The sequence below is a fragment of the Melospiza melodia genome, chromosome 22 (assembly GCF_035770615.1).
Source record: "Melospiza melodia melodia isolate bMelMel2 chromosome 22, bMelMel2.pri, whole genome shotgun sequence".
NCBI classification, from domain to species: domain Eukaryota; kingdom Metazoa; phylum Chordata; class Aves; order Passeriformes; family Passerellidae; genus Melospiza; species Melospiza melodia.
In genome coordinates, this window is record NC_086215.1 from 9,688,336 (window position 1) to 9,790,627 (window position 102,292).

Below are 102,292 nucleotides of genomic sequence, written 5' to 3' on the forward strand. Positions count from 1 at the left end.
TGTTACAATGCTTGTTTTTGTAGCGGGAAATGTAATCCCTCAAATGCCTGTATTTAAGAGGATGCAAATCAGCTCCCCAGCACAATGCCCTGGGAACGTTTCTTTCATGCAAAACTCGCCTAGATAAATATGGAGGGGAGGAGGGAGCAGGGAAAAGGGATTGTTCACTTCTCCAAACAACGAGAATTAATTATGCTCAGTATTATGACAGATGGGTTAAGATCAAAATCTGAATCTTTCTCAATGCGGGTGAAATCCACGCTCCTATCTCGAGTTGCATCAGTCCCATTGCACGGCCTGGCCGGTGCCATGGGGCAATGCCACCATGGCTGGCACGGGCACAGCGTTGGGGACAGCAGGATGTCCCCAATGCCGTGGCTGGTGCAGGATCCCTCTGCTCTCAGCCCCGAGTGTCCCTGGATCTGCTCCGTCAGGGAAGCCCCAGCCTCCCTCTGATCCCCGGGCAGAACAAAGGTTGTTCCTTCCTGGTGTTCCCCACCCCGGGCTGCAGCAGGAAAAGGGACCCAGCAGAGCGGTCGGAAGCAGGGAAATGTGTTTAGAAGCTCACAGGGAGCAGGAAACTCCCATCTCCAGAGGAGTTTTCCTGCTGGTGGCAGTCCAGTTCTCAGCACACAATGCTGGTTTGCACTTTACCTCTGATGAATTCCTTGGAAGGCATGTCTGCACTCTCAGTTCCACCATGCACGGAGAGGGGACATCTGAGGGCACACACAGCTCATGCCACTGTGCACCTGCACAGCCAGGAGGGTTGTGAGAATGGAGAATAGCTAGAGAATAGGTGGAATCAAGGAATTATTCCCATTCTCTCCCTCCCAAGTATTTGGGGATTTCAGCTCTCCTTGTTTGTTTCCAAGTAAGAGTGGTGCCCAAGGATTCTAAAAGAAAAATCTGTTCTCCAGCTCCTATTCCCAGCTGTGCTAGAGAACAACCTGGGGACAGTCACTCTGCCCCTGCTCCATCCTCCCTCCTTCCACTGGGCCATTACTTTGACACTCAATTATTCCACATTTGCAAACCCATTCTCAAACCTTTTTTGAAAGCAAGCGATAGAAGTGCAAATTCTTATTATTGCTCTTGAAGAGCTTTTTGCAAAGCTGTTGTTAATGAGCTTGCTTAATGAGCTTTCTTAAATCTATATTTATACCCTGTATACAGCTGTATATAGATAGAGCAATGCCTAAAATATGTGTGGATTGCACACACATATGCCTGGGAAAATGAAGGGTGATTAACACGCATCTTCTTCGGTTATACCATGCAAGTATTTATTCGTTTTTCCTTGGAAATAGGAGAGATAAAAGATCCATTCTGGAATAAAATAATTCTGTGCACATGTGCTTGATGGTTTTGTTTATGAGCCCCAAGTATGTGAGTGTGTGTGTGTGTGAGACAGATGGTGTGTCTGTTTGTGAGAGATATGATGCGGGGATGAATGTCTGTAAAAATACAGGTTTCTTAAGGGCTTTTCTAAATTTTTTTTTTTTAACTGAAAGACAAAATAACAAATGCCTGCTCAGTGCATTATTTCCTGTGTCATGCTTTTTGTCAATATGACAGAGGAGTATTCCTGCAGAAGGCAAAGCTGCCCCTAAAAGTGAAGGGTGCTGCCCCCAGGGCTTCGAGCTGGGCATCGTGAATTCTCTTCAAGTTGTCAAAGTCCTGGGAAGTTTTGATAAGCAAATACTTTCTGGGCTCTGCCTCTTATTGGCTGTTTCTTCACCGCCAGATTTTGACACAAATAATCTGATTGAAAAATCAGGGAGGGGAACAGGGGAAAAAAAAACAGAGAGAAAAAAGGAGAAGTATCTATTTCAACTGACTGCGACCAAGTGAAAAAGTGGAAGAGGAGTCCTGAGAGGGGACGACGTCTCGCTTGTCTGGGGAGATTTCAAGGCAAATCCAGTAAAGCAAAGTCCCTCAAACAGGTGATTGATTTATTCTTTTAAACACTTTTAACTGCATTGGTTTTCTCATTTTTCTGATATGTTTTTCTAAGCTTTTTTCCTCCTCCTTCTTCTTCGCTCATGTCTGCAAATATGAAATATATTCCATTGCCTAAGCCTCTTGTCCTGAGGGCTCCTTTGTGGTAATAGTTCACCTGACTCATTTGAATTGAACCTTTTGGAATTATGTGCCATGTGCTTCACTTTTAAACATGAAAATGGTAATAGAACAAAATATAACAGATGTGACAATGGTCTCAGGTACCTGTGTCCCAGCCAGCTCCGTTAGCAGGACCTGTGGATTTTTTTACTTTGCCATTGAGGAGAGGGAAAACCATGTTTTTCCTTTTATTTGCTCTTTTATAGGGCCAGACCTTAACATCCAGAGAGCAGCACACCTCTGCTGCCATCACCTGTGCCAGTTTTTGTAGATGACAATTCCTCTCCCATTCAGGATTTTTGCTTTGAATTCATCTTTTATTATTTTTCCACCCTTTTTGAATACAGGGTAATTAATCGAACAATTTTTTAGCATATGGAATTAGCTATTTATAGGCACTTCTCATATCACAAGATTGATTCAACACATTAATGGTTTGCAAGTTCACATTGAAATTGCATTTGTACAATAAGGAGATCTGGAATTTGGGAGATTGCACTGTATAATTCCATCCATGGAACCCTAAGGCAAAGTTTCCTCAAGCCAGTGGCATTCCCAACATCACAGGGAGCTATGTGAGCTTTCCAGAGAACAAGTGCTGCAATTACTGTCTAAATATGTTTTTTTCTAGATGTTGCAGCTATACCAACATTTCTGTTCAACTTCTTTGACAAAATTTCCACCATAATTTGCTGCCCCTGCCATAATGTCCATTCATCCAGTCTTACCACAAGAATTAAATATGTCCTGTTCATTTTTCCAATAAAAAAGTGGCGTTTAAATTACTTGCTCCAAGTACATTCGATCTTGCAAGGATGGACTAGTGAAGAAATGATTAATTTTGTTGTAAAGAGCTGAAATTCTTTCAAATTTGACTTTAAAAAGTCAAGAGTCCATAAAACCTCTTATTTTATTTTATTTTATTTGGGTTCTTAAACCACAGATATATCGTGTTCTACTTTGTGCTTTTTTCTTCTAAAATCTTTTGAAAGAGAAACTATTCTGTATTTTTGGAAGCTTCACTTTTTCCAGAAAAAAAAAAAAACAGAAAAAGAAGGGGAAAAAAAGCACAAAAAGGGTAATATTAAGATATAAATGTAAATAATATCAATTAAACAATGGAAAGGAAAAAGTGCTTTTTAGCCTAAAACTTTGTATGCTCATAAACTTTAAGATGTGGTGTAATGTACTACTAGTGAGTTCTAGTCTTCTAATGCCAGTTAAAATTTAATGTTTCACTGAGTGTAGCAAGAAAAAGCATTTAATCTCTACAATTAACCTTGGAAATCTGAAAACAGAATTACTTGAATTTAGAGAAAAATGAAAGTCAGCTTTAGAATGGAGCTTTCACTGCAAATTGGGTTCAGTGTGGCACAATCCTGCAAACACTGTCCCCACCAAAGGCTCCATAACCTAATCCAGTGAGAGTATGAGTTTCTAAATTCATGGAATTTATAGAATATAGAATTCAAAGTTTATTTCTAAATTACATCAAGGACCAGTGCTGTGGGTTTGGGAACTGAGCTGTTGTGCAGTGAAGCGAGTGAGGGCTTCATGAGCAACACAGGATGCACTAAAATGAGGATCCTGGAGTCAGAAGCCACCCCTAAACTAAAAACCAAGACCACTTGCAATGTTTCAGTGTCCCATTAGAGTTTTACCTGGGATACTCTGCAAAATCATCCAAAAGCGTTGCTGAGGGTGGAGGAACTTTGAGTTTGAACATGCAAATGCTGGATCTGCTTTCAGATCTGACTGGGGAATTTATAACTGGTGAAAGAAACCCTTCCAAGGTGCTTCAGGTGAGGTACCCAAAATAGTGAAGCTGCTTTTTTCCCCTTGGCTCCTGCTGTCTTTTCCTCAAGGCACATTAGAACATTATTATACAGCTGCATGAATGGCAGGCTAATAAGAATGCCAATTTTAGCCACCTGCTGGTTTTATATCCTCTATTGAATTAATAAAAATGCCAGAACACTTCAATTTTGAATGGGCACTCTTGCCCAAGCAATAAATTCCCTTGTGCACTTACCAGTCCAGGTAGAAACAGCTGCCACAGGGGCTGAAATGAGCAACAAAAAAAAGAAAGTTTAATTTTCAGCAAAAGGTTGAAGTTAAATTCTGTCAGAAGCTTCAATAACTCTAAAATGTAGCAGGTGGCAGGGTCCACAGCACTGCTTTTCCTGGGAAATACAGTGAGCCATTAGGAGCAGCTGATCTCTTGTACAGATAATCTGGAGTTTCGAGGAAGAACAGTCCTTTTTCCTCCCACAATCTCTGCTTGTAGCTTTCCTCTAGCCTGGTTGTGTGAATCACAAAGCCAGTCCAGTACAGTTGTTAATTAACTCTGCTTTGGGCTCCCAGTTCCTTTTTTTTCTGTAAAATGGGGTGGGGGAAGGTGACTTCCTTTTGCAACGTTCAGTCCATTGAGGATGGCTGTGCTCAGTCCTTATCAGCACTCAGGATACTGCACCAAATTTGACTTTTACACAGCCTGGGGCAAACCCATCCAGAAATGTTCTTTTTATTCATCTGCTTTTAGGCACCACTGGAAAAGAGGGGCTGTACTTAGTGCTGTCTGAACTTGGCATAAAACTTTGCTGGATTGTTTAAACCACCTATCTCCCATCTGATTGACCTGGCTGAGCTGCCCAGCTGCTGCCACAGGGTTCTGCAGGATTCTGCAGCCTGAGGGCAGGGAGAATTCCAGCAGGCACAGATGCATGCAGGCTCTCCCCACTGCCACAGCTCCTCTACCATGGAGGAAGCCCAGGGAAGGCAGGAGCTGGTTAATTCAGGCAGAGGAATCTGATGCCTGAAGTTTCCTGGTGTCAATTCCCTCATTGTGGACACAGTGCTGCCCCACCACATGGGAAAACCCCTGTGACAGGAGTGGAAATTCCAGGTTTAAAGGGTTTGGAGCAGCACTTTGCCTTGGGGCAGGTTATAATGCAGGGCTGGGTCAGAGCACAGGTGGCTCAGCTGGGACTGACCAGGAGCTGAGCAGAGCTGCTGAAGGGTCACAACCCACTGCAGAACAGCCCTGTCTTTGAGCTGCAGCTATTTCTGTGCCTGCAGCTTTCACTGGGCAGGGGCTCTTTACAGATCTTTGAATAAACCTCATTAGAGTGTTCCAGGAGAGCAAAAAGCAGCAGTGTGTGCTTCAGTGCCCCTTCCCTCAAGGGCCTGCTTATGGTCCCTCCTTGGTGCTGTTCTGTCCTTTTTCAAAAATTAAATTAAAAGTCTGCTCTTGTCCTCAGTTTTCTATTATTCATCTCAATCTAGACGTAAATTTCTTGGAAAAAGATGAAGAAAAACAGGTGAGTCATTTCAGAAGAAAAAATTACTTGAGCCAACAAGAGTTATCCCTGAATTCATAGATGGAACAGTGGGAATCCTGGTCCAGATTTAAAAAGACAGCAGCATATCCAAAGGCAGCTGGGCTGGGGGCAGCCTGGCAATCCCCCTGTCCCCAGCAGACCTGGCTGTGGCAATCCCACAGCTTTGGGCACCACTGTAAATGTGGCCCTCAGACCTTTAAACAAAACACCACTGGGCTCTGTAATTATATTTAGCATGAAGGGGCAGTACAGGCACTTCTGATCTCTGGGGAACAGACCTTTCCATCCCTGCCTGTTTGGGATTTCAGGACTGCTGTGTCCTTGGACAGACATTTCATATCATTCCTGCTTAACAGGTGCAAACTTTATGGATTTTGGGGGGTTTTCTTTAGTAAATAAGTAAGTTCCACTGAACTGCTCTCAGGAAGGAACAAAACTTAATTACAGTTTCCAGTCAACAGAGAGTCAGGACTTAAATGCTGACTTTTCAAATGAAATATAGCAAGATTTGTTTTTAGTGCCTCTATCCCAAACAATTACAAGGGAAAATGCAAATACAAATGCAAATTAAGCACCAGCTGATATTAGTGCTCACAACATTGTCCCTGTTGCCACCCTGCCTCCATCAGAGCAGTTACCAGCCCCAGGGAGTGGGCACAGGGTGGGCTGGGTTCTGGGTAGCAAAGATAACACATTCATTGCAAGAGAATTTGGTATGATTAAATTTCAGCATTTTTTGTTTGTCCCTAACCCGCCTTTTCAACGGTCTGCAATATTTGAGTTGGGTCCAAAAGGTGACTTCTCACCCAGCCCTCCTGCTCTGCCTCTGCTCTCTTGTTTGTCAGCCAGAGCTCCAACTACTCAAGCAAGAGGGAAACCCTCCACACATCACTCTGCAGGGATCTCCCTGTCTCTCTCCTATTATTGGTGTCGTTTCTATCATTGTTGTTTATATAATCATTTCACAGTAGAGCCCAGGCCGTGGTTTGGGACAGCACAAACACTCAGACTTTCTCCAGTGGGGATCTCTAACCTGTGGTTCCCTCTCCTGCCAGGGAGGAGAAGATCAGAAATGAAAAAATGAAAAGTCAGACAGGACTGCAAGAGACAGGTCCTGGCTTTCAACATGCCTGCCAGACAGTTTTGGTCTGTAACTCAGATCTCAGGTTAAGCCTGTCCCTGTTTCTTTTTCTGTAATCCTTTGCCTCAGCCTGGGGTAGGTTGTGAAGTATGATTTTTACAGGGTGCACTTAATCTGAAACAAGTGTGAATTTACTCCCCAAGCCACAGAGGTTTAGCTGGTGTTTTTCTGTGTTTCATCCCAGAAGGTGAATGGAAGATGCCACGTTCCTTTTTGGTGAAGAGCAAAAAGGCTCACACCTATCACCAGCCCCGCTGTGTGGAAGATGACCTGCCAGTCCTCCCCTGGGGTCCAGTGCCCTCTGCCTTCACTGGTGAGTGTGTCCATCTCCTGGGCTTGTAGGAACACCCTGAGGTGAATCAGTCATTCAGCAGGCAGCTAAGGGAGCAGGATGAGTGAGCTAAGGAGCATCCAAGGGCTTCCACACAGGGATGTCAGTGTAAGGGCAAGCTGATCCCTTTCTGTGTGTCCTTTCCCTGCATAAATCCACACTGATCCTCCCTTTGTTTCCTGCTGGGTTACTGGGGAGGTCTGAGCTGTAAGATGCTGTGTGGAGTTGGTCACAATTGGGAAAAATGACCAACTTCAGGCCACTTACAGCTGGGAAAAGAGCTTGCACTGGGTTGTCAGTGTTCTACAAACTCACAACTCTGCCACTTCCACCTCTGGTTTCCTGTGCTCACTGCCCACATTCCCTCTGGACTGCATCTTCTCTACCATCTCTTCCTGGTGTTAACACCACCCAACACAGCTCTGCCATCCCTGCTGTGCTCCCTCTGCTCCTGCTCTCCCACAGCCATCCAAGCAGTGGCAGGGCCAGGGTAATTATCTCCTCCCTTCAGGCACCATTCAAATTTTCTTTATTCAAATTTAGGATCAGTTTACCCTTTGTTCTAGCCCTGGCTATCAAATTAGAGTCTAGCCCTGAGATAAGTTTGATAAAAAAGAAAGGAGGTAACATTTTAATTTCCATTCCTGCCATCATCCTTGGGCCATTTGTTGTGTCTCTGGTGCAGTGGCAGGTTTTGACAAGAGATAAACACTGTTCCTCAGCAGATCTAGCCCATCTCCAGCAGAAAGGAGACACATGTTGCACCTCTGTGATTTTAGATTTTTACTACAAAGTTTAACAAGTGTTGGTTCGTGCCTTTAAGGGCTGGGACAAGCATGGAGAAATAAATGGGAGTGTGGGCAGGAGGAGATGAGGCTCAGTGCATAAGGACTTGCCTCCCCCCTCTGCTTCCCTACTTGGCTGTCCATAAATCCAAGTTAACAATACCCAGCTCTCTCAGGAGAGGGGTGGGGAGGTTAATAAGTTAGTGATTGTTTGTTACCCACACAAATGGAAATGGTTTTAAATAGGGAAATTATTCTTACAGACATAATTCTGGGGTTGATTTTCTCTAAGTGTATCAGGTATCAAGGATCCTATAATCTCATCCTGCCCCCTCTGCCTTGCCTATTTCATCCTGCTTGGAATTTCCCTTCCTCAGCAATTGGCAGATCTTGAATGCTGATTGCATCACTCTGCACTTCCTCAGGGAATCGAGCATGGGCTGCTCTGTCCAGGCAGGAGTTCACACATGAGTGCAAAACTCACCTAAACAGACTCTTCTTGTAGCAGCCAGAGTGACATAACTGTGCAAGAAGTGACATAACTTCACAGCAGCCAGAGTGACATAACTGTGACACAACTGTGACACTGCTCTTTACAGCCACAGGAGACAGGACACCAGAGGACATCAAGAAACAGGACCTGGGATGTGTGGTTCCAAAACAAGAGAAGGACCCACCTGAACTGAGAGAAGAGAGTGTCCCTGTCCAGTACCTGAGCAGGATGCTGCCAGGCCCTTCAGCTCAAGGTTGGCTACCCAAAACCCCAATTGCAGAAGAGGTCAGGGCTGAGCTGGTTATTGAACCCCTAAAACTGGGCCCAGATTTTCAGTAAATGAGAGTTCTTATTTTGACATCAATGGCCAAACTTGCCACAGGCAGAGCTCATCAGGAGCATTCTGTATTTCCCTTTGCAATTCTGGTCTGTACCAGGAAGAAAGAAGGACTGTGCTGTTATTCCCTGTGAATGACCCTCCCCACATCAATGCAGCTCTGTGCTATGTGGGTCAAGGCAGGTACCCACAGGGCACTTGTTCAAACACCTCATCAAGGAGGGCTAGCAGGGGGCTCAGTATTCCTTTAGCCAGAAAATTTCCATGGCATTCTGTGCCATAAAATTTCCTCAGACTGAAATCAAAGTCATGACGGGAACTTTACCTGGGGAATGAGGATTTGAATCAAGGAGAATTTACCAACTGCAACTCCCGAGGCAAGGTGGGGAGGCAAGATGGGGAACTTTTTAACAGGTGCCCAGCTTCAGGCCATGGTGTGACACTGACCTCTCCCTCTCCTTTGCAATCTCAGAGATGGCCATGCCAGGGCTGCAGATCAAGGACTGCACTAACACAGCGAGCACCCCAGCCTTCTACAAAGCTGGATTTTCCTGGGATGCTTTCCACATGCCATACAGCTACCAGCAGATGTCTTCCAGCATGCAGTCAGCCCTGCTGGAGCACCCTGTGAGCCTCTATGGGAGCCACCTCCTGCCCAGCACCGAGCCCCCCCTGGATTACAGCCTGCATTATTCCTCAGACATGGAGACCTTCCACTGTGTCAAGTGCAACAAGGTGTGTGTTAGATGAGAACCTCTGGGATGGGGAGGGCCTGGAGGGATTTTCATGGCACACATGAAGCATGGAATGCTTCATTTGGGCACACCAAAATGTGGCTCAGAGCAGGGCCTGCAGTCAGGAGAACAAGGCAGTGGGAATGCTGCAGTTCACATGAGCTCTCACAGAGGGGAGAATGAAATAAAGAGAAGGAATTGAAAACAGAGATGGAGGTGCAGCCACCTCATGTCAGAAAATCACAGGGATTTTGTTTTGCAGGTGTTCTCCACTCCCCATGGCCTGGAGGTCCATGTCCGAAGGTCTCACAGCGGGACCCGTCCCTTTGCCTGTGAAGTGTGTGGCAAAACCTTTGGGCACGCTGTGAGCCTGGAGCAGCACACCAACATCCACTCCCAGGTGGGTGGCATGGTTTCAGAGAACCAGCTCTGGACCTCAGCTCTTGCTTAACCCATTACAGAGGAAGTGGCACTTCCTAGGTTACAAACGTGATGCTTTTCCTGTGGCACGCAGTGACAAGGGCAGGAGCTCTGAAAACTACAGGCCAGAGCTCTTGGTCTCACAAATCTCAGTCTGCCCTTCAGAATTCCTTGGAAGGCAAGGGAGGATCATTGCTACTCACTCTGCTAGAGGGTGCAGGAGCTGGGATCACAAGATGTGATCCATTTCCATAATTAACCCTCCCTGCATTCCCTTTGTGCTGCACCCAGCGTTATCAGTCCACGAGCCAAGGAGATTTGCTTATCAAATCTACAACTCTCATCACTCTTCAAGCTCTGTCACATGTCTTACAGCCTCAGACATCCCATGATTTTCCTTCCCCAACAGGAAAGAAGCTTTGAGTGCAAGATGTGTGGGAAGACATTCAAACGTTCCTCCACCCTCTCCACTCACCTGCTGATCCACTCGGACACGCGGCCCTACCCCTGCCAGTACTGCGGGAAGCGCTTCCACCAGAAGTCAGACATGAAGAAGCACACCTACATCCACACAGGTGAGAGACCAAATATTCCATGAGAAAACCAAAATTCGAGCTGATGTACACTCACAGACCCCAGACACAGGTATTAGACTGGGGGTAAGTGTGCAGAGGCACTGCAAAGTCATTATTCCACATGGGATGAGACAGCAGGAGGCTGGAGCACATCTGCCTGACAAGGGGTGGTTATTGGCCAGCCTGTGGTGCATGTTGGGGCTGTACCCAGCTGGAGAGGACTGTCCCTGGTTCTTCCCACCCTCTGGTGCTGGATCTCAACCCAGTCACATCACCAGGAGAGCTGGGCTGGCAGCACCCTGATGCCCAAGCAGGTCTGACTCTGCTAAAACGCATTTCTCTCTCTCTTTGTTCACCCGTTAAAGTGAGGTTTTCTGCCATTTTCTGTGCCCTGCAGGGGAGAAGCCCCACAAATGCCAGGTGTGTGGCAAAGCCTTCAGCCAGAGCTCCAACCTGATCACCCACAGCCGCAAGCACACGGGCTTCAAACCCTTCAGCTGCGAGCTCTGCGCCAAGGGCTTCCAGCGCAAGGTGGATCTGCGCAGGCACCGCGAGACCCAGCACAGCCTCAAGTGAGGCCTCTCTGCTGGAGCTCCACCTTCAAGACTGTCCCCAGCACCTCCATCCAGCTCATAAAGCTCCCATGGTGTCCTGTGTTCCCCTGGGGACTCACCAAGTCATCATTGGCTTTGGTGTTTGGCACCACAGGGCCTTGCACATCCTGAAGAAATCTGTGGGAGCTTTCACTTTTTGATTGCAACAGGTACCAGCCCAGATCTGACATCACCTGCTCAAGTGTAAATCCAGAGGAATTCCTCCAAGGTCACTGTAACTCTGGCTTTACACCAGGAGCAGGATCCAGGTTGTCAGGCTGCCCAGCTGGGAGGAGGAGACTCCTGGGCTGGTGGCAGCAGCAATCTGTACAAAGCTGGTGCTGTAACCATGTTCTGCTCTGATGGTTGGGAAGATAAGCCCAGGGCATGCAAATAGATTGCGTTCAGTCAGCTGTGTTCAACCTGGACAGGCCTTCTGCAGAGACTTGCCCAGGCCATAAATTCTGCCAACAGACACCTTAAAGTCATTTCTTTCAGCAGAGCATTTACTGTGATCAAATGACAACTTAACTGTGCTGTATTTTTAGCTTGGAGTGGGAGGAAAATACTGAAGAAACAGCTCCTATCCCTTACAGATAACAGGGGTCTCCAAATACATTCCTCAGACACACCACACTGCAGAGATCCCAAGCAGGCTCCAGGAAGAGCCAGAGCACAGCACCAGGCACGAGCTAATGATCCCCATGCCTTGGTACCATGGGAGAGTCTTGGAATCGGGGCTAGCATGTCCCACAATATTTCCCTGCATGCTGCACATGCCAGCTTAGAGCTGTCCTGAGCAATCCTGAGTCACTGCCTGGGCAGGAGTGACCCTGGATATCAATGTCAAGGGCCAGAGTTCTGCTTGCCAGGCTCTCTCCTCAAGGAGGAAGTGACTGAGCCTGTACATGTTGGCAGAGCATGCAAGTACCTCACAAGTATTATACAAAGAGAGCAGTGGTATTTCCTCCTTTTGCCAGGTCTGGGGGTTGAAGCAAAGCACTGGAGCAAGTAAAGAACCAGTTTCCCTCCAAGCTCTGCCAATTTCTCTCTATAATCTTTGGCAAGGCACTGCACTGGGCTTTTGTTTTTCCAACCCCTCCTGGTGGAGTGGGGCCATTCACTCAGGTTTGTGGAGTCCCCTGAGTTCTTAACAGGAAGGACAAAGTATTATTATAACATTATTATAACACAGACAAGTGTTTTCAGTTAATTGGGGCATTGTAGCAGCACGTGGCTCACTCCATAACTGCATCCCTGAACACACAGCCCTGGACAATGACACCAGTGGAAATTACCCTGGGAACAGGCTGGGGCCAATTCACTCCAGAGGCTTAGGAAGGAGTGCCCATCATGGGCAAACAAAAAATGATCCAAGTGGAAAATTCATATATTGCCAGAAGAGAACTGCCCTCAGTTCCACTGCTGTAAATCCCAAGTTATTCTCCTAAGACTTAAAATGTTCTTGTCCCTTTTATGCTGTGCCTAAGCTGTAAGTCATTAATCTGTACCTGGAAGCTCAAACCCAGAGTCTGTACTCCTGGCTTTACTTGTACACTGTAAATATGTATTTATACTTATTCTAATGTATATTTTTATTGCACTATACCAGACAGTGACATGTACAGGCCTGCTGGGATTTATCTGATAAATCTGTTCCTTCTTAGTAACTGGGCTAACACAGTGTATTTCATGTTCAAAACACTCATTTAAAGAATGGCTCACACCTGACTCTGGGGACACAGGCAGTGGGGATGGGGTGAAAAAGGAGAAGGGAAAGAGTCTAGGATTGCTCTTTATGGTTTGAATAGGAATAAAGATGGAAATTCACATGCAGGAAAGGGCCCCCATTAGAGAGATTTCATCCTGGAGACAGATTGGTGCAGAGCCAGCTCTGCAGAGCAGGAGGGCACACCAGGTACATGGAATGTGTGTCCAACAGCCAAAGCCCCCAAAAATCCCTGCTGTCCTTCCCTGGGCCATTCTGGGGAAGGTGCATAACCTGTGATGGAACTGCTCCCCAGCCCCACACACACCTCTGAACACCCACACATGCACAAGCCTTGCTCAAGGTAAAGGCACTTCAGCTTATTAAAATTACTGCCCAAAATGCAAACTGTGTTTGTTATTCCCCTTGTCCTCCACTAATCTGCAAACAGAAATATTCAAAGAGGGTGTCAGCATCTGGACTGCTCAGGAGCAAAACCTTCCAGCCCCAAACCACACAGGCATACCAGCACAGACTTCCCTGGGGACAGCAGAGGTGACTGATTCATGTAAAGCTTCCCAATTTTGGCCATTTGGAGTCAAGTGCTGGCACACATCAATTGGGAGAGTGCCTGTGACCACTCATAAAACCAAACCAGACCCCTGGTTCTCCTGAGCCTTGTGAAGAAGAGCTGCTGTATCCATTAGATTTTCATTCCAAGGTACAGAGGAGCTAAAACCCTCAATGGACAGTTGGGATCTTCTCTCCTCTGTGCTCCTACAGCTTCTCCCTCCAAACACAGCACTCATCACCCCAGTCCTGCTGTTTCCCAGGACTCCAGGGTGGGTTACTGAGCCCAGAGATTCCTGAGGAGCAGCTACGCTGGAGGAGGCAGTGCCAGCAGAGAACTGGTGTTGTTAACACTCAGCCTGGTGCTTGTGAGGAGCCTGGGGAGCCCATCCCAGGACATCCAGGGACAAATTTGGCTGGATGGGCAGCAAGGGGAGGAGCACAAGGGATGGCTGCAGGCAGTGCTGCAGAGCTCAGGAGAACACAGCTGTGGCCAGAGCAGGGCAGGGGAACTAGGCTGAGCCATCCCCACAGGCACAGGCAGCACAACAGAGACACAGCCTGTGCAGGGGGGCACTGGCAAAGGCACCAGCAAGGGACAGACAGGAGGCGACAAAAGGGAGGAGAGGACAGGGAATTAACTTCCAGTGTTTTCCACTAAGACACTGCAGTTTCTTCCTCTTGAGTAATGAGTTGTCACTTTAAAATCACCTAATGCCCAAGTCCTGGCATTGCCTGAGGCCTGTGGATGCCCCTGCTTGAGGCCTATGGATGCCCCTGCCTGAGGCCTATGGATGCCCCTGCCTGAGGCCTGTGGATGCCCCTGCTTGGGGCCTATGGATGCCCCTGCCTGAGGCCTATGGATGCCCCTGCCTGAGGCCTATGGATGCCCCTGCCTGAGGCCTATGGATGCCCCTGCTTGGGGCCTATGGATGCCCCTGCTTGAGGCCTAGGGATGCCAGCAGCCCAAATGAAAAACAAGGCAGAGCCCCAGTGCCCCTTCTTCTCTCTCAGCCATGGGCAGACCTGCTACAAAGAGCAGGCAAAGGGCTGCCCTGATCCTTGGAGCTGCTGAATCTGTACCACGGGCACCCAAGGATGCTCAGCACCCCTCAGGACCAGGCCATGGCTGTCACCAACTCCAAACACACCTGGCCTTGCTCTCCAAACATGCAAATCCTCAGTTCTGATCACTCTGGCCCAGCCCCTTTCTCACCACCTCCCCTTGCATCACAAACACTCTGGTCAGTCAGTCAAGGAAACAGATAGCAAAAAGCAAAATCTCAACTAATCTCTGTGGCTGAAGAAAGAGCTGATTGTTTTTGCCTCTGAGCTGGCTCTGTATCCTGTACTTCCTCAGTCCCCTTCACAACTTCTTCCCTTTATTGCTAGGGAAAAATAAATCCTGGTCTCTGGCTGTTTTGTTTAGCAAATGAGGGACATGCAAAGCACTAACCCCGGGCATTGTCAGGAGGAGAGAGGTGCCTCTGTGTCTTCCAGACAGCCTTGAGGCACTGAGAGCAGCAGCCCAGAAGAGCTGTGATTAAGGGTGGATTTCAGTTTGGACATGATGAATCTGTCTCCCCAGTGAGGACAGAGCCAGGGGACACCTGCAGGAAGCAGAGGGTGTTCCCATTAGGCTGGAATTTATCTTCAGATTGTAATAACCTCACAGAGTGCAATCCGGGAGGAGGCAAGATCCTGAAGCCTTCTTGTGTTGGCAATTGTTAAGGAAGCCCTAAACAGAACTGAGGGGAAGGACAGGGAAGAATTAGACTCCAGTTGGATGCAGGTTCTACTGGTTAAAGTTATTTGCTGCATCTGCTTCCTTCCCACCTTAGACACCACAAGAAGGGGTTTTAAGTGAAAAAATAAAAGATAAGAGCAGAGTCCCTTGTCCTCGCAGCACGTTGCTCCCCAGTCTCAGGTGATGGAGACACAGCAGCAGTTTAAATCCAGCCCATCAGCACAGCACACAAAAGGAAACTTGAAGGTGTGGGGACAGAAATAGCTGCATACACATTTCCTTGCACAGGGAAAACATTCCTGCCTGCAATTAAGGGCCTAACATGAGACTGGATATGGAGCTCATCCTGTAGCGTTGCTACGGAATAATTTTAAAAAAGTACATCACTAACCATTTTTTAAACATTTAATCTGCTCACAAAGCAGAGATTTCCCTCTGCTTTTCACCTGGAATAGCACATCCACTCAGAGGAGGCAACCCAGAACAGCCACACAGGAATTATTCAGGGATAGTGAATCTCTATGCTGGATGAGAGGTAAGAGAACACAGATCTCTGCAGAATTCCTGGCCCACCATCTTAAAACTAACAGTCACCATGGACACACACTCATCTTACATCTTTAAACTGAGACTTAAGATCTGCCACACATTTCCTGCACGACCTTGGGCAAGGCTTGAGTGCTGGATTTCTGAAGTTGTTCAGCACACTGTGAAGCTCTCAGATGATCTTCACCCCATCTGTGAGAGGAGGATAATCATTCCTCCTCTCCCCTTCATTTCACTTGTTTATTTCAACGGTAAGATAGTCAGGAATGAGGCTGCTCCTCCTTATCTGCCACATCCAGCACCTCACACAATGGAGCCTTGATGGGGCTGGAACGCCCAACTGTGGCAGCAATAACCAGAGATAGGAACTGAATCCAGCAGAGCACCCTCGCTCCAGAGCTGGCTCAGCAATCCTGCAGCAGGCACAGAGACCCAGCACTGAACCCACTAAACTCACAACCAGCAGAGGAACAGGGTGAACAGCAACACAGGGAGGATAAACCAGACAGGAGCATTTTGACTTGTGAATAATATTGCAGGGAGAGAGACAGAGCTGGATATGAGCTGTGAACATCCCACTCAGTGCCCTCACTCTGAACGTGCTGCTTCAATCTGAGCACTCCTCAATCTGGTCCTTGGGCTGATTTTGACCTGTGGGCCCAAGGGGGATCTGTGTTCACTGCACCAGCCAGCAAGGCAGGCAGAGAGCAGAGAGTCCTCAGGAATGGGGAAATCTGGGGCTGGGGAGGAGCTGAGCATGCACTGAGCTCAGCTTTGGTCTGATAAGTTTATCAAGCACTGCCGGCTGCTAACTGCCAGCCGGGGAAAGGAGCCTGTTAGGGAGGAGGAACAGCTCCCAGGGCAAGATAGTACAGCCCAGGCCTTATCAGAGTGCCTGAGCCAAAGAGGGAACTGGAGAGTGAGCACTTTCCAACCACTTCATCTGAACAACAGACAGATTGGCAGGAAAGGCCTGTCAGCCCTTTGGCACCCAGGCACCAGGCAGCCCCCCATCCATGCAAATAACCTGGCTGAGTGCAGCCTGGGAGCTGCAAATGTGAAATTTGGGACCTGAGGGAGTGCATGGGAAAGGTTTTCTTAGGGCATTGCTGAGTGTGAGAGTCAGATTTACAACAAACAATTCTGATGCTCACTGAGTGAGCTGCTCCTGTTCAGTGCCCAGAGCAGCTTCTCCCTGTGCTGCTTCCCCTGAGGTTTGGGAGGGGGATCTTCCACTTCACAGTTCCAGCAGTCACTAAGGTTTGGTGTCCAGATAATTGCTCTGTCTCTGAAAAGTAGTAAAAATCCCTGAGTGAATAGAAGGGGGAAAATCCTGACTGTTCCCATTTGACTGAAAAAGCAAGAGTCAGCAAATACCCCTTCACATCTTCTCCTAGGGCAGCAATAACCAAATAAATCCAGCTGAAGGGACACCCTCCTGTGTTTGGATGAGCTCCCCTGGACCTGTGCAAGCCCCCTGTGCAAACACCTCAGCTCTGACAAGGAGGAGAATGAGAGATCCCTGCAGGGCACATCCTCTGCTTGGTTTCCCTGATGGAGCTGGGTCGTGCAGGATGAACCAGTGTCACACCTGCAGCTTTAACACATTTCTTTAGCTTTGCTGTTATCAGGTCACTGCTCATCCAGACCATATGGACAGCCCTCATCTTGCATCCCACCACCTCTGGTTCAGGCTGGTGTCTTGGGTCCTGCCTGCATCTGGGGTTTTTGCTGAGATGCAAGGGCTGCCCCTGTGCTGGCAGGATGTGCTCATCCTTGGCTGCAGTGCTGTCCCCTGCTCTCCATGGGAAATGAGGCAGGAAACCTTCAGCAGTAGGTCAGGACATCTCTGCTGTGACCTGCTGACTCAAAGGCTCCCTTTTTTGATAAGAAACATACCTAGGAAATGATTTCTCTCTCTTAAAGCACATATCTAAACCAGGGCTGAAGTCCTGCCTTGTATGCACCTACTTCTCTCCCTGAAGAGAGGGAGCCCAGTATCTGTAGGCATCTGAAGTTGCACCAGCTGAGTCACAGCCCTGTGGTTTCTGCACCACTCTCAGGCTGAGTTTCTCACAGCTGATTCTGCTCCAGCCCATAATCTGCATTTCTCCAGGTCATGAACAACCTCTGAGCCATTTAATTCCTCTGTGCATCAAGGGCTGCTCAGCAAGCTCCAACAGCCACATTCAGCACCAGCCAACACAACTCTGATGTTCAAGGCTTCCTCATGAAGAGCAAGGGGTTTAAAAACCCATCTCCATTGATTCTGCCTTCCTCTTGAATAATTTTAAAGCCATGGGTGTTTATCTTACATCCCAGGCTCATCTATATTAGGAGCTTTGGTGGGATTTTTAGCAGTGGTCAAGTTCACTGGTTTTTTCTCTTTATAAAGTAGAAGTTATCTCTTGTCTCAGTTGAGGAAGGGGAAGTTGGAGATGACAGAGCATTCCTGTTCCTGAGGGCCCCATCCTGAGAGTGTGGACATGGTGGTGCATGTGTCAGTCAGACATCCCTGCCTCAGCTCCTTATTTAGATCCAGCCTGTAGCAGCTTCAAGATCTGCAGATAAGAGCAAGATAGAATTCCTGCACATGCACAGCAATGAACTGGAGTGGCATCATGAAAACCCACAAAAACCCATAAAGCATCAAAGTTCTGCATTGGAATCTGCCAACCTGCATTTTCCACCTTAAAATATTTGCCCAAATTTAAGTAGGAAATGGAGCTGAGCTGGACTTGCAGTCTTGTTTGTTAACCAATTTTATCTTACCTCCTTGAAGTATTAAAACTGAGTAGAACATCCCAAGTTAAAACTCTTTTCTTAGGAAAAGTGTGATGTACTATTGGTAAGACTTTATTTCTGAATGATACTTTTGAGACCTGCACAAAACTCATTTTCTAGTGTCTTAAAGGCAGAGCTGGCAGGGCAGAAGACCTTGGGTTTCAGACTGGGTGTGCATGAGACAGCTGAGGTTTCTCTGTTACCTGGAACACAGGGAAACAGCTGGAAAGTCAGAGAGCCATGTCCCTGTGCCTGCTGCACAGTGCCACAGCTGTGGTGGTGGAGAATTCAGCAGGATTGATAATACTTTGCATTTGAATGTGCCTAAGGATTTGAAAAGGGCACAACATTCATTTAGCCCCCAGCCTGCAAGTTTTCTCACAGCATCATTATTAATTTTGCAGAAGATACAACACAAACTTTAGCAGGAACAATAATTTCTGCTTTGGGAGTGCCATCTCCTCATCCTCCCTTCTCAATCCCCAAGTGCCCAGCAATCTTAGCTCAGAAGGGAATGTGACTCAGGCCTTCAACTGAAGGGCTGTCACTTGCAAACCCTCAAGGCTGGATGTGGCCCTGGTTTTATCACTGGCCACCAGCTGCTTCTACAGCTCTTGCCTCCTCCCCAATGATTCAGCAAATCTTCTTTGAGGAGAAAAACAAGCACACAAGTGAACAAATCACAATGTCAGATTACAAAGATGAGCGGGGAAAAGCTGTGGCTCGAAGGAGGAAGATAAAAGTTGGTGAAGTTACAGGAGCCAAGGATGAAAATGCCCAATAAAGACAAGGTTTTTATTGAAGGGAAGCAGTAATGACATGAAAAAAATGTTGTAGTTTGGATACTTAATGCTGTGGAACCTTGCTAAGAGTAAGGGAACACAATGTGGAAGGAAATGAAGCATATTCTACCCTCTACTATCTGGGCATTGCACAGGGCTGATAGGGATTTGTGCTGGTATAGATGAGAACTGAACAGTCCATTCTGGTTTACACTGAAACAGAGTTCCCCTAAGAAAGCTATTTTCAGGAGGAGTTTCTCTCTCTGTCACCAAGACTTCCAATAATCGGGAAGTACCTTGCCAGGCACTTTGAATATCACTGTTCCTGGAAAAAAGGATGCAAGTCATTAGCAGAGGGCAGTTGGAAGTAATGTTTTAAATCCTGACAGCTTTGACCACTGCATCATATTTATATATCATTTTTATATCCATGAATGTATGGTTTCCTGCTTGAGGTGAAACACAGGATCAGTGTAACAGCTCTATAGAATTAAGAATAAAAAAAGTAAAAAAGAAACTCCAGCCAGACCTCAGCTAGGAGATGTAATATTTCCTCTAAAGGCATTCCACTCTACTCAAAGCCCAGACTTCCAAGAATGCCACGAAATCTTAGGGAAAATAAATGTTTGGAATTTATGGAGAGCTCATGCCACATCTGGGGAATCTCTCAGGCCAGTGAGTCCTCCAAGCTCTGAGACAGATACAGCATGGAATTAATGTAACACAAAAAGCAAGCACAGAAGGAAGGGGAGCTCAGGAACTGTGGACACATATGGGATGGATAAACTGTTCCCAGAGGCATTTGGGGTACATACTTGCACTGCTGCTCTTCCCAGGAAATACAAAAGATGAAACCATGGCACAGCCCAGAGGCTCTCCCCTCGAGCTCACCCCGGGATATTGTTGGTGTGTAAGTCATGCAAAGAGTGCCAGGGGTGGCTCCTTTTAAAGCATTTCCCCGTGCTGTGCTGCCACCTGCTCTCACAGCTCTGCGAGTCCCCCCTCGGCTCTGACAATACTCAGGTGAGCTCTAGAACTGCAGTGTCAGCCCACCTGAAAAGGGGACACCTTACCACCAAGTTCAAATGTTTAAAGTGTGGCTACAGAGGAGATGGAGACTCCTTTTAGGAGGTGTCACATGTTAAAAATGAGGGGTAATGGGTACAAGTGACTCCTGGGGAGATACAATTGAGTACTAGAGGACAAATTTTCATAGTGAGAGCAATCAGTCACTGGAATAACCTCCCCAGGGAAGTGGTGGATTCCCCAACACTGGACACTTCTCAGATCAGCTGGGCTGTGTTAACTAGACGGGGCTTTGCCAAGGGAGGTTGGATCAGGTGATCCTTGAGATCCCTTCCAAGCTGGTGTTCTTTGTTTCCATTAAAATGCGCTTCTGCTGCACCCTACAGGCTGAAAACAGTTCTTTTATTATTAATCACAACTTCTAAGCCAGGCGTATGGTTTTGTGGGTGGAGGCTGGCTCCTGGGTATTTGGGGGTTGAACTGTTTCTACTCCATGCCAGAGCTCTCACAGAAGGAACACACACAGTTCCCACAGTTCCCACCTTGCTGGGATGGACAGGAGGAAGAGCAGCAGCTGTAACACAGACACACAGACACACAGACACACAGACGTGCCACCATCCACAGAGGTGGGGGACACAGGGCTCAGCTGTGCCAGAGATGTCCCACATGCTGGATCCCCTTGGGAAAGGGAGAGCTCAGGAACAGGGGGGAGATGGCTGGAGACCTCCAGCTGCTGAGGCTGCTGCCTTGTTCTGCTTTATCCCTTTAGGGAACAACAGAGGAGGCACAGGGGAAAACTGCCTGGCAGCGCCGCTCCAGCAAAAGTCCACTTGAGGTGAGGGGATGTGGTGAAGGGCACTCCCCCTCCCAGCACACCCCACACATCCTGGGATGCAGCAAACCTGGTTTTCTGCCAGAAATCGATGTCCTGTGTTCCTGGGCACACCTGACCCTGATTTGCTTTGCCAGAACGACAATCTGGGAGATCTCCCACAAGAAACATCTTTCATTTTCTCACTGTTGACCTTCAGCTGCACTCTTTTAAGAAAAAAACCTCAATGGCTTTCTCCTCTTGCATTGCCCCTTGATGCAGATGTTGGGCCAAAGCTATAGGGTCACTCAGCTGAGTCCCTTCTCTTCTGGAATCTGGAGCACAAACTTCATTTTCACATGTTCTAGTGACAGCCCCATGTCTCTGTGAGCTACAGGCAGAGTGCAAACCTGGTCCCTTCCCTGTGTCTTAGAGAGGGATATAACAATTCCCTGTTTTGGGGTGAGAGCCTGATTTCCCTCAGCAGGACCTGTCACCCACACAATGCCATCTTTGTCATGAAGAAATCTCAAACAAACCACTGGATTCTGCCGTCCAGACCTGGAAAAAACTGTCCACCATTGCTATGGGTAAATGGGTGCCTACATTTTCATAATAACTGGCTAATGAGGAAGCTCAAAAAGCTCCCAAGAGAGAGGCAAGCATCTAAACGAGCTGGTATTACACCAGAGAGGAAAAATAACAGAGAAGTTGCATTGCCAAATCTCTCTGAGTGTGGGAAGTATAGTCTGATCAGGTAAGTGGCCATGTAGAAAATCAAAAATATACCTGAGGAGATTGGGCTGCCTCCAGCCCAAACAAGCAGCAGCTGCAGGGCTCTCACAGGGCCATGCCCCTCAGCCAGGGACTGGCCTCAGGCTACTGAAGGACAAGGCTGTGGAGGCTGCCCCGCTCCAGCCCAGAGCCAATCCTGGCCCATGGCATTGGCACACACACCTGCACTGGTGGCTTTATAAAGGCAGCCCTCCAGCTGGGACTTTCCCCTCAGGGCTGCTCTCACCATGGCTCGCTGGCACATCCTGGCCTTGGCCCTGTGCTCCTCCCTCGGGGTAGCCTGGGCTGCCACAGTAAGTACAAAGCTGGCTTTGCACCCTCAGGCCGGAGGTTTTCTGCTCCTGCCATTTGTCTTTGGGCCTGGGGGGGAATTGCTGCTGCCTCTCTGCTCCCGAGGGCACCTGCAGGACACCTGCACAGGCACAGCTCCAGTGGCACCTGGGGGCGTTCCACAAGGCACCAAGGGCACGGATGGGGAGGGTGGGATGGGAATGGGTGGCAGTGTGGGAAGCCAGGGTTATGAAGGGCAGAGCAATGGATTTTCTCTTCTCCATGGTGCCTCCTGTAGCTGGGTGTGGTGCACACTGAGGGAGGATTTGTGGAAGGAGAGAGCAAGAAACTGGGACTCTTTGGGGGCTACGTTGACATCTTCAGAGGGATCCCCTTTGCTGCCCCTCCAAAGACTCTGGAAGACCCCCAACCTCATCCTGGCTGGGATGGTAAGGTCCAACTTCTGAATGCCTTTGGTTTGGGGTTTTATTTTCACTTCTCTCTCCTCAATCTGGCACATATGGAAAATGGTACAACATATTACTCAGACTGGTCACGATGGCTGGGGAGGCTTTGCTGCCATTTGCACTCGACTCAAAGAGGAAAGCATGGTTGAGCAGACAACTTTCAACCAGAAAATGGAGCTGATGCCCTTAATTAGGACTTGCTGTCTTCCTTTTCCACTCTTAGGAACACTGGAAGCAAAAGAATTCAAAAAACGCTGCATGCAGGTGAAGCTGACACAGACCGATGTCCGTGGGAGTGAGGACTGTCTCTACCTGAACATCTGGGTCCCTCAAGGGAGAAGACAGGGTATGAGGCTAGAAGGGACTTGGGATGGGCTTTCCCACCTGCCTTGTGTGCACAGATTGTGCTGCAGCCTGTCTCAGCAGTTCTGTTCCATAGTGGGCAGGTGCTGAGCAGTGATTTTCAGGGGGAAAGGTGGGGACTGTGTCAGACAATGTCCTAACTCACCTTCACCCTGTTGGGAGGGTCAGCCTCTTGAGCAGAGCAAGGATGTACTTGCAGAGCATCAAGTCAGCTCCTGCCCAGGGCAGGTGGAGCAGTGCTCAGGGAGGGGATGAGGGATGGAGGGGCAGCACTTCCCAGCTCAGTGGGGCTCACTCTGCTCCTGTTCCCCTCCTCCCAGTCTCTACCAAGCTGCCTGTGATGGTTTATATCTATGGCGGTGCCTTCCTGCTCGGAGGCAGCCAGGGAGCCAATTTCCTGGACAACTACCTGTACGATGGGGAGGAGATCGCCGTGCGGGGCAACGTCATTGTGGTGACCATCAACTACCGCGTGGGGCCGCTGGGCTTCCTGAGCACCGGCGACGAAAACCTGCCAGGTACCAGGGCCGATCCCTCGCTGGGACCCTGCCCCCGGTGCCCACTTGGGCAGCTTGGCTGTGCCCCTGCTCACTGCCGGGGGATGTCTGTCCCTCAGGGAACTACGGGCTGAAGGACCAGCACATGGCCATTGCCTGGGTGAAGAGGAACATCAAGGCCTTTGGGGGTGACCCAGACAACATCACCATCTTTGGGGAATCAGCCGGTGCCGCCAGTGTCTCCCTGCAGGTGAGTTATCCTCGTTGGTTCTGATCAGAGCCCCTGCCCTGCCAGTGGGAGAGAGGCACCCCTTGGCACTCATCTGCTTTCCTCCCCACTGCTGCCTCATTAATGTCCTGCCCTGGCCAGCCCAGCAATGCTCAGCCTCAGCGCTTTGTAGCTGCTCCTCTTCTTCAGCTTCATCCATCCCACCAGCGCAGCCACGTGTCCTTGCTTTTGGGAGGTGTGGGGAAACAGCCTTTACTTTCCGTGTTCCTCTTCTCTTCTCTTCTCTTCTCTTCTCTTCTCTTCTCTTCTCTTCTCTTCTCTTCTCTTCTCTTCTCTTCTCTTCTCTTCTCTTCTCTTCTCTTCTCTTCTCTTCTCTTCTCTTCTCTTCTCTTCTCTTCTCTTCTCTTCTCACTTCATGTTTAACTCCTGAGACTGTTCAACACCACAAGACCTGGCAGTTTCCCCAGGCTGAGTGCACAAGATGTGTGGGGTCTGGTAGGCCATGGTCTCCTCAGGAGTTTGTTCCCAAACCCCTCTTGTTTCCGTTTTGCCCCCCAGACGCTGTCCCCAAAGAACAAAGGCCTGTTCAAGAGAGCCATCAGCCAGAGCGGTGTCGGGGTCTGCAGCTGGGCCATCCAGAGGGATCCGCTCGTCTGGGCCAAAAAGGTAACGTGCAAGTTGTGCTTTGAAAACTATAAAAAGCAACAAACCAATTCCCTAGAGGAAAGCCTGGCTAGGAAGTGATTGGCCAAGAGCTGTGCCCAGCAGTGCTGTGGAACTTCGCTGCTTTGAGATTAAAATGAGATTTAAACGAACCCACATATCTGACTGCATAAAAAGTACTCCTGGCTTTGGAAGTAATGCTAGGATGTTTCTCTCTCTTCTGCCACAGCTTGGAGAAAAGGTGGGCTGCTCCACAGACAACACCACCGTCTTGGCCAACTGCCTCCGTATTTCTGACCCCAAAGCCTTGACCCTGGCCTACCACCTGCAGCTCACCCACCTAACCAGTAAGTGCCCTGCCCTGTGCTCCAGTCCATCAACCCTGGGCTCTCCAAACCACCTGCAGGACTCTGGAGCAACTGCCAGGAGTGTTGAGGTGTTGCTTGTGCCCTTCAGAAAAGGGAAATTAATGAGAGCTCTTGCAGTCACCTTTCTGTGGGCAGATGCACATTGCATCTGATGCACACTGCCCACCTCAACCTTTTCTTGGGATATGCCAGAGCACACATTTGTGTTTCCTCACCTCCTTACAGACCCCACTCTTGTCTCTCGCAGTGCCCCTGGTGCACACCCTTGCCTTCTCCCCAGTTGTGGATGGCGATTTCCTCCCAGACGTGCCAGAGAAGCTCTTTGCCAACGCTGCTGACATCGATTACCTGGCCGGGGTCAACAACATGGACGGGCACATCTTTGCTGGTGTGGATGTACCCGCCATCAACCGCCCGCTGGTGAAGGTCACTGCGTGAGTGACAGAGCCCTTAGAACCCTCAGCAGGAGACATCTGCTCTTCAGAGTAGCGCCCAAGCCCCAAGGAGTCAGACTTGAGTGGACAGGGCACAGCCTTCCACACAGGATGTCACTCCAAGCCTGGGTGCCCAGGTCTTTTGTTGCGGAGTCCAGAGCCTTCAAGAGAAAGGACCAGGCAAGAGCCCTGCCCTGCCTGAAGCTGCTGCTCAGTCATTAATTCATATCATTTGTCTTTTCAGTGACCAGGTGTACAATTTGATCAAAGGCCTCACCGTGGACAGGGGTGAGGCTGGAGCCAACGCCACCTACAACATCTACACACAGAGCTGGGGTGACAAACCCGAGCAGGAGGTCGTGAAGAAGACAGTGGTGGACCTGACCACTGACTACATCTTCCTGATTCCCACACAGGTGGCACTGGACCTGCACCTGCAGAATGCCAAGTGAGCAGCTCAGCCCTGGGGGTGTTGCACGTGGGGCAGGGTGAGGGTGAGAATTGGAAATGGAAGTTAAAAATGGCCTCAGGATGTTTTCTCCTGAAACCACCCCATGTGAGGTGATGCATGTGAGCATCTTCCAAGGCTGAATCTGTGGCCCTGACGGTGTTTGGTGTGTTGGTTGGGATTTGCAGCCCTTTTTCTGCTTTCTCCTTGCTCAGCCCCTCTCTTTGATTTCCCAGGAGTGGCAAGACCTACAGCTATGTGTTCTCTGAGCCATCCCGCATGCCCGTCTACCCCCGCTGGGTTGGGGCAGACCATGCTGATGACCTGCAGTACGTGTTTGGGAAGCCCTTTGCCACCCCTCTGGGCTACTGGCCCAAGCACAGGACTCTCTCAAAGGCCATGATTGCTTACTGGACCAATTTTGCTAGAACTGGGTGAGTGATCTGTGGTTTGATGCAGCATTTCAGGCTACTGGTTTTGCCCAGTAACTTTTCAGGATCATTCCCAGAAGTTCTCTTTATTTGTGTTGTGAGCAGGGCTCTGTGTCTCACAGGACTGGTGTTTGGTCTGCGTTCTCCTCCTCCATAGCACATGTGGGGAAGACAGAGGCATTTTCATTACTTATGATCTCTGCTTCCACTCAATGAGGTTTACTCCTCAATCCTTGTGTTCAGGCAGGACATAAATCCCTGTGTGAAGCTGGGATTATGCCAGTGGGGATGGAGGGAGAAGGCTGCAGGCTATCAACTCACTCCTGGCAGGCACAATTCCTAGTGCTTGTGCCAGTGTCAAACACTCTGCATGGTCCCACATTTAACTGCATAACCAAGCTGCCCTCATAAAACTGAGCTTCTGTGTCTCCTTTTTCCCCCAGTGATCCCAACAAAGGGCATTCAGATGTGCCTGTTTCCTGGCCAGCCTACACCAACGATGGCAAGCACTACCTGGATATCAACCACAAGATGAACAAGGACTCTGTGAAGCAGAACCTGAGGTCCCGCTTTGTGACCTTCTGGAACTCGGTCTATCTGAAGCTGCCGCAGGTTGCTGACATCTCCCAGTCAGAGTTAATGTTCTGAACCCTTTAAAGATAGTTCATTAAAAGCTTGTAACTGAGTGACTCTGGTTCTCATTTTGTTTGCCATGACAGGATTTTCTTGCCAGTATTAAGATCAGGCAGGATGGCACATCCATTGTGTGGGCAGTGTGTGTTCCCCTGGCTGTGACACCCCGATGTCCCAGGGAAGCTGATGGCAGCTGGGGTCCAGTCTCTCCCTGCTCAGCCAGCTATTGGCCCTGGGGTTGTTTTTCCTCATTGCCCCTGTGAGCCCAGGCAGGATAGCCCCAATCCTGACCTGTCCTCTGGATTTCCCTGTGTTACCATCAAAGTTCCTGCTACTGCCAACCAGATCATAGAGAGCTACAGCTGCAACAGGTGAATGCAAACCAGTCCTGACCTGTTGTTTATCATGCACTGACATTGCTCAAAAACTGATGGGACAGAATAAATCCATGTGGGTGGTGATTCCCCACTGGTTTTGGGGCAGAGGCTGGGCTTGAGTGGGCTGAGGAGCTGCAGCTCTAAGCAGGGCAGGATAAAGAGCACAAATTTCCACAAACCTTGTCCAGCACATGTCCCCATCCACACACTGGGTCTGGTCTGTCCAGGCCCTGGTGCCCTGTGGGGAGAGCAGGGGGGCCCAGCCGTGCTGGAGCTGCCCCACAGGCCTGGCTGGTGTGGAGAAACCAGGGCTGGTGTGGGACATCGGGGCTGTGGATGCTGGGAGGAGAGCAGGGGTGTCACAGTGGATGGGACCCTGGTGAGTGTGTGTGTGTTGAGGTTCTCCATGCAGAGAGGCTGGAGGATAGGGAGCCCATCCCTGGGGAGCCCCTGCACTAGAGCCATCCTCCTGCCTGCTTCCAGAGGGCTGGAGCCAAGGACAGGGCTTCCAAGAATTGATGTCATGTGTGTGCTCTCCTGGCCTCCAGTGGCTTTGCCAGAAGAACAGTCTGGGAGATCTCCCACAAGAAACATCTTTCATTTTCTCACTGTTGGCCTTCACTGGTTCTTTTTAAAGGAAAAGAAATTTCCAGACTGAGTTGATGCCTGCAGTTCCCTCTTGCTTTGCCCCTGTCCCAGTGAGTAGCTGCAGTAGCTCCAGGAGAACAAACGAAGCCTTTCCAACACAGATTTCATACAGATCATTCTTGAGTGCTGGAGGGTTTCTTGCCAGCCAGGGTAGAGCTCCTCTGTCAGTGTGCAAGTGCATGTAGCTTTGAGTGGATTTTTAAAATTTTCTTTCTTCAGTGGTGCCATGAGATCCTTTATGGTACCAGTGTGTGATCAAGGAAGGTTGAGCCAAAGTTAAACCAACCCATTGCTCACCTGGCTGAGTCTCTTTTTAGAAATCTGGAACACAAACCCAATTTTTGCATGCTCCTATGAGGACTCTCACCATAAAATGCACGGGAATCCTTTCCTTCTTTGCTTCTCTTATCAACAGATGTTCTACCAGCGCTGGGATTAAATGTGGAAAGGTATTGCACCATGACAGATGAGTTTTCTGTTAAGAGACAAATTTCAAAGCTATTATTTGTATCTATCCATTCCCCTCTCTCTCTGACAAACACAAAAAGCGGTGAAGATGACAAAGAGCTACTGCCATGAGCCTGCAGAGATATGAGGAGGAAGGAAACTTCAAGCTTTCTGATAGATGTGGCAATGAAATGGAGACAGAAATTCTGGACTCTGTGTGAACTTGATGAGCAATCTGGCTGCTGTTGGATGGAATCAGCTTTAAGACTTGCTGTCATTTTGAATCTTTTCCATTCCCCAGTGTGTTACAAATGCAAGGCTTCTCGTAGGTTGCTGATATTATGTTCTACTGCACAGCTTAATATGATTTCAGCCCCCTGTGCTTGGATGAGGCTTCTCAAGACTCCATTGGGTTTAATTTCTCTGGAATTTTCTTGGACTGAGCAATTTCCTTTGGTTTGGCCTCCAGCCCAAACAAGCAGCAGCTGCAGGGCTCTCACAGGGCCATGCCCTCTAGCCAGGGACTGGCCTCAGGCTACTGAAGGACAAGGCTGTGGAGGCTGCCCCGCTCCAGCCCAGAGCCAATCCTGGCCCATGGCATTGGCACACACACCTGCACTGGTGGCTTTATAAAGGCAGCCCTCCAGCTGGGACTTTCCCCTCAGGGCTGCTCTCACCATGGCTCGCTGGCACATCCTGGCCTTGGCCCTGTGCTCCTACCTCGGGGTAGCCTGGGCTGCCACAGTAAGTCCAAAGCTGGCTTTGCACCCTCAGGCTGGAGGTTTTCTGCTCCTGCCATTTGTCTTTGGGCCTGGGGGGGAATTGCTGCTGCCTCTCTGCTCCCAAGGGCACCTGCAGGACACCTGCACAGGCACAGCTCCAGTGGCACCTGGGGGCGTTCCACAAGGCACCAAGGGCGCGGATGGGGAGGGTGGGATGGGAATGGGTGGCAGTGTGGGAAGCCAGGGTTATGAAGGGCAGAGCAATGGATTTTCTCTTCTCCATGGTGCCTCCTGTAGCTGGGTGTGGTGCTCACTGAGGGAGGATTTGTGGAAGGAGAGAGCAAGAAACTGGGACTCTTTGGGGGCTACGTTGACATCTTCAGAGGGATCCCCTTTGCTGCCCCTCCAAAGACTCTGGAAGACCCCCAACCTCATCCTGGCTGGGATGGTAAGGTCCAACTTTTGAATACCTGTGGTTTGGGGCTTTCTTCTTGCTTCTCTTTCTTTTAGTTGGTTTTTCTCAAACTAAAGATGTTCTTGCCTGCTTTCATCAACTAAGCACGGCCAAAAAAAATCTCTTTGTCTCTTGAAGGGTCTGAGAGTCTGTGTCTAAATGTTCCCAAGAAACTCAAGTAACCCTGGGAAGTAACAAAACTCAGGCATGGCACCTGCATCTGCCTTCCCTATGCCTTGGCTGTCCAGAGCTGGTTCAAAAGGGAAAGTCTCCCAGTTTGTCACTCCCTCATACCAGGCACAGTGGCTGGGAAGGCTTTGCTGCCACTTGCACTGGACTCACAGAGGAAAGGATGGGTGAGCAGACAACTTCCAACCAGAAAATGGAGCTGATGCCCTTAACTGGTCATCCCTCTTTTCATTCAGGAACACTGAAGGCAAAGGAATTCAAAAAACGCTGCATGCAGGTGAAGCTGACACAGACCGATGTCCGTGGGAGTGAGGACTGTCTCTACCTGAACATCTGGGTCCCTCAAGGGAGAAAACAGGGTATGAGGCTAGAAGGGACCTGGGATGGGCTTTCCCACCTGCCTTGTGTGCACAGATTGTGCTGCAGCCTGTCTCAGCAGTTCTGTTCCATAGTGGGCAGGTGCTGAGCAGTGATTTTCAGGGGGAAAGGTGGGGACTGTGTCAGACAATGTCCTAACTCACCTTCACCCTGTTGGGAGGGTCAGCCTCTTGAGCAGAGCAAGGATGTACTTGCAGAGCATCAAGTCAGCTCCTGCCCAGGGCAGGTGGAGCAGTGCTCAGGGAGGGGATGAGGGATGGAGGGGCAGCACCTCCCAGCTCAGTGGGGCTCACTCTGCTCCTGTTCCCCTCCTCCCAGTCTCTACCAAGCTGCCTGTGATGGTTTATATCTATGGCGGTGCCTTCCTGCTCGGAGGCAGCCAGGGAGCCAATTTCCTGGACAACTACCTGTACGATGGGGAGGAGATCGCCGTGCGGGGCAACGTCATTGTGGTGACCATCAACTACCGCGTGGGGCCGCTGGGCTTCCTGAGCACCGGCGACGAAAACCTGCCAGGTACCAGGGCCGATCCCTCGCTGGGACCCTGCCCCCGGTGCCCACTTGGGCAGCTTGGCTGTGCCCCTGCTCACTGCCGGGGGATGTCTGTCCCTCAGGGAACTACGGGCTGAAGGACCAGCACATGGCCATTGCCTGGGTGAAGAGGAACATCAAGGCCTTTGGGGGTGACCCAGACAACATCACCATCTTTGGGGAATCAGCCGGTGCCGCCAGTGTCTCCCTGCAGGTGAGTTATCCTCGTTGGTTCTGATCAGAGCCCCTGCTCTGCCAGTGGGAGAGAGGCACCCCTTGGCACTCATCTGCTTTCCTCCCCACTGCTGCCTCATTAATGTCCTGCCCTGGCCAGCCCAGCAATGCTCAGCCTCAGCACTTTGTAGCTGCTCCTCTTCTTCAGCTTCATCCATCCCACCAGCGCAGCCACGTGTCCTGTGAAGAAACAGCCTCTACTTTCCATGTCCCCCTCCTCTGCTCCTCCTCTCAACATCTCACTTTTTAGCTTTAACTCCTGACACTGTTGAACACCACAAGACCTTGCAGCTTTCCTGGGACAGGTGCACACCCTGCAAAGCCATCCACCTGGTTTGGCAGGCCATGGTCTCCTCAGGAGTTTGTTCCCAAACCCCTCTTGTTTCTGTTTTGCCCCCCAGACGCTGTCCCCAAAGAACAAGGGCCTGTTCAAGAGAGCCATCAGCCAGAGTGGTGTTGGGCTGTGCAACTGGGCCATCCAGAGGGATCCGCTTGTCTGGGCCAAAAAGGTAACATGCAAGTCATGATCGAAGGACTATAGAAACCAAAAAAGTTTTTCCCTAAAGGAGAGCAGTGCTAGGAAGAAATTGGGCAGGAGCTGTGCCCAACAGCGCTGTGGAACTTTGCTGCTTTGAGATTAAAACCCCAGCTCTGCCTCTGAAACAATAAGCCCTGCATTTGGGAGCTAACACTAGGATGTTTCTCTCTCTCTTCTGCCACAGCTTGGAGAAAAGGTGGGCTGCTCCACAGACAACACCACCGTCTTGGCCAACTGCCTGCGCCACTCTAATCCCAAGGACTTGACTCTGTCCTACCACATGCAGTTCACTCACCTGCCCAGTAAGTTCCCCAGCCCATGATGTGGTCCATCAGCCACCCTGGGCTCCCCAAGTTCTTGGCAGGACTCTGGAGCAACTGCCAGGAGTGTTGAGGTGTTGCTTGTGCCCTTCAGAAAAGGGATATTATTGAGAGTCTTGCAGTCACCTTTCTGTGGGCAGATGCACATTGCATCTGATGCACACTGCCCACCATGCAATGGCAGCAGTGGCTGGATTATCCAGCGGTCCTGCCTTGGCCTCAGAGCAGCTGTTTTGGCTTCCTGTTCTATGAAAACAGCAAGAGCAATCCCAGAAAACAGCTTGTAAACAAACAAAAAAGATCCTACCCCTGCTATTTCTATTTGAGTCGCTGGGTGGAGTGCAGGAACGCTGCTGCTTTTGTGCTGGGGGGATTCCTTTCCCAAGAACATTCTCCTGGAGCTTCTGGTCACAAACCACAGCGTTTAGCCTTGGTCAGAACAGAGAGTGGCCAAAACACTGCTGTGCAACTGCACACTCTGGGGCTGGCTGTCCTGACAATCAGACAGCATGGCCAGGTGGGATGAGAAGTTCAGTTCTTTCCTATCTTTAGCTGGGTTTTTCGGAAAGGATTTGAAGGAGGAGAGGATTTGTGGATGATAGCAGGTGGTATGTGGCTGGCAGACCTCTTGCTCTTCTCCTTCAGCCATAGTCATGAGGTTTACCCTGCATCTGGGTGACCTCGTGCCCATGCTGAAGTCACTGCTCAAGCTGTCATTCACGTCACATTGTTCTTTCCTGAGCTCTTTGACTCATGAGATATGCCAGAACACAAATCTGTGTTTCCTCCTTACAGGCCACCTTACAGACCCCACTCTTGTCTCTTGCAGTGCCCTTTGCGCACACCCTTGCCTTCTCCCCAGTTGTGGATGGCGATTTCCTCCCAGACGTGCCAGAGAAGCTCTTTGCCAACGCTGCTGACATCGATTACCTGGCCGGGGTCAACAACATGGACGGGCACATCTTTGCTGGTGTGGATGTACCCGCCATCAACCGCCCGCTGGTGAAGGTCACTGCGTGAGTGACAGAGCCCTTAGAACCCTCAGCAGGAGACATCTGCTCTTCAGAGTAGCGCCCAAGCCCCAAGGAGTCAGACTTGAGTGGACAGGGCACAGCCTTCCACACAGGATGTCACTCCAAGCCTGGGTGCCCAGGTCTTTTGTTGCGGAGTCCAGAGCCTTCAAGAGAAAGGACCAGGCAAGAGCCCTGCCCTGCCTGAAGCTGCTGCTCAGTCATTAATTCATATCATTTGTCTTTTCAGTGACCAGGTGTACAATTTGATCAAAGGCCTCACCGTGGACAGGGGTGAGGCTGGAGCCAACGCCACCTACAACATCTACACACAGAGCTGGGGTGACAAACCCGAGCAGGAGGTCGTGAAGAAGACAGTGGTGGACCTGACCACTGACTACGTCTTCCTGATTCCCACACAGGTGGCACTGGACCTGCACCTGCAGAATGCCAAGTGAGCAGCTCAGCCCTGGGGGTGTTGCACATGGGGCAGGGTGAGGGTGAGAATTGGAAATGGAAGTTAAAAATGGCCTCAGGATGTTTTCTCCTGAAACCACCCCATGTGAGGTGATGCATGTGAGCATCTTCCAAGGCTGAATCTGTGGCTGAATCTGTGAACCCTGACGGTGTTTGGTGTGTTGGTTGGGATTTTCAGCCCTTTTTCTGCTTTCTCCTTGCTGAGCCAGTCTCTTTGATTTCCCAGGAGTGGCAAGACCTACAGCTACGTGTTCTCTGAGCCGTCCCGCATGCCCGTCTACCCCCGCTGGGTTGGGGCAGACCACATGGATGACCTGCAGTACGTGTTTGGGAAGCCCTTTGCCACCCCTCTGGGCTACCGGCCCAAGCACAGGACTCTCTCAAAGGCCATGATTGCTTACTGGACCAACTTTGCCAGGAGTGGGTGAGTGATTCCCATTCCACATTTGGGGCTTGATGCAGCCCTTCAGGCTGCTGGTTTTGTCCAGGAAGTTTTCAGGTTCATTCACAAAATCAGAGTGTTCCGTGTCTGTATTTCTTATTCCTGAATCCTGATGTTGGTACAGAGGTTAAGTCCCTTTGTGAATCTGGGATGATACCACTGGGGATGGAGGGAAGAGACTGCAGGTTGTGCACTCATTCCTGGCAGATAGAATTCCTATGGCTTTTCTCACTGTCAGATTGTCTCCTTTCCTCTCACTTAAAGCCTGACTTGAGCAGACAGTGTTCCTGCCAAAAACTTCAAAACTGAGCCTCTTTGTTTTCTGTTTCCCCCAGTGATCCCAACATTGGCCATTCGGACGTGCCTGTTTCCTGGCCAGCCTACACCGACAAGAGCAAGTACTACCTGGATATCAACCACAAGATGAACAAGGACTCTGTGAAGCAGAACCTGAGGTCCCGCTTTGTGACCTTCTGGAACTCGGTCTATTTGAACCTGCCGCAGGTTGCTGACATCTCCCAGTCGGAGTTAATGTTGTGAAGCTAAGAAAGAAACACCTTTTAGAGATCATTAAAGGATTTCTTGTAGCTGAGTGTCTCCGTTTCTCTGTTTTTTGTGTCTCTGTGTTGGCTGTGACAGAGTTTTCTTGCTAATGTCAAGGACAGGCAGGATGGAACATCCTGAGGGCAGCGCGTGTTCCCTGGCTGTGACTGTCAGTCCTGGCCAAGCTGTCCTTGCGGCAAATTACATTCTCACCCTCACCTTCATACCCTTCATCTGCCGCCTTTTGTGGCTTTAAACATTGCTGAGACGAAAGCTGAAGTTCTTAGGGAGCAAAACCTCATTTCAGTGAGAATTAACACCACACTCCTTGCACGATCAGAGAAATGTACGTGTACGTGCGAGCATTTGCTCAGCTCAGAATTGTCCAGGCAGCACAGGGACAAAACAACCCACGGGGGAGGTGATTCAGTGTTTGTTTACGGCCACAAGCCGGGCTGAGGAGCCCCAGCAGGACAGGACGAGCTCAGACCGCCCTCAGGCCTCGCCCTCCCCTCAGGCCCAGCCCGGCCCAGCCGGAACCGCGGTGCGGCGGAACCTTCGTGCCGCGGTGCGCGGGGCGGCGCCGGGAGGGAGCGGCGCGCAGCGATGGCGGCGGCGCGGCAGCGGGGCCCGCGGGGCTCGGCCGTGCTGGAGCTGCCCCGCAAGCCGCGCCTGGTCTGCGTGGAGTACCCGGGGCTCGTCCGGGACGTCGGGGCCATGCTGCGGACGCTGGGAGGAGAGCAGGGGGTGTCGCGGGTGAGGGGGGTCGGGGAGTGTGGGGGCTCGCTGGGCTGAGAGTGAGGGGCGGTGAGACCGGCTCTGGGCAAGGGGATGGGGCGGGAGGGGGCCGGGACCGGGGCTGGGGCTGGGGATGGGGCTGGGGAGAGCCTCCATGTGGGATCCTCTGTGTGAGCCGTTCCAGCCCAGCGTGTCCCCACCCGGGGCCCGTGGGTGGTTTGGGGGTGATGCCGCTTCCCTGCTGTCCCCGAGCAGGCATTCAGGCGGTGTGCAGTGAAATCATGGAGTCATAGAAGGGTTTGAAAGGTTCCATAAAGTTCATTCAATTCCACCCTCTTGCTGTGGGCAGGGACACCTTCCACTAGACCAGCTTGCTCCAACCTGTCCTTCTGGGGATGAAGCAGCCACAGCTTCTCTGGGCAGCCTGTGCCAGGGCCTCCCCAGCCTTATAGGGAAGAATTCCTTCCTCATATCCAGGATATTATATTTTTAATTTATTTTTCTTGGTATCCAGGATGTGAATGGCTGCACACCCCTGCGATGTGGGGCAGGGATGATTCCCCTGGGGCTGTGTGAGGGGCACAGCTGGTGCCCACAGCAGCCTGTGGGGCTGGGGGCTGGCACAGGAGCACGGGGCTGTGGGGGTGACATGCTGACAGGGGCTGTGCCCCCCTTGCTGACAGATCTACGCCGACCCTGCCAAAAGGCTGGAGCTGTATTTCCGCCCCAAGGACCCCTACTGCCACCCCGTGTGTGCCAACCGCTTCCCCACCTCCACCATGCTGCTCAGGGTCACCAGGAGGAGCAGGAAGAAGCAGCAGTTGGACCCCGAGGAGCAAATCCAGCCAGAAGTGCAGTTTGAGATGGAGATTCTTGGGATTGTCACCACTGTTTACAAATTTCAAGGTAACCCTTGTGATGTGGCTTAGAGATGAGTGTGTTTGCTGGGAAAGGGAAGTGTTTCCCCCCTAAGCAGTTGAGGGCTGGAAGGAAAATCAAACCTCCTTGCTGGATAAACCTTTGCATAAACTTGTCAGATTCCTGCTCCTGAAAGTTGAGTGTGAGAGTTATTGTTGGATTCACAACAAACTTCACAGTGTTTTATCTTTTGTTTCTTACAGGAATGTCTGACTTCCAGTACCTGGCAGTGCACTCTGGCCCTGATGGCAAGCAAACCTCCATGTATGACAAAGTCCTGATGCTCAAACCAGAGAAGGAAGAGTTTTTCAATAAAGATTTACCTCTTTACATCCCACCACCCATTTTCTCACGCCTGGACACTCCTGTGGACTATTTTTATCGCCCAGATATACAGCACAGGTCAGTGCCTTTTCTCATGATGCATCTTTCATGTGTTTCACCCTTTTAATTTGCTGCCTTGTGCTGATTTGGCACAACAGAGGCAAAAAACCACCAGAAGGTGCCTGGCAGTGGCAACCTCAGCAAAATTCCACTTGAGGATTTGCCAGCTGAGGGGAGCTGGGCATGAGGTGAAGATGATGATGCCTCTCCCAGCTCACCTCACACAGCTCCTGCCTGCTTCCAGAGGGCTGGAGCCAAGGACAGGGCTTCCAAGAATTGATGCCATGTGTTCTGTGCTCTCCTGGCCTCCAGTGGCTTTGCCAGAAGAACAATCTGGCAGATCTCCCACAAGAAACATCTTTCATTTTCTCACTGTTGGCCTTCACTGGTTCTTTTTAAAGGGAAAGGAGTTTCCAGATTGAGTGGGTGCCTGCAGTTCCCTCTTGCTTTGCCCCTGTCCCAGTGAGCAGCTGCAGTAGCTCCAGGAGAGCAAATGCAGAGGGTGAAGCCTTTCCAACACAGATTTCATACAGATCATTCCTGAGTGCTGGAGGGTTTCCTGCCAGCCAGGGCAGAGCTCCTCTGTCAGTGTGCAAATTGATGTAGTTTAGAAGTTTTGGAATTGATTTAAATTTAAATTTTCTTTCTTCAGTGGTGCCATGAGAATCTTTTATAGTACCAGTGTGTGTGATCAAGGGAAGTTGAGCCAAAGTTAACCCAACCCATTGCTCAGCCAGCTGAGTCCCTTTTGTTTTCCCTGTTCCCTAGGGAGGGCTACAACAATCCCCAGGTGTCTGGGGAGAACCTGATTGGCCTCAGCAGGGCCCGGCGCCCACACAACGCCATCTTTGTCAACTTTGATGATGAGGAAATCCCAACTAAGCCCCTGGATGCTGCTGTACAGAACTGGAAGAAAGTGTGCACCAATCCTGTGGATAAAAAGGTGGAGGAAGAGCTGAGAAAGGTGTGTGCCTTATTCCTGGTCTCAGCACTGTCCTGGGGAGGAAAAAGTAGATTTTTCTCCCTAGAAATTCTTGGTGATTGTGAGTGATTGACACAAGTGTGAGTAGATGCTGCTGACACTGCTGTGTCCATTTCAGTTCTGCAAGTCAAGACTTGAATCTGTAGCTTAACTCTCATTAAGCCCTACAAGTTCTCATATCACCATCCAACAGCTCCTGTTGAGGGCCAAAGGCTCTGATATGGACCTGAGTGCACTTGGAAAGCTGCTCTGCCTTTGGGAACCCTTCCCACTGATGTGTGCCTGTCTGTGTGTCCTTCGGCTCTTTGGGAACCCTTCCCATTGATGTGTGCCTGTCTGTGTGTCCTTCAGCTCTTTGGGAACCCTACCCACTGATGTGTGCCTGTCTGTGTGTCCTTGCAGCTCTTTGGGAACCCTTCCCATTGATGTGTGCCTGTCTGTGTGTCCTTCAGCTCTTTGGGAACCCTTCCCACTGATGTGTGCCTGTCTGTGTGTCCTTGCAGCTCTTTGGGAACACCTTCCCACTGATGTGTGCCTGTCTGTGTGTCCTTGCAGCTCTTTGGGAACCCTTCCCATTGATGTGTGCCTGTCTGTGTGTCCTTCAGCTCTTTGGGAACCCTTCCCACTGATGTGTGCCTGTCTGTGTGTCCTTGCAGCTCTTTGGGAACCCCTTCCCACTGATGTGTGCCTGTCTGTGTGTCCTTCAGCTCTTTGGGAACCCTTCCCACTGATGTGTGCCTGTCTGTGTGTCCTTCAGCTCTTTGGGAACCCTTCCCACTGATGTGTGCCTGTCTGTGTGTCCTTCAGCTCTTTGGGAACCCTTCCCACTGATGTGTGCCTGTCTGTGTGTCCTTGCAGCTCTTTGGGAACCCCTTCCCACTGATGTGTGCCTGTCTGTGTGTCCTTCAGCTCTTTGGGAACCCTTCCCACTGATGTGTGCCTGTCTGTGTGTCCTTCAGCTCTTTGGGAACCCTTCCCACTGATGTGTGCCTGTCTGTGTGTCCTTGCAGCTCTTTGAGGTGCGTCCCGTGTGGTCTCGCAATGCAGTCAAAGCCAACATCAGTGTCCATCCAGACAAGCTGAAGGTGCTGCTGCCTTATTTGGCCTATTACATGGTGAGTGGTACTTCTGTGAGCATCACCCTGCTCTTCCTGGTCCTTTACCACTTCTGAGGTCCTGCCACTAAGGACCTGAGCTTAATTTAATGTCAAGAGACGGGGGGAAGGAAATGCTTTAGAGCCAAAGTTGAAGCCAAGAAGGATTCAGTGGTTGTTTGCTCTACAGGTTTTAATCACCTCTGCAGGTCAGGACCCCCATCCCCCCCAAACAATTCTCTCAATGAGACATTTGAAAGGAATTACAATTGTTTGTCTACTCTGAGTTGGACTCACTGGAGAAATACCAACAAGAGATTCTCAGGAGCTCAGTAATGACAACAAAACAGTCATTACTGGGAACTTTGGAAAATCAGAAAAACTTTGCTCACTCCAAGTCACTGTTCACCTGGCAGTGGTAGCAGTTTTTCCACACAAGCACTTGGCTGTGACCTTGCAGGTTGGTTTGTAAAAGCACACAAATATTTGTGCTTTGATTGCCAAGTGTATAAATATATTTCAGTGTATAAATATTAGCATGGCAAGTGAGCAAAGAGCTGGTGAAACAAATATCTTTGGGCAATGAGGGAAAATATTAGAACTTTCCAAGGACCTTGCTACTGAAGGAAGTTGCAACACTGTGGTGCTTTTTTGTAACCATGTTCCCTCATGTGTTTGTGCAGTTAACAGGTCCTTGGAGAAGCTTGTGGGTTAGGTTTGGGTATGACCCCAGGAAACACCCTGAAGCAAAGATTTATCAAGTGCTGGACTTCCGAATTCGCTGTGGAATGAAATATGGTAAAAGGGCCCAACCCACAGAGCTGCTCTCTCTGCTTTCTGGTTAATCCTGGTAGTATTTTTCTTTTTATGTGTTTTTCAAACTCTTTTGCCATATTTCTGCTTTGATGAACTTGTCACCTTTTGAGCTCCTTACTTACTGTAGTTCTTTTTAAAATTCCTGTAATACTTTCTTTCATAGAAAAGAGCAATAGCTCTTTCCTCATTTGGCACATTCTAAACTCTGCCTTTCCTCCTCCATATGTTCCAAGCCCAAGTGGGTGTAGCAGAGCATCCTCCTCACTCAGGGGAGGCACCAAGCAGGAATTCTGGTGCTCACATAGCAGCTTTTCCTCAAGGACCTCAGCATTTCCTGCAGGATGCTGGTCTCAGACCTTGGATGTGGGGTTCCCTGTTTTGATTTCACAAAGGACAAGTTGAGGAAAAGGAGTTTTTGATGCCATCTAATAAGTCCATGACAGAGCTGGGTTCCACTCATTGATAGCAGATCACATTTCCAAGTTAAAGGGTTTTGTTGATCTATTCTCCCCACCCTGCTAAGACCAGCCTGCCCTTCCCACACCAGTCCAGTCCTTGTGTTCCTGAGCTGGGGATATTCTGCAGAGTGCTTGCCCTCAGTTCATGACTGGATTTTGGTTTTCACCTCTAGGTTATGCTGCTACTGACATGCCTGTGAAAGCAAAACGGAGCACGTACAACTACAGCCTGCCCATCACTGTCAAGAAACAAGGTATGGGCCAGAAGGGCTGCTTGGCTCTTCTGCTTCTCTGTTTGCCCATCCCAGACACAGGTGGTGAAGCTGAGTTCCTGTGTTCTAGCTGAGCCAAAACTGGAGCTTGTGTTTTGGTTATAATATTGCTGCTGTTAAGCCAGAGAAAAATCTGCTGGGAAGTGTTGTGGGAGTCTGGCTGAGCCAGAATGTCTGTTAGCAGGCAGGAGGGAGTTCTGCAAGCCACACTGGGAATTCAGAATTCACTGAGGTGCAGAGAATAGGGGAGTTCTCTTTGCTGTGTCAAAAGAGAGAAGAAAAGGTTAAAATTGTGAACAAATGGGTTCTGGAAAAAGCTGCACAAGTCAGCACTTTTCCTGGGGCTGTCCAGTAACATCTCTAAAGAATGAGCAAAGCACATGCTCTGTTGCTGGTTGGTCTGGTTTTGTTGAATCAACAGAGAGAGGTGACAGTCCAATATGAAAGATGTCCCTCATTAGGACTCTTTGTTTTCCTTTCAGGAAGTCACACAGTCAGTGTCCACGACCTGAAACAGGGGCTGGGTTCAGCTGGTACATCTGGGGCAAAAAAGCCCCCCTCCAGCAGGTATAAGCTGAAGGTAAGCATGACTTTCTATGCCAAAATCTTGAATTATCTCAGTGAAATGGAGATGATTCCTGGCTTATCAGTCATCAGGGGATCAGCTGTGAGTGATTTAATGTGCTCAGGTTTACCTGGGAAGCTCCCAGTTGGATATGGCACTATGGAACACCACCTGAGTGTATTTTGTTACGTGCTGCAAGGTGGGATTGCTGCTCATCTTAGATGTGAGGAGTATTTTGCTTAAGTTGATAAAACTGGAACTTCATGGGCAGCGAAGTGCAAAAAAATCACCATGTCTTTATGAGGTCATGCTGCAAAATCCAACAGGGTGGAATAAATAAATAAATAAATGAGTCTTACCATTCCTTTTTTTGCTAGAATGAAGCCCATGATGCACTGCTGGGCAGTGACAGGCTGCAGACAGAGCTGCAGGCTGGAGAGGTGAAGTGTTCTCTGCCCAGCAGTGCTGGTGTGACTGTGGCTGCAGGGACATTTTGGGGCATTCCTCATTCAGCTTTTATCTTTTGCCTTAAAACTTGTTTCTCTTGGAAGTACAATGTTCTTCAATCAGCCCATTGGAAGTACTTTCATTGCAGCATAACATGCACATGAATACTTTCCTTTTTTCCTTCTTTTAGGAATCTGTCTACATTTTCCGGGAAGGAGCCTTACCCCCTTACCGCCAGATGTTCTACCAGCTCTGTGACTTAAATGTGGAAAGGTACTGCACCCTGACAGCTGAGTCAGACAGATTTCAGAGCCTGTTGTTTATACCCTGTCCATTCACCCCTCTCCCCCTGAGCAGGAACATCAGAGGTGTTCAGTTGCTCAATAAAAACAGAAAAGTATTTTCACGCATGAACTTCCTTTCCCATCTGACAATTAACCTGGATAACCAACTGTGCTATTCCAGCTCAGTGAAGGGAAATGGAAGTGAAGCAGTGTGTCTCATTTGAAACTCACACCTGAGTGCAGAAGATTAAGGTTTCTTTCCCTTTCTCTCTTCAGCCTGCAGAAGATCATCCATCGGAATGACGGCACCGAGTCGGAGTGCACGGAGCGGGACGGGTGGTGCCTTGCCAAGACCAGTGATGACCTCAGGGACAGCATGTCCCTGATGATAAAGCAGATCATCAGATCCACCAGACCTGGTAAGGATGCTTTGAACATGAGGATGTTGTAGCTGGCACAGGCAGAGGTGTCTCTGCATCCTCTGTGTGTTCTTTGGGATGTAGCTCATTCCAGTGTGGGAGCTGAGGCTGCTGGCCTGCAGTGGGAATGTGAGGTGGCTGGGAGTTAAGGTTTTATATTTCATCTTCCCAGTATCAAAAGCCCTTCAGCTTTTAAATGTCTTTTGCACAGTGATAATCAAAATCTTCATTTCGTTGGTAGCATTTTACTTTTTATTGATATTATTGATTGACCAAGAAGTGAGAAAATTATTTCTTGATGATGCTGGGCCAACGCAATAATATCCCAGTGAATTGGGTCAGAATGAGGCAGGAGAGGAGGTACAGCACTGCAGCTCTGCTGCTGTTCTGCTCTCCTTCCTGGACTGTGGAGTTGGATTGCTCTGGGCTTGATCTGTTAAGATGAGCAATATTAGCTGTGCCCCTGAGGCTGCTGTGAGCTCAATTGCAAATGCCCCCAGGCTGCCCTGAGAGAAGCATCACAGTGTCTTTCTTTCTTCCCAATTTAAGCTCTTTTCTCAAATACAACAAGCAGTGAAGATGGCAAAGAGCAGCTGGCATATGAGTCTGGAGAGGATGAGGATGATGAAGAGGAGGAGGAAGAGGACTTCAAGCCTTCTGATGGGAGTGAAAATGAAATGGAGACAGAAATTCTGGACTATGTGTGAACTCAGTGAGCAGTGTGGCTGCTGTGGACAGAACTGTCTGCTCTTGCTCCTTGAGAGCCAAGGGTTTAGGGAAAGCAGAGCTTGTGCTAAGCTGATGATGTTCTCTGCACTGACTGCTGGTGGGCAACATTCTGGGTGTTTGGGAGCCACTGCTGCATTTCCAGAATTGCTGGCTGAGAAACCCTCCAGCATGCTCAAGAAACTCCCAAGAACGAGCCCAGAATCCAAACCAGCTGGTAACACACCTGAACATGGGAGAAGCTGCATTCCCACATCTCTCCATGTGTGGGAGTGCACTCTCTCCAGGTTGGTGGCCATGTGGAAAATAGAAAAGGTGCCTGAGGAGATGCTGGGAGAAGAAACAATCAGTTCTCCTGGAGTCCCTAAGGCAGGTTCTGCCCTTCTGCTTGTCCAGAGGGAGTGAAAATACTGAGCCATGCCTTCAGCACTGAGCCTTGCTGGTCATCTTGGAAATAAAGCCAGCAAGAAAAGACACTTTCTAGCAGTGAATAATTCCCTTCCTGGGTGCAGTGTTTGTTGACCTCATTACCTGATGCACTTCTCAGGTCTGTTTTGACTTCCCCAGCTAGCAAGTAACAAGCACTGAAGGCAGAGGGGCAGAGCTTCGGGTGCACAGAAGTTGGCCACTGCCAGCTGCATTGTTCCCACCAAAAGAAAGCCCCAAAAAATTAAAGAGCTACTGGTATTTTCTAGTTCTTGTGCATCCCCCAGTGTGTTCTGAGCACACCTGAAAGCCAAGCTCTTTTAAAAAACAAGTTAAGACCTCCTCTTCTCCTCCACTGAGGAGGCCCTGTTACAGTTGCTTTCAAGGCTGTTACTTGTAACAAAAGTGGTAAAACCCAACAAATTGTAATTGGAAGTGCAACAGTTTCAAAACACAGGTTCAAAGGAATGAGGCTCATTTCAAAATTGAGCCCTGGTCCCTCAGCCAAAACACCAATTTGTCAAAATAAAGTTCAACCCCCAGAGTGAACATAAAGTATGAACTCCCCCACAGTCAGGCCCATCCCTCTTTCCCCAGGAAGGTGCTGGCATTTTGGGGAAGGAGAACAGGACAAGCCCTGCCTTGGGGCAGAGACGTTTGAGCATCAGTATTTTATTGCAAAGACTAATTACATTGCTGTGTACAAGTCACACCGGGCAGTGTGCTCCTTCATTGAAGTGGTACAAAATACACAGGGTACAGCCAGTCCCCCCTCTGGGAGGGGAGGGGACAGTGCCAGGGTGGGCAGGCACGGAGCAGAGGGGTGGTGCTGGTGCCCAGGGGAAGGGGCTTTGGGCAGGGGGGAGGCAGGAGGCTGCCCGTGCGTCAGGGAGCCAGGAGCTCCCATCATGTGCACCATGGGCAGCGCTGCCCGAGGGGCCGCGGGGCGGGAGGAGCTCCGTGCCAGCCACGCTCACACCCAAGCAGCCTCTTCCTCACCAGCCCCAGCCCCTGGAGGGTGCTCCCTGTCCTGGAGCAGGGGAAGGCACCACAACCACCTGGGAACGCTGACGGGTGGGAAACTGAAAAGATCTGCTGGAATGACGAGCTTAAAAAACAGAGATGGAGGCAGGAGCAACAAAAGGTCCCCCTTTGGTTAGTGTTTCCTACAATGGTTAAAACAGGCATCTCTGCCCCTGCTCGAGCAATTAGTGGTAGAGAATTTGGGAGGGGGGGCTGGCAGGGTCTGCACCCCATGAGCACAGCGCAGCAATGCTGCTGCTGCTGCCAGCGTCCCTCCCAGCAGCCTTAAATACCAGGGGGGGCACAGGACAGGGACTGGGCTGCAGGGCAGGGGAAGGCTGGATTAGTAAAATGTACAAGTTTACCTCTTCTATTTACAACCAATAAATACTGAAAAAAAAAAAATCAGTAAACTTTTTTGTTTTATACAAAAAAAAAGTCTCATTGCTGTTTCTCCCATGGTCAGTGTTTGAAAAAGTCCGGTTAAAGCCCAAGGTGAGTGGCACTTTCTGTGGGTCCGGCAGTGGCAGCTGGGGCACCTGGAGCACCTTGAGCTCTCTGGCCCCTCTGTGCCCACACAGACCCAAAGTCTCTATTTACACAGTTCCACACAGAACTTTGCTCTCCTCCTCCTCAGGCTGGCAGCGCCGGGGGGCACGGCCTGAAGCTCCCCTTGGCAGAAGAGACACTGGCATTTGATCTTTGGTGCAAGTTTGAACTGGCCCAGTCCAGCTGGAGGATGTGCTGGATCCAGAGAAGAGCGAGACCACGCAGGCTTCCAGCTGGGGAGAGCACGAGGCACCCACTCCATCGTGGCACGGCCACAGGCTCCTCCACGGGGCTCAGCACTGGTGCAGGGCTGCATCCTTCCAGCTCACTCCCAGCCCAGGGCATCCGTGGCTTCTCCAAGGGAAGGACAAGGACAGGCAGAGCTGTGCGGTGGTGGCAACGCCAGTGATCCCAGGGAGGACAGACGTGGAGGTAACACTGGGAAGGCTGGGAAGGAGGCTTGGCAGCCCCTTCCAGGGTGATGGTGGTAGCTCCTGCTCTGCTTTGTCACAGCCCCTCTGCAAGTCACTGCTCCTCGGCTCGCTTAGACACAAGGCACCTACGGCAGAGGCGGGCTCCAGCTCTGGGCTGGCCGAGTGTCGCACCGTGGAAGGTTAAAAAAAACGAAACAAAACAAAAAGATAGACAAATCCCCCCCCCCATTGCTGCCTTCCTGTGTAGAAAAAAAGACCTGATTGGAACGGGGGCTTGTGCAGAGAGAGGCAGAGGTTGACACCAGTTGCCCAACTCTCAGCTCTGGGTGCGGAAGGAGGTGCACGGCCATCGCCCGTGGGTGAGGGTCACTCCTCTGCCCTGCAGGGTGGCACAAGGAGTGGCCACAGCCAAGCCCGGAGCAGCTGCCCCCAAGGCCCTGTCGGTGATGGGTGGCAGTGGGGCTGAGGCTAGAAGATGCCCTTGGCGATCTTCAGGCCTTTCTGCTTCATCCTGGGCAGGGTGGAGCTGGAGCCGTGCTTGATCTTCACCCCCTTGGAGAAGCCCCGCTTCTTGAGCACAAAGTCATAGTTGGCAGCGGAGTTCATGGCGTAGAAGACGTTGGCATTGTCGGGGATCTTCAGCTCTGGAAGTGAACAAGGATGAGGGTCAGTCAGGTGCCCTTTCCTTGAAAAGGGACCAGAGCAGGGCTAAGGTTTGTCCCCAGGTGCTGGATGCCTCTTGCTGTCACCTCTCATCCCAGCTCCAGCCTGGTGCTGGCCCAGGAAAGCCCCCACAGCCCAGCACACACACACACCTCTCTCCTCCGAGATGATCTGGACAAGCTCATAGTCTTCAGGCCGGTCCCCATCCAGGTTGTGTTTGGCCATGGCCTTGCGAATAACCACGGGGGTCTTGTCCTGGCTCGTCACCTGCGAGCACAGAGTGCTGTGAGCTCAGAACACTGCTAAAGCCTCCTCCAAAACGTGCCATGCCCGCATCCAACCAGCACAAGCCACCCACCCCTCCCTGGGGATGTCACTAACCAGGATGCTCTTGTACATGTTGCCGTTGTCCACAGCCAGGCTGACTCGGATGATGCAACAGTCGTCGACCTGCTGGTTGTAGAGGGGCAGCGAGAGTGAGGAGTAGCTGGAGATGCCGGAGACCGAGCGCTTGTGAGTGCGGGAGGCCGTCACCGGCGTGGAGGAGACGGAGGAGGAGGAGGCACTGCTGGAGCCTGAGCCGATGCCTGACGTGTCCAGGGAAGAGAGGGAGGTGGATTCCCAGAACTGGAGGGCAGGGAGGAGAGGGGATGCGGAGGACACAGTGGGTTTAGCTTCTCCATCGGCCACAGACGGGGCGTACCAGCGCTGGGGGAGGGAGGCCAGAGGGATCTCACTGACCTGTGACAACGGGGGACCGACACAGCTACAGCCACCGGAGGCACCAGAGCCTTGCCGTGCTGCCGGAGCAGCCCCCGGGCCCCCCGCCTGCTCCCCCAGCCCCAGCGCCAGGCAGAGGTGGGACAGTCCCCACAGCATGGCCACAGTGGCCCTGGGACCCTTGGACCCTGCAAGCTGCCACGTACCTTCTTCTCCTGGCAGTCAGGGGACTCTGGGATGAAGCTGATGTTGATCTCCTCCACGTCAGAGCTGCTGGAGCCGGCAGAGGTGACACTCACTGAGTCAGTGGCGTCCCCACTGCACAGGTACTGCCCACACTTGAGCTGGTCGAAGGATTTCGAGTGGGAGCTGCCGCTGGCACAGGGCTCCGTGCTTGGTGGCTGCCGGCTGCCAGGAGAGAGGTGGGGCAGGTGAGAAGGGAGCAGGTGAGGCTGCATTTGGCTGGCAGGACAGTGGCCATGCCTGCCTGGTCCCCTGCAATGTCCAGCCAGAGATGCCCCACGCTGGCCCCACCTCCCACCAGGGACTCACTCGCTCCATCTCTTGATGATGCCCGTGTTCTTCTTGGCCTTCAGCGTGTTGCTGGCTGACTCTGACAGCGGCTCAATCTCACACGACAGCCCATAGCTGGGAGGGGAGAGAGGAGGGTTTGAGCTCCCTGTGCTGCCACCAAGTGTGAGGGAGGCAGAGCAGAGAGGGGAGCAGGGGGCAGCTGCTGCTGTCAGAGGAAACGAGTGGTGGGACCTCCCTCTCACTCACCTCTCGGCCTCACTGAGCCTCTCCAGGCTGTGGAACCACTCCACAAACTGGTCCTCCTGTGTGAAGCTGTAATTGTTGCAGGCTGACTGGAGCAGCTTGATCTGTGCAATCACTTCGAACTCCTGCAGCAAAGGGAAGCCATGAGACCAGAATGCCCTCCCACAAAAGTGAAGGACACAAAGGAAAAAAGGAGAGGGATCAAGCCCAAAGTGACTGGCACAGCCTGGGATTGCAGCAGGCCAGCCCTGCTGTGCAGCTGCCAGGGCAAAGCTCTCACCTTCCTTCTCTTCTCAAAGTTGATCAGCCCACCCTGGAAAAGAAAGAGATGAAGGTCAGGATGGAGCAGGCAGAAGAATATTGCTCCCTCCTCTGTCTCTATATTGCTGCCACTGCAACGTGAGTAACCCTGCTGAGAAACAGTAGCCCATTTCCTTGGGAGAGAGGTGGATGGGCAGTGTTGGATATGGGATGTGGGATACAGGATGTGCAGTGTGGGATACAGGATGTCCTGTGGGACACAGGACACAGCCTTCCTTTTATCAGCCCAGGCTCTGGGGGGATGGGGAGGACAGGCAGGAGGTACATACATCCAGGAAATCCTTCATGGCCGTGTCCAGCATCACCAGGTCTGTCAGGAAGGTGCCAAGGTAGGGAATGGTGCCCTGCATCACACCCTGTGGGGACAGAAGGGACAGAGGGGTCAGCAGAGCTGGGATCAGCCTGGGCAGCTGCTGGGAAGGGGCACAGGGACAGCCCTGCCACACTCACCATCTCTCGCTGCTGCTGCTGCCGCTTCTGAGCCCTCTTTGGGTTGATCTCCAAGGTGGCAAACTTGGATGTGCCCTCCTGGATGGTGGGGAGAGTTGGGATCAGCACAGGTGGGAAATGGCACTAATACCTGTTAGCTAAAATTCACACCCATTTTCATTTATATGACTTCAATTGTAGGAAAGAGGAGGGAATCAAAGCTTTTTCATGGCTCACAGAGAGGAGAACCTTGGTGGACAGGAACTGCTGCTTTCATTTCTGTACAAATGCCTCCCCAATGGGATGTGTTGTTACCTTCTGCATTTTGTTTCTTCTCAGTCCCTAAACCAGAGCTAGGCTGGGATTTGTGGAGAAGTTCCACATGGAATAAGGACATTTTTGCTGCAGCCTTTCACCAACTCCACCACCCCACCTAGAATCAAGAGGACTTTGCACTGGACTGTTAACACGCAGCTGCCTCTGGGGACAAGCTGTCACCTGGTGCTCTGGATCCCATCCCAGTGCTTATCTGTTCCCTGAATTGATTTGCCAGCTCCAAGCAGTAAGTTTTGGGCGGAGAAACAGAAATTACAGCCTTGGTCTGAAACCCCTGCCTGCTCCCCAGAGTCAGCACACCCTGCCTGCACCCATAACTGTGACTCCAGCAGCTCTGCCAGGGCTTCATGCCTGTGGCTAGCATGCCATGGAAAGCTGAGCTGCCTGCCAGGAACAGGGCAATGAGGGTTCTCCTTGCCCCTACCTTGATGAGAAGCTCCCGGCTCAGCGAGTGGTTGTTCTCGTCGGAGAAGATCTCGGAGAGCTCGTGGAATGTGCGGAAGCTCTCCCTGCACAGGGGGACAAGGGGAAAAGTCAGCAATGCTGCCATGGTGGGGTTTCCTCCTTGGGCTCTCTTCTGCTCACCCCAATGACCCCAAGTTGTGCTCAGCTCCAGCTGGGCCTTGCTGTTTGGGAGCTATTCCAAGGTGTTTCACACAGAAGGGTGAGGTGCTTTTATTTCCTCACCCTCCTGAAATCCCTGACACCTTACACTGGCCCCTGGGTTTTGGGCACACTCCAAGAGGCAGTGCTGGAGCTGAGGTGATCCCATAGACACATCCAAGTGCCACAGCACATTATTCCCCTTGAAAGCAGCCCTGCAGGAGCTCCTTACCTCAGGACCTCATCCCAGGTTTTCTTGAGCCGGTGCACGGCGTTGCACTGCAGGGCAGAGAGGATGGCTCGGAGGGAGGAGAAGTTTTTCAGGATGCGGCACTCCTGAGGGCAGACAAAGAGATAACAGGATTGGGGTTAAAAAAAAGCTGGAGGATCTGCTGGCATTCCAGCAGAGGAAAAAGCTCATCCCTGGGGTGGAGGTGGGAGGGGAGCTGTCCTACCCGAGCCACTTCGATCCACCGCTCCACCACCTTGGCCCTCTGCTGTGGCTTCAGGGACCTGTCCCCGAGACAAGTGGCAATGACACAGTTGGCCACGCTGTTGAACTGGGAGACCGTGGCACGGATGGTGGGGGCCAGGTGCTCTTTGCCCTTCTTGTCCCTCTGGGACCAGATGCAGCCCAGGCAGTGGTAAGGCACCACTTTCTTGAACAGCTCCTGGAGGATGAAGGGATGGAGAAGGGTTTCTTGGTGTTCTTTGAGGAGAGAACAGGCCAGGAGAAGAGCCAGGACAGTGCCCAGAGCACCACTGACCCAGCTGGTGGGTGACTACTCACAGCATCCATCAGTGTGAACTGTTCTGCCACCATCTCTGGGGAGAAGGAGAGGAAATCTGGCTTCCCATCACTGACCCCGTTCTCTTCTACCAGCTGGAAGGTGCAGCTGCTGTGGTCCACAGCTGCAGGAGACAAGGGTGAGGCTGAGCACTGCAGTGCCCACACCAACCCACACCAACCCCCTACAGACACCTACACCCCACCTCCCTAGATCTTCATCCCATCTAGCTGTGCACCTCCAGCAATAAGGCTCAGATAAAAGGATAGTCATTTTAAACCTGGGTGCAAATGTCTACAGAGGATTAAAGGCAGATTAACTAATCCACTTAGAAATCCCACTCCTCCTGCAGCTGGATTGGCTTCCCAGTGAAATCCCATGTAGAATTCACAGGCGTTCATCCACGTGGCTCAAGTTTTAGAGAGCCTCAATGCCAACCAGCAGCATTCCCTCCACCAGCAGCCCCAAATGAGCCCTGCAAGCCAGGGGAGCACCCCACCTTCTGCCTCGGCCTCGCTCTGCTCCTGCTGCTGGAACTGGGCCAGCAGGATGCGGGCTCGGCGCTCCAGGTCGGAGCCGGGGATGTTGTGGCGCACGTAGGAGATGAGCTGCTTCAGGCAGGCAAAGTCGGGGGGCTTGCGGAAATCCTCCGAGTACTGGTCCAGCCAGGCCCCCAGGATGGAGGAGATGGTGCTGCAGGAAGGGGGAGAACACAGGCAAAGGGAATCAGGTGCCAGGAGAAACCTGTGTGCACGCCCACAAGCCCAGGGCAGCGCTGGGATGACAGATCCCCCCCCAAAGAGCTGCCACCACAGCACAGGCAGACTTACTTCTTCAGCTCCATCCTCTCATCCACAGTGTGCCTGGCGTGGTCCCCGTTCGCCTGCACGTGGAGTTTGCCATACCTGGTGGGGCAGAGGGGAGGCAGTGAGCACCCTGCCTTCTTCTCCCTCCACATCACCCCCAGCTCTGCCACGGGGTCAGGATGAACCTGCTCTGCAGTGTCCTGCTCCCCTCCCTCTGCCACAACCTCCCCATTACAGGAAGGGAAGCAGCCAGCGCTGGCCATCTCACTGGAAGAGCTCCAGCTTTCCAGAAAGTTCTGTCCTCCCTGCCCTGTCCCAAAACCCTCACGCTGATGGAGCTGGGGGAAGCCACCAAACCCCCAAGGCATCGCGGCAGAAGATGCTGGAGCTTTCCTGGCCACCCCCAGCTGTGTTTTTGGGGCTCACCTGTTCAGCAGCAGGTCCAGCACTTGCTTGGTGGTGGCGAAGGCCCGGTAGGTGCACAGGAAGATGGTGACATAGGTGGAGTCATTGCCCTTGAAGGCTGAGACCAGGTACTCCACCAGCTTCTCCAAGGTCCCGGCTTTGATCGTCCTCACCTTGCACGTCTCGTAGAGGTTTAAGGCTGACTCGTTCTCAAACTGCCAGGACAGGAGCAGAAGTCAGTGGGCTGGGTGAACACAGACACCATCAAGTGCAAAGCGTTCCCAGCAGCTTCACAAGGCCGGGTCTAGGCTGGGATCCCCACAGGGATCTTCCTTGCAAAGTGTTTCCTGCAGCTTCACAAAGTCAGGTGTAGTCTGGGATCCCCACAGGGATTTTCCTTTCCTGGGAAAGGACGGCTGAGTCTCCTCAGATATCAAACACCAGCAACCCAGCTGAGAGGACATGAGCACTTGGGAAACCTCAGGAAAGGCCTTAGAGTTGCCAAAATCCAGGTACAAATCAGAGTTGCCCTATTTTTCAAAACGGGGCTGTGCAGATTGTTTCACCTGTACCCCCTTCCCATGCAGCAGAGGGCAACAGGTGCTCCCACTCCCTGCTCCCAAATCAACACATGATTCCCGTGGCAGGGAAACATCTGGATCCTGCCCTGAGGCAGGAGGAGCCCCCAGCTTACCCCCAGCCAGCGCTGCCCTTTGTTGGCCGTGTGGTGGAGCTGCACTTTCCGGAGGGATATGCTGTAGATCACACCATCCTCCAGCTCTTCTCCAATCTCCTGTGTGGAGCTCTGCACGGAAAAACAAGATACACCATGAGATAAGGGGAGCAAAGCGTGGCAGAGACGCTTTTGTGGCTCCTGTGAGGGATCCCAGCAAGCCAAAGGCAGCAGCTGGCTGGCAGGGAGTCTCCCTCACCTGCTCAGAAATGCAAACCAGGCGACACCAGGGTGTCTGGCTGGCTGAGCCTGCCCACAGTGGAGCCAGGACTTTGGGAAAGCTGCTCTTGGTCTGTCCCACATCCCCTGGCTCCATGTCTCAGCCCTTCAGCAAAGCCAGTGCAAGGTGGGACCCCTCACAAGGCAGGGAAGGGGACAGTGACAGCACAGCCCAGTGCCCTGCCCTGGCTGCTCCCCTCTCCTGTGAGGTGACATTGGCTCCTGGTCTGAGCAGAGTCTCAGTGATCTGAACCAAGCACCCTGGTGCACTTCCCTAATAAATAATAATAAAAATAACAAAATAATGAAAATAATAATAATAAAAGTAATCACTGTCAAACCAAGCTGCCCATGGCACAAGGCAGAAACCCAAAGCTCAAAGCTGGGGGGAAATCCCAGAGATCTGCACCAGGGTGGGATCAGGCACAGCCAGGACCGGTTTGGACACAGGGTTCAGGCACCCAGCTATGAGCTCCCATTTCTGCTCTGGAGAATGGAGAGCACCAACAATTTGTTGAGGAAAGGGGTGATGCTTCTCAGGGCAGGTCCCCAGGCACACACCTTCCCCAGCACCACACACCAGCACGGGCTCAGCAGCAGCTCCAGCCCCACAAGGACAATTTGGTTCCCTCCTCCTCCTCCTCCCTAACCACGCTCTGCTGAGTCAGTGCCTCCCTTAAGGAGATTTATCCAGATCCTTTTAAACACTGCAGGGATCTCCCCCGCCCTCATCCCCCTCACCAAATGGCAGGACATGGATGAACACACACCAAAACCCAGAGCTCAGCAGAAGGAGAAAATGCCTGAAAGCTGTAAGCTGGTTAGAGGGGGAGGTGAGCATCACTGGGACACAGGGCTGTGGGGACAAACCTCTCCTGCCAGAGCCAGCCCTGAGCATTCACAACAACACGCTGAGGAAGAACTGCCATGAAAGGATTTAGGATGGAGCCCCAGAAGTGATGCTGCTCCCTGCAAAAACTCCTCCCCAAATTGCCCTGTGAACACAGGGACAGCCACACCAGGCTCAGAAGGGGCTGCACACCTCAGGAAACAGGAGTAGAACACGACCACAGGATCCTGAGCTGATGGATGCCACGCACACCCAAACACTCCTCCTTTATCAGCCCCACCACAGCAGTGCCCACTGCTCTGCTCTGACACCCTGCTCAGGCCAGGGCTGCTCCTCACAAGGAGTCAAGGCAGGGAAGCACAGCCAGCCCAGAGACTGAGGGGAAGCTTGAAAAAGCCTCTCACTCACGGCTGTAATGAATGAGGGCAGAGAATCCCCCTGGGCAGGGTTCTGACTTTTTCACTTTCTGCTGAACCTGCTTTTCTCACTTCGTGCCAGACTATGGAGAGGGTTGGTTTGCTGAAGTTCAAGGAGCTGTGAGGTTCTGCTGTGAGCACCAGGGGCCTTTCCCAGGGTCCACTGGCTTCCAGAGCAACCCAGAGAGCACCCACATGAGGCAGCAGACACCAAACATCCTTCCTGGCACCTGTGTCTGTCCCTCTCTTGTTCTCTGGGATAAATTATGGCACAAATTTGTGCTCAAGTACACTGCCCTGGGGACTGGCACAACCTTGGCACAGCTAAAGCTTTGTGTCCACTCTGGATCAAACATCTGCACTGACAGCACCTGACCAAGTTGGCCAAGCTGTCTTTCTTCCACCTTTAGATGCTGTTCCCAACAAAAACAAAACAAACAAAAATCAACAAAACAAACAAAAAAAAAGCCATGGAAATGCTTCCCAATTTTTCCTGGGCTCTTTCCCAGCCTTTATCACCCAACCTGCATGTCAGCCCTGCCCCTGTGTACCTCCCACTTAAGCTCTGGGTCCAGCAGGACCAGAGCCCTGTACAGCCTAACTCAGAAAAGAGATTTGGCCGGGCAGTTGTAAACCCCAGACGAAAATATTGAGAAAAATCAGATGCTTGCTAACATGCAATTAAATTCATAAATTAAATCATATGGGAGGAAAAAACCATCTCAGGATCAACCCATGAATCATTGGCAACCGCTGTGCAACTACAGTGGAAATTATTGCCACAACTGCGCAGGGTTTTCACTCTGCATTTCGTGTCACGTGCAGGGGATACACCCCACTCCGATGTGCAGAAAAGCAAATTTCATTTCCTTCCCATATCCAAGACTGCCAGATTCATTCATTTTTTGCCTTGCTGACTTGTGCGATATCCCCCCAAGTTCCCCCTTTGCAAACCACACACGAAGGCCACGGCTTCCCAGCGGTCTGCAGGCTCCTGCCAAGAGCCAGGAGAGCTGCTACACTGGGACATTCTAAAATTTGGCTATTTATATTCCGTGTGAGCTTCCTCTTCCCCGCGGCTGCTCCTGCGAGATGCTGATCGTGCATTCCGCGCACGCTGGTTAAAAACCAACCCAAAGCAAAAAAGCAGAGGCAGGATGGAGCCAGAGGAGCCTCATCCCAACACCTGCACCAAGCACACGTTTCTCCCCTTGCAGGTGAGCTGGGAGCAGGGCAGGGACAGACTCAAAACCTTGACCCGTGCCTTATATTTGTGCTGGCCACTGTGCAGAATCCTCCATTCACACCAGCAACCAAAGCTGAATGCCTTCAAAATGGTCTCTAAAGAGTCAGATGAGTGCTTCCCTTTGCTTAGATGATTGGAAATGACACTATTTCAAAAGATGCAGAGCAGACAGGGCCTTGGAGGCAGCAATCACTGAATATTGCAACAGCCCCTGCTCCCCAGTGCCTGCCCTGCACATCTGCTGGAATTTTCTGCCCCTTAGTTCGGAAGAAGGGAACATGAGTCAGGCTCAGCCAGCACACAAACCCTCCTCCACCTCAGCCTGAGGGTGAGACACAGGTGAACAGCCCCTTCTGTTGGCACAAGGGATGAATCCAACAGGCCCAGGCAGTGCTTTAAACATCTGCAACAAGATTTGATGGCTATGGCATCTGCACCTTCCACCAAATTCATACAGGTGGGACCTGGCAGCCCAGAAAGTGAGATCCAGCACATTTCAAGATGGGCACCAAGAAATGGAGTACACAGAGAAAATGAAGGTTTGGTTTGGTGAAATCCTGGTTCTCTGCACACACCAGAAAGGCTGGAGCACAAGGGGCACAAGGAAAAGCCACACGTTTAACTCTCCCCAGTTGCGCAGAGCAGAGGCTCTTGCAGAAGCAGCAGTGAGTGAACTCTGCAGGAGTTCATCCCCTGAAATATGAAACGGGAGCCTGCACCAGATGGCTGCCCTGGGCCTGGGGACTGCCTCTTCCAACTGCAGCCAGCCCTGGAGCTCCCACTGATGGTTCAAAGCCTTTGTGACTACACCAGGGAGGAATTCCTGCTCCGTGCAATAAACTCTTCTGCTCTCCGCTCAATGTTCTTGTACTCGGCGTGGTGTCAAACCCCACGTCTTCACACAGAGGATTAATAAGGAGCTCCAAGAGATGCAGCCAAGGTTTGTGAGCCTGGAGGAAGGGTGTGAGGGACCCTGAGAGCAGGCAGAGAGCAGCAGCAGCAGCAGGGACTCTGCCTTGGGCTCTTCCCGACAGATGAAAGGAGGGGAAAATGCAAAAACCAAACAGCAAAGCAAAACATTGGCTCGGGCTCTGCGTTTTGGAAAGTGTTTGAGCTCAGTCACAAAGGTGGTTTTAGTTGGACAGGAGCAAAGTGCAGGATTAAGTGTGAGCGCGGCTGCATCCCCACACTTACACACAGACAATTACCCAACAATTACCAGGTCTTAAGAGCTCTGCTCCCACGTGCCCCAGGTTAGTGCACTGGCCTCCAAAGGCACAAAAATAATGAACTGTTAGTGGAAAAAGGTATTAATTTCAGCACACGTGGAGGAGGCACAGCTGCCTAAAGTGCTTTTGCTGATGCTCTCTGGGCCACAGCTGGTTTAACAATCAAGATATTTGTGTTACTCTGCTCCCTTTTCTGTTGAGTTACACAAAATTCCTGTTCTACAGACAGGTACAGAGCAGCACCGAGAGTATCTCTGCTGAATTCAAAGGGGCTGCTGCTACCAGCCACAAGAGAGGAGCAGACACTAACCCAGCCCCTGGGAAGCCAGGAATGTGTGCCTGTTGGGAATTAACAGAGACAAGAAAAGGCAGAGCTGAGCCCCAGAGACGTCACCAGGGGTTTCCCATTGAAGCTCTTGCACAAGCTCAAAAGAACCCAATGAAAGGTGGTAAAGCCAGAAGCAGCAAGTGGGGGTTTGTTCTTTACAATCCCCAGCCCTTTCTCAGAATAATCCCTTCCCACTAGCAACGGGAAATGGGCCTTTCCAGAAACAGAGGAAACCAGCTCCAGCACGGTCCACGTCCAACACCAACCCCCAGCTCGCTTTCATTTCACCCCCAGGAGCAAAACCTGAACCCCTGCAAGCAACAGCAGCGACTCTGGGACCTCTTATGCAAAGCTGAGTGTATGACATTATGTAAAAGGAAATAGGAAAAAAGTCAGCCCCGGGTAGTGAAAGGAAAACAAGCTCAGTTCTGTGAACCGAAGATAAAGACCACAAAAGCAGAAGCACCCTCTGTCCTACACGTCCAAAATAAGCACACACAGCACAACACTCTTCCCCTCATGGGGACTTCCAGGCAAAAAGCCCTGAGGTGGCTCTTCCCCCACAGCTCTGCCTCGAGGGATCATCCACTCCTGGCACTCACAGTTTCCTTGCCCTGGCTGTGCTCAGGAAGGCTCCAAGGACTACCCCGAGTGCTGAGGAAGCTGACAAACATCCCCTGCTTTAGGGGAAGGAAAGGTGCCCACGCTGCTGACTCACAGCATGTCCTTTGGAGCAGCAGCCCCACTGAGGGCAGCAGCACTTTTGCTCCAAAACATCATCCCAGCCATGGGTGCTGAACTGTTCATTCCCAGCCATGGCCATGGTGGCACTGGGGTGGGCAAGTTCATCTCCCACTGTCTCCTTTCCCCCTGCCACAGCTGGGTGTACCCAGCCCCTGCTCCCCATGCAGCGATGTTCAGCAGAAAGACAATTCCTTTGGGTTTCCAGCACTCTCTGCCTTCCTGCCTGCCTGCTCCGAGCTGCCTCAAACCAGGACCGGTTCCAGCAGCCCATAAAAACACAGCAACAAAAGGGGAAACAGGAAAAGAACAGAAAGAGGGCCAGAAGCTGAACTCAAACCCACCATGAAAAAGGGGTGGTTTTGCCAGGACACCAGGCCAGTGGCAACAGCTGAGGGCCTGTTCTCTCCCCAGCAGATGCTGGGTTTTCCTGACACTCTGCTCCAGATGTTTCAGCACAGAAAGCTGTGCCCTAGGGGAACAGCCCTGGAGCCAGAGCATCTCCCAGCACCACGATGGGGCAGAGAAAAAGAGAAAGAGGGGTCACATCACCCCGTATCTGCCTCTTGTAGGGAATCTTACACCTCTTTCTTTGGGCTCTGTGGGTCCAGAGACCAACAGCAGCTCTGCCCCTGTGTCTGTGACCCAAAGGGAACCAAAGGCAGCCTTGTCCACCCTGGCAGCCCAGGGAGAAGGGAAGGAAAGCTGGCAGCTGTGTTGCAGAGGCATCTTGTGACTCACACGCAGTGAGTCAGTGGCTGGAGCAAGGATTAGGAGCTCAGCCTCGGTCTAGGAAGGAGACAAAGCAGATAAGCAGGATTCCTCCCCCGTTTGCTCCTGGTTTGCTTTTAGGGAAAACCAAGAGCCTTCCCACATGGAGAGACTTTTCCCACTCTTTTTGTGGTTTGGAAATCAAAGGCTCTGCATGGCCACTCCATCCCCAGCCTTCAATCAGACCCCTGAGGTGGGGAAATGCAGGTGCTGGGGGCTCAGGCTGACAGGGGGACTCCCCAGGGAAAAACAAACTCCAGCCACAACAGGGATGACTGGTGAACTGCAAACCCTGAGTTTCCTACACCCAGGAAGCCACCACCCATTTTGCTCCCCATGTGGAAACACCACCCCGTGTGTTCCCTCCCAGGGGACGTGCTGGGATGGGCTCCCCTTGCAGCCTATTCGGAGAAAACTGAGTGCAGCAGGTTTTGCTTCCTCTCTAAGCTGATGGAAAAAAAAAAAGATCCCGCCAACACAGCAGATCTGGCTCTTGCTCCACAGCCCTGAGCCCCGTGCTGATAATGGCCCTGGAGCATCCCTGTCCTGAGCCAAGGCCTCTGCAGGGGCAGGCTGGGAGCAGAGGGACACAGCCCTGCTCACAGAGCCACCCGACTCGCCCACACCCCCGGGGCATTACTGGAAGTGAAACCAGAACGATGCGGCTGGTGAAAAACGGTGCATAAAAAATTAATGCAGGTACTGCTCTGCGAGGTTAAATAAAGATTGAGCGGTTCGTCCCGAGTCATTTCGGCTCAGAACAAAAAGGGTTTGGGTTTTACTGAGGTGGAACAGAAAAATCTGCGATGAAAACATAACTGAAACAAGTTCAAAAACTGATTGATGTTTTTCTGGGTGTACAGTAGCACCTGGAAGTCACGTGCAACATGACAGCTCCCCAGTGCCTTGTTCAAAAGTGAATTTAAACATGAGGGGTGGCATGAAAAGTTCCAGCCTACCTGACCTAATGCTACTCCATCAATTCCACCTCTGGAGCAGGGCCCTGGTGCACCAAATGTGTTATTTCTGGGGCAGCAACAGCTGCCAGGAGTGTTGGGGAAGGGATGGAGATGAGGTTGGCACTCAGAGATGATGTTCCTTGAAACTGATTGGAATAGTCACAGCTAAAATGTCAATTCTGGCGTCACACATGTTCACCAGGACACACAGATTTGTTCCTCGTGGCAGCTCCAGGGCAATGCTTGTCCTTTTCATGCATCAGCACCTGCAAGTGACTCCATCTTCACAAAAGTCTTTACATTCCCAGAGATGCAAAACCTTGAACACTCTCCAGCTCTCAGCCCATGCACCAGCCCCAACAGCCAAAAAATTTGTCTTAAGAAGCATCATCTGCAATAAAATCAGCTCCTTTTGTCAAACCTGCCCCTTGCCCTGGCACATCCATATCCTGCATGAATGAAGTGCTCACCTGGGCACACACAAGGTGGGACGTGCAGGAAGGGCAAAGATCCCAACTGCCAGATCCCACACTGACATTCCCAGAGAGTTTCACCCCACAGCACTCCCCAGCAGCCTGGTTAAACTGTAAATATAAATGTCTGCACAATAACTCTCCTGCTGCAGCTTGCAGAGGGGAAAAGACAGCAAAGCCAAAATCTCCCTGGAATTCTGAAGGTGCACACACTGGGGGCTGTCCAAAAGCCAAAGCCTTGCTCTGGCTGACAGAAACAGCACCTTTCCCCTCTGTTTCCATTTGAACAAGGTTAATTTCAACCTAGCTCAGACACATCCTTAGTTTAGATAAGCTGAACCGAAATAAACCCCAGTGAAATAAACCCCAGTGAAATAAACCACAGCGAATAAACCCCAGTGAATAAACGTGTCCACCCATGTGTTTACTCTGCCTTACGTCAACCAGCACTCCCTCCACCAAACCCAGCATGACCAAACTGGGCAAAGCTGACAATCCCAGACCTTTAGGGACCCCCTCCTCAAAATCCCATACAGAGAGGATGCCCGGGGGCCTCTGCATGCCCTTATCCCAGCCTGGCCCGGGCACGCTGTGCCAGCCGGCTCGATGGCACCGCCGGTGGCACCGCGACAGCCTCGGCTCACTCTGTGTGTGCGTGTCTGCACCAGGGTGACCCAGTAAACAGCTGAAGCAGAGAAAATGCAGGAACAATCCAGCACGGAGGGGCTGGCAGTGAAAGGACGAGAGGAATAAATGCGGGGCTTTGTTCTCCGGCCGGGATGACGCGCGGCTCCTCCATTTGCTGCTGGTTTGTGATTCCCGGGACCAGCCGGCCTCGTCCCGGCCTCCTCCTGACACCCGCAGCCCCAGCGTGTCCCAGCACAGCCCAGCTGCGGGTTCCAGGCCATTCCCTTTGCTCCGAGGAGATTTTCCCCTGGCAGAGCATCCCGCTACTCGTTCCCCTCCCCGCGGCGCCCGTGGGAAGGTGGAAGAGGCGAGAGCGAGCGCTGCTGCTCTGTAATCAACAAAATCTCACCTTGGGAGTATTACTTAAATAGGTGTCAGCGAGGCAGGAGGTGCGACAGGAGCGGGTGGCAACATGCCGACACCTCGAGGGGGGAACGGGATGCTCCGCCAGCTCCCGGTGATTTCCACAGCTGAGGCAAATGCGATTTGACGATTAACTGGCACCTTTGGGGAGAAAGCCACTTGGAAAGGATGAAAATCGTGCTGTTGTCAAGAGTCTGAACACACAGCAAAGTGAGATTTGGCCCCGGGTCCTGCCCTGTGTGCCAGATCTGTGGCACAAGGAATGCAGGTGCCCAGGCTGGGAGGACAAGTTCCATCCCCAGACCCTCAGCCCTTGCTCTGTAAGTGCGGGTTTTTAGCCATGGAGCACTTCAGAGCAGCTCAAACATCCACAGGTGCCTGTTCCTCCTGGCCACGCACCTCGGTGAGCAGGCACACACACACACGTTCCCATCCTCGCTCATTTGCTCCTGCCACCCTGCCTGCTTCATCCTCTGCCATCAGCAGCCACAAGTGAACACTCCTGCAGCCTGGCCTCACATTTAATAAAATTATTTTGGGATACCCAAAAAGCTGAAGTGCACAATGACTGGGGCAGCATCAATGTGAAGAGGGCAGAAGTGCCAACCTTCATCCCCTGACTCCTTCCCTTTGATGTTCCCTGCATTAAGACCAGCCAAGCCTCAAACATCCCCATCCTCCCAGAGCCGACTTTTTTGCTGAGGAACACACCAAAACCCATGGGAATGAGGACTGGGAGGGAAGGAGTTTGTGGAATACCCCCCCAAGAAGCACCTCAGGGAAGAAGTGTTTGTTATGACACCGCTGTGAGCCATAGCTGCGCTCTGAGTCACCCCAGCAGTGCCAGGGAAGAACCAGCCAGGCCTGTCCTGTCCCTGTGCCAGCTCTCACTGTTGCAACAGGGACAGAATGGAGTAGAGCACATTGTCTGGAAACCCAGAAATGCCACTGAGTGTCACCAGCAACGGGCACCGCCAACACTGCTCAGCACGGGGCTCCTGAGCAGCAGAACTGCAGCTGGGAACAGATAGCCATGAAAAATGCAACCAAAAGCAAACAAAGAGCAGCTTTTGGAGGAAAAATAGCAGCATTTGGAGAAAAAGTGGGCTGTTTTAAGGTGATAAACCAGCCTGAGCCTTGGCCTTGCCCTGGAGGGTCTGTAGGGATTGTTGGGGTGACACCATCAGCCCCACGTCACATCCCCCAGCTCCCAGGCTCTGCTGCTGCTCCAGTGCACAGAGCCAGACCTTGCCACCAGCTGAGCCTTTCAGACAGCTGTCTGACCAAAATCCCCGGGGTTTCAGCCTAAAGTGGAAGGTGAGGTCCTGAACCCCCCAGGCACATGAAGGTGGAGCTTCAGCATCCTTCCCACAGCTGAGCTTTGCCCCTGCCAGACCCAGGCCAGGTGCTTTGCTTTGCCCAGCTTGGCTAAACCCTGGTTTCCTGAAGTCAGTTCCGACTCCTAGAGGTGAACCCAAAGCAAACACACAATTTCACAAACACTCTCTGGCTGGAGCAGGAGCCTGGGGCAGGCTCTCAGCTTCAGAGTCTCCATGGAGACCCAGCCACTGCAAGGAGCAGGGAAAGGCTGTGTGGTTTTTCTCCATCACATGAAAAGAGGTTCTGGTAAGACGGGTAGTAAGCCCTTGGCAAAGCAGGTTTCCACACAAGCCCTCAGTTCAGCTGCTGGACTGTGGTTAGCAGAAAGCAAAAAAATAATGCCTCAGCATTCCAGATGAGGCTGCCTCCGATGAGTTTCCTCTCCAATCTGCTCTGTTTGCAATTCAGACCAACTTTTTTTTCCCCTCCCATCCGCTCTGAGGACTCGGCTGGCCCCTGGCAGGCAGAGCCATCCCCATCCTGCCTCTGCTGGGCCCGGGGCTCCCCAGGCAGCTGCTCCCAGCACCCCACGTGTGCAGGGAAGACGCCCTTTCTCGTCCCAGCATGTTCCTGACAGCAGAGCTCATCCAAATACCATGGGTGCAATGAAAACAAACTGCCGTGGAGCCAGCCGAGGCTAAAGGGCCACGCCAGGAGCCTCTGTGTGTGTTTAATCTCCAGTGACACTCAGCTGTCACATAACTCCTGACCCTCAGGTAGAGGGAACTCGGCGTTATCTAATGTGAAAGTGCTGCCCTACAAGAACCCGGGCCAGCACAGCTGAATGCAACTGAAGACCAGAGAGGTGATTTGCATAACATCACAAAAACAAACCCAAACGAGGTGAGGGACGGGGTCTGGGGAGCTGCAGAGTCACTGCAGGGCTCAGGAGGAGAGCAGTGTTTGCCCAGCACAGCACAGCCCACGCTGCCCGTGCTGGGAATTGGGAAAGGGCTTTCCTGGCACCCCTGGCAGGGCTGTTCCCAGGTGTTATCAGAACAAATGCCCTTCTGCAAACCCCCTGTGCCAACCCAGTGCCCGGAGCAGCCCTTGCAGCTCTGCCCCTGCCCCGACCCCCTCCCCGTGACTCCCTGGCTGGGATTACTGGGATTACTGGGATTACTGGGATTAGTGCTCCGTGCTCAGCACTCCCTTTCCCCAACGACTCAGGAGCAAAGTCCAAATGCATTGTTACATTGGGGCTGCTGTGAGGTGCAGGTGAGTCCCCACCTGGGCACTGAGACACTGATAGCTGGGATGTCCAGTGGTGCTGCTGTTCCCAGGGATGCTCCCTCACAATTCCAGCGTGATGCTTCTGCCTGGGCACCAAACCCCACTGCCAGCCTCACCTTTCAGCCCACTGATGCTTCCCTCTGCAAAACAAAGACCCCCACAGACCCCTGGAACAACAGACACACACTTGGGAGCAGCCACGGATGCTGCTGTGGGATCTAACCCACACAAACATCACATAAACCTGTAAAATGACTCAATCCCACAACTCGACTCCTTCTCCCCAAGGCCAGAGGAATGTTTCAAACCCCAATCCTCCCCACCAAAGCAATGCACAAGCCCTGAGCTGTGCTGGAGCCCCCCGGGGCCCCCCGCCAGCAGCTCAGCCAGCTTTGTATCCAAATCCTGCTCCTTAGCAACCACATTTTTTTCTCCCCCTCTTGCTGAGTCCGTGGGAGATGAAGAAATATTTGAGAACTGAGACAGCCCTGCTGCAAGGATATATTTAAATAAAAGGAGCACGGACGTTTGAAAGCCAGGCATTAGGCAGCTCTGGAGATAAGGGTGTCAGAGAAAGTGTGAGCAGGGCAAACCCAGCCTTTAAATGTGCTCTGGAGTGACCTAAATAAGCTCTTTCCTCCCTCAATTACTCTCCCCTCGGGGGCACAGAGAGCTGGGAGGGGAGATGGAGGAGCTGCTGGCCAGACCAGCTCAGGGGGCCCTAAAACCAGGCAGAGCTCTGGCCCTGAGAGTGGGGTGGTCACAGCCAAACCCCAAATCCCTAACAGTGCTGGGTGCTCAATGAGACCCATCCCTGCAGGCACAGCTGGCCTGATGCTCCTTTGGCTCATCACACCCCGAAGGCAGGCCCAGGGAAGTGGGGAAATACTCCAGGAATAGATAAATAATCTGCATTTATTTGTCCCTGCCTGGTGATGCCACCCTGAGAGCCACAAAAAGAGAGGCTGCAGTGGAGCAACAGTGTGATCTGAAGCTGAGTGATGCTGAAGCACGGGGTGGGGCTGGGGGGCTGTTTGCCCATTCAGCCTGTGAACAAACACAGATTTCAGTTTCCAGGGCTGCCAGTCTCGTACTAAATCCACTAAAACCTCAGTGAGACCCCAGTGTGGTGATCCCCACCCTTATAGAAAAATGGCACAGCAGCCTCTGAGTAAAACAATTATTGCACAAACTCATCTGGAAGCTTCTCTCCAGCTTCTCTCTAACCCTATCAAACAATAATAATAATAATAAAACTCTCCCACCTCTGTTATTCCCACCCTGCATCAGCCACCAACAATCAGCATCCCAGCCTGCTCCAGGCCTCACCAAACCCTGTTGGAAGGGAGCCAGAAGGTCCAAGAAATACCAACAGATGATGTTCATCTGGCAAATTGCAAGGGACATATCAGGTTGTGCCTGGGGGAGGAGAACAGGCTGGGGGGAAAGGATCTTATTCCAAAGGCACCATAGGAAGTGAAAAGAAAATGGCTTTTAAGAGGTATCTTTGTCTCTCCCTCCCAGCTGTAAAGAACAAGCGCTGACCTATGAGGCATCTGGGCTGAGCAATTCAAGTTTTCAAGGATTCGTTTAGCAACTGAAAATCTCCTAATTGTTCAGAAAACAAACACAGCCAGAATTACAAGGACTTTTTTATGAGGGGTTTTTTTTTTTTTTTATGAGAGTCAGCCCAGCCTCCTCAGAGGTTCAGCAACATCAGCTGCATGAAAGTTTCACTCTGTGTCATCTGCAGTGGCGTTTTAGGCCAGCAGAATCAGGAGGGCCACCAGATTCACTCTGTGGCTCCTGCTGTACTGGGAGGATTGACACTCAACTGCTGAATATGGAGTGGACTGGAACTGAAAAGGTCAAAACAAAAGGTCTGCAAAGCTTCCCTGTCAACCCCCCAACTTGAGACAGCCAGTTTAAATTTTCCATCCCCCGTGGTTCGAATCCTGCAGAGAGCCCTTGGCTGCCTCACCCAGGGATGCTCTCGGATGCTGATCGATACCGTTGCTGTGGGATACAGGCCAAGGCTGCCCTGCTGCCCTCCCCTGGGGGCTCAGCCAGGCCCAGAGAGAGCCACAACCCCTGCAGCCTGCCCAGCAGCTTCCCAGGGAGCCCCCATCCCCCGTGGGACCGGACTGTGCAGCCAGGAGCTCTGCCAAAACCAGCGCAGCTCCCCCTGATGAGGTGACAAAGGTCCTGGGGACTGTCACTGGGGCTCAGCAAAACGCTGAGGGTCCCTGGGGGATCTTATTCAAATAATCTGCTTTCTCCTCTCAGTGCACAGCCTGAGGATTGCAACCCCACCAGGCCAGCGCAGTTGTCACAACAGTGACACATTTTTTCCCTTCCCCAGTCATGCAGTGAACACCCCGTGCATCCCAAAGCTGCTCAGGAGGTCACAGTGCACCCCTCTGGGCTGCCCCTTTTCTCACCACCACTCGGAAATAGGAAAAAAAAATAATAAAATGGAGGAATTTCTCTGTTCAGGACTGCGAGGGAAGCTGGAGGGATGCTGGGGCTGTGCTCTGACCATTCCCCAGCACAGCCCAGGGCAGAGATGTGGGCACAGGCAGCTCGGGGGGGGCCCTGGCTGGCAGCTGTGCCCGTGCCAGGCTCAGGTGAGCAGGGCTTTGCTCAGGGCCATCCCTTTTCCCACATCACCCAAGATGCTCCAAATCCCCCCTGAGCTCCAGAGCCTCCTCCAGCCGGGCACACCGCGTCCCCTGGGATTAGAGGGGCAGCACGCTGCATCACCCCCTCTTTTTCCCCTCCCTCCCTGCTCCTGCTCTCCCTGCCAAAATCGCGGCCCCTGCGCCTCCCGAGGCCGGACTTCCTGCCAGGCATAACACGAACCAGATGATGCACTCCAAAGCATGTCAGCACGCCCACCCCCAGGAGAGAGCAGCGGGGAGGGGAGAGCGGCGCAAACAAGCTGGATGGAGCTGCCGTGAGCCCTCCCGGAGCTGAGGAGCTCGGCTGCCCCCAGGCCAGAGGTGAAGCGGAACAGCCCGAGCTCATCAGCCCTTCCTGAGCAGCACTTTCCATCCAGCAGGTTGCGGGGTTGGCTGTTGGGGAGAAGGAGGCGCTGCCCTCCCCGGATATCTGCACGGCAGCCGGAGAGGTTTTAGCGGTGATTCCCCCCCCCCTCCCACCGCCCCTTTTCCAGCGGGAAGCATCCAGAGCAGCACATCTGCAGCTGGCTCTAAATCCCAGCAAAGCCAGACGGGCTGACCCTCGCTGCTGTTAACCCCTGCACCGCCAGGGCTGCGGGGTCTGTGCAGCAAAACCTTCCTCCTGACACACACGGTTCGCTCCCCACCAGCGACACTCCCATCACACCGATGACGATCATCCATTATCGAGATAAAAGGCCCAGCTGTGACTCAGATTATCTCGGGTGCCTCCACATGCAGCAGCCATCAACAAAGCGCTCGGGCCTCGCTGGGACCAGGCTGGCTTTGAGCCACCCGGGGCTCGAATCCAAACAAGCACAAATATTTTTGCATCCTCCAGGAAAGTCATCCCGATGCCCGTAACCTCCCCAGAGGACGCTTTTGTGGTTTGGACAAGCCTGAAGGCTTTAGAAGCAGCTCAGATCTGAGCAGGCTCCTGCCTCCCGCAGCCAAAGTCTCAAATAAAATATTAAAAGCCTGAAGTTTTAGCAATCTGCCTCTTTCCCTGGGTGTTTGGAGGGAGAGCATCTGGTTTCTCCCTAGAGTCCCACAGACACTCACAGCAAAAAAAGCCAAGTAGGGGCACCCATTTGTTCAATAAAATGAAACACCTAAAGCACTCAGAGGGCCATACAAGAAGGCTGGTGAGACTTTTGCGAGGGCATGGAGTGGTAGGATTTCAGCTGAAGGAGGGCAGATTTAGATATTAGGATGAAATTATTCTCTGTGAGGGTGGTGAGGCACAGGGCGCCCAGAGAAGCTGTGGCTGCCCCTGGAAGCGCTCCAGGCCAGGCTGGACGCTGCTTGGAGCAACCTGGGCTAGCTCAAGGCATCCCTGCCCATAGCAGGGGTGGGGAGAGATAATTTTTACGGTCCCTCCGAACCCAAACCGCTCAGCGATCCCGTGTAACAGCACTCTGCGAATCGCCCTGCGGATGCCCACAAACTCCGGGCCAGCCCTAGCGAGGCAGAGCCCCCCAAACCCCCCCAAACCCGGGCTCACCTCCAGCGGCGGCAGGTCGGGGTCGAGCTGCGTGAAGCTGTGCAGCACCACGGGGCTGCTCTCTCCGGCCACCTCCAGCCTGACGCCGCCCCAGAGGCTCCGGGCCCGCCGGCAGCCCTCGAACATCCTCTCGGTGCCGGCGGGGCCATGCTGCGGCGGGGCCCGGCGGCGGCTCACCATCGGCGGGGCCGCCGCGCCCGCATCCCCGGCTGCCCCCAAGCCCGCCGCCGGCCCCGCCAGCCCCCCCGGCTGCCCGGGGAGCCGCAGCGGGGATGTGGGGGCGATGCTCGGCGGAGAGAGGAGCGGAGCGGAGCGGGGCAGGCGCCGCACGGAGCGGGGCTGATGTCACGGCGGGGCAGGCACGGAGCCGGCCGGGCTGTAAAGCTCGGCTGGGTTTCCTCCCTCCCGTCCCTCCCGCAGCCTCCGCCCGCCCTCAGGGGCTGGCCCGGCTCGGCTCGGCCCCCTCGGGGAGGGGGGACGGGGATGGGACGCGGCGGGTGTGAAAAGCCCCGAGGCCGCGGGAAGGGGAGGAGGAAGATGAGGATGATGGTGATGGAGGAGAGGTAAAAACCAGCGAGAACTGCTAACTCTTGTATCTGAGTATAAAACCTCAGCCTCCTTACTTTCGATAGTAATCCGATGGTTTTAGGAGCCACTCATCCTGGTGCAAGTCCAAATGGACCTCTCACTAGTCCTAAACACATTCATACTCTTAACCCTAGTAACCCCCCATCCTATTTCCACTTCTATCCAACAACCTCAAGAACACCCCCCAACACAATCACAAACACAGCCAAAACCTTAATCAGCCTAATCCCAGCAGCAATCTACATCCACTCCGGAACAGAAAGCCTCACCTCCTTCTGAGAGTGAAAATTCATTACAAACTTCAAAATCCCCATCGGCCTAAAAATAGACTTTCTACTCCCTTACCTCCTTCCCCACTGCACTGTTCGTGTCATGATCTATCTGTGGGATGGGGTGGCCGGAGCTCCAGCCTCAACTGGGTGGGGCAAAAAACAAAAAAACCACCGGGGTGTTACCGTTGATGGGAGGGAGCAAAGTCACACAGGTGACAACGGCTCTGGGCGAGGAGCTTTGTGTCACCGGGTGCTCCCGAAGCACCTGGGGTTCACACACCAGCCAAAGGAAAAGTGTGAACTGCCAGCCCGTGAATATCATACCAGCACGTGTTTTCATCCCAGCGTTATCTCAGCCCGTGAGCTCAGCTCGGTGACACGGTGACAGCGCTGCGGGGACAGCGGGCAGGGTCCCCTGTGACCCCCGGTGAGTCAGTGCCAGCCCCCCAGCACACGCAAAGGGGGGATCAGGGGCCAGGGCAGTGCTCTGAGCCCAGCAGGGACTCCGGGAAAGCAAAACGAGCCTGGGGGACAGCAGGGCTGCAGATCCCGCTTTAGAGAACCCCTGCAACATAATTTTGTTTTCAGAGGCAGAGAGAAATGAGCAAAACTGTTTGTCATTCATCAGCCCCCTGTGCTGAGTGCTGCGTGCTCCAGCCCTCCCCTGCTCTTGCCCTTCCCTCCTCACACACTCACAAACTGCATCCCAGGGTCGGGGCAGTGCTGCTGACACCACCAAAACCCGGATTTTCATGCCTCAGCTCCCTCTGCAGCTGAAATAACATCGGCCTCCCAGGGCCTTGCAGCCCTGCAGCTTTATTTCCAGCGAGGATGGAGCCAAGGCTCACATGTCCAGCTCTGCCCAGGGCACCAGCAGCTCCTGCCCAGGCAGGAAGGGATTAACAAAGCTGCCAGGCCGTGATAGGCTTCCAACTGGAAAGTTTACCAGGCAGAAGGATGAGCCAGGACAACGTGGCCTTTTGTCCTGCTTCATCTGGAGCCAAAGAGGTCAGGGGGGACTTCCTGGACACGCTGGGAAAGGGGACCCAGCCCAGCAGCAGGGCCTTGCACTGCCCTGCCAGCCCCACATCTCCAGGGGCAATACACACAATTTAACCTGCCCAGGCACAGAAATCCAGCCCTGATCCCTGCCCAGGGCACCCTGCAGTGCCAGGTGGGTCAGGGCAGCTCACTCCAGCACAGGAGGATGTGATGCTGCTCCCTGCAGAGGCGTCCCCAGCCCCACTGACACCTCATGCAGGAACCACGGTGGCACTGCAAGATGTGCTGTGAAACCCAGAGCTGTGCATCCCTTTGCTCAGGACATGCTGGAATCAGAGGCAGGGACCTGCTGGAATCAGAGGCAGAGATATCCTGAAATCAGAGGCAGAGATATCCTGAAATCAGAGGCAGGGACCTGCTGGAATCAGAGGCAGAGATATCCTGAAATCAGAGGCAGAGATATCCTGAAATCAGAGGCAGAGATATCCTGAAATCAGAAGCAGAGATATACTGGAATCAGAGGCAGAGATATCCTGAAATCAGAGGCAGGGACCTGCTGGAATCAGAGCCATGGACCTGCTTTCCAGCAGAAATCAGCGTTGCCTCTCCAAGCTGTGAAATATTTCAGAGGGAGACTCTGCTTTGCTTCATGTTGGAGTCTTAGGGCAGAGAAATCACAGCCCACCCCTGGAACTGCTTGGCAGGGCTCGAGGGCACACAGCAAACAACAGCAGCACTCATTTCCAGCTGGCAAAACCCTCCCAGAGCCTCCAGCTCCGTCTGACCTCTGCAGAAAGATGCAGCTCTGTGTGATGGGCAATTTTCAGCGTCCCTCGGTTGACCACTAAAGATGGTTTCAGGGGAAAAACACTTCTGATAATGGATAATAAATAATATAAGGCAGGAAAGCAACTGCAGGGGTTTAAAAATAGCCAGTCAGTTTCCTCTCTCCTCTCCTGGGAACCTTCTGGGTCTGAAAAGCAAAACACTCAAAGCAGGGTCAGGAGCCCAAGTTCAGGATGTTTGCTCTGCCTAGCTGACCCCAAACACTCAGAGGCAAGGATCTTGAAAATCATGAGATTCAAAACAAATGACTTTTCAAGGCTTCTTATTTGCCTCTGATCACACAGGTGAAAGGGAACAGGCAGCATCACACCCTCAGGTTTCCCTCTGGCACCCTTGAAGGTTGAGAAATTGTTGCAAAATGGGATTAATTGAAATGCACGTGACTTCAGGGATTTAAGAAAAGGATCAGTGCTTGAGTGACTCATTAAAAAAAATATACTGTCAATTTGCACTTGGCAAACTCAGCCAGAAACTTTTCACAGCACACTGAGCTTTTCCATGCCATCTGTAAATGTCCCATCCATTCTGGCAGGCCCAGGAGTTGGGTGTTGTGACAAACCCACCAATTTTTGCCTTTCCAGCACTCTGAAATCAGCTCTTGTCTGGATGAACACAAACCCACATGCCCAACACTGGAGCAGCTCTGCTCCTCTGCTGCAGCCTCCAGCCTTTCCTGCAGGGTCAGCAACGTGGAGAGGGTAACACAGAGAAACTTTTGGGAACTTTAGGCCAGTTTTCTGGTTTGGGAATCAATTTGGGTCAATCTGTCATAGTCAGGACCTGCAGATTCAGACTGAGTTAATAACTGGGCTCAGCCTGGACCCCGAGTTGTCTCTCCCCAGCCCGTGGTGTCCGAGCATTCCCTCAGCTCCATCCTCCAGCCCTCCTTTGCTTTCCTCTCCCTGCTCTGCTGCTGAGTGGGGTTTCCCAGCACATTCCCTACAGGGCAAAACCCACAGTGACCCAGATCCTGTGCTCAGTGTTCCTCTAGGGTGTTTTTGCCATCAAGTGAAGGTGCCCACCCCAAAACGTAGCTCACAAACACTCCTACAGGAATTGCTCTTGCCTGGCATCAGCTGCCTGCAAACCACCCAGGGATCCTGACAGCATCCTCAGGGCACTGCCAGCACCCCCAGGGCACTGCCAGCCCCTCAACAACCCCACATTCCCTTTGAGCCCCTGTGAAACCACAGCAGCACCGATGCCAAGAGCTGCAAAGATCCCAGCCCTGAGCAGAGAAGGCAGCAATCACCCTCAGCACCTCAAACCTCTGGAGCATCACACACCTCCAGCTCTCACTGATGGACCAGAGAGAGACCCAGGGCAGTGCCAGCACCCCCAGGGCAGTGCCAGCCCCCCCAACAACCCCACATTCCCTTTCAGCCCCTGTGAAACCACAGCAGCACCGATGCCAAGAGCTGCAAAGATCCCAGCCCTGAGCAGAGAAGGCAGGAATCACCCTCAGCACCTCAAAGTGAGCCCCTCTGGAGCATCACACACCTCCAGCTCTCACTGATGGACCAGAGAGAGACCCAGGGCAGTGCCAGCACCCCCAGGGCAGTGCCAGCCCCCCCAACAACCCCACATTCCCTTTGAGCCCTTGTGAAACCACAGCAGCACCGATGCCAAGAGCTGCAAAGAGCCGATCCCAGCCCCGAGCAGAGAAGGCAGGAATCACCCTCAGCACCTCAAAGTGAGCCCCTCTGGAGCATCACACACCTCCAGCTCTCACTGATGGACCAGAGAGGGACCCAGGACCCAAAGCAGCAGCCTCTGAGGGGAACTGGGCTGCTTTATGTGGGAGTTGCAGCATTATCCGGCCTCTGTCCCAGCTCTGGCACCAGCTCACAAGGCGAGTCTGTGTCAGGCTCTGACACGGAGCCCTCAGCACTTCCTCCTATTGTGCAGCTGGGAAAGCCCTTTTTCTGGCTGTTTTTAAGGCATTTTAGAGGAAAAGTGCTACCTAGTTACAGGAATTACTAACTGGAGGTTAGGCATTATGCGCTAGATCAAAACGTTTTGGGCATTCCGATTTTAATTGGAAAAGATTTTTGTTTTCACTGCCCAGGCTCAGCTGGAAGGGTATTTTATAAGAGATAGTAATAAAATAAAATAATAAAATACTAATACTAATACTAATACTAATAATAATAATAATAATAATAATAATAATAAACAACCTATCTCTTCCACTTCAGGATGAGGGGGAAATCTTGAGCAAGAAGGGAAAACGATGTCACTGATCTGTCCATACAATCTGTACAGAGATGTGAGACTGGGTCCCCCTAAATTTGGGAACCAACAGACCTCAGACCCTCCCACACCCAATTCTCACTCCCAGCATGATCAATGCCCTGATTTAAGCAGATTTTAGATGAAAGCCACCCACCACATGCCACAGCTTACAGCAAGCATGGATTTTAGGATATCCTCTGCTGAGTGTTTCAGATCCAGGGCAGTTGGATCACTCTGCCTCCAGGTTTTGGGTGTTTTTTGGAGCTGTTTTTGACAGATCAGGCACTGTGAACGCTGTGCTGGCAGGGAGGAAGGCTGGCTCAGGCTCTCCTGCCCCTTGTGCCTTTCCCCAGCTGCAGCTCCCCTCGGCCAGCCGCGTTAATTTGGGATCACAGCTCTCCTCCTCACCAAGCATTAACACAGCCAGGCGAGCCCCTAATTCCTGTCAGCTCCTAGCAGAGGAAGCACAGCAAATCCCTGGGCAATCAGGATCTGAAAGTCTCCATGCAGCCATTCTGAGGTTCATTTCCTGCAGCCCCTGCGCACAGGCAGCTCCTGCCGAGGCTCCTGAAGCTCAGCAATTATCCCACAAGCCTTGCAGGAATAATTCTCCCCCATCCTACTCCTTACACCACTCCCTTGGTTGTAGAAAAATCACAGATTTTTTGGGGGGTTGGGTTTTTTTGATTCCAACAGGTTTGGGTTGGAAGGGACCTTAAAGATTGTCTTGTTCAACCCCTGCCATGGGCAGGGACATCTTCCTCTAGCCCAGGGTGCTCCAAGCCTGGCCTGGAACACTTCCAGGGATCCAGGGGCAGCCACAGCTTCCCTGGAAAACCTCACCACCCTCACAGGGCACATTTCTTCCTAATATCTAATCTAAATCCACTCTCCTCCATTTTAGAGCTCCTTGTCCTGTCACTCCAGACCCTTGTGCAAAGTCCCTCTCCAGCTCTCTTGAAGCCACTTCATGCTCTGGGATGCTAAGATTGCCCCAAACCTTCTCTTCTCCAGGCAATTTATCAAGTATTTGAGGAGCTTCCATTAGGGCAGCAAGCAGCAACACAAACATCTGTTTTCCAAACTTTCTGACCTCTAAAATCTCATCAGAACAAGGCCAGCATGTGAGGTGGAGGGGGAGATCAAGCCACTTTCTCAGAAAGAAGCAACCACAGCACACTTCAAGCAGGCACCTGGATTCCTTCACAGCAAAGAAAATACTCAAAGAAAAATAAGAGGCAGGATACAACTATTGATATCAAAATGTGCCCAAAAAAGCTGAAGGCAGCCGGGCCCAAGGTGTGAAAAGCACCAAGAGATCTCAGAGTGCTCAGGATCACAAGACACAAGTTTTGTTAGGGACATCCCCACACCGAATTTTGTTAGGAATATCCCCACACTGAGTTTTGTTAGGAATATCCCCACACTGAATTTTGTTAGGGACATCCCCACACCGAATTTTGTTAGGAATATCCCCACACTGAGTTTTGTTAGGGACATCCCCACACCGAATTTTGTTAGGGACATCCCCACACCGAATTTTGTTAGGGACATCCCCACACCGAATTTTGTTAGGGACATCCCCACACTGAGTTTTGTTAGGAATATCCCCACACTGAGTTTTGTTAGGAATATCCTCACACTGGATTTTGTTAGGGACATCCCCACCCCTGGAGGAAGCTGCAGCTCCTGGTGGCAGCATTTTCCCTCCTCCCTGGCTCTCCCTGGAGTGCAGAGTCCAGCAGACTTTAAGCCCCTCTGCTCAGGACCATTATTATTTCTCGAGCTGTTTGTCTTTAAAAGCAGCTTTTATCTCCCCATCACCTCTCTGCCAGAATGTTTCAGTCAGCTCTTTTAACGAACACCACCTAAGGTGCCCGCAACCAAAAGGAAAACAGGAAAAACATTTCTCCCTGTTGCTTAGCAATCAGAGTGTGGCGGGTTCAAGGCTCACAGGTGCTCCCTTATTGTTATTTCCATCCTAGCTGTTCTCTGCAGAACGGCCAGGGAAAGGAAAAACCACTGGTGGAAAAGAGGGGAAAGGTTATGGAGCCACAGAAAAATTCCAGGGAAAGGTGGGAATAGGTGTAACCCATCAGGATAAGGGAAACTCAGCTCTGAAATCAAGCTGTTCCTTTTCATCGGCCAGAAAAATTAGATGAAATGGTGAGATTTCATTTTATAGTGAAAACACACATCCAGCACCTGGGTGGACGCAGAGCAGAGCAAAGCTCTGGCTCTGCTCACCTTTCAGAAACACATCCAAGGGCAGGCAGCACAGCTTTCCACCCACAACACCCAGCCAGAGCCACACGTTCAGCTGAGTCGCGAAAATGGAGAATCCCAGAGACAGGAGGCTCTGGAAACCGATCCACGGAGAAATCCCAGTGGATGTCAGGGAAACTTTGCTGGGCAGAGCAGCTCTTCCTCCCCCTCCTCCTCCTCCTCAGCTCCTGTCCCAGCCCTGGTGGCTGTGCTGCTGCAGGGACAGGTACACCCAGCCCACCTGTGCCTGCAGACGGGGAATTGGGACTGGCTGTGCCTGCAGCCAGGAGAGCAGGAGGGCAGCTTTATTCCAATTTTATTCCAGCTTTATTCCAGTTTTATTTCAGTTTTATCCCAGTTTTATTCTAGCTTTATTCCAGTTTTATTCCAGTTTTATTCCAGCCTTATTCCAGCTTTATTCCAGTTTTATTCCAGTTTTATCCCAGCTTTATTCCAGCTTTACCTCAGCTTTAACCCAGCCTTATTCCAGTTTTATTCTAGCTATTTTCCAGCTTTATTCCAGCCTTATTCCAGTTTTATTCTAACTATTTTCCAGTTTTATTCCAACTTTATTCCAGTTTTATTCCAGTTTTATTCCAGCTTTTTTCCAGATTTATTCCAGCTTTATCCCAGTTTTATTCCAGCCTTATTCCAGCTTTATTCCAGCCTTATTCCAGTTTTATTCTAGCTATTCTCCAGCTTTATTCCAGTTTTACCAGGTTTATTCCAGTTTTATTCCAGTTTTATTCCAGTCTTATTCCAGCCTTATTCCAGTTTTATTCTAGCTATTTTCCAGCTTTATTCCAGTTTTATTCCAGCCTTGTTCCAGCTTTATCCCAGCCTTATTCCAGTTTTATTCTAGCTATTTTCCAGCTTTATTCCAGTTTTATTCCAGCTTAATTCCAGCTTTTTTTTTCAGTTTTATCCCAGCTTTATCCCAGCTTTATTCCCACTGGCTCTCCCGGGCTAGGGAAGGCCAGGAGATGCTCCCCGTGCCCCCTGCCCAGGTGACAGCACATGCAGGGCACCCCTGGGGACGTGCTGCGAGCCCACAGCGCTGCTCCCCCTGGGCACAGGGGTGCAGGCTGGTGGCTGTGTCACCACCCCAGCACGCCCAGACTCGGCTCCCTGAGCCTGCACTCGTTGCCCTGTGCTGGGAGGACGTGCCTGGACACACACAGGGCAGGGGGTGATGCCACAGAGCTGCTGAGAGGCCCAAGAGAAAAGCGATGCCGCAGCACAGGCACAGGGAAGAAGCACACGGGGTTGATACCTTGCACAAGATTTGTTTTATATCCGAAGCTTGAAAGTGGAGCCAAACAGGTTGCAAGGTGCTGAGCTGATAAAATAGATTTGCGCACAAAGTTATCCCGCTATAGGAATAAGGTGGAACAGATTTAAATGCCAGATCATGGGATAAACGAAGCAACAGCAAATTACACACACACAACGTTAATGACACCAATAAATAACTGAGATTACTGAAAATAAGAAAGCCAGTCAAACAGGAACAGAGCCCCTTAAGAGGGGATATGAAAAGGATGTTCCAACAATGGTCCTGCATCTCCTCTGACCGCACAAACGTCAGGGAAAGCATAAATCAAAGCCCAGACACGCCGGGAGGCTGCAGGAAAGCCTGATCTGAAGTGAGGAGTGAAACCCTGGAGCCAGGCTCCAGCAGAGTGAAGAGCTGATGTGAGTGAAAGCCAGCAGCCAGGAGAGGAGCCAGAGGGCTGGAGCAGCCTCGGGGATGAGGGAGAGGAGCTGCAGGAGCAGCAGCAGAGACATCCAGCAGCTGGACCAGCAACCCCAGTGCTGACACTGCACAGCACCTGCCAAGGCACCTGGGCCAAATTCACCATGGGCTGGGCAGGGATGCAGTGAGTGGACATGAAAACATCGTGCTGTGACAGCCTGAGCACACACTTACTGCTGTTGGCCACGTGAGAATCAGGAAAAGGGGCTGGCAAGAGCTGGAAAGGGAAAGTTTCACTGCCCAGCCCCGAGCTGGCTATTGCAGAGATACAGAAACAAACACTGACATGGCTGAAAAGTCAATTAAGGATTGGAAAAGTCCTTCAGTATTCCCAGGTATTGTTAGGCGCTCAGACAAAGGATGTTTAAAAAAAAATTATTTTCCCTTTGGTAATTACCACTCTGAAACGTTTCCGCTCCGCATTGTTTCAGAAGGGGAAGTTATTCCAGGGCCTCCCTCCATGGCCAGAACTCTTTTTTTGTGGTGGGGGTTTTGGCATGGAGGAGCAGTGCTCTCCCAAACAATACTGTGTGCCAGGTTTGTCCCTCAGAAATATCAACAAACTCATCAAGTGCCACCAAGTCACACCATGGCTGAGTCTGGCCACGGTGCTGCTGACCCTCCCAACTTTTTACTGTCGAGGCCATGATTTATGTTGTTTTTCCTTCAAGCCTTGGCTCTGGGAATCACGTTGAGTGCCAAAAGAATTTCAGGTTTTATTAAAATAAAAGGTTATCCCATGAGCACTGAAACTACTTGTGTTGCTTCCTATGGTTTTGTGTCTCAAGACTGTTTTTGGTGCCTAAAAAATGCACAAACCCAGAATGAAAATGTTTTCGCGGTTAAGTGTTTGTAAGAAGCATCTCCCACGTGGGTTTGCTGGTGTCTAATAATACATGAACTCACGCTACAGATGTTTTGGGGCATTTACAAGATTCTTTTCCTCCTCTCAACCATCTCATTTCATCATGTCTGAGCATAGACTCAATTATCTGCGAGCCCTGAGCCAGATCTGCGCGGCGCGGGTCGGCGGGTTCAGAAGTCATCTGGGGAGAGAGGGCACAGCCAGAGGGACACTGTGACAGCATCAGCCTGATTCTGGTAGGAAATTAGATTTTGAGCTCTTTCTGGCTCCCCTAACTGCAGGGAAAACAGAGAGGAAACACAATGCAAGCTCCTGCAGAGGGTCAGGGAGCAGACAGTGGGACAAGGGGATCACCCAGCCTTTCACAGCAGTTGGGCCCTGAAAAGCTTCTCCCCTCTTTCAGGAAGGCCTGATCCATCCCTTCCTGAGCTGCCAGCACCACTGCAGGGTGACTTTAACCCCAGCAACGAGGATCAGACCCATATCAAGGCTCATTTCCCAATGCCACCCGTGCCACGCGGGCACGGAGCAGTGTCAGGGTTTCCATGACATGTGGGCACGTAACACGGTGGCACAGAGGGTGCCACCCAGCCAGGGCATGCACTGAGTCATCTCTCACAACAGCCAAACCCTTGGGGAGCTCCCCTTTGCCCCTCCTTGCCCCAGCCCTGGCTTAGAGTCACCTTTGGCAAAGCTCCTTCCCAGGGCACAGCTGGCACTCGAGGGGCCCTGGCAGTGGAATTGTGTCACAGCTCTCAGGGTCTGGTGCCATTCTGAGGCCAGTGGGACTGTCAGCAGCAGCCAGATCTTCAATTATAGATAAATAAATAGCTGGGGAGGGTTGGGAGGGCCAGTTTCCCCCAGGGGTGCGGGTGCAGAGGCGTGGGGACAAGGTGGAGCTGAGCCCACTTGGCTCGTCTGTCTCCTCCCCTGTGCTTCCCCCATCCCTCTCTGCCAAACAGAAAGGGAAATCCGGGATTTTCAGCTGCTTTTGATTCCCTCTTGCTCTGCACACAGCTGGGTGGGGAGGGATTATTCTGCATTTCCTGACTCCCGACGGATCCAGGGCTGCCCGGGCGGGATCCCCCTGGTCAGGGGCTCCCCAATCCACGACCATGACACTGTCAGACCCCACAGGGCTGGACCAGCTCCTCCATCCCCTCCCCAGAGCCCCCAGAAGCGCCTCCTGAGCTGCTCTGCTAGCCCAGGCTCTGACACCACAAACCACATTGCTCCTCCTTCCTCCCTCAGCTGCAGTTTCTAATTCACACTGGGTTTCCAGTATGGGAAAGGAGAAGCGCTGGGAGGGCACTGTGATGAAAGAAAACCCCCCTGACTCTCGGAGCAATGCACACGGGAGCCTGAAGGGAGAAGGATGAGCAGAAAGGGGTTATTCAGGGGGATTTTTGGGTGCTGCTTTCCTGGCAGGCAACAGAGGAAGCCCCTTTGTGTCAGGTCAGCATGGCATTTCCCTGCCAGCAACATCACAGCCAGGCACTACCAAGATTGTCACACCCAAACCATCCTTGTCCTCCCAAACTGCTCCTCAATACACCCAAACCAGCCTTGTCCTCCCAAACTGCTCCTCAATACACCCAAACCAACCTTGTCCTCCCAAATTGCTCCTCAATACACCCAAACCAGCCTTGTCCTCTCAAACTGCTCCTAAATACACCCAAACCAGCCTTGTCCTCTCAAACTGCTCCTCAATACACCCAAACCAGCCTTGTCCTCTCAAACTGCTCCTCAGTTCCTCCAGGTGAAGGGCCTGATGCTCACAGCTGCTCTCTGGGAGCTCACAGTACCCAAATTACAAAGGCAGCTGTCAGCAGGATGGGATTGGGTGTTTCCCACTCCTGAACTGTCAAGTGGAACCAAAATCCTGTTGCCAAAAGCTGCTGCAGCCCCATCACACCCAGGGAGAACGCCAGGAGGAGCCAGGGGAGGAGTGAGGACACAGGGCTGAGGAGATGCCTGCACAGAGGTGACACAAGAAAATCAACAAATCAGATTTTTGGATGCAAACAGCCTTTGAGGTTCCTAAAGTCAGGCCTTCAGCAGCATCTTTCTGGAGGTGGTGGCCCAAAGCCTGAGCTCTGGCCCACAACACTGGGGGGCACCACGAGCGATGCCACACACATGACTCCAGGAGTTAAAAACACCAAATATCACAAGTTCTGCCCCAACTGAACCAGCAGCCCTGCTTGTCCTGTCATTGTCATATGGTGGGGCAGGCAGGGGAACCTGGGGAGAACCAACCCCATGGGCAGCAGAGCCAATGCTTCCAGCAGTGCTGGCACCACAAAGCTCTCCAGGTTCATAAAAGAGCCAACACCAAACTGCACCCGGCTGTCCCCTCTCTCTGTAGGGTTTTACCACCTCAGGAATGATTGCCCTGAAACCAAAGATGCTCTTTGCTTCTCAACAGCATCTAACAGCCAGCAGCGGCCAAATCGAGCTGATACAGACCAGGGCTTTGCCAAAGCAGTCAGCAAAGTGGATTTGCCTTATTTGGGTTTGCCTGGGTTTGCCCAAGCACACTTGGGCAGCGCTGGCAGCGCTCAGGGCTCCCCTCCTGCAGCAGCTGCTTCTGCCAGCACTGCCCCGAGCCCTCTGCAGGGGACAGACAACAGCAAATTGCACTGACAGGCCCTTCACTGAACCAAACTGCCACAGGCAGCTGCTCCGTGGCTGATCTGCCATGAGTCAGGGTGCCCAGCCCGGAGCAGGGATGGAGCCAGCACTGGGACCTGGCTGTGCAGGGATCTGGCTGTGCAGGGATCTGGCTGTGCAGGGATCTGGCTGTGCAGGGATCTGGCTGTGCAGGGATTTGGGTTTGCAGGGATCTGGGTTTGTAGGGATCTGGATTTGCAGAGATCTGGCTGTGCAGGGACCTGGCTGTGCAGGGATCTGGATTTGCATGGATCTGGCTGTACAGGGATCTGGCTGTGCAGGGATCTGGATTTGCAGGGACCTGGCTGTGCAGGGACCTGGCTGTGCAGGGATCTCAGTTTGCAGAGATCTGTATGTGCAGGGATCTGGGTTTGTAGGGACCTGGCTGTACAGGGATCTGGATTTGCAGAGATCTGAGTTTGCAGGGACCTGGCTGTGCAGGGACCTGGCTGTGCAGGGATTTGGGCTGTGCAGGGACCTGGCTGTGCAGGGATCTGGATTTGCAGGGACCTGGATTTGCAGGGATCTGACTGTGCAGGGATGTGGGTTTGTAGAGACCTGGATTTGTAGGGATCTGGCTGTGCAGGGACCTGGCTGTGCAGGGACCTGGCTGTGCAGGGATCTGGCTGTGCAGGGATTTGGGCTGTGCAGGGACCTGGCTGTGCAGGGATTTGGGCTGTGCAGGGATCTGAGTTTGTAGGGATCTGGCTGTGCAGGGATTTGGGCTGTGCAGGGATTTGGGCTGTGCAGGGATCTGGCTGTGCAGGGATCTGGCTGTGCAGGGATTTGGGTTTGCAGCCACCTCGGCAGCGCCCGAAAGGCTCTGCTGATCCCACGGGATGTCAGGATGGAAATTGAGAGCAGTCAGCGAGAGAAGGCTGAAAGTGCAGGGAAGAGATCCCATTTCACTGGAGAGAGGGAAAGTGCAAGAGGCAGAGCCTGCACCTCCGGGAGAACCACAGCTACAGAGTAAAAGCTGCACGAGGAGCAAATTCTCACATTGCCCTCGAGCTCCAGACAGAGAAGCTGGTGCTGAAGGATAGGGAGGAAGAGCAAAGAAGCATTCCAGGAGGTCACCTTGAACATCACATTCTTAGTTAGGGACAGGTTGTAATGCCACCAAACTCGGAGGGCTGACTGGATGTGCACCAGCTGAGGATGTGGCACAGGGTGTTTCACCTCATTTTCTCACTAGCACAGACCCAGCCAGACCACTTAAAAAATACATTGAAAATAGATAGACTGAACAATTCCTGGAAACATCAGCTCCCTCTGCCTCGCAGTACACAGAATTAGCACAGCTTTGATTGCACCAGTGACTCTGAGGGCAGCAGGGAGAGCTGGGCAGGCAATTCCAGCCCCTGCAGCGAGCACATCCATGGGGTGACCACTGGTGTGGCCACACATGGGCAAGGCACAGAGGTTTGGAGAGCACCAGGCATCTCAAAACCTGCAGCCAGCCTGTCCCAGAGGTGACAGAGCCCGGGCAATAATGACAAACCTTTGGCCAGCATGAGCCCCAAGACAGGCTGCACCCCAGGCAGTGTCAGATGCTGGCTCAGGCTCCAGAGGTCTGTGCTCTCACTCTCCTTCAGCAGCTCCTGTCTGCATCAACACCACCCTGCTCACCCTGCTACCTGCTTATTTGTAGTAACCCTGGTATTACTGGCCTGGCACTCCCAGGGCTGTGTTCCTCATGTTTATTCAGTGTGGGAACACGAAAACTCCAGATGTTTTAGCACCAGGGACCCAAACAGCAGAAACTGGGGACACTTTTCCCCATCCCTTTCAAACCAGTGTAAGGGCTCAGCCATCACACCAGCTCTTCCCTTTCTGAAGGGCTGGAAACAGGGATTGCCACCACCCCAAAAGCTCCTGGGACAGCATCAGCCAGAGGCACAGAGCAGTGTGTTCATGGCCTCATGGATTCAGAGCTGGATGTGCACAAACAGCGTGGGATGGGCTCAGCCTTGCCAGGGCAATTCCCAGAAATCCCAAGACTTTACAGAGTATTCCTAAATCTCTGTCCTTACAGATGAGAATTAAACCTGGGAGTCTTTTTCCATAGTTTCTCGCTATCTCCAAAGAAACCAAATGATAATTTGCCTGAGGGAAAAGGAGAGTTTGGCCAAGAGCGGGAGATCGAGGGATTTGTTGTTTTTGACTGCAGCCGTGGTCAGGAAATGGTCCTAGAGCTCATTTTCAGCTCCTCCCTCCTGATAACATCTACCATATGCACACAGTGGAAAAGAAGCAACCTTTGATACACACACAGCAAGCAGACTTTGATTCACCACGGGGCCATTGGCAGCTGTCACTTCACTTCAAACTGGATTGACACCAGCATCAGCTCCCTGGCCCTGCTTCACTCCCAGTTCAAACATTTCCATCCCAACAGCTTCAACCTGGGATTGACACCAGCATCAACTCCCTGGCCCTGTCTGAATCCCAGTTCAAACCTTTCCATCTCCAACATCTTCAAACTGGGATCGACACCAGCATCAGCTCCTTGGCTCTGTTTGACTCCCAGTTCAAACCTTTCCATCCCCAACAGATTCAACCTGGGATCGACACCAGCATCAGCTCCTTGGCCCTGTTTCACTCCCAGTTAAAGCCTTTCCACCCCAATGAGGGAAGTAACACCATTCCCACCCAGTCCTGCAAGGATTAATTGGCTATTTATTCAGTGCTCCGAGGCGGTACCGGTGCTGCGGACAGGAACAATGAAGTCGGAAATTAGTAGCTCATTACTGAAAGTTTTCTTTCTGTGTGCCACAGGACAACGTTTCACCCAGGATGCTAAAACTCTTAAAACTCCACCGAATGAGGTCTCAAATGCGGCAGGGAATAAGCCTGTGCTACAGCAAACCCGGGAAATAACCATTAGTTCCCATCTCCAGCTCCTCTGAGCCCGGCTCTAAGGTCAAACCAAGCTTTTATCTTCTCCTGTATTTCAGTATGCTGAGGGGAAAAAAATATATAATATTAGAGGAATAAATTAGCATGTGAAATGTAATTTAACTAATTAGCTCGCTGGAGTGGAAAATATTTGCTAGCCACTTTGAAGTCAGGCCGAGTGCACTTATTAGGACATCAGAGAGGAGAGAGGAAGGAGGCAGAGATGGGGAGACCTCCAGGACAGGCTGAGGAGGCTGCAAGCAGGACAATGAGATTTTTTCCTGATCTCTTCTGAGTGAGAAATGCTGGGAGAGCCCCGGGCTGTGCTGCTCTCCCCTGTCCTGCAGCAAGGGGGGCTTTCCCAGCGCTTTCCATCACTGCACAAGGCTGTGAAAAATGCATGTATTTAATGATTGGCTTTCCGCAAATATTAAAATAAATATTGTATGTGTTGTGTTAGAAAGTAATGCTGTATTAACTCTCTTAAGTACTGTGTTAAATATCGTTTTAGGTTATAAAAATTGTTAAAATAGAAGAAATAGAATTGTTAAAAGGCTTTCCCAGCGCTTTCCATCATGACACAAGGCTGTGAAAAATGCATGTATTTAATGATTGGCTTTTCGCAAATATTAAAATAAATATTGTATGTGTTGTGTTAGAAAGTAATGCTGTATTAATTCTCTTAAGTTCTGTGTTAAATATAGTTTTAGGTTATAAAAAGTGTTAAAATAGAAACGATGCTATGCAGGATACTTTTTTAAAGAAAGGATTTTCAGTGAGATAGCAGCCACAGGACACCTGAATCTTTCAGAGAAAGGGAATTTATTGCTCCATTATCAGAAGAAATGAACTTCTTCCTACCTCGAAGGAGCTGTCAGGATTCAGAGGAAGAAATTGACACTGACCAGACAGAATCCTGTGTTTGAATGGAATTTATGCATCATGGATGAGGTGTATGAATATCCAACAGGCTGTTGCTTTTAAGGGTTAATCCTCTGTTAACGTGGATCCTTTTTCAGGCTTGTGCTGCCCAGAAAAAGGTACCCGGACATTCATAACTCTTTGTTTCTATTGTCTCATATTGTCCTAATTCAAATCATCCAAATTATTATTACTCTAATTGTATTACTATTTTTATAACCATTTTATTACCATTAAACTTTTAAAATTTTGAAAACAAGCGACTGGCGTTTTTCACGAGGCTGTGACAGCATGGTGGCACCAGCCTGGCGTGCCCTGGGATGCCCAGCAGGCAGAGGGATGCCCTGGGTGAGAGCAGCAGCATCCCATGGCTGTGGGACACCCCTCCCTGCTCCCTGCCAGCCCTAGCAAGGAGGGGATGTCCCCAGTTGAGCAGACAAGCATCGAGCCACAAAGCTGCATCATGCCTGGGAACTGCCTGGGATGCCACAAAAAGCCCGTTAATATCACTTGCAACAGCCTGCTCATTGATTTCCCCACCTTCCACATATGGAAACTGTTGCTCTTTTATTAGCAAAGCTTTGGAAATCCCTCGCCATCGTAGCAGAAGAGGCGGTCTGGGCGATTTTGCAACTGCTGCGGGTGAATTATGAAAGGGGGGATTGACAGCCCCGCTGAAAGTGATGGAGGGAGGCAGAAATGAGAGCATCCTCTGCGTGATACACAGCACAACACTGAGGGTGACCTGGGGGGATGCTCACCCTCTGAACATGGGCACCTGCCTGCTCATGTCCCCCAAAGGAGACCCAGTCCATTGCTGGGGCAGAGCAGTTTCCCTGAAAAACAGGAATATGAGATGAGAACCCAACAGAGCTGCTGCCCTGGGAGGAGAGGCTCTGACCCAGAGGTTTCAGTTTTTGTGAGGTGTCCCCAGCCTGGGCTCTGCCTTGCTCCTTTTTGAAATCAAAGCTTTTCTCCCTGGGAACCCAGCCTGGAAAAGGTCAGTGGTGTGCTCAGTGAATGGGTTTGCAGCAGGAGGAAAACCCATTTTCCAAGCCAGGCCCTCCCACAGGGATGGCCCAGATGTGACTGACACAGAAACCTGCAGAAAACCCCAGGTAATGCAGCCCCATAACTTTTCCCAACCTGCCTGTGTCATCTCCAAGAAAAAAAAAAAAAAAGGAAATTAACGAAGCTGAAATAGAAATTAAAGCCCTGAAATAGAGGGGGAAATGCCAGCAGTGCTCCCTCCCTGCTGCCCACGCAGACGGGGAAGCGACGGCAGGAGATGAGCAGGGACCCGAGGGTGGGTGTGAGACTCCAAACCCTGCCTGGCTGGGGGAAACGCTTTTCAGCTCTGAAACAGGAGCTTCTCCATCACCCCACAGACAAAAACACCGCTCAGGGTTTCCCTGCTGGGGAAATTCCCCGTCTGTGCTCTGCAGCAGATGGAGATTCCAGTGATTCCACCGTGGTGCTGCTTTCCAGGAATGGGAATTGAGCCTCAGAGCAGGGGGACGTGGGCATGGAGAGGCAGAGCAGCCCCTGAGCCACCTCCTGCTCACGGGGGCTGACAGACAGTGCTCAGCCCTGGGGGTTCCATCCCACTGTGCCCAGTGCAGGACAGGGCAGGGGGTGAAAGCTCCAGTGAGCTCCAGCGACTGGGAAATGTGAGCAAGGCTGGAAAATGTGAAAATGGGGATGCTGCAGACCCAGCGTGACCCCCCTGGCAGCTGGAGTTTCCCCAGGGAAGCCCTCGCAACCTCTCCCATCCTGCATTAATGTCCCAGCCATGACCTGAGGGCTGGGGACACCCTGATGTGCCAGTCACCAGCCAGAGCCTCACCACGACACTGCCAGGACTGGCTGCCACCCAGCAGCCTCCAGAGGGCTCGCAGGAATTGCTAAAAACCCAACCAACCAAACGAGAAAATAACCCAGTACTAACACACTGCACAGCCCCTTTAACAATTACTTCTCTTTTCTGCTAAAAACCAGGAACAGGATGAACAAGCAGAGGTCCCTGAGTGACCCAGGCCAGGGCATTCCCCGTGCCTGGTCCCAGATCATGCCCAGAGCAGGGAGGGAAGCAGGGAAGCCCCCACCTGTGCCAGGCAAACCCTGTGGATCCCCCTTGCCGCAGCAGGAGCTGCAGGGAAGTCCAGCACCAGACTGCACTGCTGAGCAGGAATGGAGAATCCTGGAGAAATCTGCTGCTTGGGAATGGAGCTGAAGGAGAATAAAGCACCCAGGCTCTGCTTCCCCCGCTCCATCCCCTGCTCCAGCCGCCTCCCAGCTCCCTCCTTGCCAGGAATGCTGCAGGAGGCACCTGCCCACCCCGGCACACCCCAGCACTCCGCAGGTATCCTCATTATCCTCATTAGTGCAGCAACCCTGCCGAGGCTGGCAAAGCCCCCCGGGCTGATTCTAAAAATAGGAGGCTCCCTGCAAGCCCCCTGAGCCTGCAGGGACACTCAGGATGCTGGGCTGGGGCTCCCCAGCCCTGCCAGGATCCAACACACCTCCCTGCAGGAAATGCTCCCTCCTCCCGGCGAGCTGGGCTCGGTTTTGTGCTCTCGTTTCACCTCTTTAAACGCACAGACAATGCTGGAGAGAAGGTGGCAGTGATTGTGACAGAACAGTTGGTGGCCATGGAGAAAATCCAGATTTAAGGCTCCTGCAGTGACATTACACGCCCTGAGCACATACAGCAAGAGATGGGCTTTCCCTGCTCCAAAAATCAAAGCAAGTTTGGCCTCAAATTGTAACAGCACCTGGATCACACCCTGAACATTTACACAGGTGGGACACGGAGCACTCACCACCCACCAGCCCTAAAAAGCATCACCCTGATTTTGGGTTCCCTCATGCACAGCCAGACTCGGGGTGTGTTTCTGAGAGGGGCAGAGCAAAGGCGGCAAGAGGAGCCCTGAGCAAGAGGAATCCCCTGACCCACATTGGGAAGGCTCTGCCTCCCTCGATGCTGCAATCCACACCGATTTTTGCGTGGCGAACCAAACCCTGCAGCTGCAGCAGGGCAGGACCCAAGCCCACGGGTGGTGACAGTGACAGTGACAGCAGGCAGGGCAGCCACCAAGAAACCAGGCTTTCACACCCACAGCAAACCCTCCCTTTTGCACCGAGCCACAACACCAAAGGCTTCCCCTGCCTCCCAAACCCCCTCCTTTGGTTGTGGTGCCCTGGATTTGGCAAGCGCCGCAGCCTGCCCGGGGACACGGCACTCGGGAGAGGAAACGGTCACATCTGGAGGCGGTGCCAGCTCTCGGCATCGGCAACTCCGCCACCACAAGTTCAGCACCCCGGGCCGGTGCCGGGGTGGGGTCGCGGCCCCCGGCTGCCCCCGGCTGCCCCCGGCTGCCCCCGCCGCCTTGCGCTCACTCACATCGTCATCCTGCACGCTCAGCGGGATATCCAACATGCACATCTGCACGGGCTGCACCAGAGCCTTCTGCACGTTGAACAAAGGTTTCGCCTCCATCTTCCCGGGGATGGAGGGGCTGCTCATCCTCCTCCTCCTCCTCCTCTCTCCCCTCCGCCGGGAGCAGCTCCAGCGCAGGCGGCGAAACCGATCGGAGATTTCTCCCTCTCTTTCTCTCTGCCGATTTTGTCAGCACATCTTGCCGGCAGCTGCTGCTTGTGCCGCTCCTGCGAGCTCTTATTTCCTCCCTCGCGAATCAAAGAGCGCCGAGGAGCCGCGCCGGGAGCTGGGCGTGCGCGCCCGTCAGAGCGCGCCCGTGTGCGCGCCCGTGTGTGCGGGGATGGGGAACCTGCCCCGGCTCCCTCCCTGCTGCCCCCAGCTTCTCCTTCCTCCCGGGGAGAGCTGGGCTCGGCTCGGCCCCGCCGGGAGCTCCCCAGCCTCATCGGCATGCGCGGCACCCGCGCATTGTCTCGGAGGCGCACAACAGGTCCTGCCTGCTGCTGCTGGGCTGCGATTGTGATCAAACCGCGGCGCTCACAGCCTTCCCCTCTGGCTGTTGTGACAGGCAAACAGGCCGAGCTGGAAGGATGAGAGGGTGTGAAACACAGGGAGAATGAATGGTCGGAGCTGGAGCCTCCCCCTTTCTTCTCCCATCCTTGTTTTCCATTGTCAGAGGCAGGTTCAGCTCAGCGCCTTCCTGTGCTCCCCTTAAGGACCACGGTGAGGCTTAAATAATTCACGTGGCACAGAGTGCTGGGGAACCTTGTGGCACTGAGAATGCAGCATGGCACTGGGAGACCACCAGTGCTGGCGATCACTTCCTTTGTAGCACAATTGTGCCTGGAAGGTTTTGCCCAGGTGAGCATTCCCAGGTTCCTTTCCCACCAGAGAACCTGTGAATCCAAACTGGAGCTCTGCTAAAGGAAGCATGGCACAAAACCGGGTGTGAAAATCACCTTCCTATAGAATTTTCACCAAGAGCAGCAGTGGGTTGGGTGTCTCAACATGGAGCAATTCGTGTTATCACCTGCAGACACAGATCACTCACAGGTGTTCTTGCCCTCACAAACAGGAGAGAACCTGAGCCAAGCCCATGAGCCACCAGCTCACCCTCAACAGCTGCAGAGGCAGGGGGGACACCCAGGGTGGCTCCTCCCAGCGAGGACAGCAGGACAGGAGCAGTTTGGGGGGTTCAGTGATTCACACCCAACCAGGGGAGACACTGGGGCCAGCCACACACACAACAGGGTGACCAGGGTGGAATGCCAATGAAAATCCACACCCAACAGAGGGACCAGGGTGAAATGCCAATGAAAATCCACACCCAACAGGGTTACCAGGGTGAAATGCCACTGAAAATCCCAGACAAACAGGAGCTGATGTCCTTACACTGCCCTTCTTGCAGGGGTGACATAAATATGATGAACAAACCCTGCTCCTCCTGGGTGCTTTGGGGTGGCTTTGTGGCTCCCGCTCTGAGGAGCCTCTTGCAGGGCAAAGCTCAGGGATGGCGCAGCTTTTCCCAGCTTTCCCAAAGGCACAATCGCAGCCCCAGCAGGGCCGGGTGCGGGGCAGAGCCGGGCAGCCCCGCTGAGCCAGGCATTCCTGCGGCGTTAGGTAAGCCCGGCTTGGCAGAGCCCCGCTCAGCGCTAAGCCAGCGCTGGGCTGACTCATCCGCGCCGCAGCCAGAGCCAAGAGCCGGGCTTACAGGGGTCTCACACACTCACACACCCTCCCTGCCATCGCAGAGGGAGCTGAGCCCCTTCTCGGCTCAGTGTGGGACTGGTCCATCATTCCTGGGGGAAATGCAAGGGTGAGAAAAGCAGCCCTTAGATGCTGCAGCAATGGGAGATAATGGGCAAGCCTGGAACGAGACCAAGTAGGGATAAACTCACCATAAATTAAGTTTTAAGTGGAAATTAGGCAGATTTTTCATCCACCATATGGCTGAGACGAGCAGCAGCAGCGAGGATGAGAAGGCAGCACTGCAGCAGCCCCAGGAATGGATTTGCAGGGGAGGAGAGAGGGGAGATCACAGCTGGAACATGTGCACAAGGCAGAATTTCCAGGGGCATGCCCCAGCTGCTGACTGGGAGAATTTTGGGCACTCTTTTCAGGGCAGAGAGGCAGTGCCCCAGCCCTGGGAACTCCCTGGCATTGTCTGTCCTGCTCCTTGGTGATTCCTTGGTGACTCAGAGCAAAGTGCATTCCCACGGAGGAACTGTCCCACATTTCACCAGCACCAAGCCCTGCCCTCAGCACAGGCAGTGCCCTCAGCTCTGCTTCCAGGAAAGGTGATTCACACCTGAGCTTCAGCCCCAGCTCGGGTTACTCACCTGCCTGCAACCCTCGGTCAGCAGAGCTTGGCTTTCCAACAACAACTCTCCAGTAACAGGCAGGGCTTGGTCAGCTGAGACTGCAGCTTCCAAACACCCTGAGAGGGACACAGATTTCACACTCAAGTGAAGTTTCCAAGGGCTGCCATTCCCAGGAACTCATCATCCTGTTCAGCAGCTGATGTGTACTGTGAGAACAGGAATCCCTGCAGAGGTGGTGGGGAGGTGCAGGAGTCCCATCACCTGCTGGTTCCCTGGTTTCTAGGGCTTCCCTGGACTTCCAGGGCTAGGGACAGACTCAGAGGTTGACACACACCTCTGCCAGGGCTCAGTGTGCTCTGCTGGCCCCCACAGCCCAGTGACCTCCCAGCTGGCAGCCATAAAGATGCCAAAAGGGACAATCCTTCTGGAAAAGTCACAAACCACACAGGCAGGCTGTAAAAGAAAGTAAAAGGGAGCAAGGAGAGCAGCAGAGACTGGAGAAAAGAAGAGATGCTCCAGAGATCCATCCCAAACCAGCAGGAACAGGACACAGTGGATTGATGGGACATGGGAGCTGCTGGGCAGGGAATGCTTTGGTCCAAGGTGAGCAGTCAGATGTTGTGAGCATTCACACAGCCCCAGAAATGGCGTGGAGCCTCCCCCTCCTCTGCTGGGGCCAGCTCATGCATGCCCACCCACCAGAGTCCCCAGTCACTGGGAATGGGAATGAACAGACCCTCAGTGAGATGGCAGAGTGGCTCTGAACCCTTCCCACTGGGAATGGGAATGAACAGACCCTCAGTGAGACAGCAGAGTGGCTCTGAACCTTCCCACTGGGAATGGGAATGAACAGACCCTCAGTGAGACAGCAGAATGGCTCTGAACCTTCCCAATGGGAATGGGAATGAACAGACCCTCAGTGAGACAGCAGAGTGGCTCTGAACCTTCCCACTGGGAATGGGAATGAACAGACCCTCAGTGAGACAGCAGAATGGCTCTGAACCCTTCCCACTGGGAATGGAACAGAACAGACCCTCAGTGAGATGGCAGAGTGGCTCTGAACCTTCCCACTGGGAATGGGGACAGAACAGACCCTCAGTGAGACAGCAGAGTGGCTCTGAACCCTTCCCACCGGGAGATCTGCAGCACAGACACAAAACAAACCCCCTCTGTCAAACCAGCCCAGACAGGAGGATCCCACGCAGGTGTTTGAGCGACAGCTTCACCCTCCTGCTCCCCCAGCCTGGCTGATGTGAGCACAAACCCTGCTGGGATCCCAGATCTGCCAGCAGGAACCACCCCTGAGCAGGAAAACAGAGGAGCCATCCCCTCTGGCACAGGACTGAGGCGATGCTCAGCCCCACAGGCTCCAGGGTGAGGGGAAATCTCCTCCTGGTGCTGCCTCTGGAGGACAGGGAAGCCCCAGCTCAGGCTCTGATGTTTTTTCCCCGTTTCATTTCGCTCTGGAGCTTTATTGTGGCAGCTCCAGCTGAGCAGATAAAGCCCATCACAGGAGCTCAGTGCTTAGCAACCATTACTGGGAAAATACTGTTTTCCAGTAAGAGTCTTGGCAGGAACAGAGCAACTGCAGGGGAAATTCACTGCAATTCCTGTGCTGGGTGCATCCTGCTCCCAACTGCTCTGCTGCTGCCCCAGGGACATGCAGCCATTCCTCAAAGTGCAAACAGCCTCTGTCACCCTGCAAAAACATCATTTTGAGCACCCACGACTGAACCTCTGCCCAGGTGAATGCAGCTTCCAGGGATAAATTCATGCACAGGAGGATTTTAGCACCCAGCACTGCTGAACATTTGGGATGCTCCAAAAACCAGTGACCAACCTCTCCAGTGAAGCTGGGCATTCCTGACACCCAGTGATTCACAAAGGAAGGCTGACTCCAATGCTTGATGTCAAGCATCAAAGGCATCCACAAAATGAAAGAAATTCCCCAGGAATTACAATGGTGAGTTTGTTTTTCAAAGGAAATTGCAGCTCCATGCCCAAACATCACAGCATCCTGCACCAGAGTGTGGTACTTGAGAGAAATGACACAAAACCTGCAGGTTTATTGTCACTGTGTGAAGCTGATAGAAAAGCAAAGGGGGAAAGAAAGGGCTGTGACAAGTAAATGGCAAATGGAAAATCCCAACAGCTCTTCCCTTTTGACACTTCTCAGTAATAGAAAGAGGAAATCTGGTTTCAAAACCACAGAAATCCCAACCAAACAGCATTTCTCTGGAGAAATGTGGTGTTTACAGAAAGCCTGCGGGTAGATTTAGAGAGGCAGGCATGGAGATGGAGCCTGGTGGGATTTCCAGGAGACCGTGTGCAGGTAGGATACCTAATTCCCAGTGAAAATCAAAATCACCTTGACAACCAAGAGGGATTTCTAATGGGATAAATACAAGCACTCACAACCTGTCTTCTCCCAAACTAATTGTGGGAATGAATCCCATTGATAAATCCCTGCACCCTTGTTTTTAGGCATTAATTTGGAGAAGCCACTGTCGTTTTCCTCTCAGGAGGGAGCAGGCACAGCCCGTGCTGCACCTCACACCCCTGGAAAGCCTGTCTGGCATCCAGCATGCTGAATAACTTCCCCTGCTCCCCAGAATAGATACACATGCAAAATTAATTCCCAATCAAGCCCGTGCAAAGCATGAGACGGCCTTTTAATAGGTGCAGAGCAGCAATTACCAGCGTGGAGTGAAAGCCAACAAGCACTAAAGCAGGGGTGGGGGAAAACCAATTAGGTTTCCTTGGGATTCCTCCACACATTTGCCACACACTTGAGGGATTTTCTATTTTCCACGCTCCCCCGGGGGCTGAGAGTGTCCCCATGGGGAGGGGGACACATCCCCAGCCGTGGTACCCGGGATGCAGCTCGGTCTCCATGGAGACGGTCACCGCAGCAACAGGGCTGGGAGGATGCGAGGGCACTGGAGAAATGGGGGGTAGGATGGTCGGGACAGAGGGAGATGAGAGATCTCTGCAGCCAGGTCAGGAATTTGGGGTTTATTGCAAAGGGCCTGGGTGCAGAGACCTGCTGGGAGCTGCCAGCCACAGCTCAGAGCAGGCCTGAGAGGAGAGAGGGGGAGAGAGGATGAGAGGGTGAGAGAGTAAAAGGGTAAGAGAGCGAGGTTCCCGTTACAATACAATAAATCTTCTTCTGTGTTGAACATTCTGATTCTCACTAACCAATCTAGTACAAGATACAAATCCTATAGCATTTACATACAGCCGATAAGATTTACTACATTACCACACTGTGTTACATTTTAAACCCTAAAAACTCCTCTTTGGGCCCCTTCTGCCAAGGTGGCAGGGCCTGCTCTGACCCTTGGGCCCGTCTGCAAGCAGAGTGTTGTTTCAACCTTCAGCTGGCCACATCATTGTTTCCCAGTTGTTCAGAAACTGAGGTATCTCAAAGCTTGCTTTCAATTCAATCTCACTTATAGTTTCCATATTCTCCAAATCTTTTGCCAGGCAATCATATTTGTAAGGCTTTCCTGTTTCCTCTTCCCCAACAGGAGGAGTTCCAGTCTCCCCAGCCCTGCAGCTGGCTCTCAGGGTGCTGTAACCCACACCTCCCATGGCCAGGGCGTTATCTGCACATCCACACCTCTGCTCCTGGCCCACAGCAAGCCCCGGGCTGCAAAGATAACAGACACAGCTCTGGCACCCTGAGCCAAGGGCTCTCCCAGTTCTCCCTCTTCACCCTGTTCTGCAGCCCCCAGGGGTTAAGGAAGCCTCCACCACGTGATGCTACTGACAGCTGAGTGTGGGATCTCAGCACCTCAGGACTGATGTGCAGAGTGACCGAGACCACCCTTGGGGGGCTCGGGAGTCCTGGAATGTTGCCAGAAGTGTCTGGTGGCTGGACTTTGATCCTGCACGGGAGACAACACCTGTATGAGGATGGGAGGATTTCACTGGGGTGAATGGTGAAGGGATGGGTTAATTAGAGTGTGAGACACAGGGTTTAAGATTTCTGTACAGGGGGGTCTAAAGAAGTAAGATGGAGGAATTGGGGCGTGTCCTGTCCTCCTTCTTCTTCTTCTTGGCCTCCATCTTCTGTGGTGATGTTGGCACTTTGGGATTGGTCATTACTAAAAGTGCACTGGTCAATAAGGGTAAAAGGTATTGGGGAAAATTGATAAATATTGTATACATAATTTTGAGTATAAAGATAGGTGACCGCCCCAGGGGCTCTCAGTGTGCCCATGGCTGGCTGCTGAGCAGACCTCTGTTGGGCCAAGAGAAAATCTTTTAGATAAACAATTAATAAACACCGAGACCGAGAAAAAACCTGAAGCCTCTTCTCGTCCTTTGGAACGCGGGCTGTCCAAGGCCACCCCGGGCCTTTCCAGGTCATTAAAACAGCCGAGAAACCGACAGCAGAGGGGAGGGCAAAGCCCCCCAGGCAATGAGAAACCGACAGCAGAGGGGAGGGCAAAGCCCCCCAGGCAATGCAGAGCAGCCCCTGCCCTCAGCTCTCAGGCCAAGGCATCGTTTCTGAGTGGAGAAAAGGAAAATCCCTGGGTTCCAGGAATTCCTGTGCACCAGCCCAGCAGCACACACGGGAGCTGGGGAACGTGCAGCACTTTGGGGGCTGCATCAGCATCCTGAGTGCCCGTGGGACCCCAGGCACTGCCCCTGCTGGATCCTTGCAGCTGGTGGGACACGTGGCTGGGAGGAGTGGATTGGGAGCAGCCTCTGCATTTCAGAGATTCCCAAACTGGATGGGACCCACAGTGATCATCAAATCAAATTCCTGGTCCTGCTCAGACACCCCAAAACCTCACTCTGTGCATCTCTGAGAGCATTGTCCAAGCACTCCTGGAGCTCTGGGGTCGTGCCCATTCCCAGGGCAGCCTGGGCAGTGCTCAGCACCCTTTGGGGGAAGAACCTTTCCCTGATGTCCAGCCTAAATCTTCTCAACCCAGCTCCAGCCATTCCCTTAGGTGCTGTTAGTGGTCCCCAGAGAAGAGAGATCAGAGCTGTTCCTCGTGAGGGAAGTGCAGATCTCAGTGTGTCCTTTTGTCCAGCCAAGAAGCTAAGTGCCCTCAGCCACTCCTCAGATGGCCCCACTGGAGCCTTCACCATTTTCTTAGGAAAATGCTCTATCTCCATAGATATCTCCACAGATATCTATCTCCACACATGAAAAGCATCCCCCATAGTAATTGGGAAGGGTATGACTGACTGCTGAAAACAGTACTGAGGTATAATTACACCAAGAATCTGCATCTTTATCCACAGGGTGATAGGGAGTGATATCTGAAGTTTTGTCTTTGCTTTGCTCAAGCCAAAACCACCTAATCTGATGCAAAAAAAAATCCATTTTTACAGAAGCAAGGATTTCTAATTCTTGGCCTTCAGGAAGGAATTTGGTCCAAACACTTTCCAATAGCTTCGCATCCTTTTTTTCCTCATTTCCAGGAGGCCCCAGCAGCGTGGGGGACAGCAGGGAGGGGACAGCTCGTCCCCCCTTCAGCAGCCCTGGCCACAGAGCCCTGCTGGGCTGGGCTGTAAATGGGATGAGGCTCATTCCCAGGGGCCCTGCATTGATTTCCGTTGCCTGACGACAGGAAAGCTTTATAATCCCATTAACTAAACACCCTTGCAGGCAGCGCTGGGAGGAGTGCAGAGGGGACTTGTGTAAGCAGGCAGAGCCACTCTGTGCAGCACCCAGCCCCAGGAAATGCCCCAAATGCCCCAAAAATGCCCCAAAAAGCTGGGCTGTGACACCCATAGCGGCCAGGGAGGGGTCAGCAGTGGCCAGCACAGGGGAAATCTGGAAAAATTTGGAAAATTTCGTGGATCCTACCATTCAGGACTATGGACGTGCTCCTGTTCCCTGCAATTCAGGACCATGGCCGTGTCCCTGTTCCTTCAATTCAGGGACATGGCTGTAACCCTGTTTTCTGAAATTCTGAATTCTGTGTGAGGCTCTCAGCTCCAAGCACAGGAGCCATGAGGGGCACAGCAAACCCGTGGAGGGCTGTAAATCCGTGCAGAGGATGAACTCCCGCTGCACTGCAGGGCCTCGAGGGAGAGGAAACTCTGTGATCCCACAGCACGGAGCCTTTTTGGCATCAGCTGATGCCTCCAAACCCCAAGCGCTGCCTCTGACCCGCGGCCAAGGCGTGTGGAGCAGGGATGTCAGCGCAGACAGCGGGAATCCGCCGGGACATCCTTGGGAGCCGAGAGGTCCCCAGGAAACCCGGCCTGCTAAAAACGCAAATCCTCGAGGAAAACGGGCGGGTGAGCCCCAGCCAGGTCACACGGGCCGGGCTCGGGTGATCCCATCGGGAAAAGCTGTCAGCATCTGGGGGCTCCGTCAGGGCATCCCGCTCAGCTGGCACTAGGCAGGGCGGGATGGATTCGGCTCAGGGGTCCCCAAAGAAGCCTGCAGCAGCTGGCACAGCTCAATGCCAGGGCTGTGCCAGCCCCGGGCGCTGGAAGGCGCTCCTGGAGTGGCACCGGCGGCGCGGATGTGACAGCAGCACTGGCGGCTCTGCCAGGCGGCCCCAGGAAAGGTCACGGCCGCTTCCCTGCTGGTCACAGACTGCTGGGGACAGCTGGCACAGGCTGGGCTGGTGACGGCGGCCACGGGCACCAAGGGGAACGCGGGATCAGGGATTGCTTTCTATAGGAAGGACGCGGTGATTGACGCGGCCTTGCTGGGGTCTCACGGCGGCTGCGGGGCTGGACCTGAGATCTGTGAGGATGGAGCTGAGATCCTCGAGAATGGAGCTGAGATCTGCGAGAATGGAGCCGAGATCTCCCCAGGATGGAGCTGAGATCCTCCCCAGGATGGAGCTGAGATCTGTGAGAATGGAGCTGAGATCTGCGAGAATGGAGCTGAAATCCCTGAGAATGGAGCCAAGATCCCCGAGGATGGAGCTGAGATTCCCCCAGGATGGAGCTGAGATCCCTGAGGATGGAGCTGAGATCCCCCAGGATGGAGCTGAGATCCCCCCAGGATGGAGCTGAGATCCCTGAGGATGGAGCTGAGATCCTCCCCAGGATGGAGCTGAGATCTCCCCAGGATGGAGCTGAGATCCCTGAGGATGGAGCTGAGATCCCTCAGGATGGAGCCGAGATCCTCCCCAGGATGGAGCTGAGATCCCTCAGGATGGAGCTGAGATCCCCGCAGGATGGAGCTGAGATCCCTGAGGATGGAGCTGAGATCCCTGAGGATGGAGCTGAGATCCCTGAGGATGGAGCTCACTCATCACACACACGGCCCCTCCAGGCTGAGCAGTGCCCGCACACCGAGCTCTGCTGTCCCAGCCCAGCCCAGTTTGGCGAGCTGGGCCTTCCCAGGGAGCCGGGCTCTGGCTCTGTCCCCGCTGCCATCACCGCTGGCCCTTCCGGGCGCCGGGGAAGCGAACCCACGGCAATAACTCATCGGGAAAACAACAGTGCCATCTGCTGCACGCCCCGCCGGGCTCCGGGCAGCCCTGGCCGGCCCACGCAGGGTCACAGAGCCCGGCTGTGCCACCGAGACTGCACCATCAGAGGGAAGGCGGCCCCACAGCTGTCCTGGCGGCCCCACAGCTGTCCAGGCCGATGCCACAGCTGGATGGCCCCTGGTGTGCACAGACAGCACAGGACAGCAGGATGAGAGGCAGAGCAGAACGTGCTGGAGCCCATCTAGTGACTGCAGAGTGTGAAGGACATGGAGGAGGGAATAGACTCAGCAAAAGCAGGCAGAACCCTTCCTTCTCTATCCGCCCCTGGAGCTGAGACCCATCTTCCATCCTCTCCACAGGCAAGGGGAGGGGGAAGCAGCTCCTAACACTCACCAAGACACAGTGAGCTCCTTCTCACCATCCTGAGCATCTCCTTTGGAGAGAAAACCCAAATCCTGGCACTGTGCATTCCCCCAGCTGTGCTGTATCACCCCACATCCCAGGGAAACTCCAGGTGATGGGGACACCTCAGAGCCAGCCTGGGGGAGCTGGCAGCAGCTCCTCTGCCCCTCCAGGCTGCAGTTTCCAGCCAAGTGCAGTTTCCAGCCCTGCCCCACGAGCGTGGCAGCTTGGTGGCAGGTGAAGCAGTTTCCCTGCACACACTGCCTGGAGAGCGTGCTGGCATCCCCGTCAGAGGGGTTGCTATAGCAATGGGAAAGGTATCAGAAGCAAAATCCATCTTGATGGATAGTGCAGATTGCTCTGGAGATCACCACCTGAGATCAGAAGCCCTGATTGCCCCGGTCAGGTCCAGCAGTCAGGCCCCGTTTAGGGAATGACAGAGTGACAACACCACGAGGAGATGAAAAACCCAACCCCAAAGTCCTGACAAGCCCCTCATTCCTCCACTGAGCAAACTGGCTCACAGATAACCCACAGCACCGAGCCAGGGGATGTCAGATCCATCATTACAACATCCCAGAGATTCATTCTGGAGCCTGCAGCAGTCGCTGCATCCTCTGCTCGTGTCTGATCAGCCCAGGCACACAGGCTGGGGCTGTGTGAGTGAGTGGGAGCTCCAGATGGAGCGGCTGAGCCGCGCCGAGGAGGGCTCAGCATCTTCCACCTGCTCCTCCCTCGCTCTCACTTGTTGCCAGCTCCCCCCCTGCCCCTGCAGAGCAGCAGAAAGGGTTAACCCCGAGCGCTGGAGCCGCTTCAGAGCTGGGGGCAGATGAAAGGGAAGAGTCAGGGATGAAAGGGAAGAGTCAGGCAGAAATGCAGCTCCCGCCGAGCCGAGCTGAGCTCCCTCCTGCCCCCAGCCAGCCCAAGGCTGCCCATCCACCATCTGCTCCCTTCTCCTGCCCAAACGGCCACAGAGGGACAGAGGGGATGAGCCTGCAGCCCTGGGAGCCTGATCCAGGATGGAAGCCACCTCCTGACCCGGCTCAAGAGCAGGTTTCCGTTTTAAAGGCTGAAATTCAGCCTTGCCTTTCACATGTCGGGACACCTGGAACAATACACCTGCAGCGCTCAGAGGTGAAAAAAAAAACCCTCCCTGTGTTTGCTCAGCTTATTTACTTTGCAACACTCAGTTTTAGCAGTTGTTTGTGTGGGTCTTTCCCTTAGCAACCAGGGAGAGGAACATTTACAAGGCATGAAAAATGTGGCTGTGCAGCCCTCAGAACCGGCAGGGCGCGGCTGCAGCTGGAAATTCCTCTCAACTGGTAGCCACAAACAACGGGACCTCAATGAATTGCACCCCTTAAAAGGCAGAGTGGCTCATCCCCTTCAGCAGGAGGAGCCAGGACTTTAAACCTGTGCTCCCCACCCACTCAGGATCCTGGGCTTGGGACAAATATCTCTACGTGCCTCAGTTTACCCATATAAAATATACACCTATAAATAAATATATAAAATATACCAATAAATAAATAAATAAAATGGGGTGGGCATAAAAACGTGACAGGAAGACTAAAGCTGAGAGCTTAATGCAAACCATTCTGCAGGATGCCACATGCATTCCCCAGCCTGGGAGGCTCTGGACATCTTTTTCCAGACAATCTTACACCTTTAATTTTCTGCATCTCCCAGTAAGATCAATCTTCCCACTCCATAATGACAGAAAATTCACATTCATGACCCTAGGCAGGGTCAGGACCCAAACTCCAGTATTTTGGCTGCCAATCCCCTTTTCCAAAGGGACATTCCACCATCCAGCACACACTGGTGTGGCACCAGGGCCTGCCTCACATGTATGCCCCCAATGAAGCTCATTCAGCTTTTGTTTTTTGGGCTGGACCAAGGTGAGTGAGGCCCAGACCAAAGGGACCCACAGGGTGCAGGAGGCAGCTCTGGAACGCACATTTTCCAGTCCAAAAATGGATCCCAGCCCACTCCTCCAGCACAGCATCAGCCCTTCCCTCTGTTCATCCCTGGTCTCCAAGGAGCCATTGCTGCCCACTTGCATTCCCAGCACAGCCCCCCCTGCCCAGGGATGGGGCCAAACGTCACAAGAAGAGAAAGTAAAAAGTCAGAGGAGCATCAGGACCCAACCCAGAGTCACGCTCTGGTGCCACCCCCAAAATTTCATCCCTTTGCTTCATCCTCTGTACCCCAAAAACACCAGGGGGTTTGGGAGCGCAGAGCTTTAGCCCACCTCGGCTCGATTGCAAAGCTGCAGCCCACCTTAGCTTTTTTGGCTTTATAAACACATCAGGCAGAGACAAGGGAGCTGCGGATGCTCCCCGGCCCGGGGGGTGCAGGGGAGCCGGCCCTGGCTGGGCACAGCAGCGGCAGCAGCATCACAGCACGGCGGCTGCTGCAGCATCGCAGCGCCCTCAGAGCCCGTCCCAAACCGCGTCCCTCGCCTTCCCCATCCTTCAGCTCCTCTTCTCCCAGCCGCATTAACCATCGCACAAACAGAAAGCGGAAAAAATCGAGAGAAAAACATCGACAAACACACTTCCCCCGCTCTCTGGGCAAAGCGGCTGCGTCTCCTCCGCCAAAGCGCCGCTGCTGGCACGGACAGTGACCGGGGCCGGGGCTGCTGGCACGGACAGTGACCCCGGCCCCAAGAGGCAGCAAGGGACGGACACCTGCAGCTACCGAGCCCCGGCAGAGCCCCCCGGCCCCGCGCCCCCATCGGTCACGGCCACGGCCACGCGTGGGCACCCCCGAGGGCTCCGCAGGGAACCGAGCCGGGCAATGCGGGGGCACAGCGGCAGCGGTGCCCCGGGCGCTCCCTCACTCACTCACTCGCTCACTCACCTGGCTGTCGATCATCATCGTGCCCCGCTCATAGCCCCAGCGCCGCGGGGCTGCGGTGCCGCGGGTGCGGGGCCGCGCTCAGCGCTCCGCCGCGCTGCCCGGCGGCCGGGCCCGATGCTCCGAGCCGGCCATGGGGCCCCGCCGGCCCCGCCGAGCCGCCAGCGCCGAGCGCCGAGCGCGGCCGGGAGAGCCGAGCTGGGGCGGGGGCGGGAACGGGGCGGGAACGGCGGCGGAGCGGGGCGGGATCGGCTCCGCCACCGGCAGCGAGGGGGCGGCTCCCGGCCCCGGTACCGGGAGGGGGGCGAGTCCGCAGCGGGGACAGCCGTGGGCACCTCTCCGGTGCCACCCCTTGGGGGTTTGGGGGTGTTCTCCCCCCGGAGCAATGGGAAGGAACCGTGCAGACCCCGCTGCGTGCGGTACAAACAGGAGAAGAGCTCGGGACAGACCCCTCCGGGCCGTCCCGCTCAGGAGGAGAGGACAAACATTGAGCCGGGGAGCTCCGGCTGCTCATCCCCGCTGAAGCGGGGCCCGGCGGGCAGCGCTGCCGGAGCTCGGTGCGTGCGGGAGCTGCGGGAGCCAGCGGGGTTGCCCTGGAAACAGCTCCGGTGCCCGCGGTTTGTCATGGTGAGGGCGATGACATGAGCCGTGACAGCGACGGCAGGAGGAGAAGGAGCAGCGAGAAGCTGCGCCAGTGCATGGCCGAGCGCTCCAGGCGCTGCAGGGCTGGTCCTGGGCACCGACCCCCCTGCACCGACCCCCCTGCAGCAGCCCCGCTCTCTGCAGGGTCACAGCGAGCGACAAGGGACAGCCCAGCGCACCTGCCCGTGCCGCTCCCCGGGGCTCCGGGCCAGCTGAAGCAGCAGCTCCGGCCGGGCGGAGCAGCCAGGAAAGGAGAAGGTGCTGCCAGGGCTCTGCCGCTGGCACTAGATGCTGCTACAGAGCAACATAATTCTAATTATAGCAACGGTGTCGGTGAGAAGCGCAGCGAGAAAAACACGCACGTCAAAAGGTCGAGAGCTGTGTGATTTGCTGCTGGCAAAACTCACTAAGAGCCACACCGGAATGAAGCACTTTTTTAATGTAATTTGTACTCATCTGGCTCGCTTTAAATCGGCTGGAGGTTCAGGGGGATGATGTGGGCATACAAGCAGTGGAGATTTGTGGTTAAAACTGCCTTTTTACTCCCAAGGCTTTACACTAGTTTTACACAAAACAGCGACATTTGGTGGATCTGTGTTCAAGCTAAATATAGCACAGGAGAAGTCACGTCAGTACAGCAACACTCGTGGGGAAAGGAGGGAGTCTGGTGGGCAGGCAGACATTCAAATGTCACATTTCAGATGGGTTTTTCTAGTGATGCTTCCCTAAATCATTTGATTGTGCGGAGCAGAACTCCAGGGTTGGGGATTTACCGTGAGCAAAGTAGAGCCCAACCCACTCCTGTAACTCCTGCTCCGGTTCCTGCTGTCCCCAGAACAGCCTGGCACTGTCACTGTCACACTGTCACTGTCACTGGAGAGCAGCTGTTGCTCTGTGTGTGTCACCCTGGGCTCCCACGGGGACTTGCTGGGGCAGGAGGTGAAGCAGAGAGGGTGGGATTCAAGTGAGAAAACAATAATAATAATAATAATAATAATAATAATAATAATAATAATAATAATAATAATAATAATAATAATAATAATAATAACCACCACCTTGATGCTAAGAGCTGCCCTTTGGGGTTGGAGCAAATCCCCCCTGAGTGCAAACAGAACAACAGACAGAGACAGTCTCTCCCTCAAAAAGCTGAACAGGTGAGACAAAGGGCAGGAGAGTGAACCCACCTCCCATCCTTGCAGCTCCTCTCCACCCGTGGATGCCCGTGGCTTTTGCACAAGCTGGTTTTGTGCAGGGAATGTGTGACTGATTTCTTACCCTGCTCTGCTCAAAGATCATCTCATTTCTGTGCCCCACAGGCACAGATCTCACCCACAGAGGGTTTGACTAAGCCAGCCCTTTCATAACTGCCTCTGTGTGTGGCACAAAATGACATTTCTGGTTAAAACTGACAGGGAACATCACCTGTGGGAGGGTTATGGGAAATCCAAACCAGAGAGGAAAATAATCTGGTTTAAGTGGAAATGATTCTTGTTCTATCAGTGGGGAGAAGGAGAGGATCAGAGTCTGGCCCCACCTCAAATCATATTCAGCACTGGAAGTTTCTGTTTCACATCACACAGAGAAATTTGCCCTTTGGGGGTGGACGCACTGGGCAAGGCAGCAGCAGGGAGAAGCAAAGAGGCAGCCTGTCAGATGGGTGCTTAAATTAGAGGCACTATGAATGATGAGTCTGTTCCAGCTGAGCAGAGAGGGATGGAAGGGAAAAGGGGCCCTTGGGAAGGCAACAAGCTGCTGCTCTGAGGCTGGGCTGAGGGCTTGAGTGGGAAATACCTTGAGAGCACAACACATCCCCAGGAGTGGGGTTTATTCACGTGTGGTGATTGGGTTTTCATGCAGCTCCCTGCGTTTCTAAGTCCCCATTCCTTTGGCACAAGAACACATAAAACAAGATTGTCCTCTGTGGTGAGTGGCACTGTGCTGCCTCCCTACCATGTGCCTCAGTTTCCCCGCTGTGCACTGGGCGTGGGTGGGGAATGCAGGTCCTGGTGAAGCTCCCACAGCGCGCACACGAGCCTCAGGCTGCACAATCCAAACTGGGAGAAGGAAAGCTGGCTGCTGCTGCTGGGGGAAGGGGATTAATCAGCAGGAGATGACAGCAGAAGTCCAGCCTTTCATTAATTACAGGAGGGCACGAGCTGATTCAGGGAGCAGCTCCCACACGGCGCTGTGGGGGTTGTTTTACTCTGCAGACATTTTCTCCTCTCTCTGGAGGCACCAGGAGAGTTTGTAGGTGCTGCTTCCAACCACAGCCCCGTGGAGCAGAACTGTGTCACACAACACGAGCCATTCCCCCGGGGAGGAGCTGCAGGCCTGCCAGGAAAATAAACACGTTTGGCACAGCACAAACCAGGCCATTATGGTGTCAATCAGAGGGCTGAGGATGCAGCCAAAAGGCAGCTCAGATGCACAGCTCAGACCAAGCCCTTCACAGTTTGTTCAAAACAGGTACCCCAGAAACACAGACCACCCTCTACCACCCATCATCTGTGCTGCAGAAATTCCTCTCACAGAGGGTTTGTGAGTATCTGCACAGGAATCCAGTAATTAATGTGGCAGAATGGCTGCAAACCCAGAGCAATTTCCAGCAGAATTAACTGTGAGGGGAACTGGCCATTGCCACAGCTGATCTGTGGATTTTATTTTTTTTTTTTTTGTGTGGCTGCTATGGAACTTCACGTTTTTCTTGGAATCTGAGTACATTTCTACGAGGTCTAGCCCAGCCCAGCCACATACTGACACCAGGAGATAAAATTATCTGCCTTGACTGGACAGTTCCTTCTGGCTGGTAAAGAATCCATATGCATATATCTATAATTAGCATAATGAGAACCCAGTTTCAGCGTGGCCTTGAGGCACTAACTCATTGAACAAATAAGAAACAGACAGTATTAATCCTGGGCTGGTTGGA

At 52.5% G+C, this 102,292-nt stretch overlaps 5 protein-coding genes across 9 annotated transcripts; 4 read left to right on the forward strand and 1 right to left on the reverse strand.

The window, feature by feature from the left end:
- Nucleotides 1-1,668: 1,668 nt before the first annotated feature.
- GFI1B (growth factor independent 1B transcriptional repressor) lies at nucleotides 1,669-12,540 on the forward strand. Its single transcript, XM_063174397.1, has 7 exons — nucleotides 1,669-1,946; nucleotides 6,791-6,919; nucleotides 8,322-8,468; nucleotides 9,025-9,287; nucleotides 9,549-9,686; nucleotides 10,116-10,281; nucleotides 10,679-12,540. The coding sequence occupies exons 2-7, from the start codon at nucleotides 6,805-6,807 to the stop codon at nucleotides 10,855-10,857; spliced, it is 1,008 nt and encodes a 335-aa protein (XP_063030467.1). The 5' UTR covers nucleotides 1,669-1,946; nucleotides 6,791-6,804; the 3' UTR covers nucleotides 10,858-12,540.
- A 9,325-nt stretch (nucleotides 12,541-21,865) lies between these two features.
- Nucleotides 21,866-26,499, forward strand: LOC134428085 (bile salt-activated lipase-like). The gene is made up of 11 exons (XM_063174463.1): nucleotides 21,866-21,939; nucleotides 22,215-22,365; nucleotides 22,607-22,729; nucleotides 23,067-23,264; nucleotides 23,363-23,493; nucleotides 24,031-24,138; nucleotides 24,365-24,482; nucleotides 24,751-24,937; nucleotides 25,182-25,385; nucleotides 25,622-25,819; nucleotides 26,260-26,499. The coding sequence occupies exons 1-11, from the start codon at nucleotides 21,874-21,876 to the stop codon at nucleotides 26,462-26,464; spliced, it is 1,689 nt and encodes a 562-aa protein (XP_063030533.1). The 5' UTR covers nucleotides 21,866-21,873; the 3' UTR covers nucleotides 26,465-26,499.
- Nucleotides 26,500-28,584: 2,085 nt separating this feature from the next.
- Nucleotides 28,585-33,803, forward strand: LOC134428084 (bile salt-activated lipase-like). Its single transcript, XM_063174462.1, has 11 exons — nucleotides 28,585-28,665; nucleotides 28,941-29,091; nucleotides 29,523-29,645; nucleotides 29,983-30,180; nucleotides 30,279-30,409; nucleotides 30,831-30,938; nucleotides 31,152-31,269; nucleotides 32,117-32,303; nucleotides 32,548-32,751; nucleotides 33,001-33,198; nucleotides 33,552-33,803. Exons 1-11 carry the CDS (start codon nucleotides 28,600-28,602, stop codon nucleotides 33,754-33,756), a joined length of 1,689 nt encoding a protein of 562 aa, XP_063030532.1. The 5' UTR covers nucleotides 28,585-28,599; the 3' UTR covers nucleotides 33,757-33,803.
- Nucleotides 33,804-34,365: 562 nt separating this feature from the next.
- Nucleotides 34,366-42,998, forward strand: GTF3C5 (general transcription factor IIIC subunit 5). Its single transcript, XM_063174895.1, has 11 exons — nucleotides 34,366-34,515; nucleotides 35,181-35,403; nucleotides 35,619-35,817; nucleotides 36,568-36,763; nucleotides 37,792-37,896; nucleotides 38,559-38,673; nucleotides 39,323-39,403; nucleotides 39,904-40,001; nucleotides 40,624-40,706; nucleotides 40,994-41,136; nucleotides 41,686-42,998. Exons 1-11 carry the CDS (start codon nucleotides 34,366-34,368, stop codon nucleotides 41,841-41,843), a joined length of 1,551 nt encoding a protein of 516 aa, XP_063030965.1. The 3' UTR covers nucleotides 41,844-42,998.
- Nucleotides 42,945-98,809, reverse strand: RALGDS (ral guanine nucleotide dissociation stimulator). 5 transcript variants are annotated; one of them, XM_063174893.1, is made up of 18 exons: nucleotides 98,722-98,809; nucleotides 50,837-50,947; nucleotides 50,164-50,357; nucleotides 49,762-49,836; nucleotides 49,431-49,624; nucleotides 48,934-49,055; nucleotides 48,599-48,814; nucleotides 48,376-48,479; nucleotides 47,965-48,049; nucleotides 47,226-47,303; nucleotides 47,045-47,131; nucleotides 46,735-46,767; nucleotides 46,458-46,579; nucleotides 46,230-46,325; nucleotides 45,884-46,085; nucleotides 45,339-45,698; nucleotides 45,110-45,224; nucleotides 42,945-44,938 (listed from the first exon to the last, which is right to left on the reverse strand). In XM_063174893.1, exons 1-18 carry the CDS (start codon nucleotides 98,737-98,739, stop codon nucleotides 44,763-44,765), a joined length of 2,388 nt encoding a protein of 795 aa, XP_063030963.1. In that variant the 5' UTR covers nucleotides 98,740-98,809; the 3' UTR covers nucleotides 42,945-44,762. The 5 variants fall into 5 exon arrangements, with proteins under 5 accessions (XP_063030963.1, XP_063030961.1, XP_063030959.1 ...); XM_063174891.1 differs by lacking the exon at nucleotides 98,722-98,809 and adding an exon at nucleotides 85,680-85,890; XM_063174889.1 differs by lacking the exon at nucleotides 98,722-98,809 and adding an exon at nucleotides 65,956-66,135.
- Nucleotides 98,810-102,292: the final 3,483 nt, after the last annotated feature.

Bases quoted from the DNA above. Each gene is read 5' to 3' on its own strand.
- GFI1B (XM_063174397.1), top strand. From the start codon at position 6,805: ATGCCACGTTCCTTTTTGGTGAAGAGCAAAAAGGCTCACACCTATCAC. The intron at 8,469-9,024 runs GTTGGCTACCCA...TTGCAATCTCAG, and splicing joins GCCAGGCCCTTCAGCTCAAG to AGATGGCCATGCCAGGGCTG. The intron at 9,288-9,548 runs GTGTGTGTTAGA...TTTGTTTTGCAG, and splicing joins ACTGTGTCAAGTGCAACAAG to GTGTTCTCCACTCCCCATGG.
- LOC134428085 (XM_063174463.1), top strand. From the start codon at position 21,874: ATGGCTCGCTGGCACATCCTGGCCTTGGCCCTGTGCTCCTCCCTCGGG. The intron at 22,366-22,606 runs GTAAGGTCCAAC...TTCCACTCTTAG, and splicing joins ACCTCATCCTGGCTGGGATG to GAACACTGGAAGCAAAAGAA. The intron at 24,938-25,181 runs GTGAGTGACAGA...TTGTCTTTTCAG, and splicing joins CCGCTGGTGAAGGTCACTGC to TGACCAGGTGTACAATTTGA.
- LOC134428084 (XM_063174462.1), top strand. From the start codon at position 28,600: ATGGCTCGCTGGCACATCCTGGCCTTGGCCCTGTGCTCCTACCTCGGG. The intron at 30,939-31,151 runs GTAACATGCAAG...CTTCTGCCACAG, and splicing joins CGCTTGTCTGGGCCAAAAAG to CTTGGAGAAAAGGTGGGCTG. The intron at 32,304-32,547 runs GTGAGTGACAGA...TTGTCTTTTCAG, and splicing joins CCGCTGGTGAAGGTCACTGC to TGACCAGGTGTACAATTTGA.
- GTF3C5 (XM_063174895.1), top strand. From the start codon at position 34,366: ATGGCGGCGGCGCGGCAGCGGGGCCCGCGGGGCTCGGCCGTGCTGGAG. The intron at 35,818-36,567 runs GTCAGTGCCTTT...CCTGTTCCCTAG, and splicing joins CGCCCAGATATACAGCACAG to GGAGGGCTACAACAATCCCC. The intron at 36,764-37,791 runs GTGTGTGCCTTA...GTGTCCTTGCAG, and splicing joins TGGAGGAAGAGCTGAGAAAG to CTCTTTGAGGTGCGTCCCGT.
- RALGDS (XM_063174889.1), bottom strand. From the start codon at position 66,135: ATGGTGAGCCGCCGCCGGGCCCCGCCGCAGCATGGCCCCGCCGGCACC. The intron at 49,625-49,761 runs GTAAGTCTGCCT...CCCTTCCTGCAG, and splicing joins GAGAGGATGGAGCTGAAGAA to CACCATCTCCTCCATCCTGG. The intron at 45,225-45,338 runs GTTAGTGACATC...CTGTGCTCGCAG, and splicing joins ACATGTACAAGAGCATCCTG to GTGACGAGCCAGGACAAGAC.